Source organism: Stigmatopora argus, chromosome 9 (genome assembly GCF_051989625.1).
Source record: "Stigmatopora argus isolate UIUO_Sarg chromosome 9, RoL_Sarg_1.0, whole genome shotgun sequence".
NCBI lineage: Eukaryota > Metazoa > Chordata > Actinopteri > Syngnathiformes > Syngnathidae > Stigmatopora > Stigmatopora argus.
Genome location: NC_135395.1, coordinates 11,596,881 through 11,701,315, shown reverse-complemented (window position 1 = coordinate 11,701,315; position 104,435 = coordinate 11,596,881). Strand labels below are relative to the sequence as shown.

Here is a 104,435-nt window from a genome sequence, read left to right as displayed (position 1 = left end):
CTTTGATGGCCTCGTTCTTTCACATCAAACTTATATAGGTGTCTTTTACCCAATGTGCTGTGGTGTTTTGATGTTTTTTTTTTTCACATAGAGAATATATTATATATTGTATTATCTTTTTTTTTCTCATCCAAACTGACATTCCTCACTCATTGGAAGCCAGAGAAATATGTCGTTGTAATTGGCAGTTGATGAGCTAAATAAAGTTAAATAAAGTAAAACTTTTGAAAGTACGATTGTACGAATACAAAAATTAAGTACCGTATTTTCACGACTATAAGGCCCACTTGAAAGTCTTAAATTTCCTCCAAAATAGACAGGGCGCCTTATAATCCAGTGTGCTTTATATATGAAAAAAAATAAAAAATAAAATTGTCATTCCTTGAGGGTGCGCCTTATAATGCGGTGCGCCTTATAGTCATGAAAATACGGTACTAGGATATTAAGATTGGACCGGGTTTCAATTCTATAAAATTTGTATAAAATACAGTTTGTTATATGTTTAGGTGAGGAAAGTGTTTTAAATGAATACCATTTTATGTAAACAGAGGGGCAAAAGATAAATAATGATTTTTGGTGTGATTCAAATTCAACTAAATGTTCATTATTAATTAAAAAAACATTTTATCTCATGTAACATTAAAAAAAAACTTCTCAACATTTGTTTAAACTGATTCTACTCTACTGGAGTAAATTGTCATCTAATATTTAGCATTTAAGTAGAGTAAGTAAAATGTTTTTAATAAGATTCACTTCATTTTGAAGATGAAAATATTTTTTGAATTAGCAAATAGTTGATTTAAGAACTACTACTACCAATCTAATAAAAAATAAACTGGTGCACTAATAAAGTTGCTGACAACGGACCAAAAGCAGAGCTTTAAGTGAACTGTCGTTTTTCAGATAGTTTTTGGAGGAGTTGAGGACACTTTCCAAGTGCGAGTGTTCAGCGTAAATGGGGAAAAAGTTGATGAGCTCATCCCGTCAGCACTTAAGCAGCGGCTCAGGTAGGAATGCGCTTCATTCATCAACGTCAGAGCCAAGCGTGCATGTCCATTAAGCATAGAAGAGTCCCCAATTACTTAAGTGAGTTCTTCCCCCCTGCCAGAATAGTACAACAAGACGATTTGTTTTCCCTCTGACACGTGATTGGCTTTGATGGAAAATGAGAGCCAAATTATTCATGGATAGGGGAAATTTTTAATTGTTATGAAAGCTGTTCTATGATCAAATGTATTTTTTTTAGCTGGACAAAAATTATCTAATTAATTGAATACATTATTTTAGTAGTATTTAATACTCAGTTAAACTCTAATAATAAAATATATCTTGCATTTAATTGTATTACATTATTAGCAAGGAATGTAACTTCATGAATTTATTTCGAATTTTGGGTACATATATTTCAACTAAAGCACTCTTTTTAATGTGAAACTTTCTTCTATTTAGTCTATTTATTTTCTTCCCTAATTGATATGATTTTATATCGTGATGATTTATATATTGTTAGCAATGAGTGGAATCTTGAAAGTCATTTTTGTTTTACTTCCTTTACCATTGAACGTCTTTTAATTCACTTTAGAAATTATTAATTGATTATTTCACAATAGCATACCTCAATTCTAAATCAATCTGCCATGAAATGGATACTTTGTACATTTCTCAAAGTCACTGAAATCTTTTGTGCGCTCATCATTTCTATCAAATTTCCATGAATTAAATCCACTTTAGTAAAATTCCATCAACACAAACTCATTGCTGGAGTGAAAACAATAATAAATCAACATTACCACTTACATGACCTTAAAAAAAATAGCGCCTTGAGCAAATATTTTTGTCTTTGAATTGAAATGTTTGTTACCAACTCCATCCATCAGAGACGTCACGCGAGAAACCGTCAAAAAGTAGAACGCGGAATTCCCCATTTACTTTATTTCTTCTTCACCTCGCTCATCTTTGGCTATTAAACTTATTCACTTTATCATTCTTATGATCCCCCCCATCTTTGCGTGTTGGGGTTTTCCTCCCCCTCTGCCTGTAATTCATCATCCTTTAGAGAGACTAATAGGTTGCGCGTGACAGTGTGGGGAGCGTCATTTTTCTCTGCAAAACTCAGCAAATCCTTGCGTGGGCCTCTTTGGGGACAAAATGCTCACTTGATTTGAAAAGTGCTGCATCAAACACCATTAGACCCCATTACTTGCTCATATAATACATACAATGTAGAGTAGGGGTGTCCAAACTATGGCGTGTGGAACTGTTCTTATTGGTTGCAGCAAATGATAAAAATAGGATTAAATATGGCATCCATAAGAAGCTTAAGTCGAGGCTACATTCTCCTGCACTTCTCAGCTTCAACACAAGATGGAGCTAGTCATTTAAGTGGCTCTCCATGAAGTCAGTTCTCAATGACCACATGTTGAAAATTAACTACGTAGCGGTTACGAAAAAATAACAAACACAAAAATCCAGCGTGATGATCTTGGGTATCTTAGTTGTGATTTTTTTCTTTACTTTTTCGTGTTCCTGGACAGTTTCTCATTATAATTCTTTTAAAACGATGTGATTGGGCCCCCGATTTCCAATTTCATATAGCCTTAACTAATTGGTGATTGTCCGCTGCCAGCCCTCTCAGCTCCATCGTCATTAGTGGCAGCCAATGAGTTAAAAGTCTTGTTATGCAAAGAGTTAGCTGAATACCGGGAGAAAAAAACTCAAACAGGCTTGTATTTCCTGACGTCTTTAATATGATGGTGGATGATTACAAATGAGGAATTATTATCTGAATTAAAAAGGCTGTGCTAACGTCATTTAGATGTGGGAAGAAGATCCTCAAGCACTCCCTCCTCTCACTAACCGGATTCATAAGCAAGCATAATAATGTTTGATTAACCATCTTTTGCTTTTTCTTAACGCCCAGCAATATGGCTCCATTATTATTCGGAACACATCAGAGAACACTTTGTTTCCACAGGATGTAGACATCAACCTAATTGAGTTGAAGCTACTGATTCCATAGAAAGTTAAAATGATTGGACTTTGTGATTTATCAACTATTTTTGTTGTAGCTTCAATTTTTCATATTTCTACCTTGTTTCTTTGTCAAATGGTTTGCTTTGCAATTATTTTGCAATTCAGGTTGAATATTAAATCTAGATTTGCCACACACAAAAAATCAAAAATAAAAGAGCTTACAGACAGAATTGGATTTTTACATTACAAAATTACATAAGTGCAAGTGTGAGCACTTTTGGGATATATTTTTGTTGACCACTGTTATTTTTTTTGTTTTGCTGCAATTTTGGCAGCATTTATCAAATGAACGTAACAAGAGGTATGCTAAAATAAACCCCCTCATCCCCAAGGACCCCTCTTCCCTATCTGTTGCGGGGGCCTCCACGGTAACGTTATACACTCATCATATTGGCTGCATTGATGTTAGGCCAAATGTCCTCTAAAAACAGTTATGTTAGCCTTGAGGGCAGCCAGGCGTGAAAGTGACCAATCATCTGCTTTGAAATTGTTAGAGACCCCCAGAAAGGGACCGCCAGACGTTTAACCCCTTCATGCTTGAATGTGTGTTTGACTCATGGACTGCCATTAACGACGCTCGATGTCTTGGATGGGTGAATCAATTAATGGGCGTTTTTAATATATTATATAGTATTTCTTCTTTTACTAAATACCAAAAGACATACTACGTGAAGACGATATACCTGGGCTGGCAGTAAATAATATAAATCAATAAACATTGAGGGAATACATATGTAAACAATATATATATATATATTGAATGTATTTTTTTTTATAATTGTCAAATTTTTAGATGTATTTCTCAATTCACATTTTTGATATTTAGTACTTTATTTACTAATACTCCTTTTATGGAATTATGTATTACTCCTAACACTGGATCTTGTGGCGTAAACAAATCAAAATCTACTGGAACGTTAATTTTATTTTACTTACTGGCTGCCATTAACGTCGATAGAATCCATTTTGACTGGGAGATGCTGACAGAAAATGTTTCCTGCAACATGAATTCACAAATGACTAAATTAAAGATTCCTTCTCCACTTATGGTAAGATGATCTTTCATAATATATAATCCTTTGGCGCGGTTTTGGTGAGCAACTGAATGCTCTTTTCAATAATGACACTTCCTGCTTGTTTTTCTTCCCTGTGGGAATAATGAGGCGCATGTTGGAAGGTGGCGTTTATTTGCCTTAAGTGTAATTTAGTCTAATACATGTCAAAATGTTATTGAGTTAGTCAAGGCAGGTCAGTTAAAGGACGCATTCAACAAAATCATTAGACCTGAATAGGCGGGAGGGAAGGGCGTTAATGGCCGACTATTTCCTCAATGACGTGCCCGTACTATCTTTAGAGTCAACCTACTCAACGACCCCGTCAACGCTTCTTTCTTGCCGTACTGTGGGGTAACTGGCGGGGATATTGGAGGGGCGGTGGACCGGGTTTTCTCTCTTGAGGCCCTCTTATAGCAAGTTGGGAGTGTGGAAACCTGATCGAGCGCCCCTCACCCTAAACTTAAAATACCAGCACAGATCAATAGCTGCAGATTGTTGTCGGATGTCCACGCCTGGACCCGCTCACACAAAATAAACGCTGTTATCTGACAAACAGAACACACAAATTGCGCATTTTACGTACTCCATTTTCTTACAATAAGATATGATTTAATTTTGTTGGACCACGATTCAATATTTGCATATATTACCAAGTCTTCCACAATTTAATTTCAATTTAATTGAAGCGTCTCTGATTTATTTAATGTGAAGGTGTATATTTATGAAGTGATATTTCAAATAATTTTGACATTTTGGCCAATTTAGGTGCTGAAACATTTGAGAATTTTTCCGTTTTTAACAAATATCCCTTTACTATATAAAAGGCAATTTTACGTATATTAAGAATGGGGTGATATAATAGGCATCTTGTCTACATTGTTTTAATGAAACAATATTGGACAATGTGAAATAGTCCTTTTAGTAGCTGTTTTTCAAATAAATCAAAATAAAGCTCTTTCTTTTCCCCCCAAGTGTAATTAAAAGCTGTCCCGCAGCTTCACTTTGCATCTGCTCGTAAAAAGATGGAAAACAGATCCTGTCTCATCAGCAACCAGGAGCCAGCCAGCAAAAGTCAAGTATCTAAGTGGAATAATGCATTGTGGGTAAGCACGTCACTGTCGTTTTCAAGTGGGAAAACGGCACTCAGATTGATGAGATGTTGACGTTTTTTTATCCTTCAGACTGAAAGCAATTTCGCAACGTCGATGATAAACTGAGGAATTTTCATGCCTCGTTGTCTATTGACGGACCCCAAGATGCAACGAGGGGGGGGCAACTTTAGTCACTTTTGGGGCAGATGGTGTTAAGAGTTCAGTCTGTCACATTGGAAAACCCAAGAAGAACAAGGTCATTTTGGGATATGTTATTATGAAGTTATGATTTGGAGTTAAAATGTTATCAAATTATGAAAACAATCATTTCTATAATATTTACTCATTTATTTATTTGATATCAAGTTTTGCTACATTTTAAGCAGATAATGTTAAGATTTTATTGGAGAAGGAAAAAAGAACATGGCGGTATAAAGACACTTTATGGTTTATATTGACTAGTGTACGCCTCAATATTGACTTGGTTTGGCCCCCCAAAACGTTCATCCCCCGACCCCTAAGGTCAGCAAAACACTTATCACTGCTCGCTCACTTTAATGATGATGATGATCACAAGCCTAAACCATTGATTTTTGTCATCTGAGATGAAAGGAACTCAGAAAGTATTTTAAAAAAACATCTTGATTGAAGGAATGGTTTGAAATGAAATTTTTGATGCTGGCCAAAATTGCGAGACACCCAGCTTGGTGTAATTTTATTGAAAAATATGGCCCAGTTACAGTCCTGGAGCAGAGGGATTGACCTCCGTAATGAAGCGGATAAAAAGCATATTCTGCGGCGCTCTTATTGCAAAACGATTCTTGCAGGACTCATTTGTGCAGTGCTCGCGCCAGCTTTGAAAGCTCTTTCACGGCAGGTGACAAGAAATTGTGTCGGCCGCCGACTATTCCGCGCGGCCAAACGACGACTTTAGCCGATGGAAGCCCTTTGGGGATCAAACCTCAATCTCGGATCCTCCCCGTGCTGCGTAAACATCGATTGGGAAATAAGCTTTCTTTCGACTCGGCAATCTTGGTGTGGAACTGTGACGCAATGTGTACAAAATGCAGTGCCAAATCTCCCCAAAAATGTTGTCCCACGGTAGCGACAAAGACCCTGTTAAATTGAAGTCCGAATGCAAATAAATGGGCAGACAACCTCAGTCGCAACTTGTCCAACTTTCCACACAGGTACGAAAGCCTCCCCAATGGCCCGAGGGTTTCTGCGTCCGTCCAATGAATCTTTTTCATCGGAGGCGCTTGAAAGGCTCGCCAGCGAGGCTTGAAGAGTATGAATGATGGCACTTAGTGAGAAACTCCCGTCCACAGCCCATTAAACGCCGTCCGTCACGCTTCAGATCACCCAGATTAGCGTGTGTCCCAAAGTCAAACGCGCCTTACAAACGAGCCTTCCTCCGGCCCCTATGCCATGATGCCGGCGGCCGGACCGGGGCCCCATGAGGGCGCTTCCTCCAGACTCCTTTGTTTGACCGTCTTATCGAGGCGGTTCGGAAAAGGCAATCTAGGGACGATCGGTAAGGTGTCGCGGCAGACTAAACGGATGTCGGTACGTGTCGTGAACATGTCAAAACAATCCGGTTAAAGCGGCAACATGTAGCGCCTTGAAAACGATCACGTATTGGGAGCGGAGTTTTCTCCATCGTCAAAACAAAATGAAACTTCTCTGTGAAGCCACCTGATGTAGTGGTTCACTCGCCGGACTCTGGTGCTGGCAACCGTTGGATAGATTCCAGCTCGGTGGCAATATGATCGTGGTTGTCTGGCGACCAGTCTTGGGTGTCATCTGCCTTTCGCGAAGTCAGCTGGACTAAGTTTTGGGTTTTTTTGCAGGGGGCGGATTGAAATAATCAGATTTAAAGAATTATTTTGATGGTTTATCCGAAAAGCACATCTTTTAAAATTTTAGGGGTTTAGATTTTCTACGACCAGAAAAAAATGCCCCAAATAAATGATGTAGCGGAATACTTTGCATATTTTCTTACTTCTTTTCCGTAAACAGCACAACCAGATGTAGTCAAATGAAGTGACAGTGTTTAAAGACTTTTTGAGAGGAGCCAGAAGATGATATCCAGACACCCTTCAAAGTTCATAACTCGAGTCTGCGCATCGATCACCGCTTGCCAGTTACAATGAAGGAAGAAGAGACTATTGGCTGAGGGGGTGGGGGCACTTGCCAAGTTCCCAAGACGTGATCCTCAGGGTTCAAACAATGGCAGATGGGAATGTGTCAATATCAACGAGAGGCGCTTCCGCATGCACAGACACGTCCGCTACAAACTCACTATCTCAAGCTTCATGTACTGTTAATTTTAAAGGAAATATTCCAAACTATTTAAGATGAATTTGTTTGTTGTCAATTTTCTACTAAATATTTAGGTTCACATATTTTCTTGTGGTTCTCTGAATAAAAAGATAAAACATTTAGACTAACTAGTTTCAAGTCTGGAAATAGAGAAGTTTGCTTTTTTACAGATGAAACATAAATCATTTTTTGTGACTGAGATACAATTTGTTTCTTGGTTTTGGGTTGTGGAAAATGCTTATGCTTTAAAAAAAAGAATAAGACCTTAACAATTTTGACATTCTTTTAGCTGTGATAACTTGGATACAAATCATTTCGAAATAACCACTACTCTGATTGTTTGGTGAAAAAAATAAAGCTAAATAAATTTGGGGATGGAATTTTTTTTGTTTAGTTACTTTCTAAAATAACAAAAAGATTCCATTTTGGATTGAATTTACCCAATAACACTTGTGTGACACCTGCTCTGTTCTAAACAATATAAGTAGTGAATTTTAATGTGCGACATAAATTGACCTATCTGGTTTCTGGCCCATCCACTGCGCAGACTTTGATGCCTTTGCCTCCTGTCGGAAGCCGTCGAACATCCTAATCCCAAGGGTGACACTTTTACGGCGGGACAGTCCAACCTGGAAGAAAGCAAAGGTTACAGTAGGCCAAGATCGCATTTCACACCAACAACTACAAGCCCAGACTGGCAACATTATCTACCGGGCTTTTTTTTTCTCCTAAATGACGGCGCACGATGGGACAGCTGACAGAGCGGAGAGGCCCGCTCACCTGTCGGTTATGTTTGGTGTCGGCCGGCCGCCGCTCACATCTCGTCAGCAGCAAATGGATTGACCTCCTTTTGTAACTCGAGAGCCAGACGACTGAAAAGCGAACGAGCGCCGCGTTGGAATTTGGAAAAACTTTCATCTCGCCAGTCAAAACCTTTCAAACGGCTCCATGTCTTCATCACATCGCACTTTGCAGCCCAGAAAGGTAAACACGGAGGGGGGGAACCCAAATAAAGAAAGCCAGGGGGACTTCATTACCAGATGAGCGTGGAGCTCCATCACACTCAAGTTCAGACCAGGCAATCATTGTCTGACATTGACTGTGCTAGACGTCCAATCGGAGGATTGCAGCGTGTAAACGCCCAATTAAAATTGATTGGACATTTACTAGTGATAGATTAATTGGACAGAGAGTGCATTTTAGTTAGAATGATTTTTTATTTTTTTTTATCTCATTGTTTGCCATTGACAGCGCTAGACATCCAATCCATTCAAAGTGCAAGGGTCGGAAGCAGATGTGCAATACCCCCCGCTTCAAATGGATTAGACGACTAATAGCCATAAATTAATTCACAACAGAGGAATGTTTGAGGCCTATCATCATCTTGGGAAGAGCGACAAGTGCTCTTTTATTTTTACAGCAGTGTGTAGCTGTTTGCCATCTTGGATAAGACTATCAAGAGAGTGGGTAGGGTATCAAAAACAAACTTACAAGCAGGACAGGGGGCACAGGAAAGAAACATGATATCAACAATGGCACAACAAGACTGAACAGAACCAGGAAGCTTAAAAACACAGACATGGGAATCAAGATGAGATACACCTGGTGAGATCGAAAGGTAGAGGGAGGAAGCTGATTGGCCAGTCACAAGGAGCAGGACACAACAGGTGATATGAATTGGTATTCATAAGGATGTGACACGGGCGGCCCGGCGGATGAGTGGTTAGCGCGTCGGCCTCACAGCCGGGTTCAAATCCAGCTCGGTCCACCTGTGTGGAGTTTGCATGTTCTCCCCGGGCCTGTTTGGGTTTTCTCCGGGTACTCTGGTTTCCTCCCACATTCCAAAAACATGCGTGGTAGGCTGATTGGACACTCTAAATTGCCGCTAGGTATGAGTGTGAGTGTGAATGGTTGTTTGTCTCCTTGTGCCCTGCGATTGGCTGGCCACCGATTCAGGGTATCCCCCACTTCTGGCCCGGAGTCAGCTGGGATATGCTCCAGCACCCCCCACGACCCTAATGAGGATAAAGCGGTTCAGGAAATGAATGAAAAAAAGGATACACAATGAGGCATAAAACAAGACAGGAAATAGCAAGAATGAAACTACACTTGCTAGTATATAGTGAAAAATGTGACATTTTTCTATGTTGGGTCACCATCTCTTAAGCTTATTATTGTCCACCATGTCACACAAAGTTGAGTGCAGCGGAAGCACATTTCATCTCCAGCTGATAAGCGAGACATACGTGAGAAGACGAGAGTGGAAGTGGATTCTATCAGCGTGTTTAATAACAGTGCTGAAAATGAAAAGATCCTGAAGGTACTTTCGCTTCCTCAACGGCTATCTGGAGGAAGAAACAAGATTGCGCCGTCATTTAGATCGGGCCCGCGGGCAGGCAGAAGCTCCGGAGCTAACGAGTAGGAAATAAAGGAATTTCTCCTCTTAATCGTGGCGGGCTTGAGGCGGAAGAAGCGGAAAGTCCGAGTCGGACGGCTTGGTCACTCTTCGGATAACTTCATCAGCTCCCGCCGACGCAATCAGACATTGCCCTACGGGAGGCCCGGCGCACGCCAAGAAGTGCTTTTTTATCGAGGAGCGCCTCCCTTTTGTAATTAAGAGAATCCCGACCAGCGATAGCCCCACAGTGGAACTTCTGAAAACAAATAAAAAGCTAATGAAGAAATGATTGCGCTCGTCAACGAACGGCAAAAGAGGAAGGAAAGCACGCCAAAGATGTGCTAACGAGCTTCAGCGAGTCATAGTTCGTAAACTGGTGACCCTCTCATAGATGCGACTTTAATTCCGACCATAAAGAAGCTCACAGCTCATTTTAATTGTAAATCCAATCCATTCTGAGTCGATTCTGACACAATTTTCGCCAGTGACAAAATGAGACCGGATGTGAGCAAAAATTGTATATTTTCAAAATGATTTATGAATAATCTCACACCTCAGAAAGTTTTACTTTGAGTATTTTTTTACTTTGTTTATGTAAGTAGTTGCATAACCATTGAAACAAACGACTAAGGAACTAAAGAAAAAAACAAAAGGTATTGTTTGTAAGAAGCTTTAAATAATACAAGTGCAAAATGCAATATCTCTGGGCAGCAATGGTAGCATTCAACTTCCATAAAATCTCAAATGACAGTCAATAGAATGTTGATTTATTTAAAATATGTCCGAGGAATATTGTGAAAATAGACACGTGACAAAAGCGTGTGCGGTCTTTTGGTCGCCGGTCTTTTGGTCGCCGTCTTTTGGTCGCCCGGACCCAAACAACAGGCGACCAAAAGACCGGCGACAAAACAAGGTAAAAGAACACGGTCTACGCATCAATAAAAGCCAACAATGGCCCTGAGCAGTTTCACTGAGCGGACGTGTGAGTGTAGAAGAGTTTGTATGTACATGCATTGTCTCTTTAAGAAGCTACGTCAGTCAGGGTCTTAACAAGTTCTCCAACAAAAAACAATAAAAGTCAGAGAAATTTGGTGCTTTTCTCTAGCTTAATAATTACTACGGCATTAAGTATGACTAAATAGTAATTCGCACTTTGTATTTAGAGAATTTGAGCAACGATTTAAATGGTAATTATCAATAACCTTCCGGGCGACCAAAAGACCGGCGACCAATCTGACCGTGTATCTGACAAAAGTTGGGTGTTAAATAAACGTGCCCTTATGTGATTTATTTCTCATTTTTCAACTGCTTGAAGGAGTAATGCATACAGAGCACATAAACACCTCTAGCGCTCTCTTGGACAATCGATGTGCGTCCTTGGGAAATCAAGCATTGTGCAGCTAAAAGGTCCTAAATCTCATCCGCAATTGATTACGGGCATTTGACTGGGTGTACATTAATTCAGTTTGGGGCCATTAAAAGAAGAATGTTCGGTCTTGCAAATGGCAAACGATGACTGTCAACGGCGTGATGAATGGCGGCTTATTATATTCCCCTCATTATGATTAATAACATAGGAAGGGATGCTCCATTCTTGTCAGGGTGGAAAATGTAATTAGCCGCCTGGGCCGGCCGTCCGGCACTGCAGCCAAGCAGGCCTTTTCTCCGTCCTGATATAAAAACACAACTTGGCTCTCACGATATTCAGCAATGCATCTTCCTCTTCCACTTTGTACTACTGCACAGATTTGGTGGTTGTTTTGCAGATTTCCTTTCTATTTTACTCTGAACCGGTTGCCAGCCAATCGCAAGGCACAATGAAATAAAGAAGCATTAATGCCCACACCAGTGCTCGTTTTTGGGATGTGGGAACAAACCGGAGTAGCCGGATCTATTCTATGAACAAACTCGAGGAATGCGCAGGCGAGGAGTGGGAGGAGAGGCGGTTAGAAGTGGGGTTGGGTAAGGAAGCGGAGGGAGTGTGGGGGGTTGATGGGGGTCAATGGCAGGCCGTTCTCATGATTGCACCTGCAATCAGCACCTATGAGACCACTCTCGCGCTAAACATCAATTAATGCACAAATATCCTAGCGGGTTCCTCGCGGACTCACTACAGCCGCCTTATGATTATTAAATTATTAAATTACGACCGGGACACGCCAATGGAACGGCATGCAATTTATACAGTCATCATCATTTTTTTTTTAAACAACAAAACGGTGTACTGTTACCACTGATTAAATCCGTGGGTGGCGTTCCCTCTAATTCTTAGAGATGCCAACTAATGAAATCATGTTGAATCACGGCATGCTTCAACAGTTCACTGATCAACTTGCGCTGTTCATTTTGCTTTGTTACTTTGTTTTAATCAACCAAGTGCCGAATGAATTCTCTTAACTCATTCACTGCTATTAACGATGATTGAAATCAAATACATGTGAACTAGGAGAGTCAGCTTGAGCACCCTTTGGAACTCTTACACTCAGGCAGAATTGAAATACTAACATTAGGGGTGTGGATGACCAATTTTATGACAAAACGATACCATAATTTGGTGATGTTGCAGTCTGCTATGATTCTATTTCAAATAAACTTTAATATGACATGCACACATTTAACGCAATCTGTTGCACTTCACCTAAACAAACATTAAAAATAATACGGAGCAATTTTGACCTTTTGAAAAGAAGAAATTTACATGAAAACTATTTTCAACTATGTAAAAGATGTTATTTATCAATGTGTTGCATTTAAAACCCTTCCTCAAATGACCTTGTCCTAAGATAATGTGTATTGTTTGTCGCTGCCATTGGAAATATGCTCTACAATTGAAACATTAAACATTTAAACTGCAAAAACAGGGAAAAAGTACTTTTTTTCTTTTACTGTTCTTTAGGGTACTCGGATGATTCGCCGAAAGACGTTTCGCCGACGGACGTTTGACGGACGACCTGTCCGTCCGTCAAACGTCCGTCGGCGAAACGTCTTTCGGCGAATCATCCGGTCACGGTTCTTTAGTGAAGAGCAGAGGTTGCTTTTCTCAACATACCACCATTTCCTCCTTCTTTTTCTGCTTTTGTGTCACTAAAACCGATTCCAAGGTTTAAGTGAAGCAGCATGAGACCCTTGAAAACTTTTTTGACAAGAATCCAGTCCAATTGCAGAGACCACTTGGATTATAATTGTCAACGGCAGTGAAAGAAATGTCAAAACCCCAAAAACGTAATCGCTTGAGCAACCAGAGTCGATGCACATCCGTTTTCGGTGCATGTCGATGGACGAAAACAAACAATCAATTGTTGGAGGGGAGGCCTGGCTTGGGGCACCTCCTAATGGAGCGCATTTATCTAACGGCGCGAAGCTAGCCCTGGCCATACTTTAATTTGCGAGACATTACTTCGAAATAGTGTTGTAGCTCCACTTGGGGGAAGGGAATGAGAAGAGGATTTAAAAAATAAAATGAGGAAGAAAAAAAACAAACATGTAGTGTTGTATAGCGAGAGTGCCGCCATGTAAATGATCCCACCCGCTGCAGCTTTAATGGGCCGCCCAATGGATTTATGTGGGAATAGCCGGCCAGGAATATTGCATTGTATCATGGCGTAATTAGGGGGAAGCTTGGCTGTTTGTCCTTCGACCGCTTGCTTTGATTGGATGAAAGGGAGGGGGTGGGGGTTGTGTCTCTCTAATAATGATGCACCCTCAGGCCTAATGTGCTCGCTCTCTTCTCGTCTTCCTCCCTCTGCCTTTTATTCCCCCTCCTGACGACAATAATAAATTCATTGAGGGGAGGGGGTGATAAAGAGGGAGGGCAGCGGGGTTGGCCTCATTTTTGCAGATTAACGTCACACTTTTTAAATAGTTTTTTTCTTCTTCATGGTTTGGCCTTATTTTCTGTGGTTGTTTTGATTGTCTTTTTCTTCCTATTGACTTTCTTTTCCATTTGTTGTCATCCAATCAGCATCCCTATGTGCTCTAGTGTCAGCCAATCAGCTCCTCACATACCCTTGTCTTCCAACTTGTCTCCCACATGTTTTCATTGAGGTTTTCAGTGGACTCCATTTTTTTATGTTTTGACATGATGCAATTTTTGGGGGGGATGCTGTAAAAAGTTGATTTTAAGGTTGAGCACATCATGACTCATTGTTCTTTTGATTAACTCAATTAATAGAGCATTTTATCCCATGCGTCCAATTCCCAATTGGGGATCAACAAAAACTGAATACAAAAACTAATACGTTCCAATGAATTGAACAAATAAATGAATATCAATGTATGTAAATAGAAATCAAACAAACCAATTGACCTCTAGAAAGAAAAATGATCTTGCTCATCAACTGGGAGTACAAATAAATTGAATGCAGACTAAATAAGCTTACATCAAATATACACATACACAAAATGACAAATTAAAAGAATTTCTTCCCGTGCAAACTGCGACTGGGATGAACATTAAAAATTCAATTGCAATTACAAATGAATGGAAAGATACATCCCTCAACTATTGTAATAATACCCATAATGTATATATAAGTGTGCATTATACCTCTTAAAAAAGAGACCACCACTTGATGCAGACAGATGTCCCACCCATTCCTCCCTTTCTCCATGAATGCCCCGAGGCAGCCTGCTGCTCCCTGCCGGGGTTGGGCATCCCAATGTCGGCTATGACAGGCGGCTGCATGCAGGCTAACCTCTTCTTTCCCAGTTGCGGAAATTCAATTATCGCTTTTGTAAACAAGACAAAAGCCAATGATACGGCCAATTGGGCCTCGTCGTGCACGTGCGCAATGCAACATCACCCACTTTTTGCCAGCATGCAAACACGAACCGGAGCTTAGTAAGGATTCAGGAACCAGGATAACAAACACTGTGCTGGGATGAAAAGAGTATATATGGAAGAGATGCTCTTTTGGTCCGACTCAATGACGCGCACGTAAACGCCTCACTGGAGGCTGCTGGGTTTTAATTCACTTGAAGCTGCTTCAACTTACTCAATAAAAAGACGCACGATCGATATGAGAGGAAGACCAATGAGAAGACGAAGGGGAGGGGGAGAACGGATGAAGGGAAAATTCTGGATTCATTTTTCAGTGGAATAATGAATTCGATGCTTTCAGAAAAGCAGGAAAATCCGAAAAAATAGTATCACCATTGCTTGGCCCTGAGCTTTTCAATGTAAAATGAAAATTGTAAACAACAGTATACTTGTAACAAATTATAATACAAACTAAATTTAAAAAAACTTTTAAATCCTTTAAAAAAATACCTTATTTTGAACTAGTCAGTATAATAAAATGTAAAGTTGATCATAAAAGCATGCATGTTTTGAGCTTTTCATGTGAAAATTAAATTTTAGATTCTGCTTGGCTTTAGCTTTTGAAATTTAAAAACAATAATAATGATATTGCAAAATCAACTTTGCCCAGAGCTTCTTTAGTGTAGCAACAATAACAAAAATAAATAAAATGCCATGAGCTTATTACTGTCATCATCATTTAAAAAACAAACCCCATCAGCAATATTAATACATGATGTGCTTGCCAGTAACAATATTTGTCATATTAATAATGTATTAGCATGTAGCCTTGAGCTTGTCAATCCAACACAATTATCATAAAAATAATCATAATTCTGATGCTGCTGAACCAAATGACCTCGCTTTGTTGAGCTTGTCAGTGCAAGCAGCAATATGACATCCATCAATCGGCCCCAGCCTGCATTTACTTTTTTTTTTTTCCATCCCTCACGACCCTCACCCCTCCTTCCTCTTCCACTCTGGCCGGTTTCGAGTCGTCTGCTCCGGGCAGGAGGCGCCAGGTTTCCCCCTGAGGCGCGTTGAGGACCCCGCAAATGCGCCCTAATGTAATCCAACTCTCGCCATACAACCAGAACTGAGCAAGCATGGGAACTAGCATCGCTAATATTCCGATAACAATGGACTACAAGTCACATTCAGACATCCCTCCAAGTTGGACATCAAGAGTTAATAGCCGGATTTAAAAAGCCAAAAACAAAGCATTAACAGTATATTAATTTCTATTTTTGTGTGTTTATGTGGCAATATTCTTGTGATTGTGGATGGAGGAAGCAGTTACAATATTTTGCATCATGAAGGTCAAAAATTCTTGTCTTGTCTTATGTATCTTTTAAAAATATGGATGTTCAATCAGCAATGTTCATTTTTGGGCATGGATAAGGGTGTATTTTATCTAAAAGAAGCAATAGTAAAAAAAAAAAAAACGCAACAACAATTTTTTCCCCGGATTTTTTTTGCACGTGTAAAAAGATTGTATCCAATTTGGTAATAGCATCTTGCTTATACAATTTTCTAACATATGCGAGTGTAATAAAATAATGAAAATATGTTCTTTCTCTAGTTATTTTTGTACAGCATTTCAGAAAAAAACTTTCAACAGGTTTTCTATGGAAAATATTGCACTTGTGCCTTGTTGGTGGGAGGTGACACATGACATATTATGTTTACATTGTATTCATTTGCAGCATGTAAACAGGCTCTCCTCAACATCATCATCTTCATCCTCCTCCTCCTCCTGATCATGATCATAACAATAACCGTAGATCTAGCCACCAGCCTCATGGATATGATAGGCGCGTGTGCAACTTGCTCACAATTGATTTTTATGCTTCCCCTGCAGCCACCTCTTGCAGCGGAGACATATCTCCATTCACGCCCAAAGTGAAATAAGTGCGTAATAAAACGTTGATATATTAAATTTGTTTTTTTTTCTCCCCTCCCCGCCATCCTCCCTCCCTCTTTCAGCTCCCTCGCAGCACATGTCGTGCTTTTATTATCACTCATTTTTCATGTTCATTGAATTTAGGCCACGCGTATGCATCCATCTATCCATCTATCCACCTATTACCTATCCATCTATCCATCTATCTATCCAACCATCTAACCATACGAAGATTTTTACGTGAAGTTTACATTATGATTATTATATTACATTATGTTAAGTCACAATATAGTGTATTTCCTATTTATCACAGGTTAACATGATACATTTGATGTTTTAACATGACATATTTAACAATATTAGCTGAAATGTTAGAATGTAATATATTTTACATATTACTTGATATATTTCTCATTTCAAGGAGACACATTTCCCTCTTTGACGGTTTACGTTGAGGCATTTCACGACATTGTGATAAGTTTCATGTTTGAACGAGTTTCATGTCTTGGCATACATAATACGTAAGTTTCACGTTTTAAATTGTTTTAAGTAAAATGTATTTATAATTCAAAATGTATCGTCCTCAAATATATCACATTTCACTTTAGTACAGACTTTTTTTCTATTGTACCAGCACCAGTGTCAGTGAGATTGAACTTCTCCTCAATTGATATCAATACATCATTATAAACAGGTCTGTATAAAAATCACAGTTTTACTCACAAAAATGAGCACGTTTTCTAAATGTCACATGAATATTGACTGTAGAGCTAAAAAACTAAGTCATTTTATGGGCTTAGAGGCGAAATAGTAAATGGTATCCTAGATTCCAAATAAACTATCCAGCTTTTTAGAATTTTACAGTACTATATGTATCTATCAATTCACCTTTAACAGCCATATCAAAATTGGTTTTCATCCCACATGAAGTAATACAAAAGTGAATATTCATTTAAAAATGATGAACTACATTTAGCTGAAGTAAATTTGAATGCAACGTTCCAAAAATAAATTATAGTTAAAAACACGAATGAGGTGAGGTCTTGATGAAAAAAGCTAAAGCCCCATTGAATTTGTCAGACTATCAAATTCATTATGGCTTTTCAATGCATCTTGCCTAACAAATATAACATGCTATATAATATTATTTTTTTAAATGAAGGATTAGACAATTGCAAATTTGCCATAAAAACCCAAACCACCACAAAATACATGGAAAACAATGCACAATGCTGAGTGCCTTTTTCCATGTATGTTTTATGAACCTAGCCCTTGTGTATTCCCAATAAAATTGAGGGTAAAACAAAGACAAATTGGACTTCCATCGTGGCCTCGGGCACCATTTAAAGCGACAGGCTTCCCACTTTAGGTTTTTGCCTACCAGGAAAAAAACGGCTGCCTCTTTAAGAGAAGCAAGCACGTCCACTAAGGACCAGGAGGAGGAGGAGGAGGCGGAGGAGGAGGAGAAGGAGGAGGAAAAAAAGGGGTGTGGGGGGGTCTCGGCCGAATGGCAGCTTTAACGCAAAGGCTCCTCTCACCTGCACTTGAAGGCAAAGGCGATCCATCGTTCTACATGAATCGGTGAGCTTGCAAAGTGTCTCCAATTCGGTGGGCTTTCGCACGCACGCACATGGATCGCCAGCATCACTACACACGGGCCCTCGCGGGCTCTCCGGGGGCCCAACGCGCGGATTTGTGTCAGTAAGTGATGTATCCCACTCCTGCCGTGCAAGCGTAAAATGGAATACGCTGTCTCGTAGCCCCCCTTTGGACGCAAATGATGGGGTCGTTTTACGCGCTGGATCTATTATTATTATTAGCGCTGCGGGTCGCTCTGGATGCTTGAAATCTCAAACGGACTGCGAGCAATATCGTGAGAAAGAACCCATTTTCTGCTTGTTGAATCGCGACGAGAATTGGAGGATGGAGCACACGGGCATCGAGGAGGTGAACCAAACTCACCAGCAGCAGGGGCAGCAAGGGCAGCAGGGGCAGGGGCAGGGGCACCAGGCACCGCCGAGCCACGAGCCCATCAGTTTCGGCATCGACCAGATCCTCAACAGCTCCGACATGTTGCCCAACCGGACCGGAGAGCCGGAGTACGCCGCGCTGGCCGCCGCCTCCAACGCCGTCTACGGCAACGGCTACGGCGGCGTCTACAACCCGGCCTGCTCCATGGGCCTGGGAGGTTCCTACAACGTCAACATGAACATGAACGTCAGCATGAATATGAACGTCAATGTCAATTCGGCGGCGGCTGGAGGGGGAGCCAACGCGGGGGCCGGCGGGGTGATCCGGGTCCCGGCGCACCGACCCATGCCTCCGCCGCCGCCTCCGCCGCCCAACACGGCGGCAGCCGGTGCGCATCAGCCGCCGCCCGGCCTCGGACCGATGCCAACCATGGGCCATGTGGGCAATGCTAACTTTACCTTCCCATGGATGGAGAGCAGCAGGAGGTTTGCCAAGGACAGACTGACAGGTATACATAAAACACTTTTTTTTTAACGACACGGGGGTGTGGAAAGGCCGAAATAACTACACAATTTTTCCCATTACATAGAGGCTTAAAACACAGATACTTGCACACATTGTTAAAAAAAAGACCTGAAAAAATTATATTGCGTCATAATTTGGGGTGAATGCAGACTTTATGATAAGGTTTCTAACACAGATGCATGAAAAACATTTTTCAATCAAATATTTAAGCACAAATCGTGCACACAAAATGAAAAACCCGGTTTGAATACATTGTAGAAAATTGATAAGTCTCTTGCTACAAATTTAAAACAATCAAATTATGATCATTAAATTACTTTAGGCATCGTTCTCCTATTGTTGATTTAACTTTTCTTTAACGAAAATGTACTATCAAAAATAATAATAAAATAAGCCTTAACTGAAACAAGTCAAACGTACAAAACAATGGTATAATTGTGATGCTTCAGTGTTAAAACCAATTTCCATAAAATGTGTTTTGCAAACTAGTTTACATAATACAGCATTCGAAAAATTAAAAGAAAATATTCTATTCTAATTGTAATACTAAACAGAATTGAAACCTGATCTTGGCATAGTGTCATTGCATCACAAATTTGAAAACATTTCAAACTGTAATCCTTTTTTCCTATTAAACAAAAACAACAATAACTCTAGTTTCAAGAACTAGTACAAAAATATGCACACATTTATAAAATATACGCATCATGTTTATGGAATATTATAAAGAAAAATGATCTGTAATATATGTGGAGATGAATATTACATATATACAGGTAAACGGTCCTAAAAGTATGATCATTTGTCGTCTATTTTGAGCATTTAATGTAATTTAAATGTGTTGCATGCAGACATTAAAATGTTTGAAAACGCACTTTAAATTGGGCATTGGCATTTTAACATCAGAAATTTGCATTTGCTCATATTGCAATAGGAAATGTTGACAAGGTTACCAATTTGAAAGAACCACGTGAGCATTTCTTAAGAACAGCACTTTCTCCAACATACACACATGCATTTTAATTTGCTATTTTTCAGCATCAATACAATTTAACTTTTAAAAAAAGCAAAAGAAACGTTTGCAAACGTGCATATGGAAAAGAGGCCTTAACAGAGAATAACACCTTCAGAATTAACATGTATTGGTGGTTTCTATAAAATGGTTATGTATAAGTACAGATAATGTAAGCTTGATTTTGAATAATGTAGCATAATAATTCAAGACACATTCTTATATATTCCAATGTAAATTTTGCTTACAGTTTGTACTGTAATGCCCACATTATTTAGAAGTATTGCAATAAAGCTTGAGCCAAAAAGCTCATCCATCAAAAAGCCTTTTTAAAAGGATGCACAATGCAGCTGAGGCATAATTCAAATTTTGAACATTTTTAAATGATGCTATTAATTAGTATAGTGTCTGTGTGTGTGTGTGTGTGTGTGTGTGTGTGTGTGTGTGTGTGTGTTTCCCTGTGTGTGTCACATGATCTCACATTTATGAAGATGAAAATGCGCCACCCTAGCCCTCTATTAAATATTGACCCGTTCATTCGATGTGATGAATTATTAATATAAAGATACGGGTGAGGGGAGGGCCTGCACTTTCTTATTAGAAGTCTATCCTTATCAATGGAGTCACAAGGGCCTATCTCCTTTTAATTTCTCCATTTTGTCACCGGAATCATGATGTAGTTTGTCCGATAGATTAGAAAATGGCATCCAATTAAAAAACAAATCGGGGGCCATAATACAAGCATTTGCTCAGCATAACATAATTGCATACAGTTCAAAAACATGCTTTACATTTAATTGGAAATCAGTTCGTTTCATATAAATATACCGTTTCATGTTTGGACATAAGACTTTTTTGAGATGTTTTTTCTTTACGTGAGCATAAGATAACTATTGCACATTTTTACATTAATACACAACAATATACCTTTATTTTCAGTGCATTCAATACAAATGAAGACTTTATATTAATCATTAAATAAGACTTTTTTTAGATGTTTTTTTACGTGAGTATACGATAACTATTGCACATTTTTACATTAATACAGAACAATATAGCTTTATTTTCAGTGCATTCAATAAAAATGAAGACTTTATTTTAATCATTAAATATTACTGTAAAGCATGTATATGAGTATATATTTCTTAGCATTGCATCAAATTTTTATGAAGTTATTTTTTCATGAATGCCATTTTTTAACTCAAAACAAATTTACGTTGTTATTAGTTATTTACTAAAACAATTCATTCTTTTCAGGTTTTAATAGTGTGAAATGACTTCAACATACCTGCCAACCTCTGCCGATAACTGCCCTTATAAATGATTATGATTCCCCTTACAAACACCGTACGAGTCGTACGGTGTTTGTAAGGTTTTTTGGGGGTTTGTAAGGGGAATCATAATCATTTATAAGGGCAGTTATCAGCAGAGGTTGACAGGTATGCTTCAATGTGTGTAGCATTTCTTGCATTATTTTATATTTTGACATTTCCTCAATTTTCGGGGGGAAAATCTTCACGTATTTTTAATGCCACATTTGTATTTGGGCATCATTTATTTATTTATTTCTGATATTCCATGCGAGACTCGAACCGCGACAATAAACAGAACAAGCCATCACGTCAATTTGACTTGCCATAAATGAAAAATGGAAAGAAGATGCACGCAGCCTCCTTTGCTTTCGGAACGCCACATGCTAATAAATAGCAATGTACACTAGCTGCTCATGTTCTATTTCAATATCCCCCACACGGATTTATTTATTAGATTGCCGGAGAAAAGGTAATATCCGCAGTGGGGGTGCAGAAGGCGCCCCGTCACCGAGAAGTGTTATGAACTACATTTGTGCTTTTATTATTATCCACGCTGCTCACACTGATTTGATGCTCGCTTGTTTTATCGACGAATCATTTTGGGATTGCTGCTGAATGAGATTGTATGCTTTGAAATTAATTCAGATCTCATTAACTCACTGGATGCCATTGAAGGCAACAGACGTCCAAATCATTTGGACTAGGATCGCTGTCAGCCTCCTGGTTTTAAAAAAAAACATAAGGAGTACAATTGGTAGGCCTTACGTTTGGTGCCATTGACCGGAATAAATGTCCCAATCACGTTGACTGGGATCGCCGTCAATCCCCTCCGTCAAAATGGTTTGGGCGTCTATTGCCGTCCATTGCAAGAAAAGTAAGGCCTCGCTATAAATAAATATATACATCGACACACATATATTAGTATTGCTTTCATATTGAAGTACATTTAGACATTTGAAATAGCAAAAAAAATAGAGTAGCCTTATATTTATCTTACCTAAAAGAGTTTTGTTATGACATGGTGGATTTAAATATTTTCCAATGCTTTATGTGCCATTGGAAAAACAGTGCTGGGAAAAAGAATCATCTAGGGGTCAAAAATGGTTCTATTTTATTGTGTTAGAAAATAAAGGAGACATAACTTGGCAATTGACTTTTTTACAGGAATGTCATATGATAACAGTAGAAGAAAGATTCATAGGTTTTTTTTTAGGTAGGAAGAACAATTAGACCTTAAACACTGGTCCTAAAGTCTTAGGTGTGACCTGGCACTAGCTGAGCATTGCATTCAGATGCTTCCATTTAAATTCCAGTCGTTCATTCAATTTTTTCAAGCAGCGAAGCTGAGTGGAATATTCCTTTCTATGCGTCTGCTCCTTTATTTAGTGAGGCAAAATAGGGTCTAATGCAGGGAATTACGCGGCCAGACGCATTGCTTGTGATTCTCAGCAGGCCTGCAAAGCGAGGCGTAAAGTGAAAACTACCAGTACATTTTCTGTCTGTCAGTGAAATACCAAATTTAAGCATTTTAACCTTTTTTTTTTGCATGATAATCGCTAATGTCAAAATGTGGCTTAAACCCCCAAAGTAGGTCACGATCGAACATCTTTAGGATGATAAGCATAGAGGGAATTCACACTGATGATAAAATCCCACCCACGCCACATGAAGAATTCTTTTAGCAGAAGATACAATTACCATTCCCACAATTATGAACTAGGAAACCTGAAGATGTTTATATTAAAAAAAGTGTAGGAGATCAGGGAGCGTAATTATACAGCAATATCCTGCTGAATATGCGTGTCATATAAGCGGCACGGTTGAAATGACTACTATTCATCTTGAAATCACAAAGCTTGCGAGCGCTTGAACACACCGTCGCGGTGCCAAATACCATCACAGACCCCCGGGGGGGACGCCTGAACAGATGTTGACACTCATTCGAGCTCCAGGTGAAACAAAACAGAAGCAAATAAACAGCAAAGAAGCAATTTCAGATTATATTGCTCTTCGTCACAATGAGAATGTGGCCTGTGGGTGAGCAAGTAGATCCATAGCCAAAAAAGATCTCCTTACACATGTATTGATTGTGTGTTTATCCCGTGGCTGACAAAATAGACAGGATTCATAGATATTTTATGATGCAGATGATAAACGGTTATAAATACACTAGGCAGTGAAAATGAACCAATCGAGAAGGCAGGAAGACTAGTATGACAACTTGCAAGTTTCCTTTTTGGAAAAAAGCTCAAATCCATTTTGATTTTGTACACATTTTTGGGGGGTTGTGACCATGTAAAATACAAATACAGGTGAGATGATTGGTATTTTTAGTTTAGCTAATTTGAATTTCATACTAGTGCCAGTTTGGTGCAGCAGATTTTAAAGATAATAAATGTAAGGGTGGAAAATGTGGTTCTCGGAGTCCTAGATTTAATTTCAAACTGGCAAAAGGTGGACTGCAAATTGTTTACAGGGTACAGAAACCTAGCCTGTTTTTTGATAATCTGGATATGCAGAAATTTACCTTTGGTTGACACTTTAAAATGCATTCCAGTGACTAATATATTTTAAATTTTTCGCCATGGTTTGGGAAATAAACAACTCAATAAACATTTTCATCTTTTGGATATAACAAACCAGTGTGTGTGCAAATAATAATAATAATAATAATAATAATAATAAGAGTGGACATAAATCTGGGGCTGTGAAAACTTGGTTTTGACAGTTCAAACATTTCCAGTTAAGTATTTCTCATTTTAAGTATAAATTATTCGGAGTGTATAAACAGGCCAGTATCTCTCTTTTTTTAGACAGTTGAACTACTAACAATTTGTAGATGTACTTCTTTATAATTCTGATAACATGGTCATGATATATAACCTTCCATGCAGGGTTTTTGTATTAATCTAAATTTACTACACTATGTCTGACTGTCTTTTGTCATATTATTTTTCGCATTACACTTTCATCATCGGTTTTAATTCAGTCACAAGATGTTGGCGACATGTTGCTGGCTTTTGTATTTATCATCTGGAGAAATGCGACCTGCCACTCGTAGTACAAGAGAATAAATGGCAGACATCCGATGTTTCCAATTCAAAGTAAATGTCGTTTACGCAGCCGTTATTCATCAATCAGGCTTTCCCCTCGTGCGGGGTCGCCCACCGTACCGTCCCCAGCCTGGCCGCCTGGTTGGCCGCTGTGCTCCAGATGCGGGACCTCACTGTGTCTCCCTTTCCTTTAGGGGAGCAGGCAGAGGAGAGCCGAGCACGAGAGGCCGTGGGGGGCCCGGGGGCCGGGGTGGCCGGGCCCCTCTGTCCTCTCCCTAAGGGGGACATTGGCAGGGTCCCGGTCTGGAGCACGGTGGAGACCTTAGCTAAATGCTATTACCCCGAGCTCGCACACCTGCGAGACGCCAATGGCCTCCTCGCAGACTATTCCTTCCCAAAGGGGGGTTGCCCAGGTGAGTCACCGCTTTGTACGAATGCACAACAAATGGCGCACCCCTGCCTAAAAAAAAGGCAAATACAATCCCATTTCAAATCCTGTTTAATCATGATAATCAGAACAGGCGGGACTAGTCAGTCACAAATAACAACCATTTGTTGTTAAATTAGACATTTAAGACAATAGAACAATATTTTTTTCTGGATTTGTTCAACACCCATTTCCAAAATGCTTTGCACATTTAGGAAAAAAACTTCTTTTTAGGAGCAAAACTACTTTCATCTCAAATTCGATCTTTTTAGAAGAGGGAGTTTTACTGACAATCATCATTATAGACATTATCCACAACATGAGTCCAACTCTGCTCAGATATTGTAATGTACACATCACTGGCAATCGCTTCATTCAGCTAAAATTGGGAAAATAAAGCAAATCTCCACAGAAATCTGTTTGCATTGCATTTTTATTTTAATACCTGATCCAAAATGAGAGAGAAGAAAATCGAGTCTAATGTGAGTTTGCTCCAGTAAACCCTAAAAAGTTGCAATACACTCTGTCGTCTTTTCCTTTCAAACTTTCAAAGTTGTTTCTGTGTTTCCTCCTTTTCCAGCCGCCTTGTCGCCTTTCTCCGTGACCCGCCGCATCGGGCACCCGTACCAGAACCGCACGCCCCCCAAGAGAAAAAAGCCTCGCACGTCTTTCAGTCGGGTGCAGATCTGCGAGCTGGAAAAACGATTCCACCGGCAGAAGTACCTGGCGTCGGCCGAACGGGCCACCCTGGCGAAGGCCCTCAAGATGACGGACGCCCAAGTCAAGACGTGGTTTCAGAACAGGAGGACAAAATGGCGGTAAGATCTCTTGCCTTCATGCTGCTAAGCTTGGATTCAAAATTCCTCGTTCCAGTTGAAAATGCTCAAACATGGAGATTGAAAATTGATACGCCATTAAAGCTTTTGATGAAGCTCGATGGTCTCTTGATGACAGGCTGCCTAATCGACTTGTTAAGCACCTTATGTAATTAGTCTGGTGGCCATCCATCAAAACAGCATGCGCACTTTTCTCTGGCTCTAAATGGACCCTCTTGTTTTGCCCCCGGTTCCAAAGTAGCTTCTGATGTTGCACAAAATGGCTGCCGCAGTTTGAGCGTCAGAGGCGCCTCGTAACACGGCGTGCACCTTTTTTATTTTGCTTAGCTAGGTGGTCGGTGGAGGCCAGTTCGCTTGACCAAGCACAATTACCGGAGCCTCCTAAAAGCCCTTTTAGAAAGCTGCTGTCTGCAGCAATACTCAAAGCCACTCAACGGAAAGAGCTTCTCATAGACGGCACGAGTGTGTCCGTCTGCTCTTCATTCTTGCCGCTGTTTGCAATCGTTTGGAGGTGAATGAGTGGTAAATCCAATTACCCCGTACCCTCAAATGACAGGGCCTTTTAAGTTTATTTGAACCCACTTTTTACGACATGTTTGCACAAAAACAACAGGACTTCTTTCTGTTGTTAGTGTGCAAATAAAAATGGTATGTGCAGAAACCAGTTTTAGTGTTTTTTTCAAAGAAATTTGGTATACACTGATACCAATATCTGGCTATATGGTACCGGGCCGGTACTACCGGCCGATTACGATACTGTGCCAATACTTTTTTTGAAAAAAAAATGAAATGTTTTTTTTAAATTGCTATCGTGGTTAGGTCTGACACTGCTTACCTTATTGTCTGCGTATTACTTTACTATACATCCCAACCATTCCAAATGGGAGGGTTGGTAGCAAATGAATGAACGTTCATTCAACTAGTCAAACGCATTTCAAAACGTGGTCTGGACAAAATGGCGTCACAACTGATGACCGCCTCAGCCTTAACCCACTTCCTCGTTTGACCGAGATTGATGGCGCCGCGGTGCTGGTGTTGCGCACCTGCTCGCCCCAACATGAGGGATACGCTTGCTTGCCGAGCTCGCTAACTAACAAGATGGTGATCGAATCAGCCGGCAGCCAACCACATTATTATAATGCTGTTAGAAATAACGTGTGGCTAATGGCTGCAGGTTGCTGTGTGCGCCTGCCTGAGGCCAATACTTGCCCTAATCATTTTCCTCTTCTTGCTATTCGCACAGTATTTGGTGGGAGGCTGATTATTATTATTTTCTCTAGATATTGATTAAAACATACTTAAGATTTAACAGCCGCGCATCAGAAAATTTGATATTGCTGCCAGTTGATATCAATGTCAAAATGGCTCTGATGCAAGGACTTGAATGCCATGTGACTAAAACCTGGATAAGGGATCCAGTCTATCCATTGTAAGGCTTGTAAATAATAATCGGACATAGACCCTGTCGTCAATGTAGTAAAGAACACTTATTTGCAAACAATTCGTTTTTTTAATTGCTGCACAAATTGGGGAAGACAAACAAAATAACAGAGGTGAAAGAAAATACTTCTAATAAGAGAAAAAATTAACAGTATCCATTTTTCTGCAAAAATCAATTGCTACCCTAAATTATGTTATCCACGCAAATGAGCAAAGTTCTATCTTGACAGATTATTTCACTTATAGTAGACACACCAATTTAAAGCTGGTTCAAATCGCTATTTGACTACAGTGTTATATAAATATTGAAATGTACCTTCACATTGATAATGTCTGCGACGGTGCTGAAGCGCAGTGGCTTTTTTTCTTCCACTATGTGTGGCTGCAGCTATCAGAACCAATCAGGTGGACACTCTGTAATGGCATGTACACACAAAATTAGCTTCTTAAACCAAACCCATAGTAATTTAATTTGCTGCCAATCGTAGCGACTGAGTCAATAGGAAAAGCCTCATAGTTAGATCTGATCTTCCATAGGGTAGGAGAGACACACAATTTCCACCCCGTGACTCGGCGTGCAGGATATGCGTCTTTATGTTAACACATGTACCACTGAGCCGCCCACCTGCCTGCCTGCCAGTCACATTAACAGCTGCCATTCAGCAAATCAGCTGTCATACCGCCCCTTCATCCCTGGGTACACCGACACAGGTGGGGAGGAAATCGAAATGTTAACATACAGCTTTGTTTATGCTGTGTCCGTTTTTTAAATGGTACTTTTCATTTAATCTTGGATCCTCACCTGGACATGTGTGAAATAAACAGCCTTTACACCGAAAGCAACTTTTTGTGCAACTGTTCTGTGTCAAAACATTAAACATGGAATAGTTGGAATGACATAAATGTGTCGATTTCTAATTTTAGAGTAAGTATTAGAGTAATAATAGATGCACACATAACAAAGACTAAGTCCTGCCTGTGTGTAAGGTATTAAGATATTTAGTGTTGAAATCTTGGCTGCATTAATATTTGTAGTAATTTAGCGAGAGAGGGATATACTAGTAAATTAGAAGAAGTTTTGGTAGTATTTTCATTGCATGTGTATGTTTTGGCTGTTAAAATGTATTTAAAAAATATTTAGGAATGGTTGAATTTCAAAAGTCCTGGGCAACCGCGTTTTAATTAAAATAGACTGCATGCTAAATTTTCATTTCCTTTATTTACAATAATCCATTGGATTTATAGAGCCTCAAAGAGTCTTTACATTGCATTATTCATCTAGTCATTCCACACTGAGTACTCAAATGGTAATATTTTAGCTACGGCTGCCCTGGGGCAGACTAACAGAAGCGAGGCAGCCAATTTACGTCATCGTTCCTCTCTGACCATCCTCAATTGCTTGGTCTGGATTAAAACCCCTGATCTTTTGGTCAATGACCAACCAACCCACCGACCACTTGCTTGTTTCCCCAAAACACTGCCGCATTGCTAGTTTTACATGTTACGAAGGTGCCATAAAATAATATATACTTTGCTACTGTTCCATTTGAACCAAATCGCCTCAAAGCCTTTGATGCCAAGATAAAATTCAGTTCTTCCAATAATGAAAAGAACGGGTGTGAAATTAATGAATGCTGAAATCAAAACTTTGAAGCAGTATTAGAACCTTCTGTGGTCTCTCATCTGCCCCACCAGGAGACAAACAGCAGAGGAGCGAGAGGCCGAGAGGCAACAGGCGAACCGCCTCATGCTTCAGCTGCAGCAGGAAGCCTTCCAGAAGACCCTGAGTCAACCCCTTCAGCCCGACCCACTCTGCCTGCACAACTCCTCCCTGTACGCCCTGCAGAACCTTCAGCCATGGGCGGATGACAATAAGGTGACGTCCGTCACCTCCGTGGCATCTGTCGTGTGAATGTGCGTGTGTTTGTGTGGGTAGGATTCTGGTGCATAGAAGCCAATGACTCCTTCTGAATGGACAAAATATGGACAAAGTACACTACTCAAAAAAGTTGGAGATACTGGGTTTTCGGGTGAAGGCACGTATCCCTACTTTTTGTGAGTAATCTACTAATGTGTTGAGTCGTTGACCTTCCTGCCTTAAACCACATTTTCGCTTTCCCTTCAGCTGACAGTCTAAAAAGGCAGGAGGCAGTTCCTAACTAATGGACACCTGTGTACATGTCCACCTATCAAGACTGTTCCATACTATCTTCCTTTTTACCACTGGAACCTTCAAGAGGATGCAGAGAGACCTTTCTGCCAGTTATCTGCAAAAATGAAAAAACTAAAAAAACACCCGGATTCTCCTTTGACTTTGTACAATGTAGTGATTTAAAAAAAATGCATGTTTAAAGTCTTTTCTGTAATGGCTGGCTGAGAGTTCTGCTGTTTCGAGGCACTCCTCGTGGACACAGACTTCCTTGCGATGGTCCGTTGGAAAGGGTGTTTTATATTAAATCATATTGTGAGTTTTTTGGGGGGGAAATGACGACAAAGCTTCTTGTTTTTATTGACTGCCTGCCATAGGTCGTAGTGGTGGGTATGAGACTTAAAGGATAAAATCAAGAAACAGTTCTTTTTCAACTGGACTCCATGCTTTCTTTTTTTTTTTAATAAAGCACTTTTAAAACAATTATGGCCGAACACAATGCTGTATACAATTACAAATTCAATGAAACTAGAGACTATGTTTAAAAAAATAAACTAATAATTGACCCCTTGATGCCTGAATTGAGATTTAACAAATATATATGGAGCAGTGGTGGAATACATTCAATACAAAGTACAAAAAAAGAATTCTAAATAAGGAATATTTCATTGAAAAATATAACTAAAATGAGAATACACATTTAAGTCAAATCTTTAAAAAAGGAAGATGAACAAATAAAAAATGTATTTTTCATACTTTCCACCAACTATTAATCTCTTTATTTTTAAATGTTTTATGTTGTATATTTCCAATTTTTCTTCTTTGTTTTAAATGTAGTTTTCTCCGAGCTTAAGTTGATTTTTCAAACTAATTCTAAATTTATTATGTTTCACTCCTTGTACATTCGTGTTAATTCAGCCATCAGGGGGTTAAAAAAATGGTAAAAGAAGAGGATTAGACTTTGGGTGACTGTTGTTTTTTATTAGGCTTCCGTTGTCGTCAAGGCGACGGGGGAAAAAAGACAGCGAGAAGCTGTAAACATTCCGTTATCGGTGCATCCACACTAACGTCCAAATGCTTTTTCAGGCAAGTCATAACAAAAGATTAGTCATCTAGAAGGTGCAGTAAACACCTCATTCAGGTTCCTTGCTCATAAATGGGCCTTCATCCTCGTGACATCATGCCTCCTACTTTTCTTCACCAGTTTGCCTCTTTGTTTATCCTAGAGGTCCAGCATTTCTAACCCATTCAGTGATGTTGACAATAATAGACGTCGGATGCATTTGAACTGGGAGGGTCAGCAATCAATCCAACATGGAACCACAATTGGGATTCAGACAATCCGATAGATTCTGTCGTTCCCAATTCGACTTTGAAAGAATAAGTCAATGCCTGATCAATCATCAACAAAAGTTAAGCCGTTCAACAGAAAAAAAACCCATCTAGTATGTCCACATAGATGAAAAAACACACACACACGAGCAAATGACACATCCAACCTCTCCTGATCTGTCAGATTGTTGAGTTCGCTAACAGCTGCCTACAAATGCAATTTTTTTTGGGGTGTTTTGCTCGATCGGGATCCTGTCAGCGGAGGCCCGATTTCCAGGTGACGCCTCTCTATGCCCTTATTTCCTCTGTCGCTTTCATCCGCCTGTCTCGGCTGCCTTGAAGACGTGACTTGGCTCATTTTGGAAAAATTCCTGCCGTGGCTGTTTTCATAAGCATGCATTGTGCTTAACTGCAGGTGCTTAAAGTTTTTTTTTTTTGGTGTTTCACTCCCCGCCTCCATCTTCTTTATGAACAAACCATCGAGACCTTGTATCGGGCTTCCTATCTTGCGCTTGCGGGACAACCAGACAAGTGTTTCAGCACACGGCGTGTGTTACGCTTGGTCTGCGGCCGTCACTTGTCTCCATTCTTTGGAGACATTTAACTCACAATCAGGCAGGCCATTGAAGCAACCACGGTTCACTTAGCACAGCACACAAGGGACTAAGACATGCCGACTGTAAACCTTGATATAAGCTGCCGGTATGGGATGCTTAAGTAAGGCCAGACTGGAGTAGAAAGCTTTTCCCACACAATTCAAGCCACGTGCCATTGTTCAATATCTCGATAGAGGTAGTGCAGCTGCTTATAAAAAACTTTAAATGCCAAAACAAAGTCTGTTTATGTACACTTGGGAGGTCATAACATTTAAGAGTGTTTGCTTAGCAGTTTGCAAATTGGAATTATTGTTATAGCGTATACTGTATTATGCAGCAACAGATAGTATTTGTCTTTTGCTTTCTAGCATTTGGTGCATGATGCAGAAAAAGAAAAAGACAGAAACTTTAGAAGACAACAGTGAAGAAGATAAAGACAAAAGAAAAGAAATTATTACCCTTGCATGATGCTCTCTTTATGTGATCTTAGTACAGAATATTGTTCGTTTATTTTGTTTGATGATATCCATAAACATTTTGAGTATTGAGTTGTTTTGTAGGGATTAAAAAATATATATATATCTTTCAAACACAATCTTTTCCTGACAAAATTGACATAATTTTTATAAAACATTTCCAAACAAGAAACATCTCTACATAATCCATTAAATCCTGCAAGCAAATATTGAGTCAATTCAAACAGCAATTGATATATTTGTTTCTTCTAAATTAAGCCTTATTTATACAACACACCCAAAGAAGAAAATAAAACTTGCACAAACTGTTTATCTCTCACTAATCCACATGTCAAATTCTGCCTCATGCATTGCTCCCAGCACAACATTTGCTACTTTATAGACAATGCAACGCTTCATCGCCCTGTCTAAATAAAAATGAGGCTTATCTAACATGTTTATTTAACTGCGGCTCAACTCGAGCCGCTGCTTTGCCACGCCAGCCCATTCCCAGCTGTTGTGCATAGCGACTGGCGTTTGGTCACGTATTGCAACGTCTGGCGAGTTTCTTATTTATATAGCGTGTGCAATATGTACGAGTTGTTGCACGCCAGCACCAATGCCGACTTTCTCGGCAGCCCTTGTTAACCCTTATCAACTGTACAAGCTGAGCATTAACTAACATTTTAGCATTCCCAACTGTCATGAGCTACAAGATGGAATTGATGCCTGGAGGGTCGGCAGCGTATGAACCAACATTCATTCTCTGTCATCATCCCACTTCAAATGGATTGGATGTTCACGAAATGAAAAAGTCATTAAAATTCACAGCAGAAGGATGATTGGATGCGACACGATTGGATAGATTCGGTACTCGGCCGTTTGGTCGCCGGACTTTTGGTCGCCGGACTTTTGGTCATCGGACGTTTGGTCGCCCGGAAGGTTGTTGATGATTACCATTTAAAATTGTTGCTCAAATTCCCTAAATACAAACTGCGAATTATTATTTAGTCATACTTAATGCCCTAGTAATTATTAGGCTAAAGAAAAGCTCAAAATTTCCCGTACTTTTATTGTGTTATGTTGTTGAACTTGTTAAGACCCTGACTGACGTCCCTTCCTAAGGGGACAACTCATGTACATACAAACTCTTATACACTCACACGTCCGCTCAGTGAAACTGCTCAGGGCCATTGTTGGCTTTTATTAATGCGTAGACCGTGTTGTTTTACCTTGTTTTGTCGCCGGACTTTTGGTCGCCGGACGTTTGGTCGCCGGTTGTTTGGGTCCGGGCGACCAAACGTCCGCGACCAAAAGTCCGGCGACCAAACGTCCGGTCACGGGATGTCTATCATCCTGTGATGAAGACGAGCGCTCCTCTTTATTTCAGCAGCGTGCATAGCAGGAAGCCATCTTGGATGGGGCAACCAGAGGTTGGAAAATAGCTCTCGAAAAGTGCATATTCCACGTTAATTCATAGTACCCTCCGATACTGATATTATTTTAGTGCCACATCGGTACCAAAACTAGTATCGTTATTAGTGACACAGTAATGAAAATGATTTTGAAGCATTTTTGCATTATCGTTATTAGTGACACACTAATGAAAATGATTTTGAAGCATTTTTGCATTATCGTTATTAGTGACACACTAATGAAAATGATTTTGAAGCATTTTTCCCCATCTACTGTATGTGGGTAGTGTAAGTAAATGAGGTAACAATCTGGCAAGAACGCTTTGACCTTCAGAAGTGTTTTTAAAAAAAGCACTGTCAGCTTTAGATGTCCAATACATTTGAATTAGGCGTGCTGGCAGGGAACAAATATGTAGCAATTGACTGTCCTTGAAATGTGTATATCAATTTCAGCCCTTGTCCGTCCTACAAAGGCGGCGTTGAGTGAGCCGTTGACATGCAGATGTGCCTTCGCTTCAAAGCGTTTGGTCATGTGTGAAGACAAGTCATTCCCGTCAGGTCAAAAGCGGCGCTTTTGGCCCCCGTGTGACTCAACACCTGCTGCCACGTGAAGGCAACTGACAAGGCCTTCTGCTGGCTGGCGTGCCACAATTCCACTCAGGAGTGGACGCGGTTCGGCGGAAGTTAAAACAAAGGAGCGGTCAGCCTGATTTTTGCATGCACCATTTGAACAGAGATAAACAGAGAAATATAATAAGAATGTACCAGTATTAGGGGATGAGATAAACTGATGTTAAAAGAGGACATTTGCATGTGTTTTATTTGCTAACTAGCTCTCAAGCCAACTGAGCCCATAAAACAATGTTTATAATTATCCAGTAATGTTCTAAAATGTGAAGGATGTTATTTTGTTGCCAGGATATTTTATGTTATTTTTCTAACAACCAAAGAAATGGTCTTTTTTTATTGTGCACCTAGAGAAGAGCTATTTCCAAACTGAAAGTTGCAATTTTGAAAAAAAAAAACCAGATCAAGGGCTTGGAAACATTGGTGCTCATATTTGAATGAGAAAAATGCCCAGTTCATAACTGTATATTTAGTGGAATAATGATCCACATACTATATTAGGAAGGGTCTTGCTAAATGTTGTGTTTGTTGCCATTAAATTAATATGAGAGAAAAATGTAGAGAGATTTTCTCCATTAATCCTCCTACTTCAAATGGATTGGACGTCTTGTGCCGTCTTTGGCAGCCAATGAGTGTTCTTCCTCTGCCTAAGATCCCTTCCCACCAGTTAGTTTATCACTTGTAGATGTCCAATCCATTTTAACTGGGAGGAAACCTCACACTTCAAATGAATTGGACGTCTAGCGCCGTCAATGGCAGCCAAAGAGTTTAATGAAACTTGGTTTTCTGACTTTTATTGAAATGCAATGTGTGAAATCATTTAAGCGTGTTGCAGAATTTGTACATTTTGTCTTTTAGTTTGAATCTTTACAAATGTAAACAGTATGTTGGTTTGCTTCGATCTTTACAACACCGCCATCTAGCGTCCATCGACAACAGAACAAGCATTTCCCTTTGTCCCGCCTTCTCTGGGCCCTGATTGGACAGTCTTCATTTCACTCAATAAATATGCTGTCCGCCCATCACTGTGACCACCGGAAGTAAAACGCGCACACAACAAAAATGGACGACGATATTTCAGACATGAACAGACCTCAAATGTATTTATTTGGTGAGCTCCTGCCTTCCAAAAAGGCAACCGATTATTTAGCATTTTCGCATTGCATACATAAAACGCTCAGATAAAAGACGCCGATCGTGTAAAAGGTTCATTCAACCGACGCAAGCGTGCTCTTTTGTTAGTCAGCCGGGAGATGAAAGCCACAAAATTGGCAAATATTTACCTCAAATGATCGCACTTTTTTGTTGAATAGTCCGCCACACATTCGGAGGCGTCGTTACATCTCACATTTTGTTTCTTTTTCCAGGTTGTACCTTGAAATCGGACAAACGAGAGTACAAAGTTGACGTCGACGATGATGAAACAGAGCAACAGCTGTCCCTTAAAGCGGTAAGAAGTCCTATTAAAAGTAAGTTACTTGGGCATAAAAGTTAAACAGAAATACATACCAAACAATATATGGCCAGTTTGATTCCTGGATTACTGGGCACACATGCAGTATAGAAGAGACACAAAATTGAGTCCGCCATCTTTTAAAAGTCACGTGATTGTGCTACCACAATGTATATGTTCATGGGACTTAGGATTGGATTGGATAACTTTATTCATTCCGTATTCGGGAAATTTCATTGTGACAGTAGCAAGAAAAGGCATAGTTATAAGTTAGACAGTACAGTCAAAGGCTGCAGAACAATAAAGCAAAAAGCACAAAGTACAAAGGGCAAAGTTAGAAATTCAAATAAGCCATATTGCACTTCCATTTCGATGTCAAATATTTCTTTAGTTGGTGAGCTAAATTCAATCCCAGTTGATTTGAGACATTTTTCTAAGCACACCCTGACTGCTTGGCGTCCAATCACAGGGCACTCGTAGACCAAGCAACATGACCCCTCACGTGAACGCAAAATATAAAGTTAAAAAAAAAAAAAATCTCATTTTGTTTGAAAATATGTGAAGAAGCTGGGTATCCAGCCAATCGGCTACCAGGGGAATGCATGTGCGATCGTGCTACAGCACGATACAGGCTGAAGCCTTTGATGAAGGGTTTGCATGCCCTCTACTGACTGCTTTGCAACTTTCTGCAACAAAAAGCCTGCAATTAATTGATCAAAACTGTTAGATTTTTCTTTACTAAATGAGCATCTGAGGATCAATAGATACTGGCCCACCTCTAATCAATTGTGTTGTATGTTGCATCCTGCTTCTGTTCCAGGCCTGCTTGGGAGCAGAGGCTGAAGACAAATTCCACACGGTGGAGGTGGAGGCCCACACTTTTGATGGAAAGGCCACCAAAATACCACTGGTTGTGCTCAAGCCATCCGTTCTGCCTTCGGTGAGACTCCAAAGAAAAACATTTTGACGTTTGGCTTGTGTGTGTTGTCGTTTAATAATGATTTCTTATTAATATCCTAGATGGGTTTGGGAGGATTTGAGATCACACCACCAGTAACTTTGCGTCTCCTGTCAGGGTCTGGACCAGTATACATTAGTGGACAGCATTTTGTTAGTAAGTGTTCCAGATCTTTTCACATATGATTTAAAGATATGAATTGTGCAAAGAAAGTCCAAATCTGGGCGAGTCAAAATTTTATTTTTAGGAATACATTAATTAACATTTACTGTTATGGAATAATAGCACATAATGCTGCAACTACTACTGCTATATTTCACATATGATCACACAGACATCTGATGTAAATCTGAATTTAAGACATTTTGTGGTTATATTGTGTTTAAGGTGTCAAAGATTCAGACAACGAAGAAGAACACAACTCATCGCCGGTAAAGCGTCCAGCTGGCCTGATGTTCGGGGAAAAGACCTTACTGGTAGTCCTTTCAAAGATTTGTTTTAGGGAACACTCCTTTTAAAGAAGCTATTTAAAAAAAATTGCAAATCAATTTTTTTTTTCTTCTGGTTTGCAGAAAAAGCTCAAGATGGACTCTGAAGAAGACAGCGATGAGGATGAGGATGAGGAGGAGGATGATGACGATGATGATGAAGAAGAGGATGAGTATGTTATAGTCTTATTTAGTGAATATCTTGAGTCCAACCTATCAGCGTCAAGGTTTAAAGTTATTTTTTATTATTCTTTAGTGATGATGAAGAGGATGACAGTGATGAAAATGAAGTCACGCCACAAAAGAGCATCAAAAAGGTCAGTCTGGTCTTTTTAGCAATGTTTTGTGTGTGTGTGAATTATTGTTTAGGTTTGGTTCATTCACTAGTTCCATTCCAGACAATATCATTTAAATACTTTGAATTCATTTCAATTAAAAAGAGAAAACAAGAATGCAAAAAGTTAAAGGACCACTCCGACCAAAAATTTACCTTCCACTTTTTTGGGCCAGAATTAAATATAATAATAATTATTTCTGACCATAAATTGTCACTTAAAGGCCTCAAGTGTCAATTTAAGAATAGATTTCCACTGTAGTGACCACTCCCAAAAGGGTTAACAAAGCTGCTGTTTCCAAATGGGCAGCTAGTCTCTGGTTGTCCACTTGGTGTCAGCATAGGCAGCAATTTGAACTCCAATGCTGTTCTTCCTATCGACCGTTTTTTTTCTTTCTTTACCGTCATATAAACAACAAATTGCGTATATCCTGTGGTAACCTTTCAATTGCCTTAAGCCCCGCCCATCACTGCTGCACCCACTGACCGTAGTCCTTTTTTTTTCCCGTTCGGGGCGAAAAACATGAAACTTTTTCATCCTGTTCGCACTTGTACCCACCTGTTTTCCCTGAGTAAAATACAGGGTGCACTTGGCGTAATGATCGTATTTCTCCTCTGTAATCTACGGGAATTCTCACTGTCTCACCAGCAGGGCGGCCATACCTCATTCCTACATTTTCACCTGTATGCAAAAATGTGTGCTTGATACAGGTATTTGCATTGAATGTACATTTAAAGTAGAACCTCCTAAATTGTTGTGAAATTCCAATTCACACCTCAAAAATAAGATGGTACAGTTTTGCTTGTGGAATTCCATTTCTCCTTTTTATAATCAACAATATTCAATGCTCATTCATTTAGTTTTGGATTTATAAAAAAATATCTGCACAATTTGGAATTTTCAGGGGTTTGGTGATTAGTTGGTTGAACAAAGAATCTTTAACTTAAAGCTCTGTTTGTTATTTTAACACTTGAATAGTTTGGGAACAAATTTGAAAATGAAATTGTTTTATAAATGAGAAGCCTGCCACTACCTTCATTAAGGAGACACAGTTGGCCCTTTTTTTGCCCATAGTTATCAATTTAAAAAAAACAGTAGGTGTAAATGTGTAATTTCTATTGTCGTTACTCTTGTCATCACAATTCCACTTTCTGAACTACGAGATCATCTCACACCACAAGTGACGATAGTTTGAAATAATGACGTACGTTTTGAGATTGCTGCACATCGGATGTTCCACTGGTGGTGTTTGTATTGTCTTAACACGTGTCTGTTGATTTTGCACACATGCAGCACTCTTTTTTTTTTTTTTTTTTCTTCCCTAGCCTGCATATTTTCGTCCATCTGTCATCCCACTGTTAATATGATTACTCTTATTTTTTTTATTGTCTCTCATGCCATTTTAGCCCTACACCTGGCCCTTGCCTTTGAACAGGTTTTGCGTGTCTCCGCAATCGCTTTCAAGTCCGCGTGTTTGTATATCAGCCCAATTTCAGTGCGTGAGTTTTTTTTTTGACAAAGACTAAGAACCGTTGCGAGGGTGAGAGATCAAAGCCGGGCAGATGCGCATACCTGCGACATGAGCACCGATTCTTGCCTCGGGGTCAGATGACAACTAAGCACGTCTGTCACCTGTTGATTCGATCTGTTGTATTTTCCTCCCTTTTCGCTGACCTAAACTCATGTTTTAATACTCCACACGCCCATAGTGGTACATGGAAGTAATTAACAAATGAAGTGTTCCAATAATGTTTCCTCGGAAGAAACTGCATTTTTTTTTCATCAGGGCATCTGGTGATTTCAAATTAAAGGCGTTATTGAACGCTTGAAAAGAAAATCCTAAATCTACGTTTCCAAAAATGGCACCAACACAAAGAACATTGTCAAATTGTAAAAGTAGATTTTGAGGGATTTGCATGGTTTCGGTGGTCATTTTTAATAAATGAGCTCTTTAATCTGATGGAGGTGGCCTCAAATACATATATAGGATATGCCAAATATCATGATTCAGTACTTATGTTAAATATGCTTTTTTTTACTTTATTCCCTAATGTGTTTTTTCCCTCTCTTCCCCAGAACTTGATAAGTGAACATTTGCTTTGCTAAACTTCAGTCAGTGTGTGAGACTGTTTGCGAAAACAAACGTCTCTGAAGTTCACAGAGTTAAGGATCCTATAATAAAATGCCCAATGTTCTGTATATGTTCTTATACATCACTTTAGTATGTGTTAATAAATCCATCTATTCATTCATATCATTATTTCATGGAATGACAACAATTAGTGACAACAGTCATCTATGCTGTAAAACAAATAAGCGTCAGGGCTGCTTTGACTGGGAATATCACTAATACGTTATTATAGGCATTGAAAAGTGACTTGGCAGACTAGGGCAGACATTTCATGATGTCATTTATACCTCCGCACGCGGATAAAATGTGAGTAATGTGACAAATGGCTTGTAATTAGCAATTGTCATGTTAGATTGCCACTTCCTACAGATACTGGCTTTAATTTTTTATTATTCTTCACTATTACCAATCAAACAAATAATAATTTTCTTCAATCTAATATATGACACTTTCTGTTGGAATGTGTATGATCAAGGTGTATTTTCCTTTAAAAGTCAGGTCTGCCTCTGAATAATATGGGAGTCATCCATTGAGCATCAAGTTGACCATTGGTTTTTCTTTTACACAACAATGCTGCTGCAATGCAAGGTGCTGCCAACCCATTGGGCCAATTTATGGTTCAGTGTGTTGCTCAATGGCACTTGGACAGGGGGCTGTCATAGCCTGTATTCCAAACGCTGACCCTTTGGTTCTAGGACAATTCGTGCTACTTATTGCCCCACAGTGGCCATTAAGTTCAAATGGATTTCTATCACTGTTAATGAAAGTCAAAAGACCTAAAAGCTCATGCATTTAGAAGAAAAAAAAAGTTCTAGATAACAATACTGGTGGTATTTAGCCACAATCCCAAACATGCAGTGCCATGTCAAGCATTATAAACATAAACCATCAGCATTTGAGCTGCGTTCCAACTGCTCAAACAAGCGGGTTGACTGTGCTGCATGCATTGTTCCCTTGTCAATACTGAAAAATGACAGGTCTGTTGATATGACAGACAGCGTCTTGTGCGGTTCTCATCCTGTCATGTTCAAAACATCTCGTAAACACCGTCACTTGAGCTTTCCAGAGGTATCGCTTCGGGAAATGACACGCGTAATGGTCTTGTAGTCGTTATGTCAACATGGGCAATTACACTTGCAACCCGCTCCGAGGCGAGGAAAGGGTTGGTCTTGTGGAAATGTGGGTTATTAGATAATCACGCAGGTGAATTCTATCAATAGAAACCTAATTGGAAGGCCTCTGGCATTTTGGGAGGCAACTGCGGGGCTCCTTTATAGGAATTGCATGAATTTGTGTTGTCTTTTCACTTCTTTACAATGGATCTTGATTCATTATGAGGTCTGTGTAATGCATTTTGTGTTATTTTAATGCAAACAATTCATGTAAAATGCACTAAATGGTCATTCCCTGGCCATCATACTTTTATTCCTGTAGTTGATAATGCATATTTATTTACTAGGGCCCAGAAATGTCGAAGAAGGCCAACAAGAATCGGATGAAACAAAACGGCCCTGCTCCGAAAACATCAGGTTTGCTGGTTAAGCCACAGAACAAGGTATGTTAAATATGACTTATTTTCAGATTAGCTGTATTATTGTATTACATCTTTGACAGGAAATAGAAAAATCCACCATCGCAGATCTGTGACCAACTGCTTTCTTTGACTTCAATTGAGTCTAAAAAGACATGACTAAAATTAGCCGCCTTCCTTTTGCTGTGGAATGTGATAAACGCATTGTAATTAGCTCTACCTGATAGTAAATTTCTTTGGTGGAATGTCTTGAACGGCCTCCTCTCAAAAGCCCAAATCTTGAACTCTGCCTCTCTCTTAAGCAAACACACCTGACCTCTAAAATGGTTTCCTGGGGCAAGGTTTAAACCCGTGACCCCGTGTCCCGACCCTGCCGTCTTGGGTTGCAGCCACCTTTTGATGCTCCCCGCCAGCCCACACGGCAACATGCAACACCAGGGGAATACAAATTGGCCGGCTTCACCACACATTTGGCCGAGCATTTGATCAAATGCTTTTGACAGGAACAAAGATAAGGCGGTTCCTCCACAAAGACAATGTAGCGCGGCCAATTGCTGCTTATCTGACCTCTGTGATTTGTATGGAACTCGACGAACATAACTCCTAAAGTGAGAAAATTGGGGCTTTTTTAATACGGGAACTTGACCCCACAAATAGGATTTTTGTCAATTTGGGATACAAGAGTTAAAGGGGTTATCCCATCAAATTTGGAGGACATGCTCTAGAAAAATGGGTGACAGTTTTGTTTTTTTTGGCTATTTTTCAGGCCTGTAGAGGATCTTGTTTTGACATTTGTGTTTTAACTATTAGCTGATTCTTTTAGTCGTTTTGCCACCAACTATGTACCTATGATGTACGTATGGTTGCTGTGGAGCTCTTTTTTGTTTTTACACAGTCGTATTTACTTACTGATAGTTACTGGAAATTTTGGTGCAAGTACCTAAAATGAAATCACCAGTAACACTGGCAGACTTGCTATATTTTACAACCCCACATGTTTACAATTGTATTGTCTGCCACTTCTTTGCTACGTTAATGTGGAAACAAGTCACATTTGTATATATCTTGTATTATCTGACTTTATTCAGTCAGATAATTTATACCAAATACATTTTAGTTTTTGTTGAAGGAAATATAATTTAGTTTACAGTGAAATGTTTTCCACTTTTCAAATATTTTTTCAGAGAACTGCTGCAAAAACAGTCTCGTTTCAAAGATAATGTTCAGGGTTTTACATTAAAGTGAGATTGAACAATGAACATGAAACAAGTAAAGGTGCATATTGTTGTTTAGGAAAGAAAATTGGGAAACAGGGAGATCGGCAGGTCAGGCTTTTCAAAAATTGACGATCGGCCAGAAAATTGTGACTGCTTATAGGATGTTTTTGACAACTCTGCGAGCCTTTCGGGGATGAAGTTGCGTTGGAGGTGCTCATACAAATGGTTTTAGGTTTCAACCATGCACACCAAACAGATGGGTGGAAAAAAGCACCCCCAAAAACTGGATGTCAGTCACTCCCAAAGGCACTACTTTGACTCAAAATGTTCTCACCCAGGCATGAGGGTTCTTTCTTTGCCTCTTGAAATGTGTGGATGTCATTTCTAGCCCCAAATATTTGAAGGTACTGTTCACAAAATCCTTTGGAGATTGCCCGACCGGCTTCCGAAACCGTCAGACCAGTTTGAATTTGCGGGCCGTGTAGCTTGGCCTGTTTCCGTCTCCTCTCTTGTACCCAACAACTGTTCCCTCTTGACAACCTTTTCACACCCCTCGCTTCCTGGACACACCTTCTCCCAATTGCTCTCATTACCCTTGTTTGATGTCTAGTGCAGCTTGCGCTTCCAGATGCCCCCAAGGAGCGAGGAAGAGGGCGTGGATGTCTGTTTTTTCCTCTCCTAAACGCAGGTGACTGGTCATTAGATTGCCTTGTCAGATCTTCTGCCAGTACTGCAGTTCTCACCTCTGGCGGCCCAGCATGTCGCTGCACCTTCTTGCGTAACTGGGCTTGTCATGAGAATCAACAAAGTCACGCTGATCCCAAGTCCATTTATCTTCCAGCTGGTTTTCTTTAGATTGATGAGTTTGGAGAAGTTATGCCTTAAAGCAGACGTCAGAGTTGTAAAGTTGTTAACCACTTTGGTCAGACCTATCCCAGAGGATGAGTCATTGTTTTTAGCAGCTGATTGACATGTGTTAAAACAGGTGCCTATCTGGATAGCATTAAGTGTAAGGATATTTTTTTATGTGGGTATGACTCGTCCGATTGGAACTACTAATGTGCATGAGAACTTTCAAAAAGACCAAGCCATTGAGTGACATACATCACCCCGTATCCAGAAACATTACATGACATCATAATGACAAAAAGACACGTTGGCGCCTGCACTATCAAGCGGCACTTATAAGTAACTACTTTCTCAGACCTCTAAGATCGATATTTACATTTTAAACCATAAAGCATTAAAGCACCACCAGATGAGCCCGGTATATGGGCATATGATAAGATCACTTATCTGCTTGTGCGTGTCCTTTTGAAGATTTCCATCCATGTTGTCCATACCAACTTGAATCCTGTATCACTTGATAATCATACTTTACTCCCACTGGCTTTTTAAAAAAAATACTCATTTATGGATGTAATGCGTAGTTGAATAATTCTTTATTGAAGAGAAAAGGAAGAAAAAGAAAAAGCTCTGCTTTCCATAGCATTATTGAACATATGGTACATTTATGTGAATGTCATTCAAAATAAGGAACCGTCTCAGCGTAGGATGTTTAATCAGTTGGATTATTTACAGGAAGTACAAATTCTAGAGTTTAAAAGTAAAACTTTGCGGTCACCATAGGCATTTTCTATCAAAATCAATTTGCCTTTTGATATGAGAAAATGAACTTCAGTTCATTTGTTTTAATTTACAATACTGGAGAAAATGTTTAACATTTTGAACAAAGTTGACCGACATCCCAAAAGAGAGAGCAGAGCGTTCAATAGCCTTGTCTATTGAACACCAGGTACACTACCTCCTGTTTTTGAAGGATTGTGGGCTGTTCTTGTTGATTGAAGTATATGTGAACATGCTCACAGCTAGATTAAGAGAATCAGGGTTGACTTAACACACTACTTATCGGTGATTGTGGTTGCTCGGTTATGTTGAGCCAGATCTCTTCAAGACGTTGTGGCTTTGCAGAGCTCTCATCGTCAAGCACCCCCCCCACCCCCTCCTCTAAAGCCCCCGGGGCAAACTTGATGAGCAAAGGTGTTGCAAAAACATGTGTTTGCTTTGGATTGAAGACGACAGATTGCGTCAAATGAGAGTGTGCTTGTGATTAAGTTCCATGTCTTGTGGCATCTGTAATCAGCGTCTGGGCCAGATGAAAAAGCTTGTATGTTTATCAGCTGTTTCGGGTCCACAGCTGGCCTTTGGTGCTGGCTTATGCGGCGAGCTGCCTGTAAATAATAAATGTAGTGGATTTGGCTGGCCAGCAGCCAGCAGCATATGTGTTCTTTGTCTGCAGAGGGGTGCACATGGGCCAAGTTTTTCTTTTTATTTCGACCTTTTGATGTATGTTGTAAAATACAGGTCTCACGAAAAAAGGGGACAGATGACTATATTTTTTAAACATGGACTAATCGTAAGAATATGAGCTTTTGTCATATTCTGAAGATTCGTTTATGTTTTCAACTATGCAGAATGTCTTGCCTTAATCCTCAAAGAGAGACATTGCTGTCTTGGACAAATGACGTGACAGTTTTTATATCATTTTACACTGAGAAGTTCAGGAGAACGTCGTCGGTCGGCATTGCATCTCTCTCTTATGTAGCGATTGCATGCTGCACACTTTGATCAAATTCAGCATATTTCTCCAAACAGTCCACGTGCTGTCAAGCGAGACGAGAATGAAATCAGGTGTTTGCACTCGGAGCTCTGGCTCTAAAAATGACAGAAAAATGTCTAGAGCAGAGCTAGACACCACTATTAAAGAGTTTTTATTTAGCCCAATAGCTGTTTAAAGCACACACTGTGAATTGTACAATTCGAAGGAGGATTAATTTAATTATTCATAATTGTGTGGTACACTTGCCATCATAAAAATACAGGGTGTTCCAAAACCTTTGACCCCATTTCGTAGGCCAATAATTTAGACAATTTTTGTTGGAATGATCTCAAATTTTCACAGCTTGTTTTTGTGTGTAACGTTTGGAATTTCTATCTTTTCGGGTTAAGAAATGCCGTTCACTTCAAAAGAAAAGGCATTTTGCATGTTTGAGTATGCTCAGACTCAGTCACCGAAAACAGTGCAGCATGCCTTCTTCCTGAATTTTGCAAAGGAGGCACCAACTACAAAACAAAGTAGGACTTGGCACCAAAAATATCAAGAAAATTGCTGGAATGTAAGTTTGCACACTTGCTCTTCTAACACTCTTCCCAGGGCTATGCAGGAAGGCCTCACAAACCTGCTCCGCTGTCTATGCTGTCTTAAAATTATTGGCCCATATGAAATAAGGTCAAACGTTTTGGATCACCTTGTATTTGCAGGCCAAACCCTATGAAAAATCTGCACTAAAAAGGTAAAAGGTTGGTTTTGTTGGAATTATAGGTGCTACTCAAAATGTCAGATTTCATGTCTTAGTTGGGCTGAAAACACTTGATCATATTTCATCTTGGAAGCTAAGCAGGATTGGGCCTGGTTAGTATTTGGAGGGAGATCACCTGGGAATACCAGGTGCTGTAAACTCTTATGTTACCTAGGGGAATTAGCTCAAGTGCTTGATTAGCATGTGAGAAGCAGTGGGATCTCCTAGAGATAGGTAATGTTATCAAGGCCTGGTGGCTTAAGTAGTTAGTGTGTTGCACTTGTCAGCAGCACAGCTCTATTGGCATTTAATTCCAGGCATTTAATTCCAACAGTAAATATCAAGCATCTAGGACAATGTTCTTATCCGAGGCTTTCCCAACCGCTGATCCATAAACCAAAGGAGAGCACAGCTTAGATTGTGCTCGCGAAGTCCATGAGGCTTTTTTGGCTTCTTTCAAACATGGCTCTGGTTATCGATGAAACCCAGCAATTTCTTTGGATTCCACGCGGCCGTTGCATGCAGAGACAAGCTCGGTGGCTTGTGTAACATCCACTCACATCCAGTATGCCGTTCATGTGTGTCACATTCAGACACACTCTCTGGACACACCTGTTGGAACACAAATTAGGCAGTCTACATTATTTGCATGTATAACATGGATCATTAATTGGCCAACTGGGGTCCATGTCTGCAAAACAAGAAGCTATAGACTAAGGAATCACATATTGACCCGGTGTTTTGTGTTTTTGGTTGGTACAGCCCATTGTTGATAATTGGTAGACTATAGATTTTTTAGATGGTGAAACGTACAAACCATCTTTAAATCCATATTTCAGTTGGTAACGTCTGACTGTAGAATACAAGAAAATAGGACTACTGTGTTTCAGGAAGTGGAGAAAATCATAAGTAAATGAAGATAAAATATGGTGCAAATGGCACTGTCATAAAATTGTACAAGTAGTGAGCAGTGATTTCAATTGATACTTTACTTCCCACTTTAAAATGCCATTATGACACCAAAAACAGCATGGGGATTAACCAGTTCTTTCACAAATTATGATTATTTATTCAGCCCTTACCATGCACTCATTTATCTCACAGCCTGCCATTGACGGTGATAAACGTCCAATCCATTTTTTATTTGGAGGTGGGGGGGCTTGTCAAATGTACCGTCAATGGCACTGAATGATGTGTATTCACATTCAGTCTTCACAATTGAAATGCCGTAACCTATGTTTGTGATAATTAAATTAATTGACTTTTGATTAATTTTTAGATCTATTTGAGTATAAAAATATGAATAGTGAAAATCAATACTTTGCTTTATCTTTGTTCCAGCGTATCATCACGGGGACTGCGGGCAGGAGGCGGGGTACTCCCTAAACTGGTTGCCAGCCAATTGCAGATTTCTGAAAAAGTGAAAAGTGCAAAGTGTCAAAAACACAATACAGACGCTCCCCTACTTACGAACGCAATTGGTTCCGAGCGATTGTTCATAAGTTGAATTTGTTTGTAATGAAAAGGATAAATATAACTTCCAATCACTTCATTTCAAAAGTCACTGTGGTCCAGTTGCAAAGACAAACGGTCAGAACTTCTGGTGGACGAAAGTTTGGCGACACTCTTTTTCCTTGTCGACGATAATGTCAAATATTTATTCATCTTAATAGACGTGCTTCATAACTGAGCAAAGAATACCCCGAGATTTGGTACAAACGTAAAGCTGGCATGCAAAATGACTTGAATGGCTGGACATCGTAAGGCTTTTTCTTTAAAAAAAGTGGTCTATGTAAAGTAAAGCTTTTATTTGTTTAAAAAATAAATACTATGTATATATAGTCAGGCTTTTTTCTTTAAAAATGACCATGTATATTAAGGGTTTTTATTAAAAAATGACCATGTATAGTAAGGCTTTTTTATTTAAAAAAAACGACCATGTACAGTAAAGCGTTTTTCTTAAAAGACGACATAGTATAGTAAGGCTTTTTTTCTTAAAAAATGACATAGTATTGTAAGGCTTTTTTCTTAAAAAAAACGACATAGTATTGTAAGGCTTTTTTTCGTAAAAAACGACATAGTATAGTAAGGCATTTTTCTTAAAAAACAACATAGTATAGGCTTTTTTCTTTAAAGACGACATAGTATAGTAAGGCTTATTTTCTTTAAAAACGACACAGTATAGTAAGGCATTTTTTTCTTTAAAAACGACATATTATAGTAAGGCCTTTTTATTTACAAAAAAGACCATGTATAGTAAGGCTTTTGTTTAAAAAAGACCATGTATAGTAAGGCTTTTTTTCTTAAAAAACGACATAGTATAGCATGGCTTTTTTTCTTGAAAAACGACATAGTAGAGGAAGGCTTTTTCCCTAAAAAACGACATAGTATAGTATGGCTTTTCCCCCTAAAAAACGACATAGTATAGTATGGCTTTTTTCCTTTAAAAAACGACATAGTATAGTATGGCTTTTTTCCTTTAAAAAAACGATATAGTATAGTATGGCTTTTTTTCTTAAAAAACGACATAGTATAGTAAGGCTTTTTTTCTTAAAAAACGACATAGTATAGTATGGCTTTTCCCCCCTAAAAAACGACATAGTAAAGCATGGCTTTTTTTCTTGAAAAACGACAGTCGAGGAAGGCTTTTCCCCTAAAAAACGACATAGTATAGTATGGCTTTCCCCCCTAAAAAACGACATAGTATAGTATGGATTTTTTCCTTTAAAAAACGACATAGTATTGTAAGGCTTTTTTTCCTAAAAAACGACATAGTATAGCATGGCTTTTTTTCTTGAAAAACGACATAGTAGAGGAAGCCTTTTTTTCTTAAAAAACGATATTGTATAGTAAGGCTTCTTTTCTTAAAAAACGACATAGTATAGTAAGGCTTTTTTTTCTTTAAAAAATGACAGCAAGTAAGGCTAAGAGAGTCGGAGAATAAATCTGACTTCTGATTCTTCACCTTCTCGTTGTTGCTGTGGTCCACCGCTCAAAATCATTGGGTCAGAACATGAAATGGGAATCAGGAGTGAGTTCAATTCCACTCGTTGCAATTCTCAAATTGTTTATTGAGGTAATGAAAAGGATATATACAACTTCCAACTCTACAGTGGTGCAGTGGCAAAGACAATGGGTCAGAACTTCAGGTGGACTCAAGTTCAAATCAGAAGTGAGTTTGATTCCACTCTTTGCAATTCTCAAATTGTTTATTGAGGTAATTAAAAGGATAAATATAACTTCCAATCACATCATTTCAGAAGACACTGTGGTCCAGTGGCAAGAACAATGGGTTGAAATTGAAGTTGGACACAAGTTCAAATCTGGAGTGAGTTCAAGTCCACTCTTTGCAAATCTCAAATTGTTTATTGAGGTGATGAAAATGATAAATATAACTTCCAATCATTTCATTTCAGAAGTCACTGTGGTCCAGTGGCAAAGACAATGGGTCAGACAGACCTCAAGTTAGTGGATTTGACTGCCATGTGGGAGATGGGGTTCGAATCCCGCTCTCGTTTGACTAATCACTACACTAGTAGTTCAGTAAAGGTAATCCTTTTTTCATTCAAATAAAGACTTAGTCATTTTTTTCAGCAAAACAATATTTCCGGTCAGCCTTCGGCTGACCGGAAGACAGTTGGGAGGGGGGGTTCCTGGTGGTGTTCGACAGTCGGCCTTCGGCCGACTGCCGACACCATACAGTCGTTGACTGGCGACACCGGGACGTGAACCCTCGACACCCACGTCGCAGGCAGGTGACTTACCCACTACACCACGAGGCGGCCCGCCTATACATGATTGGAAGTTATACTTATCCTTTTCATTACCCAAATAAACAATTTGAGAGTTGCAAAGAGTGGAATTGAACTCACTCCTGATTTGAACTTGAGTCCACCTGAAGTTCTGACCCATTGTCTTTACCACTGGACCACAGTGACTTCTGAAAGGATGTGATTGGAAGTTATACTTATCCTTTTCTTTACCCAAATAAACAATTTGAGAATTGCAAAGAGTGGAATTGAACTCACTCCTGATTTGAACTTGAGTCCACCTGAAGTTCTGACCCATTGTCTTTACCACTGGCCCACAGTGACTTCTGAAATGATGTGTTTGGAAGTTATACTTATCATTTTCTTTACCCAAATAAACAATTTGAGAATTGCAAAGAGTGGAATTGAACTCACTCCTGATTTGAACTCAAGTCCACCTGAAGTTCTGACCCATTGTCTTTACCACTGGACCACAGTGACTTCTGAAATGATGTGATTGGAAGTTATACTTATCCTTTTCTTTACCCAAATAAACAATTTGAGAGTTGCAAAGAGTGGAATTGAACTCACTCCTGATTTGAACTTGAGTCCACCTGAAGTTCTGACCCATTGTCTTTACCACTGGACCACAGTGACTTCTGAAAGGATGTGATTGGAAGTTATACTTATCCTTTTCTTTACCCAAATAAACAATTTGAGAATTGCAAAGAGTGGAATTGAACTCACTCCTGATTTGAACTTGAGTCCACCTGAAGTTCTGACCCATTGTCTTTACCACTGGCCCACAGTGACTTCTGAAATGATGTGTTTGGAAGTTATACTTATCATTTTCTTTACCCAAATAAACAATTTGAGAATTGCAAAGAGTGGAATTGAACTCACTCCTGATTTGAACTCAAGTCCACCTGAAGTTCTGACCCATTGTCTTTACCACTGGCCCACAGTGACTTCTGAAATGATGTGATTGGAAGTTATACTTATCCTTTTCTTTACCCAAATAAACAATTTGAGAATTGCAAAGAGTGGAATTGAACTCACTCCTGATTTGAACTTGAGTCCACCTGAAGTTCTGACCCATTGTCTTTACCACTGGACCACAGTGACTTCTGAAATGATGTGATTGGAAGTTATACTTATCCTTTTCTTTACCCAAATAAACAATTTGAGAATTGCAAAGAGTGGAATTGAACTCACTCCTGATTTGAACTTGAGTCCACCTGAAGTTCTGACCCATTGTCTTTACCACTGGACCACAGTGACTTCTGAAAGGATGTGATTGGAAGTTATACTTATCCTTTTCTTTACCCAAATAAACAATTTGAGAATTGCAAAGAGTGGAATTGAACTCACTCCTGATTTGAACTTGAGTCCACCTGAAGTTCTGACCCATTGTCTTTACCACTGGCCCACAGTGACTTCTGAAATGATGTGATTGGAATCACATCCTTTCAGAAGTCACTGTGGTCCAGTGGTAAAGACAATGGGTCAGAACTTCAGGTGGACTCAAGTTCAAATCTGGAGTGAGTTCAATTCCACTCTTTGCAATTCTCAAATTGTTTATTTGGGTAAAGAAAATGTTAAGTATAACTTCCAATCACATCATTTCAGAAGTCACTGTGGGCCAGTGGTAAAGACAATTGGTCAGAACTTCAGGTGGACTCAAGTTCAAATCAGGAGTGAGTTCAATTCCACTCTTTGCAATTCTCAAATTGTTTATTTGGGTAAAGAAAAGGATAAGTATAACTTGCAATCACATCATTTCAGAAGTCACTGTGGTCCAGTGGTAAAGACAATGGGTCAGAACTTCAGGTGGACTCAAGTTCAAATCTGGAGTGAGTTCAATTCCACTCTTTGCAATTCTCAAATTGTTTATTTGGGTAAAGAAAATGTTAAGTATAACTTCCAATCACATCATTTCAGAAGTCACTGTGGGCCAGTGGTAAAGACAATTGGTCAGAACTTCAGGTGGACTCAAGTTCAAATCAGGAGTGAGTTCAATTCCACTCTTTGCAATTCTCAAATTGTTTATTTGGGTAAAGAAAAGGATAAGTATAACTTCCAATCAGATCATTTCAGAAGTCACTGTGGGCCAGTGGTAAAGACAATGGGTCAGAACTTCAGGTGGACTCAAGTTCAAATCAGGAGTGAGTTCAATTCCACTCTTTGCAATTCTCAAATTGTTTATTTGGGTAAAGAAAAGGATAAGTATAACTTCCAATCACATCATTTCAGAAGTCACTGTGGGCCAGTGGTAAAGACAATGGGTCAGAACTTCAGGTGGACTCAAGTTCAAATCCACTCTTTGCAATTCTCAAATTGTTTATTTGGGTAAAGAAAAGGATAAGTATAACTTCCAATCACATCATTTCAGAAGTCACTGTGGTCCAGTGGTAAAGACAATGGGCCAGAACTTCAGGTGGACTCAAGTTCAAATCAGGAGTGAGTTCAATTCCACTCTTTGCAATTCTCAAATTGTTTATTTGGGTAAAGAAAAGGATAAGTATAACTTCCAATCACATCATTTCAGAAGTCACTGTGGGCCAGTGGTAAAGACAATGGGTCAGAACTTCAGGTGGACTCAAGTTCAAATCAGGAGTGAGTTCAATTCCACTCTTTGCAATTCTCAAATTGTTTATTTGGGTAAAGAAAAGGATAAGTATAACTTCCAATCACATCATTTCAGAAGTCACTGTGGTCCAGTGGTAAAGACAATGGGTCAGAACTTCAGGTGGACTTGAGTTCAAATCAGGAGTGAGTTCAATTCCACTCTTTGCAATTCTCAAATTGTTTATTTGGGTAAAGAAAAGGATAAGTATAACTTCCAATCAAATCATTTCAGAAGTCACTGTGGTCCAGTGGTAAAGACAATGGGTCAGAACTTCAGGTGGACTCAAGTTCAAATCAGGAGTGAGTTCAATTCCACTCTTTGCAATTCTCAAATTGTTTATTTGGGTAAAGAAAAGGATAAGTATAACTTCCAATCACATCATTTCAGAAGTCACTGTGGTCCAGTGGTAAAGACAATGGGTCAGAACTTCAGGTGGACTCAAGTTCAAATCAGGAGTGAGTTCAATTCCACTCTTTGCAATTCTCAAATTGTTTATTTGGGTAAAGAAAAGGATAAGTATAACTTCCAATCACATCCTTTCAGAAGTCACTGTGGTCCAGTGGTAAAGACAATGGGTCAGAACTTCAGGTGGACTCAAGTTCAAATCAGGAGTGAGTTCAATTCCACTCTTTGCAACTCTCAAATTGTTTATTTGGGTAATGAAAAGGATAAGTATAACTTCCAATCACATCCTTTCAGAAGTCACTGTGGTCCAGTGGTAAAGACAATGGGTCAGAACTTCAGGTGGACTCAAGTTCAAATCAGGAGTGAGTTCAATTCCACTCTTTGCAACTCTCAAATTGTTTATTTGGGTAATGAAAAGGATAAGTATAACTTCCAATCATGTATAGGCGGGCCGCCTCGTGGTGTAGTGGGTAAGTCACCTGCCTGCGACGTGGGTGTCGAGGGTTCACGTCCCGGTGTCGCCAGTCAACGACTGTATGGTGTCGGCAGTCGGCCGAAGGCCGACTGTCGAACACCACCAGGAACCCCCCCTCCCAACTGTCTTCCGGTCAGCCTTCGGCTGACCGGAAATATTGTTTTGCTGAAAAAAATGACTAAGTCTTTATTTGAATGAAAAAAGGATTACCTTTACTGAACTACTAGTGTAGTGATTAGTCAAACGAGAGCGGGATTCGAACCCCATCTCCCACATGGCAGTCAAATCCACTAACTTGAGGTCTGTCTGACCCATTGTCTTTGCCACTGGACCACAGTGACTTCTGAAATGAAATGATTGGAAGTTATATTTATCATTTTCATCACCTCAATAAACAATTTGAGATTTGCAAAGAGTGGACTTGAACTCACTCCAGATTTGAACTTGTGTCCAACTTCAATTTCAACCCATTGTTCTTGCCACTGGACCACAGTGTCTTCTGAAATGATGTGATTGGAAGTTATATTTATCCTTTTAATTACCTCAATAAACAATTTGAGAATTGCAAAGAGTGGAATCAAACTCACTTCTGATTTGAACTTGAGTCCACCTGAAGTTCTGACCCATTGTCTTTGCCACTGCACCACTGTAGAGTTGGAAGTTGTATATATCCTTTTCATTACCTCAATAAACAATTTGAGAATTGCAACGAGTGGAATTGAACTCACTCCTGATTCCCATTTCATGTTCTGACCCAATGATTTTGAGCGGTGGACCACAGCAACAACGAGAAGGTGAAGAATCAGAAGTCAGATTTATTCTCCGACTCTCTTAGCCTTACTTGCTGTCATTTTTTAAAGAAAAAAAAGCCTTACTATACTATGTCGTTTTTTAAGAAAAGAAGCCTTACTATACAATATCGTTTTTTAAGAAAAAAAGGCTTCCTCTACTATGTCGTTTTTCAAGAAAAAAAGCCATGCTATACTATGTCGTTTTTTAGGAAAGAAAGCCTTACTATACTATGTCGTTTTTTAAAGGAAAAAATCCATACTATACTATGTCGTTTTTTAGGGGGGAAAGCCATACTATACTATGTCGTTTTTTAGGGGAAAAGCCTTCCTCGACTGTCGTTTTTCAAGAAAAAAAGCCATGCTATACTATGTCGTTTTTTAGGGGGGAAAAGCCATACTATACTATGTCGTTTTTTAAGAAAAAAAGCCTTACTATACTATGTCGTTTTTTAAGAAAAAAAGCCATACTATACTATATCGTTTTTTTAAAGGAAAAAAGCCATACTATACTATGTCGTTTTTTAAAGGAAAAAAGCCATACTATACTATGTCGTTTTTTAGGGGGAAAGCCATACTATACTATGTCGTTTTTTAGGGAAAAAGCCTTCCTCTACTATGTCGTTTTTCAAGAAAAAAAGCCATGCTATACTATGTCGTTTTTTAAGAAAAAAAGCCTTACTATACATGGTCTTTTTTAAACAAAAGCCTTACTATACATGGTCTTTTTTGTAAATAAAAAGGCCTTACTATAATATGTCGTTTTTAAAGAAAAAAAAGCCTTACTATACTGTGTCGTTTTTAAAGAAAATAAGCCTTACTATACTATGTCGTCTTTAGAGAAAAAAGCCTATACTATGTTGTTTTTTAAGAAAAAAGCCTTACTATACTATGTCGTTTTTTACGAAAAAAAGCCTTACAATACTATGTCGTTTTTTTTAAGAAAAAAGCCTTACAATACTATGTCATTTTTTAAGAAAAAAAGCCTTACTATACTATGTCGTCTTTTAAGAAAAACGCTTTACTGTACATGGTCGTTTTTTTTAAATAAAAAAGCCTTACTATACATGGTCATTTTTTAATAAAAACCCTTAATATACATGGTCATTTTTAAAGAAAAAAGCCTGACTATATATACATAGTATTTATTTTTTAAACAAATAAAAGCTTTACTTTACATAGACCACTTTTTTTTAAAGAAAAAGCCTTACGATGTCCAGCCATTCAAGTCATTTTGCATGCCAGCTTTACGTTTGTACCAAATCTCGGGGTATTCTTTGCTCAGTTATGAAGCACGTCTAATAAGATGAATAAATATTTGACATTATCGTCGACAAGGAAAAAGAGTGTCGCCAAACTTTCGTCAAAACATATACAGACGCTCCCCTACTTACGAACGCAATTGGTTCCGAGCTGGTTCATAAGTTGAATTTGTTTGTAAGTTGATTCAGTGCTATATTTTGTATTATAATTTATGTTTAAGGCCGATATAAGTATATTGAAGGTTTATATAAGTGCATTTGTATGTTTAAGGCTTGTATAAGTAACACGCATTGGTTTGTACTGAAAAAAAAAAAAATAATAAAATGGAGAGAATATGTACAGTACTGTAGAGAGAGAGAGAGATTTATGTATTAGAAACTGGCCAAAAGAAGCGACCTAATGACGATTGCACAGTTTTCTTCTTTTTTTTCATCATAAATGATGCGGTAGCACTGTATGGCATCATTCAATTGATTTGCAAACTTTGTGCAACGTTCAATATTTGGGTCCTGCTGCTCGATCTTTCTGTTAATAAATGGTACTGACGGTCGAACGATTCAATGCCCGTGAAACGCTTACCACTCTCACGCGCATCAAGCTTCGTTATTATTGCCACTCGTTTCAGAAGAAATGGCTTGCCTCTTCCTTGCAATTCCCTCAATAGAAGCCTTTAGCATTTTACCAACCATATTCAATATTGGATGCATGAGATATTTAATGATACAAATGAAAAAGGTTCTTTGCACACTGGAGATACATTCACGCACTTCCGCATTGCAACGAAGAAGAAGGTAGATGCTGGGTGAGCTGAGCTCTCACAGCGCCAGGCGTCGGTATTAGCGGCGGAAAGAAGTACTACTCCGAAAAAGGCGCGAAATACAAAATTGGACTTGCGAACATTTTTGGACTTAAACGCAATTTGCAGACATGTTCGTATGTACCGTTGTTCGTAAGTTGAATGTTCGTAAGTAGGGGAGCGTCTGTAAAAAAAAAATATACCAACAATAATCTTTTCATACAGGGCTAAATTTATCAAGTGTCTACTTTTGAATAGCTGTCCACTGTAGTGGCCACTGACCCTGAAAGATTTAAATAAATTTAAACATGTTTATAAGTGGGCCTTAAGTTAAAACATGGTCAATGAGATGAGCAGACCAAAGATTCACAATATTGAAGAGAAACATTCATCTCTTTTTTTTATTTTTTTTTAATGGACATTCTTAGACGTGTAAGTTGCTCCTTGGCACAAATCTTTCATTTCATTGGATTTGACATCGATGGAAAATTTAACAAGTGGAACGACAGGGTTTGCCCTCTCTCCTGCTCGCAAGTAATTTGTACCTGATGTATTCAAAAATAAAAAATATGTTGTAATTAGGGTACATTTTGTCGTCCCTTGTCATGCTTTCATCTCCGTCCAGCTGCTTACTCACGCCAAGGCTATAAACACAGGCCAGACAAAATAGGTCATGATTGGGGCTGAAGCTCAAGCTGTTCTGCGATGTTCAAAATATCAATCCATCACCACTCAGTCCACTTAGAAAATGCTCTATTTTATACAGCACAAGGAGGTCATATGGCATTCGAATAGTACAGAATTAAGGAAGAAATATTGCTCTAATATCTAATCTTTTGAATCTCGACTTGTGTAAATCTCCGTTTGACATCCCAATCAGCCTGTCTTATCTGGACAATATATTTTTTCCAGACACCTGTTCCGGGAAAAGACAAAGCACAGACCGTGCTGCCTAAATCTCCGTCTTTGGATGAGATAAAGAGCAAGTTGTCGGCATCAGCTAAAGAGGTACGTACAGTTTGCCATTCTCTTCTTCACACATTGGCACTCTCAAACGAGCGTCTGCTTGACGATTTACTGTCTCTCCGCATCAGGGGAAGACGATGCCCAAGACGGAGCAGAAGTTTGAGAACTTTGTCAAGAGTTCCTTTAAGATTTCAGACAAAACAGTAAGTAACTGTCACACATTGATGCATTTTGGGGTTGATATATGTACTGACAGCACATGCGCTCAGATCTTGGAGCCAACTGAGAGCGAGAGAATTTCTTTTTCTTTTTTTTTTACATTTTGAGCTCCACACCATGTGTTCTTGTGATCGATATATAGCCGAAAGGTTTGTTTACTGGCGCGCTCCTACCAATGTGTCAAACTTTCAGCCTGAACTTATTCGTGTTATTCTATTTTTATATTCACTTAGCAAAAACCTGGCATTCAATCAGGAGTGTAAGGATGTTTTATGTCCACTATAATGGGTCTACTATTTCAAAACGTATTTATGTAATAATGAAGTATTTGAGTTTAACAAGTTTAAGATTGCATTGATTGAACACATTACCTGCCACTGAAACATGAGCATCAAGAACCAGTCCATCTGGTTTAAATGAATTTGACATCTATCGCCATCAGTGACCTGCGATACATTAAAAAACAAAGAAAATACTCACTTTCAATTAAAGGATTAAGTTTTACACTCGTGAATTATACCAAAACAAGCTACTACTCCAATCATTTTTGGACTCAGATGCACCGACTATATAAGCCGCTGCCACCAAATTTTACAATAAAACCACATTTGTTCATCTACAAACCACACTGGATTGATTATAAGACGCATCTCTCCACAATGTATTAAGGGATACCAAAAAACATGAAGTCCGAAAAGTACGATGAAAGTTCTGAGATGGCCCTGGGGATATTAAAAAAGCCTTCTGCCCAACAGTTGCCTTGCACCCAAATATATGGAGAAGCCTTTTTTGCAACGCTCACCGAGTTTAAAAGTCTCACGAGAAATGCGTTACACCCTGCACAAGTGGTGGAAGGCCACATTTGGTTTTTTTGAATCATGCGTCTTTGGGCTCATTCTACAATCAAGTTCCTGCCACACTAACATTTGTTGCTGGCCGCTGATTTTGGGCCCTTGGCAGTTGCCGGGTCAAGAGCCCTTTCCCTTCATTTTAAACCTTAAGAGCTCTTTGCCACGATGGATTCACAGGAATGCGCCATTGTTCTTCGCACGGTTGACATACATTATGCTCTCCAGTCGGCCCCACACACGCATACAAAAACACGCACACACATCTCTCCAGGACGCTGTGTTCTCTTTGAATTATATCCATTTTGTGTCAGTGGGCCTGGTCCGTGTTGAGGCGAAATGGGAGTACACCTGCCTCTTTCCCAGTGATTTAGTGGAGTATGTCTCTTTTGTAGCCTTAATGAAGGGACTGCTGGTATGTGGATGGTACCAGTCTCACATTCACATTCAAGGCCTTTGACCAGCCCAGCGCAGAAACTAAATCTTTTTTGTCTGCTTTCTTGTCATTTTAGTGGCAAAAGAACAACCCTTAGCCTTTTATATCATATTGCACGGATTAATCACTCGTACAGGCTTAAGACGACTTATGTAGAGTGTCAGACCATGGTAGTAGATTCTGGACTGTTAAGACATTTACAATTTATGCTCTTAAAATTGCTTGGATTCATCATTGTTATTCTGATGCCAAATAGAGCGCGATTTTTGAGAGCTTTTACATGCCCAAGCTACTTTCAACCTGACATGAAGCAACGTGCAACAATTTTCGCTTAGCGCGAGAGAGACACCGAGATATTGGTTGTCCAACGTAGAAAGCAGGCGAAAGAAAACTAGGGGTGGGACCACGTGAGTACCTCCCGATGCAATACCATTTGTGATAGAAGGCTCACAATAGCAATGATCTCACAATATGGCAAGAATTTTGGATACGTGGGACAGGAAATCAATCTAGGATGTTCTATGATACAAAAACAAGGCATTTCTAAATGGCAGCTATCTATCACTTATTACATTACCAAATCGATATACTGTCACATCCCTCGTGAAAACACTTGTAAGTGAAACGTGGGCTTGGCTTGTGGCCGTGGGGTGGGGAGAACTCTTGTTGATTCCACTTTGTAGAGAAACATCTGTGTAAATGCTTTGGCTTCATCAGCCTGGGTTGACATTTGTCAGACCTGAAGCACCTACTCATATACTCTGGTATGTACTACTGCCCCCACCCAAGTTTCTCGTCGCTCCCCGACAACCCTGATCTCAAGTCCAGTCGCCGAGACGCACAGAAACTCATTTGGGAAAGTGAGTCACTCACACTATCTGTTTTTACCCTTTCCCTTTCCCTTTCTACCACAGATGGTCAAGGAACTGTGGGATTTTGTGAAGACCCTGAAGATGGAGCAGAAGTAGAAGCCCTCCGAATCTGAACGCATTTGTCCGTTTTTGCATCTGTCCAGGGATTTACAGGCACAGTCGGCAAGATTTCCTACTTCTTTTCCGCGTCCGCATCGCTAATAGCATCTGACTCGGACGCGTGACAACATTATTTGACTCGGGGAACATTTAGCGGCAGAGTGGTTTCGCTCTATGCGGAAGCCGTCAGTCTGCACCACCTATAGTGGAGCAAAGTGACGGCCCAGCCAGTTCAGACCTGCAACTTCCCGCATTAAAATAGCTACGGTAACACGTGTGACACCTGTCCATTTTATACTCGCAGCAAGTACGTTCAAGATGTGTGCATGATATTTTAAGAATTAAAGCCCGGTGCTTAGTTTATTAAGGAACGTTTTTTTTTATTTTTTATTTAGTCCGAAATTCCATTTTTTCTCCTTTTTTACACTCTTAATTGCCCCTAGGGATTTTGGGATAGGCTCCAACACCCCCCCGCGAGGATAGTTCGGATAAAGTGGTTCAGAACATGATCTAAAAAATACTACTTGCGGAAATTCAGTAGCAATGAATGTATTATCAGTGTGTACATCCCATTTCTGTTTTTTTGCTTTGTTTTATACCGCAAATGCATATGGCCATGTTTTTTGAAACATTTTCCAAGAAAAAGAAACGCTACGAGTTTGAAGTTTACACAAAAAGGTGTAAATCCCACAACAGTAGCTATAAAAGGCAAAGCACCTGCAGATGTCACATTTATTGCATTCAGGTGCTCCGAGATATTTAATTGAGTGCATGCTGAGATTGGCATCTCGCTTTTCTCACCGGTTTCACCACAAAGACTGACTGCAGGAGCTCCGCGATTCCACAATAGCGCATGTCCTCGTCGGATGCAGTAATTACATCGCGATATGAAATATTGCTGAATGTGCCTTTAAATGACTCTCCCCTAAACTAAGATACGTCCAATCTTCTGTGAATGTTTTGGTTGCTTTACATTTTGATACTTACTTGTATTGTTGGTGTGCTTTTAGGTCTGTTTTGCACCAAAGTCCCAGTTTGCTTCTCCGCAGTTATTTAATAAGCTCCAGAGTGATTGGAACTACCGTATTTTCTCGAATATAACACGCAGATTTTTGCTATATAATTAATTCCAATAGATGGGGGTGCGTGTTATAATCAATAACTAAAATAAATTACAAATTTTCGATCGAAAAAAGCATTGTCAAACTCACTTTGACGCACGGATTTTACGTCATCTCGTAAAGCCGATCGAAAATCGGAAAGCCGAGACCACCACTGCCCCCCTCTAGCCTCGTACTCGTCTCAGTTCACCCTCTCTCAGTTCAGTTTTGGACATTGTACAAGCAACATGGCATCAAAACGAGCAAGTTATACCGCAGCGTTCAAAAGAAAAGTCATCAAAGTGGCAGAGGAATTGGGCAACAGAGAAGCTGGAAGAAAATTCGATATTAGTGAAGCTAACATCCGTGGTTGGAGGAAGAAGAAAGACTCATTATTGAAAGAAAAAGCAACAGCAAAAGCATCAGGACGTGGAAGAAAAGCAATATTCCCAGAGTTAGAGAAATAACTTCTTAAAACAAAAGGTATTGCAACATAACATGTCTACATGATATGTTTGTCCACTCTGTGTATCATCTATTGTCCTAAAATTCAAACGCATAACTCCACCAACTGCACGACACTCGACACGCTCGTACCTGAAGATTTCTCTATCCGGTTTTGAACAAAACAATCGTGAAACGAAGAAAAAAAGGTACGATTTCTGATTTTCGTCAGCGGGAAATTTTAGGTGCGCACTATATTCGATTACTGCGTTTTTCCAGATGTTTTTGGCCCAAAATTACCTGCGTGTTATTTTCGAGTGCGCGTTTAATTCGAGAAAATACGGTAAAATAAACATGTTATTGGGCAACTCTTACATGTTTTTCCAATGTGTAGACCCACAATTTCTGTGCTTGATGTTTTTCCTGGATCATACATTTCTTTTGTTTTCTATTCATGTTTTCTCATAACATTAAATGCAAATTTGGATTACGGCAGAATTTCTTTTAGCTCAAGACTCCCCATACTTGTGATAAGGACATTTTGATAGGGTTTGATTGCATTTACGAAATTCACGTTCATAAATATTTAGCCATTTTAACATTTTTGGTGATTAAACGAGTTAATTTGTTAGCAGATTGAACTTTTTTTAGATCTCTAATTGTATCTTTACTGTAATTGGAAGCGAGAAAAAATACTTAATGATACCGATTGTCGTTATGCATGTAGCTCGCTTAACAAGCAAAATCAATACAAGCTCCATAAAACAACACAGATGTGTTTACCTAAAAAAAAAACATCATTAGTCACAAGCTCGCAGCAGTACATTTACAAGTCATCCGTCGTAAATTTTAACGTACCCGCTAACGGTAGAATCCTATGATTAAGCAAGATGGTCCCGTTTACTCACACGTTATTGATACCGATGATGTATTTATCCGAGAATGACACAAGAGTGAAAAATGATGTCACCTCGACACAAAGCACATCAGGCGCATTAATTGATTGCACTCTTGAATGTCTCGACGGCTACAAACGTGCTCTCAATCTGCACTTATTATGTGTTTATGGCGCTGTATAATTCCTTTTACGAGGCAAATCTTGGCACTCAGACGGCATCTCCAACTGCTCGCGTTAATCCATTAATCATTACGTACTTCATCTCATCCAATAGGTATACCTGCCTTCTTAATTACCTAATTCGAAATAGATTTACAGGCGAAATCTGACTTTAGGCCATTTTTATGTCGTTGAATGAGTAAATAACTTGGTTACTTTTACCAATTAAACTGTTTTTTTTCCTATTGGTAGATGTGGTTGTAAATGAGGTGAGGAAAGAATCTTTTTGTATGAGTGTTTGAAAGAGATTTGTAGCGGCTTTTGATTTTGTGTTTGTTCCATTAAAATCTTATTGCCCCTTTTGCTCAGCTGTTTTGTTTTATACTTGTAGTAGATTCCTTAATGAGGCCTTTTGACTGTCTACTGTGTAGCTCATATTCGATTTAAGGAAACATTTTACTGTTAAAAGATATTACTGTATGATTAGGAAGCTGACTTTGTTCTGTATTATCCCCATAGAAATTTTGCATGTACCTCATTCTGGATATGAAATTTAGAATACAGTAAAATCTCCAAAGATGGACAATAAATGTCCTTCCACCCTCAAATTCTGTAAAAGTCTAACATTTAGGAATTCCCCACCTTTTCCTCTTTACTTTTATCTTGTTATTCAGCATTTATTGTTCAGTAGATATGTTCTGAATGACAACTCAATAAGTCATAAGGTTTCGGGTAAGTCTACCAATTTTAGACATTCAACTGAAAATCTTTGACTCAAGTTTTTTGTACATTTGTGATCATTTCAGAAATATCTACTAGTGTTGGATGTAAAATAGAGCTTTTATTGTTAACTAACCTGTCGTATGTCAAAATAAAGGGAAGTCAACCCGCTAACAATGCTCTGTTATTGATTGTCCTGTATTGAATTCATCATGAATCTAAAATCAGCGAGCTCAAAGGTGCACCCACTGCTTAATTTAGGTTCTGTGGCTGAATTGTGTGTCAACCACAAAAAAGGAGGCATGCCGCGGGTGGATTTCCACGCGCCTCTTTGGCTATCCGTCTCTGTTTTGGCGGGCGACGCTGTGCGTCATCCCGCAGCTGCAGCACTTCCTCGTGGCTAGGGGGCACGCAGTGACGTAATGCCTGAATCACAATTAAGAGTTTGGAATTTGTTTCAGGGACATTGGTCACTACAGTGGACAAAGCATGCATTGCGGGCAACACTAACAATGCAATTGGATGGTAAATAGGAACTGTAAAATATTGTCCTTTGGGGTGCGATTGGCACCATATAAATGGAGTTTATTAAGATTTAAGAATTAAATCAAGCAATCATTTGCCCTCGTAGTCAAAATGGATTTGGCATCTAGCATCGTCTATGGCAGTCAATAAGTTAAATGCTCTGGGAATGTTAAAAAAATATCATAATTTGTGCTTGAAATGTGTCAAAAAGTCATTTGGGTGTCTCCAAAAATAATAATTTGATTGTTGTAATCCTTCGCAATTCTCAGCACATATTCCTGATTAGATTTCATTCCGTCTTTAGTCTCTGTTTTAATGATTTCAGGCTCTCCACTTGGAACTTGCTTGAAATCTCAATGGCTACTTGAACCAGTACTTGCCCACATTATTTTTAGTATGAAAAATTTCAAGAATTCAAAGGACGAGGGGGAAACAGCTTTGACCCACTAGACCAAGGGTGTCAAACTCGGGTTGGTTTGCGGGCCACATTAACGTCAACTTGATTTCATGTGGGCCGGACCATTTTAGATATATTTAGATTTTTTTTATATAAATGGATTAAAAGTACTGGATTAAAAGCCCTGAATATTCAGTTTTTATAGATCTAAAACAATGTTTATTTTAGCTTTTTTATATATTTTTAGATTTTACAAAATGATTTTTGAACTAAAAACACAGAAAAAATGGATTAAAAATTACAATTATTCATTTAAAAGGGGGAAAATCAGGAAATTTAATATACATCTATACTCTTCATTTTAATTTGATCCTAAAACAGAAAGTCAGCACTCATGATTTACTTTCCTGGGCCACACAAAATGATGCGGCGGGCCAGATTTAGCCCCCGGGCCGCCACTTTGACACGTGCACTAGACTGAACCTCACAATCAAACGAAATGTAGGGACTCCAAGCGAGCCCACTGGACGATTGGATGCATCCAGCTCCTTTGTTAGCACAGCTTATAGCAACTATGATCAATTTACTTCCAAAAAAACGTCACGGTCCATATGCATCTCCTCAGATGTCCTGGATGGGTCCGCGTGAACTCAAAAGATCAGGCATACTTTTCCACGAATGCAAGGTGTGCATTATGCAACCCAAGCCCAGGCTGTACTTTTCAAAAGCATTTGGGAATGTGAATGCCTCCACTCGCAAAGGCCTGGCCTGCATTTTTATAATTCCACTTTTCATACCTAAAAGCAGCCTGATGTTATTTCTCAACATAAAGGAATGTGTGACATGCCAGAAGTCCGATTTTTATACCGTTACCTCTCAACACATTGGCTGCCATTGACGGAGCTAGACGTTAATGACACTGAAACATAAGCACTCACGGCCTGTCGGTGTATATAAATTGGACGCCTAGTACATTAAAAATGTTCATCCTATTAAGACTCCCATTTTTCGTGTCAAAGCAGTGGAATTTTTTTTAAACGAAGCATATAATAAGTTGAAGGTAAAAACGTTTTTAGTCACCCGGGTATAAGTTGTACTAGCCAAAGAATGTATGATGAAAGGGAAAAAACAATCAAGTCGCACTAGAGTAAGTTGCTTTTTAAAAATCTATCAGAAACCGAGAACAAACATTATATGTTAAAGTATTTGTAAAATCGGGAACAGCAGACAAAATAGGCACCTGTTTTGTAACATATTAAGTTTTTTGGATAACAATAGCCTAAAAAAACAACATAAGTTGTTGGGGCTCAGCGTGGAAAAAAAAGAGATATATAAGTCGCAGGCCCAGCCAAACTATGAAAAAATGTGACATATAGTCTGGAAAATATGGTAATATAAGTACTCGTACTTTTTAGAGGGTTAAAGGTGTAAACTTTTGAATAGCTGTCGACTGTACAGAGTGATCACTGACCGCAAAGTATTAATATACGTAAAGTCGACATCCCTTTTGTTGTTTGCTTAAAGTTTAATGCACTTTCTTTCTTTTTTCTTTTTTAAACACATCTGTGCATTTAGTCTTGGAAAAACTGGCTGCATAACAACAGGTGTTGTCAACATGTGTTCACACCAGCATATTATAATTGTGTGGTCAGTACTGTAACGCTGCTAAGTGTTGTTATGGTGACGCGGCAGACTGGAACGCAGCTCGCCGCTTTTGCCCTTCAAACTGGGGAGCACAGATGTGAGGCGTGGGGAGGAGAGGGGGGTGCCGCAGCCTATCCTTTTTGAATTGACTGCCAAATTTACACTTTGGCGGCCTCCAGTGGCAGTGACGTCTTTGTCTTTGAATTTGTCCAGACAGTGGACGGGCCGCTGGCCCAACAGCCATTTGTTCGGAATTTTAGTAGCGTTGTAACCATCTCCAATTTTTGAATTCAAGTCCGAGTCACTCAATTTAGAGGATCTGTCCCTAGCGAGTCTCGATACCGCGGAAATATATTAGGGAGGAAAATAATCGGATTCAATTTGATGTAAACTATGCCAACAATTTAGCCATGTGTAAAAGGTATTACTGCTACAGTGGGTTAAAAAAAAGACAAATCCTTTCTTTGCAAGCCAGTTGTGCAGCAGAAAATAAGATTGCAAAGAAATTGCATTATAATATTTGGTTTTACATAATAAACTTAGCTAATTTGCTAAATGGAGTTATGATTTTGGTGGTGATATTCATGATTGTTTTGTTGGAAATTTTCCTCTTTGAGCTGCAGTTTGTTACAGTGCAGCAATTATGAATAAGTAGTATAAAATGCTGAAAATGTCATAATTCAACCTGATTTCTAATCACGTGATCAGATTCAGGACAGCCCTAATTTTTATTTTGTATTGACAAATCTACTTTCAGCATCATAAAACCTCGAACACCTGCGCAAACATGGATTAAAAAAGGTCATTTTCCCTGCACACCTCCACGATACGTATTTCCATCTACAAAGGAAAAAAAAAAACACTGCATTTCTATCCTTTTGTCTCGATTTACAGCCCTGTGCACGGCGAAGCTTGAAGTGTCACACTTGAAACTAACAACTGTGGTCTACAACCTCCCAGCTTCCCTTCCCATCCCTCCCGTGTCGATTGTTTTGACCTTTGCTTGGAGGAAATAAGGCCGCCAGCGCTTGATGTGACAGGCAGGCACATCACCTGGATACCAGCAAAAATAAACTCGCAAGAGAGAGAAAGGGGGGGGAAACATTTCAGGCTCTCACACAGGCTTTCAAAACAGAACAATAGTTTTGCCCCGAGGGGAAAAAAGTGATCACGCTGGTATGTTTACATTAGCGCGAAGGGAAGCTGTCATTGCCATCGCCTGCCATTTTCTTCTGTTTTAGACTGCATCCAAGTAACTCCCTCAATATTTTAAGACAAAAATACTAAATACTTCACCCATAAAATGCATGCAATACACTAAGTAGTGAAAGCTGTGGTCGGCAGCAGCTTGTGTTTATGCTATACTAACCCTAATGTTGACAATGATGCAGGACACGTATGTTTCAATTATTAGTATAAGCGTATGAAATTACTCACAGATATTTTGGGAGGATTTGCAGAGATTTCACTGGAACGCGCCAAGAATGCCGTCTCATAATGGAGTTGAGGGCCTTCCTGTAGTGCTGTGCTGTTGTTGTCTTGTTGCATCTGTAGACAATTATGAGGCAGCATATATAACTACATGGTTCATTAAGCTTTATGTTATTCATCCAAATATAATTTATTTGTTTGAAAACGGAGGCCAGTTTAGCTAAAAACAGTTGTCAGATCGAAAATAAAACCATGTTTTCCTCAGTTTGTTGCCCAATAGCGTATTTTTGGGACTATAAGTCTCACCTGAGGATAAGTGAAGCTTTTAGGAGGCCATTTTTTTTTCAAAATCAGGAACCAAGAACAAAGATGTGTTAAAGTAACAATTGTAAAATGGAAAAAAAATAGGCATCTGTTAACAGAGCAGTTTTTTTCTTCAGATAACTATAACCCTAATAAACAACATAACAGGCTATCGTGTTCAGAGAGAAAAAAAATACATAAGTCACACTTGAATATTAGTCGCAGGCCCAGCCAAACTATTAAAAAAGTGTGACTTATAGTCCGGGAAACATGGAATTATTATTATTATTATTATGGAATTACTGAAAAAGTATCATCCAAGATTGAGATTTTTTTTCAACAATGCGATTAGTCTTTTTTTTTTAAATTATTATTTCTATTGACAACACTAATACCCAAAGTATTTTTTTGTAAATCAGACTAAAACAATGTGCTCTTGCAAACATTGAAGTTATTTACTAATATTGGGGATACCATTGCTTAGCAGGGTGCGAGATTTGGGGAAACATCAGAGAAACGACATGTGGGCGTATATAGGTGGTTTTGTGGGGGTGCGCGGGGAGACTTATTCATCCCATTTTCCCGTAAGTATGAAAAAACAAATCCCAGCCCAGTAAAACACAGCCCAGCAATGGGACGCACTCTTGCTTATTAATACAGAAGAAGGAGGCACGCTCACTTCGACAAGCGCCAACATGCGAGCGAGCGCATTACCTCGCCGCCTGCTATGGCAAAGATGTGAGCCGCATTCCTCGCAGCACAATCTTGCAGCTTTTCCACCTCTTGCTTTAGAACTTTTTTGAGGGTGACTCAACGTTGTGGAAAGGGGGGGGGGGGGGGGAGTGGAGGAGGTGTGCGTGTCTTTACGAACAAGTCTGCAAAAGCAGGTTACAACTGCCAGCGCGTCATGTTCATTTTTGAGAAATGAGCAGTTGTGCTTAACTCATCGGCTGACGTTGACGGCGATGAACGTTCAATTTGTTTGATCTGGGCGGGGCTGGCAGCGAATGAATGCTGCCGGCCCCTCCCACTTCAAATGGATCGGACGTCCATCGCCATCAATGGTAATGAAACACGTTCATTCACTGGCAAGTTACTGTTAATCACTTGTTAGTATGCTAAATGCGAACACCATCTGAAGCCAAGCATCATGTGAGCCACAACAAAAATCCACAGATTTATGTTGGGGTCGTGAAAGAATAAAAATACCCAAAATGTGAACTTATATTCTCATATTAATTACGTCAGGCCGCCATAAAAAAAGAGCACTTGTCGCCCTTTCCAAGAAGAGGACAGACATCCAATCGTGTCGTCCAATCCTCTTTGTGCTATGAATTTGAATCAGTTCACAAGGTTGGTCCACGTTTACTCCAACGATGTGCATTTTCAGCTGACATTCATTCCAAAACCACAACAGCCTGAACATTTAGTCACACGCCTCATACTATAGAGCCTGCAGTTTATTCAGTGCAAATCACTCACTGTTTTCATAAAGCACCAAAACACTGGTTGTGCTGGTTTTGTCAAGACAAGATGATTAGTCTATTACGCCTGGAAGGCACTCCCATTTAATTTCCATTCAAATCTAGGTCTAGCGTCCAAAACACAGCTTCACTTCAAGCAAAAGCATATTTGTCTCGTCTCAGTTTCCAAAGTCGCTCGGGGCGCTACTTTTACCAGATATTTGAAAGACATAGCTCACTCCGAGCAGTCCGGCGCAACAAGGTAATTTGTCAGTCGCAAACTTCAAAAAGCTGAAATCTGTAATGAGTTGAAGCCCCCGAGCTCTGTGGAGAGCTTGTGCTCGTTGCATGTGGTCCCCCTTGATTGGAGCCATGCTCTTAAGTTGATTAAGCTTACTTTTACACACTCCAAATTGCTATTTAGTCAGATTGGGCAGATGGGCGTCATTCAGATGCAAGCATGGACTAATGATGTTGCTGTATGAACTCGAAAAGTATTAAGAAGGGGGGGGACGATGCAAATAGTTTAAGGTGTTTGTCTGAAATTAAATTCTGTTACACTTGGCAGTGTTTACTGCCATGATTTTAAGTCATCATGATTATATAAGTGTAATGAGATTTACAGCTTCACCATAAAGTGCATAAATATATAATCAATAAATAATAATAAATAATCAATAAATAAGTAATAAATAAATAAATAATTAGTCGACATAATAAGTACATATACGTAAATACAGTTACAATAAAGACGACAGACATGCTGTATATTACTTTTTTCCCCATCTAAAATATCACTCCACTGATACTGTATTGTTATCGATACAGCAAAAAAAAATGCCATCATTAATAAAGGTGCGTACTAAGAACTCAAATGCCTATGCTGTGCAATATTTACTTTTTAAGATCTCTTTTCTAACCGCTGGTCTCGTGGGAGGGCTCGTTCATTCGCTGCCAACCCAAATGGATTGGACATCAAAGGCACTCAACGAGTTAAAAAATAACATTTGTTCTTCCTCCGGCCAAAAATGCACCCTCCCACATGTTGAATGATGTACGTATTTTGGCAAAGAAATGCGCTTTATTGAAGCATCTCGTCTTTTTCCCCCCCGAGAATTTGGAGATACCAGCCAAGCTTCACATTGTACATCTGGAGTGGCACATTTTCCCAAATAACATCTGCTGCAAAAAAAAGCCAGACAGGTAGTTAGTCTCCTGGTCATGGATGGATTTTCTTTCTCCCTCTTTCTCTTTTTCTACCTTGCGTTTCTTTTCTTTCACTTCTCTTTTTTTTTTCTTCTTCCCCTATTCTAAAACGCCCCAGGCTAGTATTTCACTGATTACAGAGTCCCTCCATTTGAATGGTCGTTTGTGTATTGTCAGAACAAAGGGGGCGAGCGGTCTCTGAAGAGGTGCTAGACAGGGGAATGGATTGGGCTCGGCGATTAGGATGAGTGGAAGTGCAGGTTCGGGCTAGCTTACGCCAGGAGAGGCGGCTCAAGGAGGGGAATCCACTCCAACCACTCTGGAACATTTTCTTAACCCAAAAGGTCCAATGGCAGTGCCGCACATCAAGTGCTTTTTTTTCCCCTCTGACCATTATCGCAATTCTGCGCCTTGACCATTCCTTTTACATTCTCAGGCTACAAAGCCCTGGTTGGAGGGCAGGTCTCATCATCTTGCAGGTCCTTCATAATTTCACATATTAAAACCTAATCACCTGTTTAAAAAAAAAATCTCGAACTGTGTTTATACGTTCAACAACGGCCGTCTCAAAGCCGCTTTAGGGGGCCTGGTCTTGAATTTTTTTAATCAGACAGAGAATTTGAAGCCTAGGGATTTATACTCAAGACTACAACAGCGCGGATCATCTCCTTGGCCTTTGAATGATCTGGCATTTCTCCTTATTTTCGTTCATTGACGTGAACACCGATAAGGTGGTGAAATAGGGGGGTGACGACATAGTGGGATACTAATAGGTTATCGCAGTGGCTGGCCGTCAGGGGCATCAAGGCCTTCTCTGCTGGCCTAAGAAATATCTTAATCATATATTATATTTTGTCTATCAATACTTATTAAATAATTCCAAATTGTCTGTTAGTTTCCTTTCATTGCTTTTCCCCCTGGTTGCACTGCTTCCAGATGTGTGTTTTCATATTGAAGCATTTAACCAATCACATTTCAGCCATTATTTGTTGCCAGGGTCAGAAATCTGCCTCAAAGCCTTCACAATCAGTTCTGCGGGCTCTGCTGCATTAAACAAGCGTCGCTAAGACTGTTGCTTTAACCAATCAGGTTTTGAGTTGGCACCACCACAATGTATTGTCGCAGGCATATGGATACGTCATCGCTTTCACCAACTATGATTAGCTACCAAACTGTATCTGGAGCTAGCTGCACAAGCAAATATATTGTTGTGTTGATTTAAAGCCATTTTCAAGACGGACTATGCCAGAAATACGACAGGACAGGCTCGACTTTCAGCATTAGCTTCGATGGCGATAGAAAAGTATGAAGAAAGAAAGGAGGATGGATATTGTGTACAGTTAAAAAGGATTTTTGGTGAGTAAAATATGGCTATATTCCTAAATAATATTTCAATTGTGGGCCCGGTTGTGATAAGCTCGGACCGCTACTGGGTTATCGTTATGCTCCCACTAAGAATCGAAAGATTGTTTTAAAAAGGTATACAGGGAGTCCTCAGGTCACGAGATAATGTGATGATGAATTGTCAAACCCGAAAGAATAACAGTGTATTTTCGCTAGAGCTGGCGCTAATGAAAACTTCTTGATGTTAAACGCAATGACTTTCCAGGTTGAAAGCAATCCAATCCTTTACCTTCACAGGCAAACGCCAACAGACCCAGCTGCACCTGATGACACGGCACTCAGACACACAATAAGCAGATGAACATTAGCGTGACAGGCATCGGCTTTGAACACTCACTTAGTACTTCTCGCCCACAACATGAAGGCGGCGACTCACAATCAAAGTCCTCATCAAATTACGAGGGTGTGTTGGGGTCACACGCTCGGTGGGCTTCCGCATCCTTTTGATTCTGAGGCATCACCTTTTCAAAGCTGTTTTCCAGCCCATTTTTAATTGACTCTGGGCCTTTGTGCCGTTAATGAGGCTTGTAAACCACCATCCATCAAGCCATTGAGGAGGAATACTACAGCGGGGCACCGAGGTGTTGTTTTTAGAGTTTGTCAAATAATCGCACTTTTTCTAAAAGCCAGGCCTACGATTCTTTGCCGGCTTGTTCGGCTCTCGTAACAATTTTACGCCACGTCGCAAAAAAAAAGCCGCAACCCCTCATTTGCTAACACCTCTCAGAAAAACAAAAAACAGTTATGGGCCTTGCTCAGTTCACGGACACTTGTGTCATTTTTACTTCCCCCCCAAAAACAATGGGAGGAAGTCCAAAGTAGAAACACTTTGTTACAAAACTACTATTTTGTGTAAGTTGCGAATAAGAATACTGCATATTGAATTCTTACTGTCCGAGGAAATAAGAGTACTCCTATTTTTACTTTTTTTTCCCCCTTCGTCTGGTTTCCTAGGCGTATAAGTACTTCAACTTCAGAATCGAGCGTGATTTCTTTTGCCACCATTGCCAAATACATTCACCAACAATCCACCGGGGCCTGTTATGTCATTGCAATATTGTTTCACGACCATCCGAGAACAAGACACGAGATGTTTGCTCGTCCAAGGGTGGTGACATTTACAGTATCTGTCAAATAGGCGCCAAAAATGTCTGTGGGACAATTGTTGCTGTGTGACACATTTTGGCTGCTTCTATGCATTAGGCAATGTCTTAACAATCTCAGTGAAGGGAAAGTGTTTAGCGTGGTCGTCAAAATGGATGTTTGAAGTCAAACTTGATTCTTAACTGGACTGCGACTTGATTTAATACACATGAAGGCAATGCTAAAGCAATTACTGCTGCTTTGGTTATTCACTTTAGGAACATCTCCCATTGAATGCAAATTGGTTAACAGTCACTTTTCACGACAGTGTCTCCAAATGGTTTAGTGAAAATCTCCTGATTAGCAAACAGAATCAGTTCTTCCCCAATTTCTAAAGACCTCTTAGCCGTTTAGGTAGACGCATTCAGCTCTAGTAAACATTTTAATAGTGGTTTCTGTCTACCACCACAATCAAAAGGTACTGGGATGCATCTTTTAATTTGTGCTTTGTCTCAAGGTAGTGATGTGGTTTGACGTCTAAGATACAGCAGACAACGAACGCCGTTCTTGAGCCTGGTTTCGCTAACATCCTAATTCACAAACACTAAAATGCGTATTCACACCATCCCGTGCTGTTAGCAGCAGGTGCAAAATGAGTTGAGACTAAGCACTTGAAAAGATGGGTTTGGGCTTCAGGCAGATTCTTCTACGGCCACTGATGAAAATACCATATTCCTTAGAGCGAGGCATTTGCGCATAATGATGGAAAGTCTATCTGAAGGGTTGTATCGAATTTTATTGAGCAGATGTTTCAGAATGAATTGGAGCATCTAGACGTATAAGCCTGTCACAAACTTCACACGTCCAGCAATAAGATTTTGTCTAGGGTGAAGCTTTTAATTTTCACTTTTCACTCCCCCTTAGCGTCCCCTCGCACCCTTCAAGGGCGAAACCTAAATGGGCCCTAATGACTCCGTGCAAACAACGTGTGACGGAGGACAAATTACCGAAACACTGCCCCCCCGACCACCACCACCTCTTCTCCTTCAGGTAATAGTTGAAAGGTCGGCAAGGTAGCCGGCGAGCGGCGTGCCCCCTCTGGCTCCTCTCTCAGGCACCCCGGAGGTGTCCCGACCCTGCCGCTGGTGCTCAGTAGCCCACAGGAGCGCATGGCTGGTGGTGTGAAAAGGGAAGTCAGGGTGGGTAGGGGGTGGGGGCGTTGGGCTAATGGGGTGAGGCTGATTCCGGCAACATCAGAGGAAGAAGGCCGTCCCGTTTGGGGCTTCACACGTCGGTGGCTTTTCCTTAAAGGTTTCTGGGTGGCTTGTCCGAATCGCCTCACCTTGGGAGTTGAATGGGACCCCCCCCACCCCTTAACCCCCTTTTCCCTTGCCGCCCCTCCTTTCCTTTCAGTCAATATGTCCGTGTCAGAGATGAAAGTGCGAAGTGGGAGGGACGCAGAGGGGGTCCTGACACTAATGTACTACATTGGGCTTCACTTACTGATCTGCCAAGTTCTTTTGTCAGCCTTTAAATGCCTGCTCGGGGGCCCTTTGAACCCACCGAGTGTTCTGACCCGCTCGTACGCACACCCGCGTTCGGGCGCCTCCTCCCCGGGCTTCAATGAGACGTTTTCGCTACCATTCCCACAGTCTCTGTCGCCGTGGACAGACACGCATTGCTGCACGAGCGAGGTTCAAATTCAAAAGCTTGAAAGGCAAAAAAAAATAACAAGCCCGACGCCCCTTTTTCGCAGCACCCGGGACGTTTTGTTTCCACCAAAAAGTAGAAATGTGGATGACGCACACATTCGCAATGTGGAGTGGGAAAGAACTTTCATTTGTCGCAGCTGCAAAACTACTCATACTAGTTAGTGGTTACGTAGACGTAGAGATACTGGTGAAAAAATGAAAATTAGATTCAAGTCCTGTTTAGTAACATCCCAGGTAAACCTTTATCTTGCTTTACTGTTTTTCTCCACTCTTCTGAGCTAATCTCAGCAGGAGGACTTTATCCCAAATTTTGATTGGACCCCGCTGCCTAACTCCCTGCCATCCGGACACTCTGTAAAACATTTCTCAGTATTTCCATGTGTCCATTTGCCATACAAATGTTGACCTCTATGCTGTTTAGATTTAGCAATCAATCAGAAATTAACGGAAATCATTTTTGTTCGTGATCATGTACAAAAACATCAAAGAAAGAGATAAGTAAGCATTTTTCTGAGGACTATAAGCTAACAAAAACAACACAACAGGCTGTCGGTGGGAAAAAAAAGTCACACTTGAGTATTATTTGCAAACCAAGCCAAACTATGAAAGAAATGCCATTTGTAGTCCGGTAAATTAATTTAATTGTAATGCCATTGCATTGACTTTTATTGGACGTCACACTTACCAAGTTGGCATTCGAGCTATTCTCTGTTGTGAATTTAAATGAGTTTGTCACTAATGGACGTCCAATCCATTTGAAGTGGGAGGGTGGCAGCGAATGATTATACAGTGTGTGACCAATGACTAGTGAGTTTAATATTAAAGGAACAAAAAAAGTACATTATTTCAAAAATGCGGTATCGCCACCTTATCTGTAGTCATCGCAATCAGGAGCTAAAAAAATGTATAAGTGCAATACTGCTATAAATATGAGTCAAATCTTGAACCATTTTTGTTAATGTCTATCTATTGTGGTTTGACTGACATGTTTGATTATGAAACTGCATTTAACAAACGACTGCTTGCTGCCATAATTGTAGGCATTAGTAACCACACACAATTCCACACTTCCCTTTCAGCCACCATCAAATTGCAGCAGTCAAAAATGAAGTGTCTTCAAAATATGAGTAAAATTATGTCATATCATTAATTATGTCCATGCAGCTGTCTCGGTGCGTCTATCTCAAAACATCCCTTTGAAATGGCCACATGGGAAGTGATGTATGTAATCATTTAGGATGATTTTGAATATGAATAGGGCAGGAATGCCGAGGATCCAGTTTTAACGGGACAATAAAGGCCAACCACAAAGCTTTTTTTTTTTAATGGCAGCATGGGATGTGCTGCGGGCTCATTTCTAGCGCTGCCAGCTCTGAAGCGCTTGTAAACACATTCACACCCCTCATTCATTGAAATGGCGGATACGTTATAGCACATTATTGAACTAGAGAAAGAAAAGGGAGGGCTGCATTTGAATGCTGTCTGGCAAAGGTGCAAGCCAATCCACAAAGCGGCCAGCCTTTAAAAAGCGCAGGCAGACGAGAGGAGTTTCTGTCGGGCAAACGGGACGCAATGCGATCGTGGCGTACATCTGAGCCATTACATTGGTTATCACTAATAGGCCATTCATTTTTTTTAAACCCGTTCCATTGACAGCGCTAAACGTCTGATCCATTTTGACTGTGAAAATGGATTAGACGTCTGTAGCTGTCAATGACACCGAGACACGAGCATTCTAGGCAGCATTAATGATTTAAGTGAATTGGGCGTCTGTCACCTGTCCATGGCAAGCAATGAGTTATATACTAAGAAAATAAAATAGTATTATTTGGTGTGAATTTCAGTGTTTATTCATTCATCAAATGATGTATAATTGTAAGACTATTTTTACAATACATTTTTCAATAAAAATATAAATAAAGTAACAATTAGCAAACTTGTTTATTTGTTCAAATAAAGGGTTAAAAGACTTAATTGTCGTTATAAAGTTGATTTAATGGGCAAACATTTTCAGTTGCCCAAGTGTCAACTTTGGAATAGCTGTCTACTGTATTGACCACTGTCTATGAAAGGGTTAAATGCTATTAAATAAATAATAAAAGCACTCTCTTATTGAAGGCGCATAACCAGAGTTCCTCTATTTTTTTTAATAGTTTTTCCTGAGTACGCGATGAATAAGGTTTAATCTAATCCAATCTAATCTAATATGTATATTCGTTTTTTATTATTATGGGCTAATAGACCATAGATGTCATCACCCTATTATGGGGTTAAGAACCCATCCTATTTAAGAGAATTTGCACAAAATGCATATTTCATGTAAAAAAAGAAAAGAAAGAAAGAATAAAAAAAATGAAATAAGACAAATAGTGTTGAATTTAATTGCTGGCAAAAGTAAATGCGATTCTCCACTGACGACTGGGTGCGGGGGGCGATGAGTGTGGTGGTGGTGGGGGGCTGCACTTTGAGGGGAAGCCCGTGCATGCTGATGGTCCCTGGGATCACCCTATCAGGTGCAAATCGCTGCCATGTTTCCACCCACCAGCGAGCAAAAAGCCTCCCAGTGGCCCAACGTGCAGCGGCAGACGCGCACTTACGAGACGCTGCTGCTCAACCCACTGACAGCCGCGTATACTTTTTTGGGGGATTGCGACATTATTATTCTTACCATTAGACTGGAAGGACTTTAATTCAAAAACAAACAAAAAACAGAAGCGAACAAACAAACAGAATCTTGATCGTTTAAGAACAAAAAAATGGCCCGTGCAAGGTGTAGGACTCCCCCTCTTCAGGTACACTTTGGGAACTAGTGTTTTCTTCTTCTTCTTTTTTTCTTCTTCTTCTCGGAGAGGATATCATTCGGAAGACTGGGATTTGGTTGTTGTTGTTTTTTTTTCGTCTTTCAAATGACCGATCCTCTACTGGATTAGTAACTCGTCGACGAGGAAGCGCCTGATGTTGCCTCGGTTGCCTCGGACCGTCTCCTCGCCGGAGCCGCGTGCGTAAAAAGGCGCACGGTGGGGCCGCGCAGGAGTTCCAGGAAGGCGGCGGCGGCGGTGCTGGTGCCGGTGCCGGTGCCCCCCCCCTCCAGCCTCCAGCCTCCGGCCTCCAGCCTCCAGCTTCCAGCCTCCAGCCACCCCCGCCTTCTTTTTCCTCTATCGGCCGAGCGAGCGGAAGCAGGTGTCAAGATGTCGCCGCTGCCTTCCAGGTTCTTTTACCTGTAAGTGTCTCCTTCCCGAAACAATTTGCATTCTTTCCAATAGAAGTCGCTCAAAACGCCGTCCGCTTGTGCAAGGGATTGATTTGATTGACTTCATTTGTCTTTCTTTTCTTTCTTTTTCTTTCTTTTTGTTGCTCTCAGGTGTTTGCATTTCCTGGTCCTCTATTTTCAGCTGCAGGTACGTGCAACTTTCATTTGCAATTGCGTGTGTCCTCTTATCGCAGAAATGATGAACATTCCCAGTGAAATTAAGGGTGCACCCAGACACGATTTGCGATACAACGATAATTACCTCACAAATATCGACATATGGGTCGGGAAATCCACCTACGATTTCCAACGATGAAATTATAAAAGAGCAAAACAATCTTTTACGAACGGGTAAAATAATAATAATAATGCACCTTGTCTTCCTGGCAGAGAATATTTCGCCATTGTTGTAAACAAAGTGTTTTATCATAATTTATTGCCTGCCATTGACAACGATAAAAGCGTCCGTCTTATTTATACTGTGAGGTGTCTTTGAATGATCAGGTTGGACTGCTATTGGTTGCGCAAGATGTCCAATTTATTTTGGCAAGGAGCAAATGAACATTTGTTCAAAAGGAATTGGTCGTCTATCGCCGTCAATGGCAGTGAAGGAGTTAAATCCAACTGAAGTGTCCCTAACCAATGCACAGTACTATACAAAAAAAAATCAACTTTTTTGAATTTAAGTTATATTTTGAGTGGGAAAAACAAGGTCATGATGAAATGTATTTATTTATTTTTTAATTTGGCTATTCTGATTTTTGTATATGACACAATCACATCAGAGCATTTAATTTTCCCTAATCTAAAGTTAGGAGGTGTGATTGGTTTGTGTTCATTTTATTAGTACACTGGTCTCTCTCCGAACATTTAAAAATGATCGCACAATATTTTCTTGTACGAATTCGCCTTTGTGATCCATTTCCCTATATACTACATAGAAGTATTGATTTTTACCCAAAGTTACCAAATTATATAATGCACCACAATAAGATTCATGAGCTCATTTAGTTTCACAGTGCAGAAATTTCATAATAACTACTTCAGCAGAAAATAGAGTGATATATGAGAGCATCATGAAAATGCAGTCTTCTTTTTTTTCAATCATACCTACAGTCACACAACACAGGAAGTGCTCAAAAATAGATAGGCTATAAGCAAACTGCATGTACTACATTACAATCAAGTAGGAAATATGTCGTTTGGAGGAAAACCATCAACTAAACAGATGCAAAAACATAATATGAATGGAAAAAGGACTACGGGCAATTTTAATGCTAAAGTCAAGTCAAATGAAAAACTGTTAAATTAAAAGATGTATGACATGCAATTTGTTTAAATCCATGATTTAGTATTTAATTCAGCAGTATTGGTTGTATAACTAGATATCCATAGGCTAATTTAGAACCTTTAAAGAAATAAAATAAAAAGCAAGTCGTCATTTTTAGAAACATCTGTTTCAAAAAAAGAAACTTCAATTATATCTATACATCATTTTAGTTTATTTTAAAATGCTAAATAAATAAGGGCTCTTTTTTACTGTACATGTACTATATATTGTAAATTAATTTTTATTTTATTTTTGTTTATAGAACTGTAAAATGACTAACATATTGTTAATTTATCTTGGTAGTTATAAAACTTATATGTACGTAAAGTTATGACTAAACATACCAATATGAAATATTGAGTGTTATAACTTGTTTAAAAAGTAAAAAAAAAGTACTTGTTTTATTTTCTTCTTTCAGGATTATGTATATTACTTCATTGTTAAATATGTATATTACTATGATATTATTTTTGGATAATATTGATATCATGATTCATATAGAAGTAGGTCAAATGGGCCTATCAGGATAGTTAAAATATGTCAAACTAGCAACATAAAAAAGCCACAAAAAATCGTTTTCTTAAGATATTGATATTATGAATAAACATGTGCTGGGTCAAGCCGACTCATGAACATTTTTGGCATACCAACCAAACAAACAACAGGAGGATTCAAATTCATAGCAAAGCCATAAAAAAATGCCACTTGAGCCTCACCTTTGACCTCCCTATTACAGACATTCTGACACCATATGAAGTTGAGCATGATGCTACTTAAGTCGCTGTACGCATGGCGCTGACGAGCTTGACAATTAAGAGCGCGCACATAAAACGTACAGCCGTTGATGTTGAAGCTGCTTGCAAATCTCCTTTAAGGCGCGTGACAATTAAGCAGGGCTTGTGTCACGGCTTGTACATGCGCTTCAATTAGTAGCGTGTTCATGTTTTTACACTCTTTGAACAGATGCTTTTCTCCCCCTCCCCCTTTTTACGAGCAGCAACTCACTTTGAACCGTAAGCACTAGCAGGCGTCTGCGCACCTAATTGACTCGCTCGGTTAGCGTCGGGAGAACGCCGGTGCACTACAACGCTTTTTTTATTTGCCATCCCCCTTTGCTCCCACCCCGCCCCGGTGGGCTTCTCCCACCACGCCGAGTTATGACCTGTGACGTTAGAACGAGCAAGCCGTGACGTGCGACGTTTGAACTCTTTGGCTGCCGTTGACGGCGGTGGACGTTGAATTTAATCGAACTGCGTAAAACACGATCGTTCCCTGGACGTCGTGTAAAACGCTGTAGGCGTGTTTGCCTCGCAGCTGAGGGGTTCTGGGTTCGAGCCTGTTGTCTTTTGGCCATATTTGTGAGTGAACTCATGGAGACAATATTTGCTGCTTTGCATAGCCTTCGTTAATTGGAAAGTTGCGTTTCACTTTAAAGATGGGAATGAATTTTACCTCTGCACAACTGCCAGCAGAAGGCAGCGAAGAACCATTGAAGATTTGAGATCCTTTTTGTGAGTAAGGGGGAATCGTACATCAATCTAGATCAATCAACACTTTGATTGGAGGCTCAGCCATTCAATTCAATTCAATTGTGGCAAATATAGTATTGTTGTCGTAAGAAACGATGAAAAAACTAGCAGGGATTTACACGACTAGTTAAGATGGTTGTTGATTAATGTAAAAATCAGTTAAGAAAAGATCCAAATTGACCCATTGTGTTGAATGTATATACTTATATTGTCTTCAATTGGAAGCTCTTAAATTGGAACAAAATAATACATCGGCAGGGTTTGTAATACCGGCTGATATCGTGGTAGTCCAAAAAGTAGTTTTTCTTATTGGCGGTTTTTATACAATGGTATGAATCATTTTAGCATTGAGCTGGCGAGCTCCCGAAAAAGTGAAACATATTTTGGATCATAGTGTGTACTTGTCTTTATGATCTTGTTGTTTAGATTTACAGTTGACCTCACCTGGAATGTAATCATTGGCTTGAAAACCATTAAAACTAGACCCTTCTTGAGGGACTGCTCAAAATATGGCAAACTAGTCACTATGCATCTGGTCCATTAAATATTACACACCCCCCATCCTAAAATCACCCAGCCCTACCATATTGTATCATATTATCTTAAAATTTTGTAGGTTCACATGAAAGATTTAGAGAAAAATGTCTTATTGACCACAGACAGAGTTAACACTATGTTACATGACAGTGAAGGCAGAGTCACTCCAAGTTTTTAGTTTTTTGTGGCCGCACGTCTGTCATTGTGCTCATGACCCTTTGCGTACGCTCTGGTGTCATTGTTAACGTGGAGATGGATGCGACCGATCACTTCCCCCTTTTGAAGTCGCCTCAGTATCGGCTTTCAAGTCGTCTTTGAAGACCGACAGCGAGGGGGTCGCGGCCTGATAAAAAGCGCCGCCGCTCGACCGTGTTGGCCACCTTTTGCGCTTCCCGTGACAAGAAGTGCAAATTTGCAGCAAAACACACCTTGGTGTTTGTTTGGAGATGACCAGATGGGAGATAAATCCCTCAGCAGGCTCTTTTTTCTCTCTCCTTTTTTGTATCTTTAAGCTTGACTAGAAGAGGGTTGATGAGAGATGCTGCTGATCTTTGTCTTTGTTAAAGAGACTCTTGGGTGTGTTTAATACTCTTTTTACTCGGTTTCTCAAACCGGCCAATCATTCCTTTCTATCTTAACTGATTTGCTGCTGTTGACCCCAATTTAAATAGATGGAAAGACCATCCCCATCAATGGAACTGAAACGTGATCTTGCATTGCTAACCTTCCCAGTTAAAAAAGAGTTAACGTCTATTGCCGTAATGCCAATGTAGTAAAAACTGAGATGTATTGAAATATGAAACTAGCAGCCCAAAACACATATCCTTCAAAAGTATACATGCAAATTGTATGTATAAACTTTAGTTTTAGAAATGAACTTGGTAAAATATGACTTACTTGACTTTTTATTCCACTCGTTGACTGCCGTTGACCGCATAGACTTTCAGTGCGCTTTGACTGAACGTTCCTTTGCACCTCCCAATCAAACTGGATTGGACATCTTAGCTCTGTCAATGGCGCTGAAACATGAGAATTGACAGCCAGACTTTCCAAAATTGGATGTCTATCAAGCGGAATACTGTGGGGGAAAAAAAAACAATCAACCTTAGACTGTGTATTATTAATTGAGTTATTGCATTAATTCATTAAATTATCTATCATTTAAAACATCAAAAATACAACAATGATGACTAATTTCAATTTAAATAATAACAATAAGTAATCCCTATGAGGCAAGAGTTAGCCCTGCACCTGGTGAATTGCTCATCTGCGATGAACCGGTTCTAAATTCCCTAAACCTGTTGCCTCACTATGGCATGTTTGCTTTAGTGAAAACTTAAGTACAGTCCGATATTAAGCACTTTAATTCATCTTAATTTGAATGTGATCATCAAACACCACATTGATGCGCATGATCTATTTTGGTGGACCCCCAGCCCGCCATTTTGACACCTGTGTTTTCAAACGACTTCCATCTTTCCCATGGCTTTCGCTGGATGTCATTCATTGTCCCGGGTTAGAACAACAAGCACTCGGGCTATGTAATGCGTATGTAATTAGCCACCTGAGAGCCGCCGTGTAAAGAGTCATTACCGTGCAATTACTGGCACAGTACAGCTGTGGAAACCAGGTCCGGCCACGGATTCCGGGGCTTCCGAAAGTATACGTTTCCCCGCACGCTCCCGCTTGTGACAGTGCCGCCCCAGCAAAATAAGTCAGCAATTTTCTCATTTTTAGGCCAGGTCTAAAGTGACTCGTAAACATCAGACAGGTGAACCTTAGAAAGGCTACTTTGTGCATTTTTGGGGGTACTTTATTAATTTATTTTTGTTTTTCTGGGGGTTGCTCGATTACAAATACTTTGTCAGGTATTTCTACTTTCTTAAATTTAGCCACCGCTTTCTTTGTGTACTGTTTACAAGTAGCGTATACCTACCGTACATTATGTTTAACTTCTCGTGATCGTTCTTTACTTTAGCTCAAGTAAAGAGTGGGAGTATTTCTCCAATCTCTGCCTGTAGCTGTTTGCTAATTTATGGAGCCCGCTCGCCCCCGCAGGCGGATATTTGTCTGATGATAGTGCCACTTCAGGTGTATAATTGCTAGTGGTGGAAATGCAAGTAAATCAAGCGTGGCACACCGTGAGACTGCACTTGTTCCTCTAGGTTTTTCTGGACACATCCAGCAGTTAGCAGCTTGCAAAATGCCGAAAGCACTCAAATCTAATACGTGGCTCATTTTTCGAAGCTAGTTTGAAAATGTTATTGCGGTGCAGGGGCCATTCATCCAGTTTTAATTGAGCTGATTGCTCTGGAGATCTTCTCAAATTATCTGATTCTGGAATTATTCCTGGACTAGGGTTAGATTTTAAAAATACCCCGCAAAAATATATTCGGGTGGAGGGAACGTGAATTTCAACTCAGATAAAGATGACAGTTGTGTAAAATAATTTGTAAATTCATTAAAATAAATGCGATACCCATATAACTTCCAGTCCAAAAAATGAGTGTAATTTGTAGTGTTACAACGATACTTGTATTGGTGAAAATACCAATACAGCACTAAAATGATGTCATGGGTACATCTAGTGGCGCCAATGGCAGACGATTACGCAGTTTCTGGCCTAACCAAGAGAGCAATTGCTGACGATGCACTGATTTGGTATTAAAAGAAAAATAAATATCTATATTTACCCAAATAAAACATGTTATTGGTATGGTATCGGTGCAATACAAATTATTTGTTGGCACACGGCTTTATTCCTTCCCTTCTGCACTTCAGGAATCGCAACAGAGTTCCGCCGATTTCCGTTTCTACATCGAGAACCACACAAGGAACCCGGACGACCTGAGTCGCAAGCAGGTCCGCATCTACCAGCTGTACAGCCGGACCACGGGAAAGCACGTGCAGATCCTCGGCAAGAAAGTCAATGCCAACGGAGATGATGGGGGCAAGTATGGTATGGGAGAATTCCTGTGCATCTCATCCACTACTCACTCACACATTGAGAAATATTGTGGAACAATATTCACATGGTTGAGTTTCTATAAGGCGCACCTGACTATAAGGCGCACCTGACTATAAGCCGCAGCCACCTAATATTTTCTTCAAAAACTCTACTCGTCCACACAGAAGCCGCACTGGACTATTAATCACAGGGTTTAAGGTGGGGCAGAAAAGTAGTGTCTTAAAGTCCAAACATGACTGTATTCTAAAACAAATCATATACATTATTCTGTTTTTGCTCATTGTAGATATCACATGCAGTCAAACTGGATTTAACATCTACACCTAAAAATAAACAAGCATACTTCAAAAAACCGATCTCTGGCACGCCATCCCATTCCCCCAAAAATGATGTCCGATCACGTGATTGGCTCGCGAGCATCCCTCATAATGGCCTTTACTTATCCCTGCGGAAACTTGGTAGACTCGCCAACTAAACGGGTTCACCGCTCTCAACGGCGAAACGTGTGGAAAATTGCCCAGCCCCCCCAAGAAAATGTTTCCTCACTGCTTGTTTGAGCTTGAGTGGAAGCAGATCCTGTTGTATTTTTTTTCTTTCCCTGCGAGGAAGCCTTGCCAGTTGCACGTCCCCTCCCCCGTCTGCCCGTCCCGCCGCAGTACCTGGCACCTGCAAACTCCCGGCGCTGGCGCCGCCGCCCTTCGCTTACGAATAAAACGCATGTAAACCTAGCGTCATTTCGGAAGGCAGCTCGGGAGGGCTTTTTGTTTGTTTATCTTTTTTTGCACTTAAACAAAGCACCAATAAAAGCACCGCATGCCCTCCTTTTGTCATCCTAATTCCGTTTGCTAGCCCGGTGTTGACTTGTGGCCAGATTACGCTTAATCGGCGCGGCTCAGCGGACGGCCACTCAAGAGGATCCCGTTAAGTTAAACCAATGTCTTCTTTTTTGGGAAAAATACACTAACCAAGAGTGTAATGTTTCGGTAAATAATGTAGTAAGTCAAAGAATACTCTTACCATCATATCAATGATATTCAATGCCTTAATTATTAACTGGTTCTATATTTTAGAGTTGTGTTTCGAGGAGGTGAACCCCAATTTGAGAAGAATGCAGACAGGATAAAACCAGAGCAATCTAAACTTGCAGTGGCTTAAGACTCATTTATTCTTCCCGCTTGTCCCCCTGTAGTTTAAGGGGAGGGTGGGGTGATCGGGGGGGTCCATCCCTATCCCTGGGGCCTTTTCTTTTCTGAATGGACGCCCTGTGTGTTAAACAAATGGATCATCTTAACTTTTTGATTGAGTGAGCACAGACTAAAGGCAGACTTGAAACTTAATCCAGCGGGGGGGCACGTAACCACTGCACAAATGTTTGGCCTGCCACGGACAAAGGGCCACCTCGCAGGGGTTAACGTCGGGGATGCGAGGAACAGTGGAAAGGGGGAGTGGGGGGGGGATTTGGAATGGAGGATGGAGGCTAACTCAAAAATAAAATGGATTTAAGTTGAGAGGACTGGCACTGAATGATCGTGTTTCAGCACCATTGACAGCACTAGACTTCATTGGAAGGGTCAGATTTTAGCATTTTCTTTTTTATATTGCATCAATTGTACACACTAAACTGATTTGAACATTATACTGAGGTTTTAATCCCCGTAGTCTCCTCTTTGCTGCCCTTTGTCTCCAAATGTATCTCTTTGCCAAAAAGAAAACACGGCAGGGCTTCCGAATTTGGAGCAAAATGTGTTGTTGTTACTTTGGCCTACTTGGTTAAGATCAAAACCATCCAACATGTGAGGTTAATTCCGTCCGAATGGAGTATGTTATCTTTGGAAAAGTGGGTTTTGTTATTGTTGTTGATCTTTCCTTTTCTTTTCTGTTTTTTTTTTTAGCTCTCCTGGTGGTGGAGACGGAAACGTTTGGCAGCCATATTCGAATCAAGGGCAAAGAGAGCCAGCACTACATCTGCATGAACGAAAAGGGCAAAATAGTCGGAAGGGTGAGTTGTCCCGACGAAAAGAGACCACCCCGACTCCCCGCCCTTCTGCACCCCCTCCTCCAAACAAAACTCTTTTGATAACTGTGGGCCCGTTCCTCAATTACGTAACCGGATCGCTCAATTAGCCGCCGCGATGGCCACAATGCTAATGGTCACTTAGGAGGAATGCAATTATGTCACCTGCTCATGCCAGGTGGTCTTCGAGGGAGGGGGGGCTAAGCCTTAATATGCTCTCAAGCAAGTCATCTGTCACGAGCTCCTGAATGACGAAATGAGGGGAACGTTTTAATTTGAATGACAAGCTGTACTTGCTTCATCGGTCAATTTGGAGCAAAAACTCAAAATAACTTTTTTTTCTCTCCAATCGGACGTCGCTCGCTTTTCTCAACTGGCATCTGCAATCTGCTGGCCATCGAATAATATTAGTTTCCTTAAATAAAATTTACCTCTATTTAATGTTTCATAGATAACCATGTTGAAGTTTTACATTTTATAAACCTAACTTTACCTGTTGTTTCTGCCCATAGCCTCCTACCTAATCAAATGTATTATTTCTTATCTCTAAACATTTTATAATATTGCACTCCCCATTCTCCACGCGATTACATGTAAGCCACTTTTTTCTTCGTTTTAACTAGATACAATCCAGGTGACAAAATATATCAATAATATCATGGTACTTTGGATCTAAAAAAAACATCGATACGCTTCCACCAAGAATCAATGCATCGCTTGAAAAAGAATTAAAAAATTTCCACCAGACCAGAAATTCAGTGTGTGTTAACTCATTGGCTGCCGTTGACAACGCTAAACATTTAACTAGCACCATTAGTGGCACTCAAACATGAGCATTCAAAGCCAGCCCTAACAGTTTGAATAAATTGGACACCTACTGCAGAAATGGCAGGCAATAAATTAAGACATAGACTCATTTGTTTAGAGAAATGTTGCAGTGAAATACCATCAAAACAAACTTTTTAGACAGACAGCCCGCCAAAGTGCAAAAAAATAAAAAGTATTGGTTTTTCCTTTTAGAAATAGCTACATTTTCTCTTTAATAGTTGCAATGCAGAATATTGTACATTAATTTTCTGGCCTCTTTACTGATAATCTTACTGATATAATTGTCATGGATCGTATCTGGAGCGATCCCTGATATTGTTATTTTGGAAAAAGTCTTAAGGATTTCAAATGGCGGTTAATGGCCATCTTTTTGACGTCAAGTAAAAATATCATTTCTCGTTTGCCCTCAGCCTGACGGCGGGAAGCAGGAGTGCGTATTCGTAGAGGAGTTCCTGGAGAACAACTACACGGCGCTGGTGTCGGCCAAGTACAAAGGCTGGTACCTGGGCTTCAACCGCAAGGGTCGACCCAAGAAGGGCTCGCGCACCACCCAACGCCAGCAGGAGGTTCACTTCATGAAGCGGGACCCCAAGGGCCGCGAGGACCCTCAGGAGGAGTTCCGCTTCACGCCCGTCACCAAGCGAACGCGGCGAGCCCGTCGGCTAAAGAACAGGAGGAACTGATCGGCGACGAGCGAACCGATCGATCGCCGACGCTCCGTGGACGATTTTGTTTCGGAAGAAGACATTTTTATTTTTCTACGAGACGCGTGTCGACCGTTTTATTTATACGCACGGAGGAAGCGCAGGAAGCGTTTGGCGTTGGCGATGGAGACTTTTTTCAGAAAGCCAGGCAACGCCCTAAGAATCGGCCGAGCGGGATTTATTGGAATCGCGCTGGTGTCGCCGAGCAATGACGACGACGACGCTATTGTTGTTTCCCGTGGGGAAAAAAAGGCGGGACGGACGGCGCCGCCGGAATGACTGTGTTGCTTCGAGTGCAATATTTCACACGGCATTCGTTTACGCTTGACTTTTTTTGTTACTCAATTCCACGTGTCATCGCATTCAGACTGAACCTCCCTGGGTATTTTATTTTTTAGTCGGAGACTTCGTCTACCTCCTGCTTTCTTATTTTCCGAGTCATCGGCGAACTCTTCTTCTCGTGTTTTCAACGCGGGATTCTCCTTCAGTGACTTTCTCGCCTTTACGGTCATGCGTACTCACCTGTCAACTTTATTAACAACGTGACACACATTTATGGACTTTTTAAAAAAAAATGTAAGCATAAAGTAATTTTATGACTATTATTAAGATATTTATTGCCCCCTTTTGTAAATAAAATGTTATAAGTTTTATTTGGCCTCTGTTAATAAAATGAGGACTATATTTTATATCTGTGATATGAATGTTTTCATTACGTTCATAGACATTCAAACTGAAAATGCTTGGAGTTTTATATTTTCTTGAGGTTTTTCGTGTGTCTGACCATTATAAATACACCCACCCAATTTCAGGGTAAACAGTAGTGGGGGGCTAATTTTTTTGCAAACTTTGCTGAGGGCAAAATGGCTCAATGAAACCAAAATGGCCGACTTATTGTTCAACTTGAGAATTTTTCACAAGGAATGTCACAGAGTCAGAATCGGATTAAAAAATATCATTTTTAAAAAATCATTTAGTTTTATCCTTGAATATTAACATCGACTGTGATAGACTTCCAATCAATTTGACTGGATTTTCTGTCAATGGCAATGAATGAATTAAGGGCTACAGGCAATATTCCCTCTAAGCTGTGCGCGTGCGCAATTGCGCACTACACTCGTCTTCTCAGCGCACAGCAAATCATATGGAGCGCACAAAATAAAATCCCATTTTTTTTTAGCTGTGAGGCCGACGCGCGAACCACTCATCCGCCGGGCCACCCATTGATAGATATTAATCATTACATTTTATTATTACTAAATCATATATGTGTAGTAGACATGCACCTGCTTATGGCAGGTGTGATACTGGTGTGTGCCCATAGCGAGCAATGATGATGTTGCTCACACCAGGACTCAATGTGCTCAGGGAGGTTGTCTTTCTGCCCAGACAAACAAAAAATTAGAGGGAACATTTGCTACAGGTAACTCAATAATTCAAAAGGTATAAGGATATTGCAAAAAAAAATCTAACATAAGGTACAGTTTATACTATATGTATGTTTACATTCGAAAAATCCATTTTTACACAACAATTTCATGATAATCGGTAAAACTAAGTTTGGCAGCTACCCAGAATCTCCTCCACGATACATTTTTCAAATGTTTTCTGGCTGCCCACAGTCTCATCTTGGATCAAATGTTCTCCATCAGATATACAGAGGTGATTTACAGATTTATAGATTTACAGTAGCTCTATTTCTACATATTTCTCTTTTCTGCAGTTCCTCCTTCTGCCAAAGGCGTCTTCCCAAAGCGAGACCCGTCGTTGCAAGCGTTCATTGCAACACAAGACAAATATTTTGAGATAAAAAGTGCAGTATCACTTTGCTAACCTTTGAATAGGGCTAAAAATACCATCTCCTTTTCGCTGGAAAAACGCAAGCGGCGTTAACATTTAGTGATGTTTTACGAAAGGCTTTGCAGGAATGCGCAGCGGCGTGCTTTGCTGAAAACTGTTTACACGGCGCGTCAGACTGAATGATGATGCCACGGCGAGGCAGAAGAAGCCAAAAAGGGGGAGAAAATCATTTTGGTTGAAATTCCCAGCGATTCGGACCCCCCTGGAGACCCCCCACCTCACTGCGTGGTCGACTTTTAACAGTGGATGATTCACCGCTAGCGTGATAGATTAGCACTTGTCTCCAATGGCGGAGTTAAAGCAGAAAAGACTTTTAGCAATGGTTTATGTCCCCTTTGCTGCTTTTTCATCTTGTTGTCCCCACCAAACCCACCCACACACACACAAACACACACACACACACACACTTACACACACACAAAATGCGTGGGCTACTAAACTAGGGCTGCAAAATTAATTCAGACCGACACCACAAGTTTTGTGGAATGCGACTTTTAAACCGGAAAGGAGTGCCGAAGAAGGCCAATTCACCTGTTAACATGTAAATGTTTGATGAAACGTGAACATTTAAAGCCACAAAGCCCAAAAAGTCTTAGCATTATTATCTAATTTAATATTTTCTGATGAAAATTTGACCCTTTGATGGTGAGTAGACACTACATCGGAGTATTCATCACTCGTTCACTGAAAGATTTGGTTCAATACAACTGGGAGGGATTGTCAGAAGGAGATGAAAGCAAAGAGTGGAAATGTAAAAAAAATGAATATTAAAATTAGATCAAGTCAGCTGTGTATTAATTAAATTGTGCACGTCTGCAGAAGAGGTAGAAAATGACCAACTAAAAAAAGCTTAAAAATGGCATTCCCGGCATATTGTTTTGTAAACCCAGTAAAATTGCATCCAAGTTTAAGAAAAATAATGTAACGGAAAAAAAAATCTGAAATAAAGAACAATTTAGTGTCACTTTGAAAATTAAAGTTCACATGAAACTTTACAGGTGAACTTTATTTAATGAGGAATTTTCAGCCAAAAGCCAAATATGTTTTAGTGAGTCACTTTGACACAAATAGAAGTGAAACTCCCCCCCAAAAGCCCCGAAAGAAACGCCTCCGATGCTTTTCTGTTCCCAGCGGCATACCTCGGAGTTGCCCGAGTGTGTCAAAAAGTGCATATTGACATTTCAAGCAATAAGAGGGAGACGCTGTTCTTTTTCTCTTTGTTTTTTTTGTCTTTTTTTTCCTTTTTCTTGGTGCCTGAACCTCCTACCAGGCTTTTCTCTGACTCCACCTTTGATCAGTGGGCCCAATCACTTCCAAATGAAACATAGAATGGAGCCCTCTCTCGCTTTCAAGCTTTAAATGCAGCCTGGCTTGCCAACTGCTTGATATTCTATTATTAGGGTGCACACAATAGATACAGTATGAGGCGCGGATGCAGCCAGTGAGAAAAAGCCGCTCGCCACCACACACTTAACAATTAGCCGTGCCAACAGAAATGTTTTGCCTTTTAACAAGATTTGTCTATGGGAGTTTTAGCTGGAGTGAGCGAAAAAAATAAAGCCGAGGTGAGACGCTCCAAAGCAAACAAAGCTCACGTATGACTTTTCGCAACTCGTCATTTACTGTCAAAATAAAAGCCGGGCTACTCGTAGCCTCTTATGTCCAGTCGTGCTTTTTTTTTTAAAAAAATTCACCATCATGGCATCGTCATAGGGGAGACAGTGCATGATTGTACCAGTGTTTTTACAGGATTTACCAATGTGCTTACTGGACGGACTCGGTGGAAAACACACACCAATGCGGAGGACGTTGGAATAACAGCAATACTGTAAACCACAATGTTACTGGGTTGAAAAACATGCATATGGGGTTTACTGTATAAAAAAAAGGTTTTGTTACTTGAACGAAAATACTGAAACGATTCATGGGAGTCTTTCAACTCGTTGAGTTGCTCTGGTATTTTAGTTTTACAAAATAAGTTTGACTTAATACCGGGCAAAATGAATGACATTGTAGTATTTGAATGATTAAGAATAAACTACATACGATGTCAATTCGGCCCTAGAAAAAAACAATAAAACGAAGTGTGAAAATGTTCACAAATGAAGTTAATTCTCTCCCTTGAGCCACAGACAAAGAAGCTTTTAAAGCAGCCATCCTGAAGTCTCCAATTTTATCGACATACACTGGTATAGTTCCACGTGTCGTTTTATTCTCAATCTACAAAATAACTGCGTCGTACACAGCCAATTACAAAGCGCTCTTAGGCACCGATGGGAAAATGAAAATCAAGGGTGGGCTCCAATTGCCTTCAGGTAAACTCCCTGACCAAACCAAAGAGGAGAACATGCAAAACCCAAGACGGCCAGGTGGGAGTCAAGATTTGAACCTGGAGACGGCAAGGCGGACACACGAACCGCTTGTCCGTGGAGCTGCCCTTCATTTCTAATCTCGGCATGTTATTCAAACATGATTTCCCCAGCCCGACATTCGCACGAGTGGAAAAACAAACACAAGTTGAGAATGCGTCCTCCATTGAATCATGTGGCCGCTGTCCATTGGTGGGAAAGTGCTGATTAATTGTGTCATAGTCCTGTGAGAAAGTACGCCTAGCGCAAAGCACTAATTACGGGCCCGGGGCGAGGGGCGGAATTGGAGGGTGGGGGGGCAGAGGGCCACTGCCCCAAAGAAAAGGGTGGTGGAAAAACTACTGTGAACAAAGGCTCATGTCATATCTCAAAACAATGAGGAGAGCGAAGAATGGCCGCAAAGGAGAAGTTAATGAGCTGTGTCACTTGGCATCCGACTGAGGACGCTCTTGTTCGCTTCCACCAGTGTCAAGATGACAAACACTTGCAATAGTTGTTGTCTCTGTTGCCGCTATCGATGCGCTGACGCATTTAAGGCCGCAGTGTCAAACATGTTTTCGTAGTTGGGGTTGCCCTTGGGGGGCCGGTCATAAGACTCAAAGGACAAAAAATGGAAAACCCCAACATAGTTCATGCCACTAGAGTCAAGTCAATCGACTTGCCGAGTTCCGATCCAATCCCTCCGCCGTGCATCTGGACGAAAACAATCTACGGATACAGAATTTCCAAAGTTGTAGTGTCCCAAAATTCACTCCTCTCAGGTGTTTACCATACTATTTAACTCAATATGGTTTAAATCGGGGTGAAATTTGACTCCATAGACTCTGTACAGAGGTGAAATACTTCTAAGGAACTCCCTTTAATATTAACACAATTTAACCATAAACAGAGCAGAAATGTTGGTTGCCTATTTTCAAGAAACAAATGACCTAACTGAACAAATTGATATTTTATTACTGGCAAAAATGCCCGCAACCTGTTGATGCTCACGCCAACCTATCGCCTGAGGTCTTTTTGCAGATCCCCGTGCCGCTAACGCGACATATTTTCACGAGCCAGGAGAAGCGAGCTCGCCATGGTGGCCGCTCTCCACAACTAACGATGACAAGTGATTCCCGCTCCACCGAATCCCCTCAGTGCAGAAGGTCAGTGGGAGGGGGTTGCAGGGAATTAGGGTCATAACTGTGCCATCAGATTATTGGATGTTTTTTGACAGCATGCTTATTGTCAGGATGTTGCTTTTAACTCATTCAGCGCCATTGACGAGTATACTCGACGGTTAGAATCTGAACGTTCACCGCCATATTCATTCCTTACGGCACATGGCGTGAAGAAAGAAGGCAGTCTGTTCTTTCAATTTGTGTGACTAGTATCAGTTTTACACTAGTTCATGTCCAATCTATTTTGTTTCCTAGGTCTACAATGTCTTCTGTGTCTGTCTTGCTACTGCAACCGAGGAAATTCCCCGAATACGGGATGAAATAAAGTTCTAATCTAATCTAAAGCGGGACGGTGGGAGAAAATCAACATTCTAGCACCATCGATTGGTCGAGAAATACGGTAGTTATGACATCATTTTAATAGTGATGTATTGACCTTGATGGGAACATCGCCCCTACCAACATGGCCGCCCTGAAGTTATTTTGATGAAAGTTCTTTTTATGCAATGAATTGAAATGAGTTTAGCACCAGTTTTTTTAAGTTTTGCCTATCGCATGAGTTTTCTAAACAGGGGGGTTCGCCGTATCGCGGCGAGTCTGAGACGATGACTCAAAGTAATGGAACATAATGATGTCTCGGCGTGGTGGTGGTGGCGGCGGGAGGGAAAAAGGCCCCTGAAGCTCTCAGGTCAGGGGTTGGACAATATGAACATTCAGCTACTTAGCTTCCTTTGCAACTTTGTGACAAAATGTGTTTGCCCAACACCAATTAAGATGCCTGTGTGTGCCCTCCGGTCAATGGGTTTGACGGGGAGAGCGCTCTAGCGACGTGACATGTCCCTGAGCACGAACAAGCCGGTCTGTGTCTTCGCCGCCGTAATTGGTGTCCCTTGCAATGCGCCGCTTCCCAGGGTCCCGGCCTTTGTGTGGCCATGGCACTGCTAAATGAGGGGAGTCAGGGCTTTAATGGAACTCCTGTGAGTTTTAAACAAACACACAGCACCCCCCCACCCCCAACGACCCGGCGCGGTGCGTAGAACAGCTGGGATCAGACTCACCCCTACAGCCATTGTTTCTTTGAGTGACGCCCTCTCGGGAGATGAGCTGTTGGTGGCCTGATTGTGGCGCAGAGCGCATGTATGCTGGTACAAAGGCAGTGTGGGTGTTAATTATTAGGGCCTGACTGGTTAACTCTTTTATGCTCGAATTATGATTTTTTTTTTTCTCAAACCTCAACGGGGCAGTCATTTAAATGTTTGGGTGGCATTGACGGAGCTAGACGTCCAATCCATTTTGACTGGGAGGGCCGGGAGAACATTCATTTGGGCCTAGATTAGACATCTATTGCCCTCCATAGCATTGGGTACACGGTCGATTGGTCGCCGGTCTTTTGGTCGCCGGTCTTTTGGTCGCCCGGAAGGTTATGGATAATTACCATTTAAATCGTTGCTCAAATTCCCTAAATACAAACTGCGAATTACTATTTAGTCATACTTAATACCCTAGTAATTATTAGGCTAAAGAAAAGCTCCAAATTTCCCGGACTTTTATTGTTTTTTGTTGGAGAACTTGTTAAGACCCTGACTGACGTAGCTTCTTAAAGGGACAACGCATGTACATACAAACTCTTATACACTCACACGCTGGCTCAGTAAAAATTCTCATGGCCATTGTTGGCTTTTTATTGATGCGTAGACCGTGTTGTTTTACCTTGTTTTGTCGCCAGTCTTTTGGTCGTCGGTCTTTTGGTCGTCGGTCTTTTGGTCGTCGGTCTTTTGGTCGCCCGTTGTTGCGGTCGGGGCGACCAAAAGACCAGGGACCAAAAGATGGCGACCAAAAGACCGGCGACCAATCGACCACACACGATAGCATTGTATGGTATAAAATAAAAATCAAACTTTACAGTGTCACTTGCCACCGTAACAAACTACATTTCTGTTTTTCTATTTTATAACTTCCTCAGAGATTGCCCGACTTCATGCAAACATTGGTGAGATGCCTTCCTCCTCTGAGGCGCCGCGTGACGTGGCATCGTCGCCAATTTCCTATCTGCTTGTTTGCCGAGCGGTCTGATTCAGAAAAGGGATGGCGATAGCGCCACAGAGCGCATTGAGGTCAAAGTTCATCCAGGTCGCACACTCAGTTTGACCTTTCCTCCGCAAGCGGCGTCGGAAGAAAGTGGAACTTCACGCGAGGTCACGTTTGAGTAACTGAAAAATGTGGAAATGTGAGCTCATGCCATTCACTAATTGCGCTCAAAAATCAAGGTCGCACGGTAGGCGCTGCGTTGTTCACAAGGATGATTTCCATTGAACTCTGATGCTCCCGGACAGGCTGGGAAAACTCTCAGGCGGGCAAATCTCTCTCCGATTTGTCAATGGGGGGCTCTCAAGCGGCGTGTTGATGTTGTGCGCTTAATGTGTTTGCGCTGGCCGCGATAGAGGGGATTAGCTCCCTTTGTGGTGGTCCCGCCGGCACAGCAGACTACTGGACTTTGAAAGCATACTTGCCAACTTACTCAGCAGACAAATCAAAGGCGATTGAAAAATGGTTTCCCCTTCGGGCACCCGCCGGACGGCTCGACCCGTGTTTGGGAAAAGGTACCACACACACACACACACGCACACACACACACACACACACACACATACAGACACTCACTGGCTGTGTTTGCAGAGCGATTTTTGGGTCAAGGTGACAAATGGCAAACATGAAATAAATCTTGTGCGAGCTGACCTCCTGCCAAGCATCCGGCCAACAATTAACCCACCGACTGGTCGAATTACTCACATCCAAGTCACCCCCCCCTAACATGTTTTACAGCCAGAGGAATAGCAAGCAAGGTTAAAGTAGGCTACTTATTCATGGGACCGTTTTCTGGTGTTAAAGCTCTTGTGATTTGAAGGACACGAAGGATATTCAATTGCTATCCAAATCAGCAGCAGACATGAATTTTGGAATTAACTTTGATTTACCGACTTTGTATTCTTTTTTTCTCCATAAATAAAATTATTTTTTTAAATTGTTGCATTCAAATACAATGCATTTGAGTTCATATTATAAGTTACATCTAAAAAAAAAATCCACACAACAGCACTCCAACTTTCTCATTCGTTCATTCTCTGTAACGCTTAGCCTTAAAAGGGTCACGGGGGTGCTAGAGCCTATCCCAGCCAACAATGGACAGTAGGCGTGGAGAGCCCTGAATTTGCAGCCACATTTCTCATATATTTGACTATTCTATTTTGAGGCAAGAGGAAATTACAAGAAAAACTATCGTATTATCCGGACTATAACTCGCACTGTTTTCATAGTTTGGCTGGGCCTGCAACCAATATTCAACAACCTGTTATGTTGTTGAATGAACGAAACGAAGGAATATTCCAGGACACACGATTGGACGTTTATCGTCTCGTTTGCAAAGGTGTGAGAGTAAAACATTTGTATTCATGTTCATAAAACAACAAATACTGTTGTTGAGTATGCTAAAGTCCAGATAAGGGCCTCTAAAGTGGAATGCAAATGTTAATGACCGCCACTAATTCTACAGGTCAATTCTTTGGGTGATTAAATAACGAGTAAGTAACGCTATATAATTTCCCTGAAAGGCCAGATTTAGGCATCACTTAATCCAGTTAAGAGCGAGCGACTACCTGACACCCGGCCCGATGTGAGGATTAGCTTTGACGCCTCGGCTGAGCTGGAGTTCAACGAGATTAATGTCAACGCGCTGACCCGCGTGAATGTCTCCATTAGCCATGGTACTTGAACAGAGCGCACCCTCGGGCTGATCAGCTGGCGCCGCTGCATCGGCATCCGGACGCCGATCTATAATTATATCGCATCCGACAACGAGGATTTTGCTCTTCTGTGTGCTCCTCTTTGTCATAACTCGGATTCTGCTGTGAAGTTTAGCTTGCATTTTTGTTTTTTTTGTGTTTTCTGCAGACCGCCAACTTATTTTTCTTGTTAATATTACTACTATTACTTGTAACTTTCTCCAGTAGAATGCTTTGTGTCATATTTATTAAATCCTAAAATGACAATTGTTATTTTTATGTCTGCAAAAAAGTTCATCGTATTTGTAATGAAATGGTATTTAAACATTTTAGTCATTAGCATCATAATAATATAACTTTAATCTCTCAAAATGACCATTTTTTTACTTGGTAAAATTCAAATCACTCTTTTTTTACTTTGACTTCAATATATATTTGACTTTTATTTGATTTGTTTCATTTAGATTTTTTAAAAATATCAGCATAAAGCATTTTCACGTCAGTCAAACTTTTTTATGGATGTTCTCGTTACTGCTAAAAGAATACGTAAGCGCTCACATGAGCAAGATTTGCCCTGGTTTTGAATATCCATCCCAAACGTGGGAGAGGCGACAGAGGTATAAATATACTTTATATACATTTATATGTTTCTTGTTCCAATTTGTGTTTTTCCAAGCCTGTTGTATTTTGTTATTGCGGGAACGAGCTGGAGAGCGTCTGGTCGCGGGCGGCAGTGTGCGGTCTGAGCGAGCGTCGGGAAGAAAACGCCTCATAGAATGACAGTTATGATAAACTTTTCCCGAAATAAAACACAGTCCACAATGTGTTGCTACAAGGTGACAAATAAAATAAACATTCGGCTCATAGGAAAGGGCCAAATCATGGTTTCAATCACAGACAGCACAAATACCAACATTTAAAAGTACAGGATTACAATGAATGTTCAAATGGGTTTGGAAAAAGATAATAGCTAATGAATGAATAGGAAAAGTCATTCCAATTACGGCATTTTCCTAAGATGAGAATCAGGTAAAAAAAATAGTTTTTTAAAACGGCGAATAGGGCGAATGTCAACTGGCTGCCATTGACAACAGAAGGCGTCCAATAGATTTTCAACTGGGAGGGACGGCAGTGAAAGACCACTAAATAAATAAATGAATACGTTTTAAAAACACTTTCCTTTTTGTTTACCCGATTCTCATTTTAGGAAAATGCCGTAATCGGAATGACGAATCCCAATTCCCTAATTTAAGAAAATGTGATGAAGAAAATCATCACGATTGTCATATTAGAAGACAATGTTATATAACACAAGTGTTTAAAAAAAAACCTGAAATTAGAAGTTCAGTTCTACTACTTAGAGAGACGACAGACATGTTTGTGACAATAAGGTGAAAACTGTCATTGCGCTTGGAATAAAATGAGATTTGGGGAAAAAGTTTGAATGTCAAAATCGTAAATAAGGATGAAATTTGTTACAGTAATAATGACTATGTAAATATAAGCGGTGAATCCTAAACTTAAGATTTCTGTCTCCCGTCGTGAGAAGACCCGTCGAGACGCTTTCCCAAAGAGATCATTGTTGAATTCAGATAAAAAGTATTAAGGTGTCATAAATTTCATCTCTGCCTTTTCTCCTTTTTGAGTGGGGAGGGGAAGGCGCCCCAGAAATGTGTTTTTTCCAAAGATTTGTGAGCCTTCGCAACGAGTACGCTAGCCCCCCTCAATCCATCCCTCCCTCCCTCCCTCAAGCCAACCGCCTTCTGGTCTTTTCCCACATACCCAGTGAAACTCAAACACGTCCAGTTTACATCTCCACTGTGCTGAGTTGCAGCGAAGCGGGAAATGTTTCCACTCGTTGGCGGAGCGTCTGTTTCATTTGAGCTCATTTTTACAGACGTCGCAATATTTGGCCTGCATTAAAAGAGTTAATCAGACTCGAGTGTTTATTGTCCACGTGCGGCCTTTACCCAACTCCGCCTATCCTCTAGATCAGGGGTATCAGACTCGGGTTGGCTCGCGGGCCACTTTAAAGTCAACTTGATTTCGCGTGGGCCAGACCATTTTAGATATACTATTTAGATATATTTTTTATAAATTGATTAAAAGCCCTGAATATTCAGTTTTTTCTAGATCTAAACCAATGTTTATTTTAGCTTTTTTTATTATATATTTTTAGATTTTACAAAATGATTTTTGAACTAAAAACACAGAAAAAAAATGATTAAAAAATTACAATAATTGATTTAAAAGGTGGAAAATCAGGATATGTAATATACATCTATACTCTTCATTTTAATTTGATCCTAAAACAGAAGTCTGCACTTTTGATTTACTTTCCCGGGCCACACAAAATGATGCGGCAGGCTAGATTTGGCCCCCGGGCCGCCACTTTGACACGTGCTCTAGATAAACTACCAATCGACCTTAAGCCTTTTCATGCACAAAGGAGGACAAGATTTGACACGTGCTACAAACCATTTCTAAATGTCATTCCTTGAGAGCCACAGTCGGAATTTAAAAGTGCATTTTTTGGCAATTTCAACCCTTTTTACGGACAAGTCATAGGTTCCCGACCACTACAATGAACCTCATCCAAATGCCAACGATCAATTCAACCCAAGTCGAGAAAGCCAAGTCCGCCCAACACCTGAAACCTTCCAAATAACAAAATCCTCGTCCCCAGGGGCGTCTCAGTGGATGAGTGCCAGTTCCATCTGATCATCTGACTGATGTCATGTTTACACAATAGCGCAACATTTCACTGGCCTGTCAAAGCAGCCGCTCACCTGGGATCGTTCAATCCCAAAGGAATCCTTCGACTCCCGCACACGCACAAGCCGTCCGTCATTGAGACGAGACTTGTTGTTGTGCATCCAACGGCGCGCGTAAACATCGCTTAATGACTAGCCTGCTGTTTGCTCAATCTTGATTGACAGATAAATGAGTGGCCAATTAACAGCAGTTAAATTAGAGCGCCGAATAGCCCCAAAAATCCAAGGGAGGAGCGCTTTGAAGGTATTTCAAACGTCCAATGCTGTGGTAGCAATTCGAAAGCTCTAACCACTGTACGAACGCCATTCAAGTCTAAAAGTAGATGGATTCATTCTAGCCTCCGGTTTATCGAAGTGACCTTATCACAAGTTGATGTTATGCAGTAGACACAACCAGGCACACCCCAATTAGCTGAGAATTTGGGGGGCACACCCCAAGAAATCTATTTTAAGGGAGGGGAAGATAGCTTTTCAGTTTGGAAGATAAGACCACCAATAAAAATAATAATTTAACTAAAGATGGAGTTCTGTCATTTTCTTTCTTGACTCAATTTTTGGGGGAGCAGAACCTCTGCTTCAAGTTACCAGCTCAAAGAGTTATCATTTTGGAAAATCCGGCTGTTTATGAAATATTTGGTTAGTTAATACTTTAGCTGTATATAATGGTGAAGTCCAAAAATAAATCACTTGCCCATCCTACTGTTTTAAGACTCATTTTGTAATTGTGTTTCTGAATGCTGCCTGGTCCAATTTTTTTTATCGTTTTGCAGCAACCAAAGTAGTCATCAATCTATTAATATGCCTTAGAAAATATACTGAGCAACAAGCAGCAAACGTGAGCAAAATGTTGACAATGGATTATGTTGCATCTAGCAGCTAGTTTTTAATGTATGCCCTTGAAAGTAGATTTTGAATAATATGAGCTCGATTCTACAATAACAAAAGAAGGCAAAAAAAAGAGAAGTTTTTACTGACTTGATCTTGCAGCTGTGTTAGACTCCTGGGTTGATTTCTGTTATTCGTCTCATTCAGGTAGAGTTCAGGTATGGCCTGCATTAGCGGCCCATGCGATTGCACACATCAAAGAAGGCCGTGAAGACGTCCAAATCGACTTCGTTCAAACAAACTGTAAAAAATAAAAAATAAAATAGAATTTAAAAAAATCAAATCACGCCAGAAATGTCAATATTTTCTTAAGCCAAGGTCAAATATTTCATCTATTTAGCCTTTTTTTTGGATGTGACAGATCGACGTAGAGTGCGCACGGTGTCGGGTTTGCACTGAACAGATAAATGAAAACACATGCGGCTTTGTACAACTAGCACTTTTTCGAGATGAAGCGATGACGAGAGATATGTATTTTCCTGACTATTTTGTCAGCACTGGTTGGTGAATTCCATCCATCTATTTTCTGTAGCCTTGTCCTCACCTCATGGGCGAGTTGAAGCCTATAGCAGTTGCCTATTGGTCAGGACATTGGGGTAGACCCAGAACTACTCACAAGTCCATCACTGGCCATAACGAGCAAAATAATCTTCAATGAAACTAATACAGCGGTACCTCGACATACGATCTTAATCCGTTTCGGGACTGAGATCGTATGTCGAGCTTTTCGTATGTCGAGCTTTTCGTAACTCGAGCAAACGTTTCCCATTGAAATGAATTAAAAACAAATTAATTTGTTCCAACCCTCTGAAAAAACACCAAAAACTTTCCACGACAACGCACTCTTAACCGAACAAATTTAAATTAACTTGGATTAATATATACAGACACACTCAAACATACGTTTAATGTAACTTTACACAAAACTGAATTCTAATTTTGTTTTTATCTTTTTTTTTTTTACCTTCGTTCTGGCCGGGTTAGTTGTTTGCCACGCCTCCACCCTCACGTTCGCTATCGATGGACTGTTTGCTGTTTTATTCCCTTCAAAATATTCCGAAAATGATGCACACAGATGTCCTCACAATAGGATAACGCACGACCACTTGCCAACGAGAAGTACTAGTCTTGAATTAACGATCGCTCCGCCAACGGGAGCTAACAGGCTACGGCGAAAACAGGAAATGCAATTGCCTACCCACGTATTGATTGTGGGTAATGAAGTTTTATTCTGAGAAAGGGTGCCATTGCCTATGGGTCTTGTGTACACGAGTATAGTTCATTACCCAGAAAGCCCTCTTTTTGCCCGCGCATGCGCATTGTGCGTTTCCTAGTCGAAACTCGTCGGAATAAATCGTTCAGTCCTCGTAGATATAGCAGTTATACACGAAAGAGATGCGGCAAAAAAGACAGTGCGCTACAATGATAAACAGCCTCTCATGTCATGGCCACCTGGCTTAGTCGCATCTCGAAATTTTGATCGTATCGCGAGTGAATTATTCGATCGAAATTTTCGTCGTACAACGAGCACGTCGTACCACGAGGTACCACTGTACGGCTGTTTTTAGAAACGTGAGAAGAAGCCGTAGTACCCAGAGAAATATGGATCAAATTTCACCGTAGGTGGTCGTAATGACAGTCTAGCCAATATAGCTTCGCATCAGCCAATGTTTTTGTTTTCTTCAGACTTCAAACGACTTTTTGAATGGATCAGGTTATCCGCAGGTACAAACAGTTTGGTTAAAAAAAAGTCAAATCCACTAAGTCCCAACACGCCCGAGAGTAGAAACAGAGCCGTCAACACAAATCCTCAAATAATCTCTCAAGGTGTTTCATCTCTTCCTCCCGTTGCAGCCGACAGGTGATACAAGGTCTGATTTAAAACCAGGCATCCAATTAGCCCCGTATACGTGTCCGTGGTTCCCGCCGCTAGTAGATCAAGTCAGCTCGACGAGTGGGAGCTGTTTGGCCCCGAGCGTCGAGGGATGAATTACTGTTCGTTTGCACTTCTTCACTTGAGGCCCCCCATGTTTAAAGGAAGAATCTGTTTCCGACGTTGCCAAATCGTACAGCTCGACTGATCACCTTGAACTTGCTTTAGATATACAGTTCCCAAAAATATTATAAATCCATCAGAGGATGGACTATTGGTGTGAAACCATGGATGGATATCAAAACTTTATAATAACAATATCCCTTTCCAGTTGAGATTTGGATTTGTTTATTTGAAAACTCTCACAAATCTTCCTAATTTACGGGCACATTGGGCAAATTCTCAAGTAAGATTTTTTCCAGTCATGATGCATGGGGTTTTCTACAGACCATCAAAGACTTTCAATAGGCAAGTCATTTTGTTGCCAATCACAATTGTCAAGCATACTTCATTTCAAATGGATCCGATTTGGGACAAATTTACAAGCAAGACTTCACAGCTAAAATTCTCCCCAAATGGATCTTCAAGTATGCCTAATGGGATTCGCATAATATCATCATTCTTTTCAATTTCAGAACTCGAGACATTTTCGTGTGTTCTGACATCCATGCTATTGGCTGTCGATGTGAGGAACTGCTATGGGCTATTTTCACGCTTGTTATTGAGTGCGCTTTGGGCGGTGTTGTGGTTGGAATTGAAATTTCCGCCAGTTTCAGAACTGCATACACGAGCCCTCGCAAAAAAATGGATGCGTATCTGTTTCCGCAAAGTCCTGCAAATTCTCTCGTCACCTGGTGCGCCAGTACTCATAATAATTGGATGACATGACACCATGATCCCACCTCACTTAACCCACTCACCAAGAGTCACTAATCAAATCTTTTGAATCAGACATCCTGTTCCAATGAAAAAAAGGGTTGCTCTTTGTCTTTGTATTCCTTCTCCACACTATCTGCTAATGAGGACTCGGGGGTCGGCGTAATTGTTGCAGGAAAGCCGCGCTGATCAGACGTGCAATTTGAGGGGGGGGGAAATGAGGTTCTGTGGGATGACCTCATCCCTTTTGGTCCAGCAGGCGAGCAGGCAGGGAAGCGCCTCAGGCGGGGTTCTTCTGATTTGTCTTCTTGGGTCAGCAGCATCGCATGTGCGCGATGTGTTTTTTGCGTGTCAAGCGAGGTCACCACGGAGAGCCGACGCCAGCCGTTGATGATGACTGTGACGTGATTGGACCTCCTAAGGATGATTCCACTTCCAGGCAGGGAGATTTACTCCAGTTGGAGCGGTCCGTCTTATCAAAAGTTCTCACAGCGGCACGCTGATTAAAGGCCCGTTATTAAATGGGAATGTGGAATTAACTCATTGTCATGCGGAGGAATTTGGAATTTGACATTCGGAAACTCCCATTCCAGAGAAGGGAGGCAAGCAAACTCCTGGATGTCATTTCAAGTCCATTCACAAGATACAGATGTCTTTCTTTGGGTTTGCATGATTTATTAATACAGGATAAAATAATTGTTAACTATCTCATTGCTACTGGTGTCAAAATCTGTAAATATTAATCCAGAAGTTGGAGTGCCAATGTCAACTACTTTTTCTTTAGGGGAAAAAAAGTGGGGTAAAATCTTGACCTACTCTGCTTTGGTTTAAAAAAATTATAATAATGGGAGCGTACTGAAAAGAAGACCAATGGCTACTGGAGAGAAAGTGATGCCGAATTGTAAATCTGCTTGAATAAAATGTTGGCGACTATCTCCGAATAAAAGCGTCATGAAAAGGGATGCTTCGATTTTGAAGGTAAAAGCACTGAGAAGACGAAATAGACCAATAAAGGCATTTCTGCCAATGGTCGCCGCAACGATGTATTCCACTGGGAGGAAATGATCCCAAATGTTTTGTTCCACCACGCACGCCGCCATCTCCAGGAACCGCTGAGGCAGTGTCCCAAGGGTGGACATCTTCTCCTTTGATAATGACAAGACATTTCCACGCTTCAATTTTGAGCAAACATGCTAACCTGCTAACTGCAGGACTGAATCCATCTCGTACAGCCACAACCATTTGACAAAGTACGACATAAAGCCGACTTCAAGCGTAAGCTCACACCCTCGGCAGAGAGCAAACAGAGCAAATCTTGTTCTTCACAGAGGTCTCTCTTTCCCACTTAAGACAAAAACAAACAGAAGGACTTCATAGGCCTATTGGTTAACTTTTTTTTATCCAGTAAACAGGGAGTAAGCCCATTATCACGGAATGTCTTCCCTTCATCTTGGACCACTTTAGTGATGGATTCTTTATAATTACATGCATGGAGGGGATTTATTGCCTTTCATTTAATAGGAATCGCGTAGGAACAAAAACCAATTTGTACTTTGTTCTACAAAATATTGTTTTGGGTTGGTTTTTGGAGCCTCCACGCTATATAAAACAAGGTATCTCGTAAAATAGCTATTAACTTCTTGATTTATATTTTCACCAGTTTTTGATGAGAAAAAAAGTACTACTAGACCCGAATGAGGCAAATAAGTCAAAACACCCGCAAACGTTACCTGAGCCTTAAAACGGTCCCTCAGTTTGAGTCAGTAAGGTACGTAATTATAGGGGAGGCTGCTGATTTGACAGATGTCCTGTATTCATCAACACAAGGACCGTGAGCCACAAAAGGTCTATCCAAGTAGGTTGTTCACAACACATTGAAAGAATGAAAAGCTGTCATAGGAAAAGGTGCACTGGCAACCAGGGATAACTACAGTCCTAGGAAGATGGTCACCAGCAATGTTCCCTCTAAGCTGCGCGCGTGCGCAATTGCGCACTACTCTTGTCTTCTTTGCGCACAGCAAATCATATGGAGCGCACAAAATAAAATCCCAATTTTGTATTATTATTTTTTTAGCTGTGAGGCCGACGCACAAACCACTCATCCGCCGGGCGGTCCATTCATAGATATTAATCATTACATTTTATTATTACTAAATTATTTATGTGTAGTAGACATACACCTGCTTATGGCAGGTGTGATACTGGTGTGTGCCCAGAGCGAGTAATGATGATGTTGCTCACACCGTTACTCTATCTATCAGGGATGGATTGAGGCTGGACTTGATGCTTGGAGAGCCATGACACGCACGGACAAAAATAAAAGCTCTCGTGAGTCAACTTGCTCCTGAACGAGGGACGAATCACACGCATCGTATCAAGGGAAATGGGTGAAGAATCCAAGTTGCTAGAAGTCTACAATGATTGAAGTTTCCTTCCAGGCAA

The 104,435-nt window shown here is 40.3% G+C and overlaps 3 protein-coding genes and 5 long non-coding RNA genes across 13 annotated transcripts; 6 read left to right on the top strand and 2 right to left on the bottom strand.

The window, feature by feature from the left end:
• The first annotated feature begins 18,107 nt into the window (after window positions 1-18,107).
• On the top strand, window positions 18,108-29,892 carry tlx2 (T cell leukemia homeobox 2). Of its 6 annotated transcripts, none has more exons than XR_013303101.1 (6): window positions 18,108-19,079; window positions 24,669-24,887; window positions 25,482-25,719; window positions 28,873-29,010; window positions 29,114-29,213; window positions 29,303-29,892. XR_013303101.1 is itself a non-coding variant. In XM_077608685.1 (5 exons), exons 1-5 carry the CDS (start codon window positions 18,524-18,526, stop codon window positions 29,312-29,314), a joined length of 1,206 nt encoding a protein of 401 aa, XP_077464811.1. In that variant the 5' UTR covers window positions 18,108-18,523; the 3' UTR covers window positions 29,315-29,892. The 6 variants fall into 6 exon arrangements, 2 of the variants coding, with proteins under 2 accessions (XP_077464811.1, XP_077464808.1); XR_013303102.1 differs by having other exon boundaries at window positions 29,114-29,232; XR_013303100.1 differs by having other exon boundaries at window positions 28,873-29,213.
• Window positions 29,893-34,740: 4,848 nt separating this feature from the next.
• Window positions 34,741-61,731, top strand: npm1b (nucleophosmin 1b). The gene is made up of 10 exons (XM_077608687.1): window positions 34,741-34,862; window positions 35,119-35,201; window positions 36,025-36,144; window positions 36,225-36,318; window positions 36,550-36,638; window positions 36,735-36,833; window positions 40,576-40,671; window positions 56,241-56,336; window positions 56,423-56,497; window positions 58,712-61,731. The coding sequence occupies exons 1-10, from the start codon at window positions 34,814-34,816 to the stop codon at window positions 58,763-58,765; spliced, it is 855 nt and encodes a 284-aa protein (XP_077464813.1). The 5' UTR covers window positions 34,741-34,813; the 3' UTR covers window positions 58,766-61,731.
• On the top strand, window positions 48,346-48,713 carry LOC144082002 (uncharacterized). Its single transcript, XR_013303105.1, has 3 exons — window positions 48,346-48,395; window positions 48,484-48,551; window positions 48,640-48,713. It is a non-coding gene; the product is annotated as an uncharacterized LOC144082002 (long non-coding RNA).
• LOC144082004 (uncharacterized) lies at window positions 49,720-50,375 on the bottom strand. The gene is made up of 3 exons (XR_013303107.1): window positions 50,344-50,375; window positions 50,188-50,255; window positions 49,720-49,787 (listed from the first exon to the last, which is right to left on the bottom strand). It is a non-coding gene; the product is annotated as an uncharacterized LOC144082004 (long non-coding RNA).
• On the top strand, window positions 50,758-51,432 carry LOC144082006 (uncharacterized). Its single transcript, XR_013303108.1, has 3 exons — window positions 50,758-50,825; window positions 51,070-51,137; window positions 51,365-51,432. It is a non-coding gene; the product is annotated as an uncharacterized LOC144082006 (long non-coding RNA).
• On the top strand, window positions 51,523-52,368 carry LOC144082001 (uncharacterized). The gene is made up of 3 exons (XR_013303104.1): window positions 51,523-51,588; window positions 52,145-52,212; window positions 52,301-52,368. It is a non-coding gene; the product is annotated as an uncharacterized LOC144082001 (long non-coding RNA).
• A 4,359-nt stretch (window positions 61,732-66,090) lies between the features above and the next one.
• Window positions 66,091-99,481, bottom strand: LOC144082003 (uncharacterized). Its single transcript, XR_013303106.1, has 3 exons — window positions 99,335-99,481; window positions 80,801-80,981; window positions 66,091-66,203 (listed from the first exon to the last, which is right to left on the bottom strand). It is a non-coding gene; the product is annotated as an uncharacterized LOC144082003 (long non-coding RNA).
• Window positions 75,849-87,101, top strand: fgf24 (fibroblast growth factor 24). The gene is made up of 5 exons (XM_077608686.1): window positions 75,849-76,477; window positions 76,619-76,655; window positions 82,685-82,862; window positions 84,764-84,870; window positions 86,124-87,101. Exons 1-5 carry the CDS (start codon window positions 76,446-76,448, stop codon window positions 86,394-86,396), a joined length of 627 nt encoding a protein of 208 aa, XP_077464812.1. The 5' UTR covers window positions 75,849-76,445; the 3' UTR covers window positions 86,397-87,101.
• Window positions 99,482-104,435: the final 4,954 nt, after the last annotated feature.

Excerpts from the sequence above, each read along its gene's own strand:
- tlx2 (XM_077608682.1), top strand. The coding sequence starts at position 18,524 with ATGGAGCACACGGGCATCGAGGAGGTGAACCAAACTCACCAGCAGCAG. Across the intron at positions 24,888-25,481 it reads CCCAAAGGGGGGTTGCCCAG|CCGCCTTGTCGCCTTTCTCC; the intron begins GTGAGTCACCGC and ends CTCCTTTTCCAG. Across the intron at positions 25,720-28,872 it reads AACAGGAGGACAAAATGGCG|GAGACAAACAGCAGAGGAGC; the intron begins GTAAGATCTCTT and ends CTGCCCCACCAG.
- npm1b (XM_077608687.1), top strand. The coding sequence starts at position 34,814 with ATGGACGACGATATTTCAGACATGAACAGACCTCAAATGTATTTATTT. Across the intron at positions 36,639-36,734 it reads TCGGGGAAAAGACCTTACTG|AAAAAGCTCAAGATGGACTC; the intron begins GTAGTCCTTTCA and ends TCTGGTTTGCAG. Across the intron at positions 36,834-40,575 it reads AAGAGGATGAGTATGTTATA|GGCCCAGAAATGTCGAAGAA; the intron begins GTCTTATTTAGT and ends TTTATTTACTAG.
- fgf24 (XM_077608686.1), top strand. The coding sequence starts at position 76,446 with ATGTCGCCGCTGCCTTCCAGGTTCTTTTACCT. Across the intron at positions 76,478-76,618 it reads CCTTCCAGGTTCTTTTACCT|GTGTTTGCATTTCCTGGTCC; the intron begins GTAAGTGTCTCC and ends TGTTGCTCTCAG. Across the intron at positions 82,863-84,763 it reads AGATGATGGGGGCAAGTATG|CTCTCCTGGTGGTGGAGACG; the intron begins GTATGGGAGAAT and ends TTTTTTTTTTAG.